This window comes from Anthonomus grandis, chromosome 4 (assembly GCF_022605725.1).
Source record: "Anthonomus grandis grandis chromosome 4, icAntGran1.3, whole genome shotgun sequence".
Classification (NCBI taxonomy): Eukaryota; Metazoa; Arthropoda; class Insecta; order Coleoptera; family Curculionidae; genus Anthonomus; species Anthonomus grandis.
Window position 1 is genome coordinate 31,273,345 of NC_065549.1, and position 103,810 is coordinate 31,377,154.

The 103,810-nt window shown below is 31.6% G+C and overlaps 1 protein-coding gene across 2 annotated transcripts; it reads right to left on the reverse strand.

Annotated features, from left to right (window-relative positions):
- Positions 1-6,630: 6,630 nt before the first annotated feature.
- LOC126735319 (oxidative stress-induced growth inhibitor 1-like) lies at positions 6,631-91,380 on the reverse strand. Of its 2 annotated transcripts, none has more exons than XM_050439275.1 (7): positions 91,169-91,380; positions 50,772-50,841; positions 49,428-49,702; positions 13,888-14,367; positions 13,557-13,831; positions 13,240-13,495; positions 6,631-10,176 (listed from the first exon to the last, which is right to left on the reverse strand). In XM_050439275.1, the coding sequence occupies exons 2-7, from the start codon at positions 50,830-50,832 to the stop codon at positions 9,769-9,771; spliced, it is 1,755 nt and encodes a 584-aa protein (XP_050295232.1). In that variant the 5' UTR covers positions 50,833-50,841; positions 91,169-91,380; the 3' UTR covers positions 6,631-9,768. The 2 variants fall into 2 exon arrangements, with proteins under 2 accessions (XP_050295232.1, XP_050295231.1); XM_050439274.1 differs by lacking the exon at positions 91,169-91,380 and adding an exon at positions 51,501-51,548.
- Between the last annotated feature and the right edge of the window lie 12,430 nt (positions 91,381-103,810).

Consider the following 103,810-nt stretch of genomic DNA (forward strand, 5'->3'; position numbering starts at 1 on the left):
AAATGTTCAAAATAAAATTCTTGTAGGTAATGCCGGCTATGCCGATATTATTCGCACAAGGATGGCCGGCATTACCCCAAAAATAGTTGCCGACAAAAGAAAACATTAGGTGAAAATGAATAAACTTACATTAGTTTTAAATAAACTAAAATACATTTAAATTAAAGTCACGAGAGAACTTGCAAAATAGGACAAAAAAACATTGTCATACAGTATAAAGAAAACGACGATATGTTACACACCATGCATATATTTGCATTTTTCTCTTACTTTTACTTTAGAAGTACTCTAGCCCCACGAATTTCGAAATGATTCCGATTGATGAAATCTACTTGATATCAATTAACACCCTGTATATTGAATTAAACCGATCATACATACATACGTTGCTTATAATATATTACTTTGTTTATCTTATAGTTATTACGGGTAGATTTATAAATCTTATTAATAAACATTTTATTAACGTAATATACCGGGTGCCTAAGGATAAAAGGGTTTGGTATGCCGGTATGTTACGTAAATGCTAGTTTTTTGACATATTTAGTTGATCCCGGTTACATTAAATTACATTAATTAATTAAACTGCATTTTAAATGGGTAAATCTTTACATACTGATATATATAGAAAATGATATTCTAAAAACGATAGTACCTCACTACCTTTTCTCACGCATAACTTCAAAAAGAAAATTTTCACATTTCTCGTTAAGTAACTATAGAAAAATATTTTTGATAATGCGTTATTTTTTATGTTCTTAACAATAGTCAAATATGGAATTTTCGCGTTTAATTAATTTTTTCGAATGCCTTTAGAAAAATCACTTCCTAAGACTTAGAATTTCTCAAAAATAACTTAATGAAAAGAAAATAATTAAATCAGGTTTGTGAATTTAATAAAATTAATTTCGACTTGCAGTTGTTTTTATTATTATCTTATTTGAAAATTTAAGATATAAACAAAAAATTAATTCTTAAAAAAAAATTATGTCATAATGATATTTATTAGGCAAAGCAAATCTGAAACTCAAATATATGATATTTATTTGACTTTCAGATTTATGATACAAAATGCCGATACCGGAATCTAAATTCTTACTAATTGTTTTTTGACTATCTATAGTAATGTTAGCAATGTAATAGTGAGTGAATACCAACAACAACGTTAGCTGGACAACCAGGACGCGCGTGATGCAGCAGCGCTTATGAAAGTTGATAGGTGATTCAACCCATAAATAAAATGAGATGCGTTATAACTACCCTTAGGCGCATATTCTCAACGCAAAAAATTACTCTTTACTAATTTTGCGATGTCGGTACAGTTAATAAAGTTATATGAAAGTTAAATTAAAAAAATAATTTTAATATCGTTTTTTTTTGTTAAAAAAACTGTTGTAAAATGGTAAAAAACACTGTTGCTGCAGGTATAATTAAAATTTTTTTAAGTGATTTATTGACTTCCTTGCCTGCTACAGCAAATCAGTTGAGTAACCCGATGGATACAAAAAAAATTGAATTAACCTCTTATCATAAAAGAGCACACTAATTTTGATACCTTCAACATTTAGAGATTAAAAAAAACATTACTGCGCAAACATGTTGCTAACGTTACTCCAGTTATATTATGGCGAATTTTAATGAAGGTTATACTAAAATATTAAAAAAAAATCTACGTCTAAGAAGTGACTGTTCCATTCATGGTACCGTTAAAAAAATGATAAGGTGTCAAAAATGCATGTTTATTAAGTTATTTTTAATATGTGTGTAGAGTTCATAAAAAACAAAACACGATCAAACCTATTTTTTATGACTACCTGCGTACTTTTAAAATTTTTAAGCTGTTCACTGATAGCACTTTAAAATATTTTTATTATTGGCATTCTGTTTCAGTAAATACTGTAAATATTTTTACAGTATTAAAAAAAATCTAATACATCAAACTATGTGTCTTTATATGTAATAATTTTTTTGGTTAAAAAGCACATCTATACAAAATACATATCTATATAAAATAAAATAGATGAATGCCAGGACCTTCAAAAACTACAATAAAATCAAAATTGTTTGAAATTCAATGTGATCCATCCAAATCCTTCTGTCTTACAGTAAATCAACTACCCATTTCCCATCGATACAATATAATGGATGGTGTACCTACCGAAGTTACGTTTCCTTGTGAAAAGTACCAGTTCACCATAAGCACACTCTATTTGTCATGAAAAAGTTCAAGAAGTGCATGGACTTTGTGTAGATTTGAAGGATTAAGTTGAATCAACAAAAATCAATAATTCTTGAATTGTTGAAATTAAATAGTATTTTTTGTTGTAATAAGTAAGGACTAATTAAGGATTAATTAGGATAAGGGAAGTGGCGTCCCAGGAGGCACCTTATCGAATATTATTGACAAAAAAAATGTGCTTAGAAAAATTCTTCTTTAGGTTGTAAGTCTTGATCTTTCAATGAAATGTTGTTCATGTAAAATTTCCCAAACACTGCTTTTAGGGATATTTTCTTATAGATTCTTCTGGCACTGATATGAGGATTCTTTTGAACCGCTTAAGAAAGCGTTCTTCTTTCTTGCTCTTCTACAATCGGTTTGGTACGGTTTCTTTCACAATCAATCTTATTTGGTGAAAAAGCAGCATTTTCTCTTAACCTTCGATGTACTTTAGTTGTACTAAACAATTTATGACAAGAAAGTCGATGATTTGGAAAGGCTTCGCGCACAACCATTGGCTCTACCATAATGTAACGATTTTGGCAACGCCATTCCAGAATCATTTCGTGACATAAGCGGGCACACATACCGCACGACATCTCTGGAGATGCGTGGAAGGTTTGCAAATCTTTGGGAACCATGGTCTGCTAAATATACAGTGCGGCTCTTAATGGCTTTCCCCCTTTTATCTTTTGAATGCGTTTGTATAAAAAAATTTAATTTAGCACACATCATTAGCAACCTAAATACTACTTTTTGATCCCTAGCTCATTTTGCAAAACTTTAAAAGGGCGTCTCGCCGCCAGAGTACGCCATTGCATGCGCGCAAAAATAAAATTAAATAGAAAGGGGAGTCATGGGATACTGAAAGCTCCCACTGAATGCTTTCTGGTCCTAGAATATTAAGTCATTACCTTTACCCATAGCAAAATTGCATTTTTTATTATTTAAAACCTTATTTTTTGCATTTTTATTTTCTTTACTACACCTGTTCAGAGGTAATTTGTTTGTAGATGTGTTGTTTATAGGACGCCAGCCTGCTTATGTGAAGAACATTTATTTCAGTGATAAATGTACTTTTCTTTTTAATGTTCATAGACAAAATGTCCGTTTTTGGAGTGACGTAAATCTCCACATATTTCATGAATTTGAGTTGGAAACAGTTTCTCAACAAGATGGGGCACCCGCCCAAGTAACAATTTGCAGTCACCTAAGTTGAGATTACTCTTATTTTCACTAGTTGCAACATTGTTTTCAGTGCAAAATTTAGTTGCTTTTGCAACGACATTTATTTTCGACCAAACTTCGACGTACTGCATCTGTTGTAAAACTCTGGTGTTTTTACAACGTATTTTTTTACTATAGATGGTAGCAGTGGTAAGTTACACTTAAAACAACGACGTGCAGACGTGTACAATTTTTCAAAAACAAAAACCCAGTAAGAACAACGTTTCCTCATCGTTAGCGAATGGGTTGTTGAGCCGTTGATTGAGAATATGGGAAGATGCGCAACCTTACGGCAAAGTTTACTGAATAAAGTATTTTATTCAGTAAACTTTGCTTATGGGCAAAATCGTGCCACTAAAAGCGGCTGGCGGATAGATGGCGCAACAAGAAGCGCGCCCCGGTCTCGTTTAAAAATCTCGTGTATCATTTCATTGTCTGGAGAGCGGACGAACAGGCTTAGGAGTTTTCGCACACACCTAGATTATTAAATTTCGAATTAAAAAATTATGAATTTCCTTTATTATTTTTTAATACTTTTAATTGAGCAGATTTACTTTGCTTGTTTTTAAATAAAACTTGTTAATAGGTCGTCACTTAAAATGAATATTTGCGTTTATTGTGGATGCAGTAACGTGAAGAAAAGGACAAACAATATTGTAAGTTTGTTTAAGTTCCCTTTAAAAAAGCCGGAAATACTCGCTGAGTGGATAAATAATTGTGGAAACCTGGAAATATATGTTATGGTTGAGGTTTTACTAAAAAATAGACTTATTTGTGAAAAACATTTTATTAACAATTAATCCAAACCCAAATATTCAATCAACGGTATTACATTGCCTGATCGTCTGTGTTGAGCATTTTTCGCTGTAGAGGGAGCTTTTTGACATTTTAAGAGTTTTAAGAAGAAGATGAAAAACAAAGGTAGAGGGATTCCCCCTACCTTATTCCCTCTGAGGGAATAAGAGGAAAAAAAAACATTCAATTCAACATAACCTACTTAATTTATATTTTTATTTTTATAATTAATTTTTTGCTTGGAATTTATTGGGATTTACTATTTTCGTTTTGCTTTAAAAAATGAAGAGATCTAAAGACTACATATTCTGCAACTTACTACAGACGCAAAAAAAAAACTTGTAATGGAAGCAAAAATGCCTACTTGATGCAAAAATGCAAAAAAGCTTACCCAAAGTTGATATGGATTATGTAGAATCAATGGAAGTAGCGGAAGATAGCAGAGAAAAGGTTTGTATTAAATTTTACATATTTTAAGTTTAAAATACTGGGTTTACTTTTTGTAAATGGTTTCCTTTATGGTTCCTATATCCTAGTTTATAGCCTTTCTTTACAAAAGAGACTAACCAGTTTGAAAACAATGGTCAATTTTATAAGGTTTTATTTTTTAGGATTTATCAGCAGCAGTTGCAAAAGCGTTTAGAAAGTTAACGGGTTGTCACTGAGTAACGTTGAGACAACCAAAAAATCTCTTTCAAATTGGTGTAAAACGAGGTTGTCTCTACGGTTAAGACAACGTAACAATGCAACGTTGTCGCGTCGAAAAATTGCTAATTGGGCATTTTGAAATAAAAAGTCAAGAATAATTAATGCATGTCGCAATATTGATGTTGCCACTTTTCAAAATGTTGGTGAAGAGTTCCCCAATAGATTATTTTACTGTCAATGGTGTTAAGTTAAGTTAATGATGCACGTTTTCAACATCTTTTGTAGTGAAATAGTTACATTGCTGTGCTACCTGATATTTAATTATTTTAAATGAAAATAAAGACGCGGAAAATAAGATTTTAAAAGGCTGCCAAAAAATGGCGTCCCGCCGCCCTTTTGAAGTTTTGCAAAATGAGCTATAAGTTATAGTGACCAAAAAGTAGTATTGGTCATATCATCAACTAAATATTGAGGCATATTTAAAATTCAGATGCACTAAAACGTTGTAACACTGAGTAAAATAATATTATTTGACACGACTTTTGGTTTGTATCTAAACACAATAAACCTCCCGTGATATTTTTATTGAAATAACTACATACCGATTAGAATTTATTGCCAATTAGCGATACGCAATAAATTGGTTTTATTTTTTCTTCTCAAAAACGAAAACGAAGTACTCTCTTAAATTATTACTCTCTAACTCTTAAATTATACGAACATTATTTATTTCTGGACAACCTATATAGAGTTTATAATAAGTGTTATTAATTTTGCTCCATGACTTTAAATAAAGTTAAAGAAAAAAAATCTTAAAACAATTGTTCGAATTTTCAATATTAACCAAGAGTACTTTTTTAGGGAAAGGTTCCAGCTATTTAAAAATACTATTTTTTTGATTTTCTTATACAGGATGTCAAGAACATTTTTAGAGGCAATCTTTAAGGACATATAACCTTAGGAAAAAGTAAAAAAGTATTAAAACTTCTTTTTTCTTACAAGTTATGCAAATCCACAAAATTGATCAGATATTCTGAGACACACATTATATATATTATGTACTTTTATGGGCTTACATTGTTAAGCAGGATGGTCCTCCTGGTATACAGATGACTCCAGATATAACAACAGAGCTGGTGCACGGTTCACTGTGGTGAGACCTCTTATAGCAGCAGGGCATATTCGCTGGGGAAGCATGCTAATGTGGGGTCATCAATAATAGAGAGGTCCAAGCTCGTACTGGCAAAGGAAGATGAGCTGAGGGTTCAACTTTTCTGGGTGTCTGACAACTCAGGCTAGAAGCTGCTTGATACGAGGAAGCGGAATCCCTTGCAAGACTAGGATCTAGAAGATGGCCGGTAGATCCTGAACCTATAATCGGTATAGCCAAATGTATAGCTGTCGCATCAAAGAAGAGTCTGCTGGTCTCCGGACGGAAGCGCCTGTCATTAGATTTAACCGGACAGTGGAATTTAAGACGGCACCTTCATATCATAGGTATGCTTTCAAACCCCAATGCCGATAGCGTCGGTAGTAGGTTCAAATATCTGGGTAATACCCACAGTTTACCCGTCAAGTAGGTATTACCTAGGAGACCGTCATGCATAAAGGCCTCTTTAGCTGTCTACTGCCTTCAATTTAATACCCTATATGTGTGTGCGTGGAAATTCAATTATCCTTAATTGATTGTAATACTGTGCGTGTAAATTGAAAATATGTACGGTAAAATAAAACATGAAAAATAGCGTAAAATTAGTATTTATTTACCAAACCAACAATTTATATTATTTTAAAAAACCTATGGTGCTTTTAAATACAATATTTTATTAATGCAACACTATACTATGTCGCTATACATTAATAATAGGTCCACTACTCTACAGTTTTTATATATATAAAAATATAATTTATAAAAACATTACCTGTACAATTTTAATACGACGGATCGAACCATTCTAAAACTTAAATATAATGGAACCGTCACTAATATGCACCACAGCCTCATTTTTCTCATATTCAATGTGTTCATATTTATGAAAAGTATTTGTTACACGTATTAAATAGTAAGTAGTAAGACCAATTTGCCAATTTAAAAGTATGACTTTAAGTAAAAGTTCAAACAATTTAATTGGTATGAATGTAAATTGTAACTTATGGAAATATCACACAATAAATCATATTTAAAGGCTATTTTTATAACTAACAAATAATATATATAGCATTGGTCAAAAGTATTCAAAGTCAATAAAGTAAAATTTAAATTCTATTTTTTACATACAGTATTTTTAAATCACTATTACTAGTCTGTACATATTTATAAGAATATCTAAGGTAAAAACAATGATTTTTGATTAATAATGTGAAATGAATTTAAAATCCACTTTTAAAGCTGCATTAATTGCTCTGTTATAATATTTTGGATTATATAATAATAAATAAGCTCCATTCGATATCTTTCACGTAATTTACAGCGAGCTATTACAAGGAGCAATAAATTAGCCATCTTAATGAATACATCAATAAAAATTATTTAGAATTTTTCTTTTTGTTTCAATATAAAGAACATTTTCTTTCATGAAGCAAAATTAACAATTTATTTTATTGAAATTGGACTCTCTTAAATAAAGTCAGATGTTTATTTTTAGATGTAAAATAAAGAAAAGTATACCATAAAAAGTATACCTACTATTTAAAAGAAATATAACTCTAACGAGGTAAAAGTCAAGAGTTAATAGTTTTTAACATAAATCAATAGTAAATTCTGATTTCAATTGGAATTACTTGTAAGTGAATTTTACATTGTTCCATGTTCGTATAATAGACAGATACAGAAGACCCTCATTTCAAAAACCATAGAAATTTGATTTGAAAAATGTCACTTAAATAGTATAGCGACAAATATACTAATATAAAAAAAATCACTAATTACTGTTTAATTAAAAAAGGTAAGAATTCCGAATGGCTGAAATGTTTCCTTATCATGTCATGTTTAAAAATAATAGCTAACAATAAAACCTAAGAAAATTGCTTTGCAATCTAGCAACATCGTAGTTATTAGTTGGATTCTCCTGAACAAATTCTATCAACGATTTGATCGTTAATTAAAACCGTGAACATTCCAAGATTAAGAAAGAAATTAAAACGTGATAAACTGGTAAACAACGGGGGTACCTACTGCAACATGTTTCTGCGTTTTGGTTTATCAAGGGCATTAGAAAACCAAAGGAAAAAACACAAGAGATCACGAACAGGAATAGCCAATTTGTTTAATCAGATCTAGTACTTACCTCCGGCTTTGAAGAAAAAATACTGCACCTACACTACGCAAGTATAAGCTATCTATGCCTTAACCCGAGTCAATATAGTTTAAACATGTAATATCAGACAAGTAGCTTTTGGAAATATTATAACTGATTACAGTTTTTTCAAGCTTAAGTTTTACGGTGAAGATCAAATATTGCCATTAAACTTGAAACAGGACATCTATCTCGCAGGATCATTCATTACTAAACTTAAAATTATGGAACATGTTTCCGTCTAACTATAATATCAATACAGCCGGACCTTCAAAAGATATTAACGATTTAAGTTAAGAAATCTATCGCACAGATGACACAACTACGCGTCCTATGTAGAATGTGCCGCCATCACATATTAATCAGATCCAAGACTTGGGTTATGTATAACACCAAATTTTTAAGGAATATTTAAAGAAAGTTACGCCAATCCAAAATATACTACTACCAAACTAGCAAAAACAATGTTCTTCAAATTACCCGGGAATATTTGCATTACTTACTTGTTCAATTCACAATGTGCCATACCAGAGAAAAATATTTTCTCAATCATTTCAAAATAGCGAAAAATTCATGACGTCTCAGAGTCAGACCAAAGGCATTTCAGATGATTTGGCCTTTTAACAAATTGAAAAATTTTGTTAAGAACTTGAAACTATAGAATCTAGAATTATAATCTTAATCCGTTAAAAAATCTCTTCTGAGCATCGGAAACTATAGAGATTTGAGTGAACTGAACTATTCCTATTATTTTTTAATTTTCATCATTGTTCGAACATAAAGTAACTTTCTGTTATTTTTTTTAATCTCTCTTGATTATTAGCACAATACATACAGAAACAATTGTTAGAGACCTCAGAATATAAAAAAAGGAAAGTATTTTAAAACAGTGACTTGATATCATTAAAATTGCCATTCATTTAAAATTTTTGATTTTTGTAGTCAAGGGATGAAAATGCGCCATACAACATACAACGTATTATAAAAAAAATTCCTTATGAAGAAATGTGTTGAGATGATCAATTTTAAGAATTTTGACTTTTAAAATGAATATTTTGACTAATACTATATATTTTGTATATCTAAAGCTCAAAAATTCAATTGAAACATATTTATAAATACCTTTTATACTCAACTTTCATAGCAAGCACCAATTTTTCTTTTTTTTTTGTTCGTATTCATTTCAATATAATATAATATCACATTGCATTTTTATGAAATATATTCTAGAATGATATAAAACGAGCATTTTTCATATATTGTTTAAAATTAGATCTAAGTAGAGTTTTCATTTTTGTAACGAAAATTTAAAGACGTTTTTAAGGAAGGCATCCTACAGGTAAAAAATCTCATAAACATATTAAGACGTTTAAAAAGTACTCACTAAATTATATGGACATAAAACCTTAAGGTATTTCATTAGTAAATTTTAACTTTGTATTTTACTAGAACTTATACCCTTTACTAATTATACTATTGTTACATATGTATCAATCAACTTTTAGTCAAATTAACAATTTTTTATGCCTTAAGTATTATAAATTTTCCTTACAAACACAAAAACTTAAAGTTTGTGTTAAATATTCAATAGTCATTTACCAATCCCCATCGTTTGTATAGTTCACTTACAACGGCAACAGCACCCCCTGGAATGTACCTCACAAAATTATCACCCGCCAACGGCCCGACAGCAAATAAGCCATCATATCCCAATACTTCATGAGTCAAAGGATTTATATTAACCGGATTCGTCTTTGAATCCACTTCCCGGTCTGGATAAACGCCTAATTTCATATTTTTTGGCAAAAAATTTAAATTTGGACGGGAACCAATCAGGACTGCCGCGAATGACACTTTTACTTCGGTCTCCTCCCCTAAATGTGATGTGAGCCTAACAGTCTGACGGTGCACGTCGAAGTCGGTTACGGAATGTTCTGGATAAGCTTTGTAGAGGGGATAGGATGTACCTCCATCAGTCATCATTTGACGCACCTGAAAAGTTTAATATATTTTTGATAATGCGTTTGGCGTAATATGCTGATTAGGAACATTCATTTTTTTCTAGAACTGATTTTGAACTGACTGAAAATTTAACTCAAAATTCATAATATTAAAGCCTCTAATAATACCTCAGTACTCAACGTATTGTCGAAATGGTAATTTCTTACCAAAACGAATATAGTTGACCTGCTTCGGCCGTACCTCCGGAATATAGAGGACAAAAAAGATTTATACGCTGCATACTCTAAATGTAAAACATGAGAAAACATGAAACGTCAATAGATTATTTTTTGGCAAGCTTGTGAAAAGCTTAAGCAAAATATTGTAATACTTTTAGCATCTATCTTTCCATACAAGACAAAAATAACCTTCTTTCTATAGATAATTCATATTCGGATAATAATCCAGCATCTTTCAGTTCATCATCCAGCATCGAATTTTCGATCCGCTTGTCATAAGGTGTGATATCTAATTTATATGGATTGAATAAATATTTTACAAGGTAATCAGAATATCCATATTAGATCTTTGAGTGACTTAAAATCTAACGATTTTCAGATTTTTTGTTTAAATAGAAGGAGTACGGTCTATAGGACATTTTTAAACATATTAGTTATTTATGTAACAAGTGTGTAAAATGATCCTTTTTTTATAAATGGAAAATTTGGCATGAGCCATAAATGCATGCGACAATTTCCATAAATAAAAAAAGGGGATTTTACACACGTGTAACATACAAAAAAAATTTCTACTACCGAAAAAAAAAAGTGAAAAAAAATCTAAAATACCAAATTACTTTACGCACTAGTGCATAAAAAAACGTCAAAATTTTAAATTACAAATCATTAATTAACAAATCATAAATTAAATGTCAAATAAACGTCAAATTACTTTTTCGCACTAGTGCAAAAAAAATGAAACTTTCTAAACACTGGGTAGTGTGTAAATGTGAGTACTTTACGCACGGTAGTAGAAAAAAAAATTGTTAAATCAATGGTAAATTCTAGTTTTCACATACAATTCTCTGGTTTAAGCTTTAAATCTGTTATATTAAAATTTAAAAAAAAAACTGAATTTGTTGGGTTTTAAATTGCTCAATCACCCCACATTATTATATCTAGTTCTCTCTTAATTATTAAGAATTTTGTCCACATATACATATATATACATATTTTTTAAACTGTCCAAAGGAATAGTGTTAAGCTCATGTATTTGACAGTGACTACATTTAGTTTATGCATAACAATCATCATCCACGATAAAATTTTTATAAAGATAGATATTTAGGAAAATACTAACACATCTTGCTAGCATTGCATATAGAGGATGGCCTGTAAAATCGAGTGAGATTGTGAGGTTATAAATTCAATATTAAGCCCGTCAAACTTGCATAATGCATACTAAAGACCTATAAGACCATAATACACTTAAGGTTAAAATGCCAAAACACAGAAATTACATAGCAAAATAAATTTGACCAATCAGAAACGGCGATTTTTGAGATGTTCTTCGTTTTTTCAACCGCCATTTTAAGCTGAAATTCTGTTTGTTTCCTGTTTGGATATCCTGGCGTTTTTTTTTTTGTTAATTATACTATTTTCTAGGTGTTGATTTGTTATTATTTTAATTATTAATGGAAATTTAACGGAAATTAGAAAGAAGCAAAAAGAGAAATCCCTGGGAAACGCATCTTTTAACATGAGACTAAAGCTCAGTTGAAGGTGCTTACACTTGCCAAATTTTTCTATGATGGGTTGACTTCTACGGAACTCAATCATTTAATTAAGCCGAAGATTACAAAATGTAACATGTTTTTTCATCAGAAAAGCAATTAGCTGAACGTAAATGACTTTCCAACTTTTTAAAACTAAATCGTGAAATTACACTTTTATGATACTCTGAAGTTTAACTCTAAGTCAATCAATAAGTTTTTACAAAAATCGTCTTGATGGAAATCTATGACTAATTGGCGTTATTTTAGTCCAAAAAAAATTTACCGAGCTTCGAGTTGGTGTTGAGTAAAAAAAGTTGAAGCAGTTACTTCTGCGGAATATGGTCAAACCATAAAAGCAGTATTTGCAGTTAAAGATGTAGGTTACTATTACTACTATGCTAATATATCTATACTAAAGATTGTCCCCACCCCTCCAAAGACATGGAACAAGTAAAGCTATAAACGCTTGCTCCAAAAAATGGGTGAATTAATACAGATTTGTTCGTGGAATGGCTAGAACATATAAAAAAAAACGGCAGTCCTACGAAAACTGATCTCTGATGATTTTAAATATTCAGTCTAACCATATTTTTGACAAAACTTTATACATATAGTCCCTGCCTCCATAACACGAATTTACTAAGCTTTCAAATAATGCCAATTTAAATCCTAACTTCCTTCTCTCACGAAAATCTGTATTTTGTTGTCAAATTTGGTTTGACAAATAATTTATAGAATGCTTCTACATAAGAGAAGTATAAGGTATGTTATAACGTATACTTAAATTTTTACGTCTTGACATCATAAAGTTAATGGTCTATCTCACTTTTCTTAGATGCGCCACTCTCCCCTAATAATGGATTAGGTGGCTAAAACTAACTAACCCTCCATTATTACATCATCGTATTTATACAAAATCCATTCCTTTATACATAAAACTTCATTTAAGAATAACAACTTATTTGAAAAGAACTATGATTTAAAAAAAAACAAAATAAAGTCGATACTTGTCAATTCGTGTTTCCGCTTATCATGCGGCTGCTTCAAGGCAAGTTAACCAGAAAACCAAAAAAACAAAATAAAAAGAAATGCATAAGAGATCACAAAGTTCAGCGAATAACCGATTTGTGTAATCAGCTCTAATACCTCCGATCATGGAGGCAAAATAAAACATCTACGCTATAAGGGAACATTCAAGCGCTACCAATATAATACAATCTTTTTAAATTCTGGTTGTCTTAAAGAACTCAATAAGCAGAAGCACGTGTTGTTAAGTACTACCCTTAATTTTTTTGCTTCTCGACGGATTATCCTGGCAAAACTAAGAAATAGGATCCTACCTTATGGTATTCAGGGTACATGTTCTCTGGCAGCTGCCTGACGAATTCTGCTGTCTTCCCCCTAAAAACATGCAAGATTGGCACATTTCTCGAGCGAACAGCCATTACAGCATCAGCAGCACTTAATCCACCTCCAACGATTAACACTGGGTCTCGAATATCGCCCATTTGTAGTTTTTCGTCTAGTTTTGTCTCTAAACTTCTTAAGTCATGAAGTAGCCAGTGTGGATCTTCGATATTTTTAAATAAAGTCAACCTAAAATTAATGGGTTTCTTACAATATTTTACTTATTAGACCTGCTTATTAATCGTTTTACCTATTCGGCGAATCATACGTTCCACAAGCAAGCACTAAGTAATTACAGCTATATTTAATGTTTTGTCCTGTAGTTAAATTAGTCGCTTCCAGAAGCCATCTAGGCGCTGAGGAATTGTTAGTGTTTCGTTCAAGACTTATGGTGTGTGAAAGGTTATTGTTATTTAATTTAATTTTAGGGTTTTCCTGAGTATTTTGGCTGCCACAACAACAACAACAAGAAATCGATCTTTTTCTTTCGTGTTTGGGAATGATGATTGGTTCAGACTTCGCCGTCTAAATAAAAATAGCAATGAGTTAATGCAATCATTTAAAATTATTAATATTTTTACCTGATGTTTCCTTCCACCACTTTCAGAATAACTATTCCTTGTTCTTTTTCCATGCTTGACTCGTTTGCTATTCCTTGAAAGCAAACAGTTCAACGCATTGGTCAAGAAACATCTATCAGCTTCTGCATCCTCCACCACTGGTTCGAAATAGTCTTTTACTCTCTCCACGACATCTCTTTCCAATTTCTTTACTCGCACGTTTTTTTTTCTCCAACAATCATCATTAGAAATAGCACTTTCTACAGATGTGACTAAAGTATTTTCCAGAAAATACTTTTTTAAGTTCATGGATTCTACGTATTTTTCATAAGATACCGCAACGTCACGGGCATACGCTCGTTTTTCATTGACAGAGCATTGAGGTAACGTCTGCTGATTGGGAAGAGCCATCCAGCTGCTCAACGAAAGAGTGAGGACGTCTGGATCGATACGGTGCCAGGAACCGCCTGGTGGACCTCGCCCAATTACTAGGTGATCAATCTGGAAAATATATCTTATAAAACTATATACGTTTAATTTGTTACGAACGTTGTTAAACATATTGTACATGCCAGAGTTAGAATGTTTAAGTCTTTGATTGTTGTTAATTGATTTGAAATGTACATTAAATGCAAGAATGGTTTGTAGTCACAATATCAGGGAAAGGAGTCGGTTAAACTTTGTTGATTTGCAGTTTAAGGATCCTACTTAAATTCCCAAAAAAAACTCTATTTTTCCGAAATCTTTTTGTTTTTGGAATGCGCTGTATGTATATGTTGTATTGTATATAATTTCAAACGGCAATTTCATATCAATCAATCGAACTAATTATTTACCACGGCTTTAATGATAGAATGTACCAGCGGCCTTCCGGCAGGACGTATGAGGCACATTTGAGTACGTAAGAAATCGCTAAATATTAGGACTTTAGGTCCTACCAGCAGGACAAAAATGTGCATATATTCTGATTTGTAAAAGATTGTCCTACAAGCGCATTTTTGAATGACGTCAATATCTGTATTGAGTCCCACATTCAGCATGGTATACCAGCCTAATTTTCTATCAACATAAATTTATTTCCTTTTTTTATAAAATCCTTATATGTTAAGTTGATTAAAATATTACCGTTTTATTTAAAATGTTTTATTTTTTATTTTGTACTTACATATCAAGATAAAGTTAATAAAAATAATCGTTTTTAAACATTGAACTTCTGGAAGTACAAATATGCCTAAATATGAGTCCTGCCAGCAGAACATGTGTCTCTGTACAAAAGTACTTCTAGAAGCGCTTCTGGCAGAACAAGCCTGTGTACACTCTATCATTAAATCTATAAAGATAAAACTTACGGAGCAACATTCTGTGACATCCAACAAATTAAATGTATTAAATGTCACTCATTGCACAAGCTCTTTAGTGCCTGATAAACCCATTCATCAAAGATTTCAGTAAAGCATTTGACAAGATTAGTCATAATATTCTTCTGGCTGGACTTGCAGATATCGGTGTGGGATGCAACGTCTTGAGATGGATGAAATCGTATATTAAAAAAAGATCCATGTACGTCTCACTTCAAGGATTTTGCTCTGCGACTTTTGTTCCGTTATCTTTATTATATACATTAATGGTATATCATGTTTATGTTATACTAAATTATACATCTATAGGCCGATGATCTTAAAATCTTCTGTACGATATTTAACATCGCCGACTGCCTTAAAATCCAAAGTGATCTGGATCGACTATGACCTTACTGTGATAAAAATGGTCTCTTTCTGAATATTAAAAAAAGTAAATAGTATAACCTTTTCAAGAAGAAAAAAATCAAATAAATTATCAATATAAAAATAATAATATTTGCTTATATATTTATGCACTATTTTACCAAAAGTCAGCTACGCACGCGATTTGGGAATTACATTGGACTCTAAATTAATGTTTGACATTCATATTGATCTAATAGTAACAAAATCCACTAGACTGTTGGGTTATATTTTTCGTAAATGTGAAATGTTTTGTAGTTCTCGAGCTAGTAAGTGTTTATTTAATACATTTATTCTTGGTAAATTGAACTTTGGTAACATATTATATATGGAACCCTAGGTATGGAATTTATATTAATCGATTGTAGAGCATCCAAAACTAATATTTAAGATTTCTTTTTTTTAAGCCCGCTTCGGTTTATATGAAAATGTCAATTCAGTTCGAGAGTATTTTAACATAATTTCATTTTTCGACCGACGTTAGATAACTGATATTTCGTTTTTATATAAAGTACTGAATTCAGTTAACACTCTTCCTATTTTGTCACGTTTTAAATTTAACATTCCTCAAGTTAATATTAGATCAAGCGAATTATTTTTTATTCCATTTAGGAAAATAAATGGTCAGAACTCTCCATTATGTAAAATAACAAAAAGTTATAATTTGTACTGCCGTTCATTAGACATTTTTAACATGTTACTTAATACAGTTAAAAATACATTAAAGAGAAATATTTTCTTTTAAAGTTTATAAGGATAATGTAGAAATTTAGTATTTAAAAATTGCTTTTTTTGATCTTATATTCAAATTATTTTGATTTATGTACTTCGTCATTTAGTCTTCACATTATTAATATTAAAATAGTATATTAAGTTAGTTAAGTTAATTTTGGGGATACCTTTTTGTAGCCTGTTTGATCCCTATATGGTCACCAAGTAAACAAATAAAAACACTGTCACAACAGCTGCCTTGATACAAGATTACACGGAATTTAGCATATCATAGTTAGCATCGAAAGTTGATCTGATTAGAAATAAGAATATTATTGTTCTGAATACGTCTATTATTCTTAATTTTACTACATTCTATTATTCTATATTTCTCAATTTTACTATATTCTTTGAAAAAGTGAATACTAAGGCTATTAAGTGATAATTTGAGAATTCTATTCCTTCTCCAATAGAGACGAATAAGGTTTCGTACGGATAGTGAAATGCTCCAAGCAAAATCGAAAAAAAACAGATACAGAGGGAACTATTTGATGGTATATTCTAATCTATTATGATATTTTAGAATAACGGAAACATCGAAATTGAAATCCCTTGCAGTAGTTGTTGAATGTAATTGCTGGAAATCGTAATTTAAGAATAATAAATTATGCATAACAAAAATCACAGACATAAATGATATACTGCTTAGATAATCCAGGTTTTTGCAAGATCGTAAAGGAAAACAGGGTGATTTATTTTTCCACTAGGACTGACCCAAGCCCAAGAGTTCTAAGCACAACCCTGGTCTTGCAATAGTAGAAGAAATCAGCCAGAAATCACAAATATATTTCGCCCCGTAAGTTGAAAAATAAATTATTATCACGTTTCTTTTTCATAAGCTTCTGACAAGCTGGATGACATTAGCAAAATGTTGCTTTAAATATAAAAAAACTACACTTGTCAAAATCACCCCCGACGTCGTGAATTGAATTTTGAAATGTAGCAAAGAATCTACACATGCCTCAAGAAGTATTGTAGGTATAATTTAGATTTATACATTTACTCATTACTCATTAGTTCATTGTGCAATGTAACTAATTTTTGACACAAGTTTCACACTCACTGTTTTTTTCCCATCGGTATGCAATGCACTATTGTTAACATTACCTTGTTTTTTCAACTTAATAGCGAATAAAACGGGAGCGTAAAAACCTAATTATATAGCCAGAAAACGGTATTATGCGAAATAATTTTTTTCGTGATGCCGAGAAATTTTAGCCGTACAATTTAAAAACCATAATATCTATAGATAAAAATATCAGATAACCAAATAAAAGTTATTATTTAATGCAACGTTATTTATTTAGCCATAATAAATATTACAATAGGTGCGTGATGATTAATATGAAGATTTTTAAAGCCAAAGATTAAGATCTGGAAAATTTTTGACCTACGTCGCAAATAATAACATTTTTTTGAATTTATTAAAAAAATCCTTTAGTACAACTGTCATAAATTCTACATCCTATTATCGCTAGCTTATCGGGCTAAAATGATATTTTAATTTTAAATTATTTAACTATCTATAGTCATGATATGTAATGTGTCACGAAAATCTCATATACTTAAAAGGATTTTAAGTACCCTATTTGCAATGAATTGCCTCTTTCAAATACTTCATTTAAATACATTTTCAATTATGCCGTCTTATAAATTTGCAAGTTGTTCTTATTTAATCATATTCCTATTTTTTTATAGACGAGACTTTGTAATAAGACTCGAATTTGCCATAGCAACAAAAGTAAATAATTTTTACAAAACAATCATTTAAAAAAATTTAATAAAATTATTAATATGGCGTAGCTAATTTAGCTGATACAAGGTTTAGTTCATATCATATTTTTAGGTTATACAGAGTGTTGGCTAATTATAATACTGACGCATATTATACTGATGATATACAAATACAAATACAAAAAGATTTTATTTGTCAGTTTTACAATCAAGTTACATTTTTGTGCTCACTTATTTTATTATGACAAATAGCAGTGTCTCTCGATTAAAACAACCGTTTGCCTGCACCATCAGTAAACTGTAGTACAAGTGAGACAACCCTTTTAAAGACCTTAAACAAATATTTACATTTCAGTTGCAATACATTTTAAATATTTATGAGACAAAATTAAAAGAACCTATATTTGAATAGGAATGTAAAAACATAAAAAAAAATCAAGAAAAACCACTAAGAAAAATATTAATAAAATAATAATAATAATAATAATAATAATAATAATATGTCTTTATTAAAAAAAAAAGCAATATTAATCTTACAATATTACTTAATACTACATTGCCAAGAAGGCGAAGATTAGCTTAAAGCTACTCTTTAACTCTTAACCTTCCTAACATTCACAGATTAAATGGAGAAAACGAGAAAAAAAAACAAAAAAAGAAACAAGTATATATAAAGTATTTATCTTCTAGAACACTAGACTATATTTTAGATTGATTTAAAAACAAAAGTTTATAATATTTCCTATACACATTTAACGAAGCATTAAATATTGGTTTATAAGTATTAAAGAACTTAACGGCATTATAAGTAAAAGATCGCTCGAGTAGAGCCGTGGAATGGTGCGGCATGGTCAAGATATTGTATCTAATATTTCGAGTGTGAACATGGTTTCTTGGTATTAACTTTTCAAAAAGATATTCAGGTCTTTGACTAACATATAATCGATAAAGAAAAGTAGAAGTGAAGAATTTGAATAGGTAAAGTAGCGTTAACCACCTCAACTGAAGTATAGAGTCTGATACATGATCAAACTTTCCGAGGTTAAAAATAAATCTACAGCAAGTATTCTGCACGCGTTGCAGGCGGTAACGATTTATTTGGTCTAAGCAAGGATAATAAACTATAAGGCAGTAATTTAAAATAGATAAAACAAGAGCCACTACAAGTTTTTTCCTAGTTTTAAAATTTAAAATGTGTTTATTGGTATAAAGCATACGCATGCGTAAATAACACCTCTGCAGAAGAGTATTAACATGTTCCTTAAACCTTAAAGAATTATCTATTGTAAGTCCCAGAACCTTCACAGTATCAGAGAACAAAATGGTTTCGTTATCCAATTGAATGTGAACAGTTTCCATTATATTTTTATGTGATCCTCGGTTTGAAAACAAAACCATTTTTGTTTTATTAGGATTAATGACAAGGTTATGCTCTTTTGAAAATTGATTTATTACGTTCAGATCAGCGTTAATAGTATCCGCCACGTTATCAAAATTAGCAGAGTCAAAATAATGTATGTATTGAGTATCATCAGCATACTGATGTATTTCAGAATCTTCAACTAGACCGGGTAAATCTGAAGTATATATAAGAAATAATAACGGGCCTAGGATCGACCCTTGTGGGACACCAGAAATAATGTTTTTCGAAGCAGAATATTCATTATTCACCCTCACTTTCTGGGTTCTACGCTATAAGTAAGTTTTAAAAAAGGACAAAACAACCTCACTACAGCCATAATATTTCAGTTTCGCTACAAGCAAATCATGATCGATGACATCAAATGCTTTCGAGAAATCAAGGGCTATCATAATGGCTGAAATCTTTTTGTCAAGACCTCGCATGATATTATCGGTGACGTTTAGAAGTGAACTAGCTGTACTATGATGTTTCCTAAAACCAGATTGATGGGAAGGGAGGATATTATTTGACATTAAAAATGATGACAGCTGCATATAGACTATTCTTTCGAGAACTTTGGAGATTACGGGAAGCAAACTTATCGGACGCAAATCTTGAATACTTTCAGGACTGGAGAATTTGGGAATCGGACATACCACTGATTCACGCCAGGCCGTAGGAAAATATCCTACCTCCAAACAACAATTTATAATATGAGTGACATGATCCAGTATATCAGGGAGACATAAGTGTAACATACGTCGAGTTATGTTATCCACACCAGAGGCATTGGACCTAATATTTTTTATAGTTTTTTCGACAGTACTTTGGTCTACTAAAGAAAAATGAAAATTATCCTCGGTAAATTTATTACTGGAGTAGAAGTTAATTTTGTTTACACATTTACCAGATTTATTAAAAACACTTACAAAAAAATCATTTATTTGATTTGGATCAGATATATTAAACGGCAGCTCGTTATTATTCTTGGTTGTTTTAATATTTAAAGTTTCTAGACCTTTCCAAAGTTTTTTACCAGTTTTGTCACTCTCCAAGCTTGCAAGATATGCAGCTTTTTCTCGTCTTATTGATGCCAACGCAAAATTACGACACTCCGTGTAATATCTCCAATTTTCTAAACACTTGTGATTTTTGTATTTAGTCAAAGCCTTATCACGTTCCTTTAAAATAAGTCTTAAGGTGTCTGTCAACCAGGGAGCTGGCTTTTTACTGACTCTTATAGTTCTGTAGGGTGCATGAATATTAAATAAATAATTAATATTTTGTTCTAAATATTGAACTTTTTTATTTATGTCCTCAAGATAATAAATATTATCCCAGTAAATCTGTGATAAATCGATCCTAAAATATATCTCATTGAAATGTTTAAAATTGCGGATGGTTATAAATTTTTGTTTTTGTCTTTTAACTGCTAATTTTAAAGTGCAGAAAGGTATTTGATTGTGATCACTTAAACCTGAAACAACGGTGCCACTTTTATGACAAATATCTTTAGTATTGATAAAAATGGGATCTAAGCATGTTGCAGTAGTATTTGTTATACGAGTTGGTTCATTTATTAATTGTACGTACCCAAAAGAGTTAAGCATGGAATATAATGAATTAGGTTTTAATATATCAATATTTAGATCTCCGAGAATTACTGAATAATCATAGGTCACTAAAAGATGTGGAACAACTTCTTCCAGGAAATTTATAATTTCAAACGCTTTCGATTTAGGGGGCCTGTATATTATAAGTATTGCAATATTGTGAATACCAATTTTAACAAAAGACATGCACATTCATGAAGTGATTTACCCTCAATGGGGAATGGGGATACCAGCTTAGATAGGGAGGCAGCGCTTTTTTAAAAGGTAGCAACAAATTTAAAAGGTAAGTTTTAAAGGTACAATAAAATCGTTATTTCGAGTTGCATGAGAATGGACAAATTCTTAAAGCTGGTGTCTTAAATATGCCGGTAGTCCTCTTTTTATGACTGTATACAAACATGTGCATGTGCAGTAGTCTTCTATTATTCATATTAAGAATTTGATTAGCGTTAAGATACGGCGTTATGTGATGTCTATATGGAATGTTATATGCCAATCTTATGCAAGAATTTTGAACTCTTTGAATAGCCTTTTTGGTGCTTACAGATAAGGAATCTTCATAAATTACGTCCCCATAATCGAACAAAGACAAAACCATACTTTCGCAAAGTAGATATTTCTGTTTTGGGGTGACAAATGTTTTTATTTTATAAAGCTGCCTTAATCTTAGATATGCAGGTTTAATTTTGTTTTTAACATGGGATTCGAAACCCATGGATTGGTCGAAAATTACACCCAAGTTTTTTGCTTCTGCTACTATTGGGATTCGTGTATCATTTATTTCAATAGAAATGGTATTTTTTATATTTTCCCTAAATAAATTATTTGCCGACATTATCAGAATTTTTGATTTAGTAGCATTTAACTTAAGGTTATAATTCTCTGTCCAAGTATTTAGGTTTAATAAGTCTAAATTTAGTTTTTCTTGCACTGTATATAAATTTTCGCAGCTCACAGGTATGTATATTTGGGAGTCATCAGCATATTGTTGTAACCTCGGGTACTTTATTGTTTCCTGCATATCTGACACATATATTAAAAAAAGCAGGGGTGAGAGTATCGACCCCTGGGGTACTCCTCGATTACAGGGCATAAATGTGGAGACTTTGTTTTCAGAAACCTGATTAACGACCACACAACTCTGTCGATTATGTAGATAATCCTTTAAAAAATTGATACCCTCAAGTGACACACCAAAAAATTGTAATTTTGCTAATAATAATTCGTGATTTATGGTATCGAAGGCTTTAATGAAGTCCAGTAATGCCATACAAGTAGGACGATTTTGTTCCTCGTTAATTCTTATGTCGTTTAATATGTTGTTTTTAAAATTTAAAAAATAAATTTTTCCTAAATCCAGATTGGCAAACCGGAATTATATTAAAAGATTCGGCAAAACTAAATATCTGATTATAAATATGTTTCTCAATAACCTCAATTACCTGAGATACAGCGTGGTATTTTTCACGTATTTGAGTTTTCTATAGGAAGAAAAGTCAATTTTGTGCTAAGTTTTAATATAAAATGTAGAGAGCACTGTCTGGATTTTTTGTTATTTATTAAGTTAAATAAAAAAATGTTTTTCTTCTTCTCTATCGCCATTACATAGCAAAGGTATACTAGATTGCAGTCGCTCAAAGTCATCGATTTATTAGGGTTTAAGTTGTTTGCTGCACTAGAATTAACTTCGGGGAAAAAAACCAAAAGTTTCCAAGGACACAAGATCCAGATTACTTGCACCAAATCAATAAAATTTTAACTATTTTTTTTTAACATCACTGAATACATTAATAATGGAACAGATCTGTTTTTGATATCAAGTGTCCATCAAAGTCCATTTACTAAATGAACATCTAATTAAAGAAAAATAACTGTTCGCTTGGACAATGTATTGCATGCAATTTAGACTTTTTTGCTGACATATTAGAGGTTAGAAATCACAGTAGGGTAGTAAAACATGTAAAATTGGTCAAAAACCTTTATCAAAGCCAGCCGAAACTTGACGCATCTTTTTCTAAAGACAGTAAAGCAAAAAAGTGGCAAGAGCGGAAATAAAAATGTCAGCATTTATTGTTTAGCATAACCTTGCTTTTAAGACAATTGCAAATGAAAGATATTTTTCCTAGCTCCAAAACTGCACAAAGGTTGCTAATATCAAGAACTAAATGTAGCTGTCTAATCAATGGAATATTTTGGGTAAATGTAGTTTTAATGAACTTTGCGATAACGTCAGACAATAAAAAATTAGTATTTTAATAGATAAATCCACCGATATAGAAACTGTAAAGAATATGTGCATACTATAATACATAATTAAAATCCATTACCATAATTCTTTTACTTGGTTCAATGTTATTCCGACATTAACCTGGATGAAATAGTGATTGGCGCTACTGCCTAAGTCATTTATAGTAAATTAATAACGATTTGTGAATCTTCTTGGAAACCTTTAGACAACATTATAGGTTTTGGTTCAGATTATGGCGTCTGTACACTATGATGTACACTATGTTTGGACACAGGACATTTAGATGAAAATTTATTTAAAGATTTTGGAGAATTTGTTTTAAATATTTTAGTAACTCTGCACTTAAATGCATCATACAAAAGAGGTACGTTTCTCTGAAATGTCTACAAATCCGATGACGAAAAAGATGTGGAAAAGAAGCCTAGTCAATAATAGAAGCCATCATAGGCATCCTGCTTATAATGTTATAAAACTTAATAACATGTTTATTTTTATTATATATATATTACTATGAATATCTGAAAATCGGTTAAAGTCCAAATGAATGTAAGGGTTTAATTGGGTTGGGTTTTATTTGGACATTTATATTTGCCGATTACCGAACCTAATTCAACTTAACCCAACCCACTCAATACTAACACATATTTCGGGTTTTCACCGAATTTCAGTCCTTTACAGTAACATAACATACATATTTTGTTACTTTTCAAATATTTAATTAGTAAACTTTATTAATATTATATACTAATAGTTAAATAGAGAACACTCTTTATATCAAAACATAATTGCGTAACTGAAATATTAAATATAACTCAATTATAGCATTTTATAAAAAATGTTTCGTACCCCCTAAAGAGTTTCTGCCATTATGGAATTGATGCACTCAGTAATTTTTTGCCTTAATTCTTCTAAACTGGCTGGCCTAATAACGAAGTGACTATAGATAGGCTGTTAAAATTAACTCCACAAGAAAAGTCGGTTGGAAACAAATTAGAAGATTTAGGCGGTCACCTGATATCACCGATCCCACTAATAAGACGGATAGGAAAAGAACTTTTTAAAAATTCGTTTATTTTTTCAAGGAGGAAAGCCGTAATACAGAAAGAGTAGTAATTCCAAATCTACGTTAAGAGAATTTCAACAGCAGGAAGAATCTGGATTTGTAGTAGGTCTAAATATTTTTGGATATTCAAAGAACCATCAATAAAAAAAGGTTCTAAAACATAGTTTGCCAGAATAGCTGCCAAACATTTAGTTTTTAAGGATACTGGATACAATATTCAAAGCTCCTATCCTCATTTTCCTGTGATTATTAAAACATAGACAACATAATAAGGGCTCTGGATAAAAAACTGGCAGTAATTTAAGTTGCCTTAGATGACTTGTTAGTCGCCAAGTTAATGTTTTATGGTTGCAATGAAGTTGTTCTTCCTTTTTTTAAGTCCTGCGTTAAAATATGTTTGTTAGCATAGAGCGCTAACAAACATATTTTAAATTTTAAGACAAGAAAAAAACTCTCAGTATCGTAAATGTTATCCATTTCAAATTACTGTTTTATCGTTTATTATCCTTGTCTTGATAAAATAACCCAGCAGAAACTGCAACGTGTACAAAATACGTGTTGTCGATTTGTGTGTAATTTAAGAAAATTTGATCATGTGTTCATATACGTATATCTATCGATTGCAGTGGCTAAAAATGTCATTTCTTTTTAAGTTTCATTTTCTCACATTTATGTATTGGCTCTATAAAAACCAAAATCCAAAATATCTGTTAGAGAAATTAATTCCAAGAAATGCGATTCATGATAGAGATATAAGACATAAGACTCTGACATTGCCACACCATAGCACAGCTCTTTCTCACGTAGTTATACTTACATTGCCGTAACCATTTATAATCGATTTAGACCTAATTTTTCAATTCCAATATCTCGCTTTAAAAATGATTATAAAACTTTGTTCTTGGAGGAACAATAGCACAATTAGTTTTTTTCTCTCTATTTGTTCTTTGATTAGTTTTTATATTACTATTACTACTTGTTTGTCAAAACATTTGTAATTATTATTATTTTTAGGGTTAAGAAATAAAAGTAGCTTTAGCTAATCTTCGCCTTTTTGGGGCAAATGTAATGTAATGTGCATTTGATACCAAATAAAGATATATTTATTTATTATTTATTATATAATGGAAGAGATGATTTATCTGTGAAGAGATTTTTTTTTTAAGTTACCAGAACGATTTCAGAAAATTTTATTAATTGCCATTGATCATCAGAAAATATCTTCTCAGTTGAGAAGTATTTAAAAACCAGTGGTAACCATGTTTTTTGAAAATTTTAGAAATGGTTGGCATTTCACCGTTATTCTTTTATGAGCCCTTTTTTTCAATGAGCTAGAAGCATTTCTCAAAATTTAAAATAATATTTAAAATGGTTTTAGCACAAGGAATCAGTCTATCGTCAAAAGTAAGTGCAAATAAATATCTACACACTGTATTCTCTAGCTGATTTGCATTCGTAATATTATTTCAAGCTTTTTGAAAGGAGTATAGGCAGCCCTGGCGAAATAAAACAACGCTTTTAGTTTCAACAATTGTGCACCCATACAGGAAATAATGCTGTACTTCAGCTGGCATTCGGAGTGCTGTTGCATGTTTATTTCTAAAATTTAACGCATCTACGTGTAAATTATGCCTCATCCGTAAGTAATATTTTACTAAATCGTCGGTTACCATAATCTATTCGGTTACCGGTTATCGTGAAAGTTTCACCATAAGTGTGGATTTTCTAATAAATCTTAAAGAGGATACGAATAAACATTTAAAACTAGGCGCTAAGCAATTTGGATACAATTTTAAATACCCCTCAAATTTTTCAGGGCGTATGCATACAACATATGCCGCCTTTCTACGTTTCAAACCAAATTGTGTCTGGACATTATTCACAGGAAAAAATCAACTTATATGCGATAACATTAACTGATATAAGTACTTTTCCTAACCGTCTTATTAGTGGGACCGACGAAATTAAATGACCTCCTAGATCTCGAGATTTGCCCCCAACTGACTTCTATTTTTGAGATTATCTTAAGGAAACCATTTATGAACACAAATTTAGTAGGCCAACAAATTTAGAGGAGTTGCGAGAGAAAATTGTTGAATGCGCCAATTTCATTTCACCAGAAAGTGTTTTAGAAATACGTAATTGCTTTTACGATAGGTTTACTTATTGTATAGCCAAAGAATGAAGTCTGTTAAGCCCTTTATTTAAGGAATTATCTTTTATGAGTTTGAATTCTCTATCTTTATCAGGGTTTATATTTTATTTTTATTAGAATTAAGGAATTTATTGGAATATACAGCATAATAAATATTTTGAGATTACGATTCTACGTTTTCTGTACACTGTACACTGTATATAAAATATGCATCAGAAAAATATTTTAGAAAAACTTTCGCGTAATAATTAAGTTTACTGAAAAACAACGGCGTAACATGCGAGCAGAACACACGAAATGCATGGGTGCGAGTTGCCATATTTTGCTTTAAGCACTTCTCTATGCATAATGATCGATTCCCCAACTTGTATATAAATATATGCAAGAATTCTGCTGTATAAAGCTGTACAATAGAGCTTCAAAACGGAGAAAACCCTTTGAACAAAATAATTTAAATTCATAAAGGAATAAACACTATTTAGAATACAACTATACACATTTATTTAATTCATGGATGCACAGACCGCGGCCCGCCGGTCGAATACTGGTTGCCCGCTGACAGCAAAAATAATACTCTCGTACATTCGAAAAATATTGAATTCTATCCCAGATAAAATTAAAAAAAAATTAGTTCAAAAAGTAATTTGAATCTCGCGCGCGCGCTATTTGAATCTAACGCCCAAAAATGCTGAGTCAAGTAACATCGCTTGCCGCCTTTATATAAAGTTCAAAATAGTAAAGAAATCAAGAATTTTCTAGCGCGACGTGAGCAAGCGAGATAGCAATAGTCCCGAATTACCGATTGCTCGCGTAGGTAGGTAGATACACGAAGCTTCCAGAGTCGTATGCGCGGTATAAAGCCACGCGAACCGCAGCGACCGACAGTTCGGTTTTAATTTGAGTGAAGTGTCAACAGAAAGAAATAAGCGCGAAAATATAAAGCAAAGTAATAAGTGATTGAGAATAAAAGCCGAATTTACACGTGTCAAGTAGCTAAAGCAAGTTACTAAATCAAGTTACTAAATTTAGTTACTTGTATGGTGTAAACAACTTGATTTAGAACTTGCACAAGTACTAATTTAGTAAGATGTTTAGTCAAGTAAATAGAAACAATTTCTATTTACTTGAGCAAGTTGTCTCCCCCACCTTTGCTTTTTTAGAAACTAAACCGCCGACTAAACAAGTGTAGACAGGTTTTTTAGTCGAGTTCATTAAGTACAGACTGCGATGTTGATTTTTCTTTTATTTGTGGCGTGTTTTAAAAATGTCTTGTTGGAGTAAAGAAACAACAATAAAATTTGTAAAAGAGTATCGAGAAAGGCGATGCTTATGGGATACAAGGGCTACCATTTACAAAAATAAACAAGCTCGGGACTCATAAGGAAATTGAGGAGATCATGGGGATAGAAGGGATTCGGAGTGCCTGAAATCAAGAACAAAATACGGGCGTTGAGGTCAACTTATTCTCAAGAAAAAAATAAAATAAGAGACTCTATGAAGTCAGGAGCAGGATCGGAGGATATTTATGTCCCCAGTGTAAAATGGTTTAAGGAAATGGACACATTTTTATGTAACGTAGAGGATAATAAGAGGCCTACGCAGGATAATTTCAATGTAAGTGTATTGTAGTAGTTTTCATATTATAAGTAATTAATCCGATATACGTGTTTTCCCGTCCCGTAACCCGTAAGTATCAATTTCTTTATATAAAACCAATAGGAAAAATAATAGAAAATCATTTCTTAAAACTCTCTTATCATAAGGAAAACACGTATACCGAACAATAATTTCCATACTATATTATTTATATTAAAGTACAGTCAAAATATCATCCGTTGCTGCCATGGCACCGCACCTTCGCCCATAAAGTACTGGCAGAATCGATCTCGTAGTTCTCTTGCACATCTTGAAGAATAATTACCCCCTAAGGTTCTTATTGACGGCAAGGGAGTATTAGTTTCATTTCTCCACGAACCTAACCTGACCGCTTTCTATATCTTCTTCATCTAACGATCCACTTGGTGTGTAAGTGTTATGAGAAGTGATTAGCAAATAATTGTGTATTGCGCAACAGGCCTTAATAATCTTGTCCACAGTTTCTGGTAAGCATGCCATAGGCTTTTCAAAAATGCGAAATCTGCTAAGCAGAATTCCGAAAGCATTTTCTACTATTCGTCTTGCCCGCGAAAGGCGGTAATTGAATATTTTCTGATTTTCCGAAAGTGCTACTTTTGAATACGGTTTCATCAAATAGGTTTTCAGTGCAAATGCATCGTCACCTACAATGAAACCACCATGTGGTAATAAACCATTCTGTAGGGCTTCAAATAGAGACGATTGTTGGAAAACTCCACCATCGGATTGTCTTCCAGGACATCCAACATTTATATAGGAAAAACAATAGTTGTCATCTACCAGAGCTAACAAAATAATGCTGTTAGTACCCTTATAATAAAAGAATTCACTGTCACAATTTGACGGTGCATGAATCGTCACATGTTTCCCATCAATCGCACCGTAACATTTGGGGAAATTCCACTTTAAACGAAATCCCTTCTTAATAATGTTCCATTCTTCTTGGGACTCCGGCACCTAAAATAATATGAAATTTACTGCTGGTTGTATTATCAGTATTACCTACAAGTATTTGAGTTTGGCTCATACGGTACAAATATTTCTTTCTATTTCAGATACAACGCGAAGAAGTGAACAAAAACGAGAAAATGAAGAAGAAATAAATAATGGCTGCAAGAAACGAAACGTCTCAGGAAGTACCGCAGAAAAAAAGTAGAACTACGTCAAAATTGAGGCAAGTTACGCAGTAGTTAACGACCTAAAAAAATAAGCGAAACTATGACACATGAACCTGCCAATGAGCATGAATACATAGCTTTTGGTCGCAGTGTTGCTGCACAATTAATGACGTTAACTCCTCTTTCCGCCATACAAGCACAGAAACGCATTCAGTCTATTCTGACAAGTTTTAAACTACAAGACCTCCAGGCCCAGAGTAACCAGTACGACACATATGCAGATACCAGTAGTGCTCATGCCTCATCTTCCATCTATATACCACTGCAGTCCCCTACATATTCCGACATGCATTCTTCGCATAGCGATGGATCCACAAATATAACTCGTGCAGAATCAGTTGCCGATGATATTGTACGATCACAGATAATAGCAAAAGCTTTTTCCAACATTTAACCTGTTTTGTTCATCAACAACTTTTTCGTAATAAAAATATTTAAAAATAATACCTTTATATATTCTTTCAGACTTTCATAAATAGCATCACACACCTCGGGTATAAATTTGGAGATTGCAGGTGTTGACACACGAAATAACCTCTGCAAAGTTCTATAACTATTTCCTGTGGCTAAATAAGACAATGTGATTTCCAATTTTATTCTAGTTAGAATAGCTGATCTCATTACAGTGTTCTTTTTCGTAATTTGAGGAGGGATTTGAGCCAACAATATATCAAAATGTTCTTTAGACATCCTCAGCCAATTTCTATATTCAGCTGCTAATTCTCTTAATAAAGTAGATGAAGCGCCATATATTTCTCTTCGACTGAGCCATTTTCTCACCCAGCAGCGTTTCTTTTTGGTTTTGTTCATTTCTTCTGCAAGTATTTCGGATAACTCACGCGTAACTTTTTCGGCCATGTTTTATCAACACTAAACAACTAAACAACAAATCATGTAAAGGCTCACAAAAACAAAAGGACTAAATTTTAGCTACTTGATTTAGTGACTTGCTTTAGCTACTTGACACGTGTAAATTCGGCTTAAGGATGCAATAGTTCTAGTAGATTTTAACTCGACTAGCCGGTGTCATAAATTTTGATCCACAATCAACGTAGATTTCCTGTTGCAGTGTTAATCCGTCAAGTGCCGTGTATAATTGAGTTGTGAAATCGTACGTAAAACTCTGTTATTAATAAGTGTTTCTCTAGCTATTTAATCGATTTTAATCAAATTTAGCTTTAATGTTGGCCAATTATTAAAATAAAACAAATAAATTATTTTTTTTTCAGAATTTCTGTAACTCTAATAACTACGTCATTATTTCAGATATAAAATCTGTATTAAAATATTAAAATTTCCGAGGAATACTATTTAATCAATTATTTTTGATAAATTAAAAAAGGATGGGTAATTTAAGTAGGTACTGTAATTGTTTTTAGGTGCTGTGTTAATCCTCCCAAAATTAGAACGCAACATGGACAAGCCAGGACCTAGTAAAAACTTTGTATGGTCGAATAACAAAGTCGCTTGTTTAATTTGCAAGAATTCTGTCGCGATTGCAAACGAATATAATGTACGAAGGCACTATGAAACGCAGCATCCTTCTTTTACCAAGTTTACAGGCGAATTAAGAAATCAAAAAATGTTGTCTTTAAAACGGGAACTTATTGGTCAGCAAGGTCAATGTTTACAAAACCCATTCAAGATTCAGAAACAGCTACAGAAGTAAGTTATCAAATTTCTCGAATGATAGCAAAACGAAGTCGCCCCTTCAATGATGGCGATTTTGTAAAAGAATGCTTAGAAATTGCCGCTAAGAAAATGTGTCCAGAAGCAGCAAAAAAGTTTGAGAAAATTCAACTGAATCGTATGACTAACCAAAGACGAATTATATCTTTGTCAGGTAATATTGCGGAATAATTAATTGAAAAAACTAAGATTCTCGACGAATCCACTGATATTAGTTCCACAGCTCAACTTCTCATATTCATACGAGGGGTTACTCAAGATTTTGAAGTCTTAGAAGAGTTATTAGGAATGTCTTCGTTGAAAGAGTGTTCAAAAACTGATTTGGACTTCGACTCAAAATTATCGGCAGTTGCGACCGACGGTGCTCCTTCGATGATTGGTGTCAATTCCGGGCTAGTTACTTTGCAGAAAAAGCATCTGCAAGAAAAAAACATAAATGCTGAAGCTCTTATGCAGTTTCATTGCATTATACCTCTGTTCTAAAAAAATTTGAAATTTAATGTCATGAAAGTGGTAGTTTGGACTGTAAATTTCATAAAATCACAAGGACTCAATTATAGACAATTCAAACAATTCCTTGATGACATCGAAAGCGAATACGGAGATTTACTGTATTATACAGAAGTAAGGTGGCTAAGTCGTGGATTGACATTGGAACGATTTCTAAATTTAATAGAAGAAATTGAAATATTTCTGGCGGAAAAGCAAAGGGATGTTCCGGAACTTAAAAATCCTGATTGGTTGTGTGATTTAGATTTTTTAGTTGACATGACAAATCATTTGAATGTCTTGAACACAGGGCTTCAAGGCAAAAATCGACTAATATCCCACCTCTATGCTCATGTATCATCCTTTCAATGCAAGGTGACACTTTTCAGATCACAATTGAATTCTGGAAATTACAATCATTTTCCGAATTATAAGAAATTTGCTGAAAATTCAGAAATCCTATCACAATTTCAGTTGAAAATGCGCCAGAGTTAATTCAGTTAGAAATTATCGATATTTAATTATTATTTGGAATTATAATATCTTGCCAAATGGTCAAGGAAACCGACGCGCCATCAATTAAAAATTAGTCAATTATAACATCTAGTATGTATAATTAACCATATTTTAATATATCAGTTTTGGCAATTAATTTCTAATACTTGTGGTAGCTATATACAGAGTGTCTGTAAAAGATTTTTCCAAAAACTCTATTACAAATTCTTTAGTTGCTTAGCTTGGGCGCTAAACGGCGTTGAAGAGGCAATTTTAAAATTGTTTTTCTTGATTAATTATGTTAAAATGATTTAAAAACTGTGCATCCTATGTATCCTCAAGAGTAGACCTCGCCATCGGTTTAATCATTTGTAGGCATAGTTTGAGAAGCCTTCCAAGCATTCGAGACTGCGTTTCGAAAACTTTCTTGAAGAGTTAATATGTTTATTATTTCCAGTCTAATACATTGAAACAGAAAACATTGTTATAAATTAAAACAACATTTAACACTACAAATAACACACCACTAAATTTAGAAGGACGTACCATATTTGAAAAAAGGGAAGACCTTAGTACCCTTCAATATTTATTTTTTAATTGTGTTTAGATGCGGGAAACACAACAAAAAAGAGTTATCCTGATGTCAATTTCAGAATCAGCGTCAAATCTATCAAAAATATAGTGGCGGCAGATCTGTCTAGAAACATTGACCACAAAATTGTCACAAAAGTTAAGTGATAAAACAAAATCGTGGAACAAACCAGACTTCACGCCTGACGTGAAACGCCTGAAAATAGGTTGGAATTTATTTAAAGGTGTAAAGGCAAACTTAAAATAGCATCAATCAATAAAGATGTTAATTATAAAATTAATAATTGTTCAATCTCCTATGTAACGAAACGTGAGGTCTATTGAGGCTTACTTGTATATTTAAACACGAGGGATTATTGTTGAGTTCATTAGTGATATATATCTTCAAAAAAAAATCAGTCGGTTGTAATTTTTAGAAGTAACTTGTTAAAGGATTTTAGAAGGGGGGCATGTACATGTACGTTCTACGTATAACAATAAACAATTACCCTGTAGCCTGTAAATACCACTTTTTAATAATATCCTTAGTATTAACCAAAGTCGGACCTAAGTTGTTTTTGGTCTTTTAGGAAATTTGCCATTCTGACTGGTGTTGTTCATTAAACACCAGGTACTGTTAACTTTTTTATTTAGGTAAGAATTAATGAATTATAAAGAAATAATTTATTGTCTTCTTTAACGTCAGGAAAAATTTGTTTTTACCAATTTAGCTAATTTGATTTTATTAATCAAAGTATTAAATAGGTTAGGGTCATAGTTGTTATTATAAATTATTTGTTTAAGAATATTTATTTCGTTTGGAAAATTAGGAGGAGACTGAGGAATGTATTAGTTACAAGCAGCTATTTTTGATGACGGTGGTTGGAATGATTTGAAATGATGTACTCTGTTTGAGTGGTTTTTCGATATATGGAAAATTCTAAATTATTTAGGAGTTTATGTACAATTAAATCGAAAAACAAAATCATTGTTTGCTTCTATTTCTAGTGTAAAAGAAATTTTAGGATGAATTTGGTTTAATTTATTCAAGAGTGACTGTGCTTTCAATATGTCACAATTTAAGAAGCAGAGATCATCGTCAACGTATCTATATCAATTCAAAATTTCTTGGTTGTTGTCAGTTATTATAAAATTTGATTTCAAATGATCCCTAAAAACATCCGACTAGAGTAGAGATAAGCAGCTGCCCTGAGCTTAAGTCTTAAGCCCTATTAGAATATTTGAAACTTTTAACAGAAATAAATCATGTTGTGATAAAGTAAATTATACAATAATTATTATTTAGCAAGGTCGGCATTTGTCGACAAGTTAATTGTATTTGTAACTATGCGAATGTGATTTTTTTATATGAGTAAAAGCTGCACTATAAAACTTTTAATTTATCATTTATCTGAAAGCATAATGATTAAGAGGATTATTAAATATTACGCCGCATTTTTTTTAAATAGTTATTTAAGAAAATAAAATTTTTGTCCAAATTTTCAAAAGTTTCAGAAAAATGAAACATTGCATTTTTCTTTGCAACCCTCTATATTTATGAAAAACACAGTTTGAGTGTACATTTTTCGTATTAAAAAATACTATTCGGGATGCCAAAAAATAAAAATCAAATTTTATAATATGTCGGTTTGCCTGCATTATTTTCGAACTGATCACCAATTACAATAAAACCGTCGCACACCTAAATTACAAATGTGGCGCCACATTTGTCTTTCGACATAATTTCGTTCAACATTTTGTACATTTGCCACAAATGCGGTACAAGCACGCACATCAGGGCTTAATTCTGTTCCGCATTTGTAGCCATGTCGTCGCCTTCTGATGACGATGATTTTATGATGTGGCAATTATTAAGTCAAAACCGAAGAAAACGTCGTTACTGGGTCCATCCCTATAATAATGGTTGTTCCAAAAAGGGAAACTTTGAGGTATCAAAGCAATATTAAATCATGATGATGAATTTCAAGCTTACTATAGAATGTTAACTGCAAAGTGTGGTCATATAATATTTCTCTACTTCTTGAATAAATAAAATGGTTTGTGTAATATGGTCCTTCATTTTTATTTTAAAACATGACACGATACGCCGCAACAAATATCGGACAGGCTGATTATCCGGGGAGTAAACACAAATGCGGTGTGGCTTCAAATGCCGTTTGGTAGCAAATGCATGTGTGCGGCCTGCTTAACCCGGATATTCCATAGCCATAAATGTGGTTCCCACAAGACGGTTCCAGTATGTATTTTTAACGAAGAGCATGGGAATACCATAATGAGGGGCCTATTAGCAGTGATAAATACAGAGCACAAATCAACATTTCCAGGACAGATTCTCATTTTGTTACTTTGAACATTTGTTAAAATCAAACCATTTTTAAAAGTCAATGAATTAAATTATGTTCACTGTCATATCAAGGTTACGATTTAAAAAACCGAATATTGTTATATTTCCTTTATGACTAATCCTGTATATATTTTTTAGAAAGGTGCGAATTTTTTTCAAGAATATAAGACGTGAAACAAAACTGCAATATTCCATTCTTTCTCTATACGAATTATATTATTCATACTTCTAAATCATTTTAATACAAAAATATTTTTTTTAATATAAACTAGCTTTTTTATATCCATCAGCATATATTTGGAGTGCCGTCTGTGAGATATTTCTCAGAAAATATTTTTTGAATTATTAAATTTAAAAAATATTTACTTGTGCAATATTTATATAGGATTATTAGCTTTTGTAAAAATGTTATTTACAGCCTCAGGTACAGTATGTTATGCTATTTACATTGACTAATATAAGTTAACGTACAAAAAAATATTAAAATATTTATTTTTTATTTCCAAATTAAATATATGAAAATATATAAACCTGTAACTCCTAACTTTTGTAAAGAAGAAAAAAAGCTTTACAAGTTTTATTTTACGTTCGATGGGGTCAACCCGTTAGTTAAATTCTATTTCATTGGGTACATTTCCATATCCGATTCATATTATAATAATTAGTTCGAGTACTGCCTCGAAATTAATACGGGTTTACTTTTTAGAAGAAAAAAACATTTATGTAACTAGTTTTATTATTTCTTATAGATTTTATTTTACTTGGTTACTAAAATCTATATAAACTGTGATATAAAAAGAGAGATTAACAGCAACTAATAGATCAACTGGTGTCACATATTTAAGTCGGGACATTTGTAACTTACTTTCCTGGTACTGATTTGAAGTTGGATTCTACATGAACAAGTTTATTTTCATTTCATAGCAACTGCAACTATTTTAGTGTTTAAAAGAAATGTGTAGGTATATAAGTTATTAGAAAAGTTCGGGTCAGTACTTCAAGCCGTAACATCCACGTTTTTTTAAAGACAAAAGTTTAAATCTTAAGTTAATATTTTTTCCTAAACTGCTTCCTAAGGAGGAGACGACCATTTAAAGATGACGCTGGTAAAGTAATTTTTGAGTCATAAATCTTGAACTAACGGTCAAAAAATCATGAAATTTGGCAAACGACAAAAGTATTGCATTAGGCATAATCCTCATAAACAGATATTTTACAATTGTCAGTGGTGTGGAATGTAGAGGGGCACACCTGCTTATTTTTGGATACAACTTTTCTCTGGCTTAAAAATTTGGCACCGAAAGTCCTTATTTAGAGAAGACAAACATTTCTCCTAAAAAAGGGTAGTCTTGCAAAAAGTCTTCATAAATTCTAGGAGTCAATCAGAAAAAATAAGTTGGCCATGGAAACTAGATTTTGGTCTCTAAATTAATTAGTTTTTAAGGGGAAAAAATAAATTTTATGTGCTACAAAGCCTTCATCACTCATTATAGAAAATGGTAAGATCTCAAAAAAAACGTGTAACTCAATGTACGTGACGAGCAAATAGCCGTCATGTTGGCGGCGGATCAGAAACAATTTAAACAGGAACTTTTGGAGACAAAAGAAAAAATCTGGTCAAATCCTGCTTCTAGTGATGCATATGGATCTACTTAATTATTAATCTATAAATTATTTGACTTTGAATATGCAGGACTGTGACGGCAAAGTAATGCCATCAAAATTGATATCTACAAGTAATCTGCAAACGATTCAATGTTTTTTAAATCACATTAATCAAAACTCTATTGTAGTGCTTTGGCTTATTGAGGACACACAAATCGATATATACAGGTTGGCGAATTGAAGACTATACATAGGCATTATAAATGGCAACACCACTTCTTGCTTACTTTCTGGTTGATAAGCGGCGGGGCGGATCGTCTGATTTGCTATTTTCAGCACGGCACAATCAGCAGACGTCATTTTGCTGTGTGATTGTATACTGCACTGTTGAGTCTTAAATCGCTATTTTAATTTTTTTACATATTTATCATTATGGCTGTTTATACTCCTTCCGAAAATGGTCAATTGATTAAATGATATTATGGAGGCAATTCGGCAGTACAATAGGGGGATTTATTCTTAGTAAATTTTGAAAATAGACCGATTTTTATCCTAAAACTATTTTAAATACCGTGTCAAATTTTAAGACATCTTTTTGCCTCCAAGAATGTAGAAATTGTCACATCAAAACTCAGGAACCACCTGAATTGAAAAGGCCCATGAGATAACATTGCGGAAAGAAATGGTTTGTAGTACTTTAATTTTGAATTAAATATGATCGACCAAAAGTGTTCAAGAGAAACTGGGTATGCACCATAAAACTGTGACGAGTATTTTGAAAAAACATGGATACAAATGTATTAAATATTCCAAAACTCAGTAGGTGTTTCCTGAAGACCAGTGCCGAAGAATGGCATTTTGTGAAATCATGATGGAAAAGGCATATGAAAATGAAAATTTCTAGAAAATAGCCTGTTTTCAGATGAGTCCTCTTTTCCATTGCATGGTAAATACAATCCTTCCATTGTTCGTTAATAATCTCAGGAAAACGAGCACAGAAATTTTCTGTTCCGTACTCAGTACCCTCAAAAGTTGAATGTTTGGTCTGGTATTTTGGGCAACCATATTTTTGGGCCATTTTTCATTAATGGTACTTTAAACACGGAAAAATACCATACCTTGAGTTGCTACAAAACCAGGTTCTTCCTGCCATTCAACTCCTCCCGGATACAGACCTGACATCGGTCTATTTTCAACAAGATGACTGTCCTGCTCATAATGCGATTAGAGTAAAAAAAATGTCAACAAATACTTTTCCTAACCGCTTTTTTGGTTGGACTAGCAATATTAAATGACCTCAAAGATCTCCCGATTTGTCATCAAATGACTTTTATTTGTGAGGTTATCGTAAGGAGACTATTTATAAGCATCATAATAGCAGGCTAATGAATTTAGTGGAGTTCAGAAACAAAATTGTTGAATCTGCTAATTACATTTTACCTCAAACTCTTTTGGTTAGCGACTATCTCAATACTAAGAAACAGCTTTTACGATATACTAACCTTTTGTTCAGTTAACTAGGAGGTCTTTTCGAGCCTTTTATTAAAAGAATTATTTGTTAGGCTTATTATATAGAATTTTATTTTCTGTCTTTTTTACAATTTTTATATTCTGTTTTTATTAGAGTTTTATATTTTATTTTAATTAGAACAACGCGTTAAGTTTCAATATGCAATACACAGCATAAAAAATTGCAATTAGGAATCCTGTTGTTATTTCAATATATAAGGTCCAAATAATATAAATAGTATTTATCGGGCTCAACGTTTTTTCATTTCGTTACTGTAATATTTTTTACTGAGCTTAGGATTCTGTATTTTTATCCTCTGGTTAGTGGTCTTCTACCAATAGTGTTTATTAAGCAAATATGTGTCGCCTTTAAAAAGTATATTTTGTTAAATGTAGCAGTCTTGCGGAGCTCATTGTATAATCATTATTATATTTTCTAATTTAATATTTTCTTGAATAAATAACTTTATTAAACTATCTTTTGTCTTTTGCAATATGAATCCTGCTGATTGTAACAAATCCATGTGGGTTTTACACATGCTATTCCTGCGTTAAAAAAATACTATACCAATGAATAACCCCGACGTCAGACGCTTACTAAAATAAAATTTAAAATAATTGAGCTCGAAGCTGCTCGAACGCCAGTCGCGGCGGCGCGGCGGCATTGCAACATGTCACCTACTAAAAACTTTATATGTGTAGTGATCCATTCGCCAACCTGTATTAAGTGTTGATTCCCTAAAACTTTTTAAAAGTGCCCAAGTGGGTATTGGACGGTGGGTGGTAAAGTTTGTGCTTTTAAAAAAAGAAAAAAATCTTAGCGAATCTAAGGATAAATTGGAAGAAATACCAAACAGTAATGTGGTCTAATATAGAGTAAACCACAATTTTCAGTATTTAATACTATTTTTTGATTGGGTATTAGATATTGTGCAGCTATCAGTTATAAAAAAATAATTTTGATATCTAATCATTACTTTAAATTTATTACTACAATAAGTTTCTAAATGAAAATATATCAGTACATATTTAATTAAACTTTGTTTAATTCTTGTCAATCTTTTTTATTACTATTTAAGGAGAAAAAACTTAATAGACTTGATAGGGTAAAATTACTGATGTGTTTGTATTGGTAATAGAATTGCGCTATTTCTTTTTAGTGCGTGTAGATTTTTTTTAACTTTTAACATGCTTAAATCGCATTTATTTATTTTTTTATGGCTTGGCGACTGTCTCAATACTAGTCAGTATGATTTCAATGCACATTCTATCTACAAAAAAAAAATTATGCGGTAACATTAGTTTAAGATCAATCAAAACTGGCTTTAATACACTTGCCATATAACAGATATGAGCTTTGATATCTTGGATCTGACTTTTGATTGTTTTGGTTATGATATTAATGGCTACAAATTAATAAGGAAATATCGGGTTGGAAGAGGTGGTGGTGTGGCATTTTATGTTAAGAATTATATCACTTTTAAGATAGTACCTTTTGATATTATTGTAGACTGTTGCGGGTTAATTTAAGTATTAGAGCCCGCTTAAATAATAAACTGTTTTTATTACCATTACAGTTATACAGTGACCGCCTAAAGTTCCGCATAAATTCGATAAAAATTAGAGACATGATTTTTTGAGAAAACGCTCGGACCCGTCGATTTTTCTTTTAAGTTGCGCATTATTTCACATAAATTTTTGTATAATTTTTGTATCGGTCATTTTTTTAAATGGAATACTTTCTTTTTTATTGCATTTATGAAATATAGGCGAAATTCCAAGCAAGTTTCGTATAACACACCTTATCTTAAAACTCAACTGTTTCAGAAATATTTACATTTAATCAACAAGAGGATAAAATGTTATAAACTGTGAAAACTCTTATTAATGTATCAAGTGTTCAAACTGATCCCCATTTACTTCTTGGCAGAAAGCAAGACGGTTTACAAACTCATATAAACACTATCAATTATTTCGGGTGATATATGTCTAAATCAAATCTTCTACGTTGTTTGGCTTCTCAATATAAACTTTACTTTTCAGGTAACCCCATAGAAAATAGTCGCAGGGATTTAGGTCTGGTGACCTGGCCGGCCACTCTATTGGTCCTCTTCGTCCTATCCATCTTCCTGGGAACACTGTATCCAAGTAATTACGGACATCTCGAAAGAAATGTGGCGGTGCGCCGTCTTGCTGAAACCACAAATTATCTGTCGGGACAGCAGGGTCTTGCTCGTCTGGGTATAGGAGAGCCAAAGAGCTTCAGTTGCCCAGTTTGGATTTGACACTGACCAGTACCAACAATTTTACCGATTTACGACACCGTTTAAACAAAAAGTTGCTTCATCCGAAAACAAAACTCTTATTTACAACTTATTGCAAATGTTCATCATTTGCTCGCAAAATTGGTTTCTTCGATCAGGATCGTCCTCATTTAATTCGTGTATTATTCTAATTTTATAAGGGTGGTATTCATTTCCTTTTAAGATGCGTCTTACTGACGTTTGAGCTATATTATTATCAACTGAAATTTGTAAAGTTGCATTGTTTGGATTTTCTTCGACGGAGAGCAGAACGTTTAATTTTGTTTCTTCAGAAATTTTTGGACGACCTGATCTTGGCAAATCCCTAACGTGACCTGAAGTTATGAATTTGTGCTCTGTTCTACTAACTGTTGACTGAGAAATAGGATGGTTTGGGCATTTGGCATTAAACAGTTCACTTACTTCTTTTTGCGTGCGCACTCGATCCCGTACCCTAGCATCATGAAAATTTCAATTCGTTGGGTTTCCGTTAAATTAGCCATAATTTATTCTGATAAAAACTATTAATTTTTGAACTGACAGTGACATTCGAAAATGGAGATTCAACCATGTGCAACCATGGAAATTAAAACAATTGGCAGTGTTTTTAACATTATTTTTATCCTCGATTTTACCTTAATTTGTAAATAGACGTACTTATTTGTTTTCTTGTTATTTAAATGTAAATATTTCGGAAACAGTTGAATTCACACCTTATCTCAAGATAAGGTGTGTTATACGAAACTTGCTTGGAATTTCGCCTATATTTCATAAATGCAAAAAAAAAATATAGCATTCCATTTAAAAAAATTACCGATGACATCATATCTTTTTTTTTGTTCCACCCTGTATAAAAAATTTATATGAAATAATGCCCAACTTAAAATAAAAATCGACGGGTCTGAGCGTTTTCTCAACAAATCAGGTCTCTAATTTTTATCGAATTTATGCGGAACTTTAGGCGGTCACTGTATATTACCATGCATCTTCTAATGTTATTAAATTTATAGTTTCTGGTCTAAGGATCTTTTTATGGCTATTATACGTGTTATGATAAGTACTAATATCTTAAGTGCGTCTGCACAGCAAATCAAATTTCTTAACATTTTTGATCTCACTTCAACCAAGTAGAATAAATATATCAAATAATACTTCAACTTTAATTGATGTTATTATCACTAATAATAATTTCGATTATACAAATATTGACTTCCTATCTACACCAAATTCAATTACTGATTATAATCTTATTTTTGCTATTTTCAATTTTGCTAAAAAAGATGATTCTCACATTCAGATAAAATATAGAGATTATTCTATATAAATTACCGTACCTACAAATTTATTAAATAAATTTACTTATATTTACTATCGTAAATGTACCTTTGTTGTTGTTGTTGTTTATTTTGGGACGATTTTTACCTTTCAAATAATATTGATACAAAGGTACATATATTTAATGAAAATGTACTGTATTTATTTAATAAGCATGCTTCACAAAAAATTAAAAAATAAACCATAAAATGACTTTAACTTCAAATTCAGAAGATTTTAAGAATCAAGGTCGATAAGTATATTGCCAGTGTTATCTAAAATATTTGAAAAATACCTTATTCAGCAAGTAAATGAATAAATAAATTGTAGATTCTAATACGATCATTCTATCATCTCAGTCAGGCTTTAGAAAAGAGTACAGCACTATAACAAGTCGGGTAAATATAGTCCATGATATCAAAATCTATGAAGAAAATAAATTAACTATCTCTAGGGCTGTGCTAAATTTCAGCAAGGCATTCGATACCATTATATCTATTTCTTGGCTCAAACTCTCAATTTTTTGAAGCATACTTAAATAATAGATCTCAGTCTGTGTTAGTAAGTGGTAATGATACATTCGGACAGCAGTCTGATTTTCTGACTTTCAAAATGGGTGTCCACAAAGCTCGATAATGGGTTGTTTTCATTTTATGTTTTTGATATACATAGATTAGTTCTAAACTCTAAAACACAGAAAGATGCGAGGGCTTTATTTTCTAGATCTAGTCACCAGCATAATACGAGAAATATTCAAATTAACTTTTTAGTACCTCAACATCGATTAAATTGTATACATCAATTTTTCTCAGTGCACAATTCCTTTCTAATTACCAAATTTCATGATTTTGTGATATTAATTCAAGAATTATAAGCAAAAAATCACTTTACAAGTACCATATTTAAATGGTCGTCTTTTTTTTAGGGTAGGAAAAAAACTTTTATCTTAAATAACGTGTATGTTACGTCCCTGAACTAGCGTTCAAATTTTTCTAAGACCTTTTATATTAAATTCGTTTTTGCGTTGCCTGTATATCATCATTATCAGAGATGATGAAGTAATTTTATGGCGTTAATTAATTTTATCAGATATAAAAGTTGTATAAGGAAATACATGGTGTGTTCGAAAAAAAAACGCTGGGACCCGTAAAATTTTATTTCAAGTTGCGGATTTTTGTACGTGAAGTTTGTATATACAGGGTTGCTTTCAACTTAATTTTTTCAAATGAAAGCACCTTTTTTTATTTCATTTTTGAATTTCGCGTGGAATTCTACGTATGTTTCATGCATCATGTCCTATACCTAAAGTCAACAGTTATCGAAAAAAAGACGACCAAACATTATTATTGAAGTTCACCTTATCTCTGAGAATTTTTATACAGAGCAAAATTCCATTCATTCGTTTTTTTTTATTGTTGGCTGGTGACCGTGTATTCTCATAGAAACTGTATGACAGTTGTACGCCAAACAGATATTGTCAAATGTGAAGTTGCGGTTTTCACAATGGTAAAGTTAACGGAACGAGAAAAAATTGAATTCTGTGCATGGTTGGGTTTGGTGATAACACACGTACTCAAAGAGAAGCTGCTCAATTATTCAATGAAATCCATCTTGATCGTCCTCCGATATGTCAAAAGGTGGTGAGTAGAATAGAGGCTAAATTTAGAGAATTCGGTCATGTTAGAGATCTGCAAAAATCTGGTCATCTGCTCGAGATGAAAATGAACAACTTGACGTTTTGCTTTCTTTGGAAGAAAATCCATGCACTCGTCTGTCGCAGATTGGGGCAAATTTACACATGGCGAAATCTATAGTTCACCGAATAGTTAAAAAGCACAAATATCACCTCTACAAAGTTATTTCTGTGCAAAAGTTATTTGATGACGATTTCGATAGGCGAAATGAGTTTTGTGAACGCTTACAAAACATGTGCACTCTAAATAATAATTTAGTAACAAATATTATTTTTTCCGATGAAGCCACGTTCTGTTTGAATGGTAGTGTGACCAGACAAAATTGTCGATATTGGGCAACAGAAAATCCGCTTTGGATGATGGAGGTAAACACCTAGTACGCTCAAAAACTAAATGTGTGGTGTGGAATAGTACGCGGAAGAGTAATAGGTCTCTTTTTCATTGAACAGACTTTAACGGGACAAGTGTATCTCGATTTCGATCTCGATGTTTTAATTTATATATTCTTTGTGTTTATAGGTCACCTACAGGAGATATTGCTATGTTTCTGGACAAACTTGATTCTCTTTTATCCCAGTTGTCCCTACACTCTAAGGTTATATTGGCTGGTGACTTTAATATCAACTACACTGATGAAACCTTGCCACGTACTTCTCTTTTAAATATTTTAAATTCTTACGACTTGAAAATGCACGTTCTTTCTCCCACACGAATAACTTCTTCATCTGCAACTACAATTCACTATTTCTGTACAAATTTTGATGACGTTTTATGCACAGTACTCCCTTCTGGTATTTCCGACCATGAAGCTATTCTTGCTAAAATGCCATATAAAACTGTATTATCTTCATCTCATTATATGGGAAGAATTTTCAGCAGGAGAAATTTCAATGCTTTTTCTGCTGCTACAGCTTCGGTAAATTGAAATGCACTTGAAACGGCTTCTGACCCACTTACTTTATTTTTTCAAGTTCTGTGTGATAAGATCAATCAGTGCTTTCCTAAAATGACGCTTAAAACTAAGAAACGAAAACCATGGGTTACCGTTTGGAAAACCAAGAGGCCTTAGAATTTCAGCTAAAAACCTCCATTTTTTGACTAAATTGTGCAAATATACCACAAATGAAAATATCCTTGTATATCATCAGAAATACCGTAGTTTGTACAGGAAAACAATTAAAGCAGCAAAATCTAATTATTATAGGGATCGCTTAAATATGTCATCAAATAGGCAAAGAGAGTGTTGATCGATTATTAATGATTTTAGACATTGCCATAGAAAAGTATCTGAACCGGAGTTAAGACCTGACATTTTAAACGACTATTATTGTGATATACCTAATATCTTGCTCAAGGGCATTCGTAGTAACATTGATCCCTTACACTATCTTCAACAAGTGTCGGTTGAGCATTCATTTTCCTTTCATCCTGTCGATCTTACCGAAGTAAAAAATGAAATCAAACGCCTAAAAACCATAAATCATCTGGAGCTGATGGGATATCTTCGAGGTTGTTACTCTTTTTGCCTGATTCAGCCTTAAATGATTTAGTTTCTGCCATAAATAATTCTTTACATATTGGCATTTTTCCTTCATGTTTAAAAGAGGCAGTGGTTATCCCTCTTTATAAGGGTGGAGATTTGGATCAGCCTTGTAATTTCCGTCCCATTTCTATTTTGTCTACCCTCTCTAAGATAGTTGAAAAACTTGCAAAAAGCAGAATTTTGTCCTTTTTACATCATAATGGCATTTTGTCTGCAAATCAGTTTGGATTTCAAGCCGGTAAAGGGACTCATGATGCTGTTTTTAGCTTTTTGGAGAGCGTCTATATGTCCTTGAATTCTGGAGAGTCATCGGCGGCAGTGTTTTGTGATCTATCCAAAGCATTTGACTGTGTGGATCATGGAATACTGTTATCTAAGCTCGATAAATATGGTTTTAGGGGCGTAGCGTTGCAATGGCTTGAGTCCTATATATCAAATCGTACTCAAAAGGTTACAGTGTCTGGGCGTTTGTCTGATTCTAGATCCCTAAAATGCGGCGGTCCCCAGGGTTCAGTGTTGGGACCACTGTTATTTTTACTGTATGTGGATGACTTAAGTTCATTGAAACTGCAGGGCAAGGTGGTTCAGTTTGCTGATGATACCACCATACTATGGAGCCATACAAATTCTGATTATATTAGGACTTGTATCCTTGAAGACCTTCAGATTTTATCAGGGTGGCGTGCTTCCAACAGGCTCGTGTTTAATGTAAGAAAGACGTCTATTATGGGGTTTAAGTGCGATGTTCAGGGTCTGATGTTTGACGAAACTTCCCTCTTGCAGAATAAAGAGTGCTGCAAGTTCCTAGGAATTACCATTGATGGTCGCTTTCAGTTTGAAGATCATATTTTACATTTAGCTGGGAAATTATCTTCTGGATGTTTTGCAGTAAGAATGGCAAAACAATAGCTGGGAGGGGTGGTTGCACGTTCAGTGTACTTTTCACTTATTGAATCGCATATTCGGTATGACTTGCCCTTTTGGGGTTTAACCAATAAGGGGCTACTTAACATTGTCTTTGTTATTCAAAAAAAAGCAGTTAGATACCTGTGTTCTGCTAAGTTAAGAGATTCTTGCAAACCCCTCTTCATTTCTGAAAAAATCCTAACTCTTTTTTCACTCTTTATCTTAGAAACAGCTGCTCTTATTCACAAAATTCCCAAACTACCCTCTGACACTGGCCATTTGACTCGTCGTGTAAATGATGTTCCCCTACCTATTACTACGTCTTCCCTTACCAAAAACTCATTAATTTACATAAGTAAAAAAATTTACAATCATGTTCCTCTATGTGTTAGACATATATCGGATGTTAAGAAATTTAAAGACGCTTTTATTGGCTAAGGCATATTATAACCTGGATGACTTTTTTAGCGATAGGTTTTAACCTTGGATATGTTGGAAAGTTTTTTTTTCCTTTTTTCTTCTCTAGTTTTGTCAACAAGTTTACCTTTATTTACTAATTGATTGTTTTATTTAGTTATCTTTAATTCAAGTATGTTCAAAAAGTTTTGTCTTCTTGTGTTTAATTTTGTTCATTGTTTTGTCAATTTTTGTATTATATGATAATTGTATTTTTGTTTCGTTTTTTTAGCTTGTAGGATGCTTGTACACAAGATTATTCTTACGTAATATAGCACATTTTCTTTCTTTCTTTCTTTCTTTCTTTCCAGCAAGATGGTGCTCCTGCGCACTATGCTGCCATTGTGCGTACATTTTTGGATGAAACCTTTCCCAATTGGTGGATAGGAAGGAGAGGACCCTTCGAATGGCCTGCTAGGTCGCCTGACCTAACACCAATGGACTTTTTTTGTGAGGATACCTCAAGTCGAAGGTATTTAGTTAATAGGCCAAATAATCTAGACGACTTGAAAGAGAGAATTCGCAGAGAAGTGCGCGCCATAACTCCGGAAATGATTGAAAATGTGCAACGAGACTTGATCGCCTTGGATATTGTCAAGCCGTGAATGGCAACTATTTTGAACATTTAACTTAATTTTTGTTCTTTTTTTATTCGTTACATGAATCGTCTTTTTTTCGATAACTGTTGACTTTAGGCATGATGCATGAAACATACGTAGAATTCCACGCGAAATTCAAAGGTGAAATAAAAAAAGGTGCTTTCATTTGAAAAAATGAAGTTGATGGTAGTTATTTTTGAGCAACCTGTATACATATACAAACTTCACGTACAAAAATGCGCAACTTGAAATAGAAATCGACGGGTCCGAGTGTTTTTTTTTCGAACACACCCCTGAATTTTAAATGAATTTAGACATAACTTTTGGGATGCACTGTATATGAAGGAATTTCAGCCAATTCTATTAAATTTAGTACCATAGTGCCAACTAAATCAAAAAAGATTTATTTGGTCCGAAGCTTTTTTGTTTATCCCTGCTTATCAATTACTGATATAGTATCCAGTTTTCGAAAAAACAAACAATTTTTTGATACTCGTATTATAAAAATGAATGCTATAATAATATATATTAGTTATTTACTGTTATTATATTTCCATTGACAGGCAATCAATTTGTTTAATTTTTTATACTCGTGGTATCTTTCCACTAAGACTATTAGCTTTACGACTCAGTTTATTTTTACATCAAGACCTTGTGCAGATAAATCAGTCAAGAACTAACACATTATCTATTTAATTAAACAATGTTATAGTGACATTAAATTGAATGTATGTATATTGTAACATGAGTCTTGGACCTTTAATAAATGTTAGTAAGTATTTTCTAGTCTCCGTTTTGGGTCCCGTGAAACGAGAAAGAAATTACAGAACAAATTTAAAGTACGGTAAAAATATTCAGATTTAGTTGTATCTTATATCTCTATATAGTTTCATAAAAATTCATCTGTATATATACTATCTGTTTGGTTTCAATCCGTTTTATAGGTATAGTATTACGCAAGAATCATAGAGGCCAAGATACTTTGATTGGTTTGATGCAACTGTTATTGTTTTATGAGTACAAACTTAAGCAGACGAAAAAAATATAGTTGTAAATATAGCTACTATACCTCATCAGAATACTAGAATGATAAATATGTCATTGAATTTTTAGTAAAAACAATCAATCTAAACTAATAAGAATTTCTTTTATTTTTTCTTCTCCGTGTTTGATTATGAAACCACATAATATATACATACTTCGCCAACGAAGGTCTTGGATAGTGAAATCAATATAACAACTTGCAATTACAATTCTCCAATCACCAGTTAAAAAACATGGACCTAAATTAAACGTAGATTAGACCGAAACTTTTCTTTCATTATAGTAATATATGCCCAGATAAGCTAATTACTAAGAAGGAGAAATTAATCACATCTTTTATTTGCATAAAAGCTACTTTGAATTTACTGTAATAATTTATTAACCTTATTATATGGTTATTTGTCCGAGATAACGTTAGTGAGCACAAAAAGTAATTCAGAAAAAGTCAGACCAGAAGTAACATTCAATAACATCATTTTCGGATTAATTAACAAATATGCCATGACACTGGCGATGTTGAATGGAACAGTCTAGAATTTTAAAGAGATGCAATATTTGTTAGATTTTTCTTCTATTGCTTATTTCGGACCGACCGACATAGCGATTACCGACTTACCGACTAGGAAATCAGCCTCCGTTAAATATATGTCTTAACTTTCCAATATTATAATTTGTTAAATATCAATAAGACTTAAAAGTAATAAATAACAATAAGGAAATTTATAAAATATAAGCAAAAAACTTACATTTGCCTCAAGAAACAATAAAACATCTAAGTTCTTAATTAAATAGATGAAAACATGTTCCACACATACTTTCGAAATCTGTCCTGTGCCAATGATGCAATCCAAGGATCATCTAAATATAAATAGCAATAGTGTGAAAAGGAATGTTTAGACAAGGCAGTTGGTAAAATGGGATAGTAAGTTTATCCTTAAATCTTATTATATTGTGAACATCGGTTCTTAGACGTATTTTAGTAGACAGATAATCAGAAGACGTCTTTTTTTGTATAGTTTTGTAACTATCTCTCTGAAGAAAGGGTTGAAGAAATACAGGGTCCGGCGATCGCATCGCAAAGATCAGGGATAGGACAAAAGCTTCATATAATATTTTTTCATGCTATGTTAGTAAGTAACGTTATTAAGACGAATCTTACGAACGAATCTTAGGCCTATATAATAGTTCTGAAGACATTTTTAATATGTGTTATAAATTTGATATTATTATCCATTATAAGTCCCAAACTTCAATTTATTTGACTCTGACTTTGTTTTAATGCTTTGACTTATTAATCAGAAATGCATGCATCAATGTATTTCCTTCCCTCCCTTAAAAAAAAAACGCTCACGAGAAAGGACGAGTTTCATGAAAGCATAGTAATTTAAAAAATATATATAATAATATTTCTCACCTACCTCCGTCCCAACAGGTCTAAACTCCACGAGCGGTTTTAAGTCTAAGCCTAAATCGGCGCAAGGGTGTAACAGTGCATCCATTAATAACGACACTGGATTCATACATCTGCCTTCCAAGCCTTGGGCAAGGAAATCCAGATCCTGTATGAGTAAACATTTAGAACCGAGGCTTTTAAGTCTGGCACTGAGCATTTCGTCCGGATGCTCCGTGGAGGTAAGAATTGGCAGTCTGCCACTGAGCAGCAAGGAGACTAAAATCCCACTTGGTCCATTTCCTGAAAAATATTGATTTTATTGAGTACAATATGGTAATTTTAGCTAGTGGCTGTTAGTGAGTTGAACGCTGTACACCGGGATCGTAATTTATTGTGAAATGGCATTTTAGGAGACGATGAACGTTCCGGATGCCCAAATACCAAAACTAAGAATCCTAAAGTTTACCAAATGGTTCGAAACGACTATCAAATTAAAGTGAGAGAGTTAGCAAAGGGTATGAGTATGTCCAAAGAACGCGTTTATCATATATTTAATCAATATTTATGCATGACGAAGTTTTTAGACCAAAAAAGTGTTCAAATCAACATTTCCAGTGCTGTGTGGGCGCAGTATAGTCGCAATACGCCAAAGCTTTAACGTCGTAATTTATGCCATTATATGCCAGGAACAAAAATAGATTAAAAACAGTAAATGCACTGTAAATGTTTAATCCAAAAAAAAGACTTTAAATAAAGAAAGTCATTTATCTGACAAAAAATACTAAGAAGAACTTAAAGGCAGATATTGCGAAAAAACGGTCATATTTAATGAAAAAAGTTCTTTTTCATCAACACAATCACCATATCTCAACGGTTGCCATGGCAAAAACCGACGAATTATGATTTGAACTGCTTGACCTTTAATCACCAGATATAATCGTAAGTGACTTTTTTGGGTTCCTAATCACAAATTAGTCTCAATTATTTTGTAGAGAAAGACGCCGAGTTTTATTTGGTGGATTGATGGATTAAAGAGATCGGAGTTTACGATATAGACGTATAGTTTAAATACCATTTAAGTCGAAAAATTTTAAAACCATTTCATTCATATATGAAAAAATTCCACTTTAAGTAGAAGCCCTATAAATATGACTTTGAAATATCACAGACGAAAGTAAATTTTTTGTATAAATATTTCATTAAACTCTCATTGGACTTTTGCATTTAAATAAGCCATTCTCAAAAGAAAAACCAAAAAAACAACTACTTGCATCAACAAGATTCTCGAGCAGAAGAACTATTTTAAGTACCTGTATATCTAGAACTTTCACACGTCATTTGAAAAGAACAAAACATTAAGTTTACTCACCAATTACTATGACTTCCTTGAAAATCCTATCATCTAATTTTTTGTCTACGCCGTTCTTCATTGTGGTTATCTGAAAAGAAAATAAATTTACAACTATAAATACATTCAGGTTAGTTAATTATGACCATAAACACACACTTAAACCTGACCTGGTTAACCCCATAAAATTTCCGCTTTTGATTTTTATTTCAAAAAAATCGTTATCGGTCAATGAAAACTTTTATAAGTCTAAAATTATCCTTAGTGAATGCGTAATATAATTCATGAAATATTTTTGATTCAAGTTATCTGCATTATATAATCAAAATTGACTATATCAGCGTGTATGGATATTTTAAAGCTATACATATATTTAAATAGGTGTGAAATAGATAAGCTGAGGTTATTGCAGTGTTAATTTTTTGTATATTAAGACTATACTAACAGAATCAGTAGATAAAGCTTCTATTTAAAGTACATTTGCAAGTTTCGCATTCCGCAGTTTGAAACGAACTTGCTTGAACAGTCATAAGTCTAATAAGTCTTAAGGTAGTGAAGCTGGTTGCATATACTGTGAAGTCGCCGACGAAAACCCAGGCAGGTAGGCAACTTTCCGAATAAACATTGCGACTTAATTAAAACCTCTGTGACTTTTATTTTACGTCACTTTGATGTGATACAAATATATATTTTTTTCATCTTACAATTCTAATTTAGCTTAAAATAAAGCTGGTCTATAGTTTCTCTTACCTTTTTTAAAGTGTAGGTCGAGCAAAAAGGCATACGAAATATAAATTACAACTTGCCAAATAATAAATTAAATTTAGTTCTGTTGTATTACTATGTCACGTGTGCAAGTTGTCAAATAAAATGTCAAACGTTTTAAAACAGATTTATTTTAAATACCGCGATTATTTTTGCAACTATTAAAAATTACAAAAGGGAAACGATAAACGATAACAAGAAGTTTAAATTATAAATGCATACGTAATATGTATACGATGAGGTATGCATGATCCGGCAAAGATTGTGCATCGAACTTGAAACTAGACACATCGAAGAGATTTGCGCCGTAATTTTATTTTTAAGTGGGTATGCATTGCGCTTCAAAATTAACACATAATTTTAAAAATTGTTTTATTCCAAATATTTTTTTATTTCTGAAACCATAAGTACATGTATTGTTAAAACCGGACTACTGACGGTTGATATTTGATGAATTGTAAACAAACGTATACTTCTTTATAGGCAAAAAACTTAGAAAGTCTTAATGTTAATATTTCTCCATTCAGAATTTCCTGCGTTTTACTTCAATAGAGTTTCGATATTTGACTCTACATATTGAGTGTTTGCAAAATGAATCCGCCACAATGAGAAAACCGCAATTTTTCAGAAGCTGACGGTTTTAGAGTTGTTATTCTTTACGAAGAAGGGTAAAGCCAAATTCAGCTTGCTGAAAGATTTAATGTCACAACCTTTTCTAAAGACCGATTTCTACGAATTCGTACCTTGAGGCAACAATTTGTGCCTAGCACGTTTTAGACCCTGGAGCGTTACAATTTTAGAATAAGTCAAAACACAATCAGGAGAAGGCTAGCCTAGCTATATAAGGCCTGCTAGAGCAACTACTGGTCCATTATACACCAGAGAGCATAGGAGAGGAAAACTACAATTCGTATGTGAACACGTTGGTTGGAAAAATAAAATGTGGGTACAGGTTATGTTTAGCAATAAATCCAGTTACTGTGGTTTTTTTGACGATAGACGTAATAGAGTGTACCGAAGGCCAGGAGAACAATATGTGTAGTGCAATATAGTGGGAACCGTTAGTTATGGTGGTGGGTCAGTAATGGTGTGGGGAGGGATTAATATGGAGTGCTGCACAGAATTAGTACTTAGAGGGCGGCTTACTTTATAGAGGTATGTACATTACAGACATTTTAGAAGATCATGTGGTCTTATTTGCCTCTGACCACACATGGCAAGGGTGGTACAGGAGTAGCTTGAAAAGTCCAAACAGCTAACATAAATCGACCATTCAGAAGCCCGCATATGAATCCAATAGAGGACATGTGGGATGTCATGGAGCTCCGACTGCGACAATTGCGAAAACCCTCGAGAATGAATGACCGTTATTTGAGATTGGTAGAAATTTGGGGTCAAATAAACCAAGATCAAATAAGGACCCTAATGATCAGTATGAGGGATCGTTGCCACAGCGTTATAAACACTAGATGGGGAAATATATATTTTTTTGGATGACACAGTTAATATATTTTGTAATAGAATTATTTAATTTATTTTTTGATATAAAATTTTGAGAACACATTGTATATTTTTATTTTAGTTATTTATAAATTAAACTAGAAAAACAAAAAATTAGCTGGAAGGGTAATAAAAACATAAAAAAAAACATTTCAACAGAAATTTCTAAGATTATGCGTTAATTTTTGTGCGCAGTGTATTTAGTGAATAGAGTGATTTTAATATATGTTGTTCTTTAAATTTTATTGGTTAGATAAAATCCGAATTATTTTTTTAATTTGTTTAGCAGATAAATAAGGTACCTTAAGAACTTCATAGGAAGTTTAAAGGAAAATACCACTCTTTAGGAGTATTGCAAGATTTGGTAGATACCATGTGGAACAGGAAACCCTGCGTCAATACAGTAGTAAATATCACTTTAACAAAAATTTAATATGATTTAATTTAGTAATTTTGTAATCTTGATTTCCTTTACAAAAGTACACAAACTAATATTAAATATTTTTCTCTAGAGGTCATATGTTCCAACGATGTAAATATTTTTGTAAACAGACTTACAAGCTCCTCTAGAAGTAGCAATGGGTCAATAACAAATAACCTTTTAAAGATATGGACTTGCGTTAACACCATTTTTTCTTAATTAGTATCTCTTTCGTATATTTTCAAATAGACTGAAAGAGGCAATTATGATTTCTATGTGTAAGAAAGAAGATAAAAAACTGTATTCAAATTAATTCCCAATAAGCATCTTGCAAAATGCATGTAAATTATTTGAGCTAGTGTTAAGAGGGTAAATAAGTAGTCTATTAGCTTATCATAAAGTCGTCCAAGAAATCGTTAATATAGATCTTAAAATACTAGGAATACATAAAATACAATTATCAAAGTCTCAAAATCTCATGTATTTATTTAAAATGAATTAAAGGCTACACATGTTTTGCCGAAAAAGGCATCATTAGACCTTAAGTTAAAGAATTTGAATATATACACTCCTCTTTATATGGTATATATGTGTGTATTTCAAACGCTCTAACTTAAGGTATCATCAAACCTTAAAGCTGTAATTTATTTTTAATAGATACATGAGAGTCTCACAATTTTACTACTTTTTTCCTGTACTTTATATACTAACTTTATATACTCAAATACTGGTTCATAAGATAAGAAACTACGTATAGTGAGTTGTTATTTTCTACTAACTTAGAGAAAGAAGTTAGGCTTAGAACATTGAAAGGCCTTTCAATGTAAGAAGTTAGGTTATCTGGGTTATTGAAACAAAAAGTGACTCTCATACATATAAATTTAATACTGGTAAGATGGCAAGAAAAGTGAAGTCATTATAGAGGTATATCGATATAAGAGGACCATTGGTGGTGAGTTTCACTGTGAGATTTATGCCAAATTTACATTGAGTTTGTTATTGCTTATTCTCTTTCTTCGCTTTAAAATTTACGCACATAGCTTATGAGACCTTATCAGTAGCTTCGAGCATATTACTATTGATTTATAGAGCATCTACCAATTACAGCATAGGTATATGCTCTCGTAAAGACAGAGAAAGTCTCCATCCATTTTATTCATGTTTTATAATGTTGATATTCATAATTAATGGTAAACTAGCACAAATTGATATAATTTCCCTTTATGAGACTTGTTGACACTGTACTTAAGTCAATTCTGTGCTGGTCTTTTAAAAACAAATAACTATGCTAATATTCTCCAGCTATTTAGCATTAGTTAAAGCTATAGCCATATCTGATGAGGTTATCAGTTTATATAGGACAGAAAATTCAAAATTCTTAGATGCAAAAATGGTCCAATTGTTTACTTCAATCTGGTTGGAGATTTCTTGCAAATCAATATAGTAAGGATATTCTTGTGATATGGCATAATAAAGTGGCGTAATAGCTCTAACGCTAAGAGAATTTTTGTGCAGCACATATCGTAATACTTTTCGATAGTTAAGAATTTTAAGTTTACTTGGGTGTATATGTTTGTAATAGCATGACGGGGTTTAGGAATATTTAACACGAATTTAACATATATTTAACAAAGTTAGGTAACCGTATAGTTACGATAAGAATTACATGAATATTAACTTATAACTATATCTATTTGACAAAAATATTACCAAATGAAAAATTAACAAATACATCGCATTTAAGTATTGATCAACGTATGTACATCGTACAAAGTCATTTTGTGTGGTCGTAAGACATGACATTTTCTCCCTAAATATTTATATTAAATCTTTATTAACACTTAACACATTAAACTACTAGTGTAGATGCGGCTTAATGCGAAATTATTTGCCTTAATAAATTTCTTTCTATAGTTTTATTGTGTGAATATTTTTATCAAGTAATGTGATATAATATGTAGATTTATATTGTTATTATGGCATATTATTTTACATCTAAATATGTAGTTTCAATTTACTTCAAATTGTGATAAGCCAAAGGCAAACATGTTTATCCGCAGCATTGATTAATTATAATTTAAAAATAAATCTTACTAGAAAAATAAGCTGTGTACTTCCTTTAAAAGAATAATGGAATTTGCAGTATGTAGTTGTTTCATGTGCAAAATATATTTCAACTAGTTTAAAAATTGCATATACAAAAGAAACATATACAAGCATATATGGTATTGCTTGAAGACCATAAAGCCGGCCATTCACTTTTTTACCAAGCCAACATATGCTATGGTAAAATTCTAGAATTTGTCGATTTCGATGATGACAATGAATTGGCAGTGCACTGTTGTTTTTCTTGAAGTAAACGTGAAACAGGGAAATGGTGCGAAGATTAGTTGTTAAATTATTGAATGAGTTGAGATTGGAACCAAAAGTTTTGCTACTTATAATTGCTTTCTATGGATATTCTTTTTATTACATAGCCTTTTATTGCATTTCACCTTATTAGAGGTTAACTGTAACTTAAAAATTCCTGGCAACAGGAAAAAGTTATCAATAATTTTTGATCAATTTCTTATAGGGTGCCCCTCTTCTTCCACGATTAGGATTCTCTTTGAGCTTTAACTCAAACTTAACATTGGGGGTCAATCTTATAAAAGTTTTACATATACTCTCTGTAAATTGGCAAATCTACAAGGTTTTCTGTACTTCAATATCATTTATGAAACAAAATTATTTTATGAAAATCACACTAAAACAAATCCTTCATATATGTAGGATACCACCTTCCAAACCGGGGTCGAAATATACAGTGAGGAACTGTGTAGACTAGTCGGCACACACGTTTCAGTACATCGTATAAATATAAACTATTTAAAGTTTATTAGTTTTAGTACATTTAAACTCCTTATTGTTAAACTGTGAGTTCTACCAGAACGTGAGTGGCCGCGATAAGAGATGCAGGGTCCATGGATGCTATATGGCAAAGTTATCCAATTTAATTCCCGACAAAATGGTGTTTTCAAATGTAGAAATGACGTTTTAAAAGATACTTATAATTTAGGAAATTAGAAAAATCTACAATTGGTATATGCAACAATATTTTCACATGAACAGGACCTCTCATGAGCATGTCCACTTACACGATTAAATCAAAGACGACTTAAATCGTAACCGACCGATCAGCCATGAGGCCTTATGACGCACAATGTTCTATTTAAGACAAGAAAATCTTTAAATTAATTAATTTAATTTTTTTAAATTATTTAAATTAAAAAGCTACCACAAAGTCTTCTTTACTTAATGACATGTTTCGGGAGAATAGTTCCCGCGATTAAAACCTGTGGACATGCTACGAATGATTTTGCCATGATTAAATTAGGCTCAATAATAATTGGACCGATAGTACCGGGTCGATCCGGTCGACACCCGGCCTAACGCATACAACACTGGGCGATTTTGGTCGGCCTATTAGTTGAACGATTAATTAAGAACGTACAATTACTAATGCTAATAAATAAAATTACTAATATACATGCTGTGATTGAAATGGTGTAAACAAATTTGGGGGGGATGATAGTATTCCTCAAAATAGTAAAAAAAGTTCCTATAAGGCGATAAATGCATATTAAGGAAGTTAGGGGCACTGAAAGGGTGAATTTAAAAAACTTTTTTTTTTAAATTGTAGGCTTAAAAAGCAAGAGGAAGTTTTGAAAAGAAACCCTCTGTCATAAATTTTGATCCTAAATCAAATGGTGATACTGAAAAATTATTTGGAAAATCGGAAAAAGTAGTTTTTGCAAGGGTACGGGGTTGTTTCGATGAATAGCTTATTAAGGTAATTTTTTTCTTAAATAACTTATTGAGGTCACCGCAGCGTGGGATCATTTTTTGAAAACTACATACCTTTTTCTACAAAAACGGCACTTTTTTCGTACATCTCCCAGAGCGATGGTTTGCGAGAAAATTGAGGGAAAGAGTTTGCTCTGATGGGTTGGGTTGGGTTGTTTCAAAAGTAATCAAGTAGTAATTAAATAATTAATTAAAAAGGTAACTTTGAAAAAATAAACCCAGGTTACAAAAAGTACACTCACTTCAATCAAGTACAATCACCTTCTCAATTTTTTTTTTAACTACTTTAATGACACTCTGTATGCAGCTGACCACACTTAGCTGCCCCCAAATCGAGCAAATATAAGTCGGCCGAGCATCAAAATCTCGTCGTAATGTTGAGTCTGTTTGCCTAATCCCCTGTGGTTGCCGGCACCCACTTATCGTAACTATACGATTGAGAGGAAAAATTATACTTTGAGGTTTTGCTGATACCAATTTACCGTGTTTTTTCCTTTTCTAGTGCTGGTATTGATTCAACAAAAATGGTATTTGATACTAGAAGATTCTTCTTAAAATTTTTTAGTGCCATAAGTACAATAGCACAGCTACATCTTCAACATCCATTTCAAACCGAATGTGACAATGCGACTGTTTCCAATCACTGTAAAATCTTAGCAATCGAAAAATGGGCATCCCAGAAACTGCCCGGTATGGTGTCAAAGGATTAGGCACGACGGATGTTTAATGTTAACTAAAACATATTGTGCAATAAAATTTAAACTTGTTCAATCTTTGCCCCAATCGTTGCGCAAACTACAATAAAAAGCCTAGACGATTAATATTGTGGGAATCGCGAGGGGTCCTGCCTTGGGTCCTGTCCTGGTGAAGGCCTAGGGGCCATTTAAGCAGAAAATTAGTCATTTTGATCAAAGAATAGGACATACTAACCGATTGATGTATTGAACAAATTGTTTCTATAAATTGATAAAGCAATGCCTGTTACATTGTTGACTTAGTTTTGCTTCACGCCTAGCAAACGTTATGTTTATATTCTACGATATAAACCTTCCAACATATTTTCAGTAAAGTCTTCGTGCCTTAAGACATCCCCGTTTGGTGGAGAGTGTTGATTTTTTTTTTTAATTAGATGCTATGGCCGAGAAATATAGTATAAAGCAGTCAACCGTTTAGGCTCTAATAATGGACCCGATCCTGATGGTTTTCTTGGTCTACTTATTAAAAACTACTGAGATTACGTAATTCTTACGTTTCTTACTTAATCAGTCTTTTTTTCCTGCAGTAAAGTTTTCAAATCGATAATTTCTAATTTTTTTTATTTTAGGCGTCAATTTCAAGCACTTGTTAACGAAATCTTTCTGAAATTGTCAAACTACAAAGTACTGACTCTGTAAAGCATCTGGTTATTGGTGTAAAGCTTCGATTCCCCTCTCATATATATTTACTTTTAATATAATACTAATGCACTCTACTATTAATACTATAATACAAAAAAGCAATAAAAACGTTAAGTTTTTTAATAAGAACATCAATTGGATTGAATCATTAATAAATCATGTCTTATTATGGTCTTCAATAGTATGGTATACCTGAATATTTATTAGTTGCATATACATACATTTATAGACAACATAGATGTGGTTCAGAAAAAATGTATTAGAATCCTAAGCAATAGGAATATTTAAATGTTTATAAAATGAATTCTATTACATCTAGGCCGAAATGCGACGTGTTTGATATAATACGGTGTGTATTAACCGAATGGAATAAATTTTATAATAAAGAAATAAGAGTGTTCTCGAAAAAACGCTCAGTCATGTCAATAGGTATTTTTATTGCCTATTTTTTTCAACAAAAAAAAATTATACAGGGTGTGGTTATTATACAGCAGTGGCCAATTCTCGTTTTTATTTTAAATGCGAAACAGTTGGAAATTGGTATAGGACGTTCTACATGAATTATCTCGAGAATATTCTGAAAAATCCAAAAAGTGAGTCATATACAGGGTGGTGTATTTAAAATAAGAAAGTTGATATTGATCACTGTTATATGATATCCCCTGTATAATTTTTTTGTTAAAAAAAATAGGCAAGTAAAAATACAAATCGACAGGTCTGAGCGTTTTTTCTAAAATGTCCCTATCATGAAATTTATTCCATTTGGCTGTTACACACTGTCTGAATATAAAAATAATATAGTTTTTGTACAGCGAATGTTAGCTTAAATACAAGTTCCTTTAAAATTTTTTATACGCTTACCTAATTCAAACAACTATCAAGACTAGTAAAATTTTAAATTTTAAAACGTATATGCATATAAACATTAATTATTTTTAAATACTATCAGACAAAAAGGTATAAAAACTTATATGAAAAAATTTAACATTCTTTAAAACTTATCATAAAGTGGAAATTTCAAAACTTAAGTGAAACATAAATTAATAAAAAATATAGTTTTTGCATTAATGAAATTAGAATCAGTATTATATACTATGTTGATCAAAAGTTTTTGATCAACATAGTATATAATATACCAAGGAACAAAAGGCTGCAAATTCCACAAGTTATATGAGAGTCAAATATAAGTATAAAATATAAATATAAGCCCTAGAAATATAATAAAACTTTCAAGCTGATCAGCGTAGCTCGTAATGTGAGAATTATCTGGGAAAATTATCTCTATACACGATCGTAAGAAAAGAAAACCGTAAAAAAATATTATTTATTCTTGAGAAATATTCTACAGGTACTATTGAGAAATGTTCTATAAGATATAAATTGTTGCAGGGGGTGATGTTTTTGTATTATAAAATCAATTTACTAATTTCACTAATGACGCGTTCAATATTATAACAATCGGTCAAGGCTGCAAATTACTTTTAAATATTAATTTATCTTTTTTAGTAAAAATACGAAAAAATGTGTTTGTATACTGCTATACTAATTAAAGCATTAAATATATCGACAAGTAATTTGTCCGTGACCTTCGGGTAAATTCGATATAGAGTTACGGGTATATCCTATTATACACATTTTTACTTAGTCATGATTAGTTTGAATAAAAAATGCTTTTATATATTAATAATTCATCATTGAAATCGACTGAATCAAGAAATAACCCTACATAAATATTGATTTGCTAAATAGCTTAATATGGTTAATGGTATATGTTTATGTAAGGACTATTACGTACCTGAATTATTTATTTTTTTAATACTTTTTTTACAAAAAAGTTGATCACCAAGTTACGCTTGGTAATTATTTCCTACAGTTTTCATACACAAAATTTCACAGCTGCAGATTGTTCACTGCACATCCATAAAAGTTTCTATTAAGAAAAACGAAACAAGAACAAAACATTGGTGGTGAACAGAATAAGATAGAACAACACTGGAGGCAGAAATATCACTACGTAAGCTTATTTAGTTTAGTTCGCCATATTTTACAGCAACTTGCTAGTAATGTTCTCCATATGCTGGGAAGAACTACATTTGGCTTGGCTGGAGACTTCTTTTTTCAGTTTTTTACTTTATAGTAGGAATATATTATACATTTTAAAATAATTTTGAATAACCTAATACACCATTTCATGAAGGCTAAACCTGAACACGAAATCATTGTAAATTGTTATGACCCATATATGGCAAGATAAGATTTGTCAAGTTGACTTCGAACAGGAAGTCAGTGTAAATGCTTCCTTAAATAATATCAGGTGTTCAATTATAAACTCTTAATTATTGCAAAATTACTTTTATCAAACATATAAAAAAGTTTTTACAAAATTGATGAAATATATTATTAATATAATTTACTTACCCACTATATTCCAAATATTTTCATCAGTAGCAATATAGATAATTATTTGTGAAAATATTCATTTAGCTGAAAAACATGTTGGCACTACCGCCATGACGGAAGTTCAAATCTCAATTAAAAATTATTAATTAATAAAATTAGTTATTCTTAAATCAGGGTGTACTTCAATCTTTCTAAAGCTTCTGACACAATAAATCATCAGGCATGATATTCTTGTAAATTATGGTGTTAGGAAAATATGCGCCTCTTTGCTCAGCAAATAATTTGATAGCAGAAAGTCAGCATTATTTTTCTCACTTGGTCAAAAGAAGCCGGTAGTCTCCCAAGGGTCTATATTAGGATTTCTTTGGTCTTTCTGGCCCTATAAAATATAATTATTACAGCTGATTTGAGATGTCAATACGCATTAACCATCCTGGTTAGACAATCAAGCGCAGAGCAATCAGTTCCGCCTTAAAGTTAATAGTAGGAAGGAAGTAGTTTAGTGTTGAATGCTTTCTTTAAAAAGCATTCACTATAATCCTGGTCCAAAATAAACTTAAGTTTTTTACTTAATATTAGATGAAGCGTATTATACAAAACTTAAAAAGTAGTACAGGTAGAGTAGAAGTTTGATAAAAATTACTGTATAATTTACCAAGGATAAAAAAAGTGGCATTGCAACTTAATTAATTGAGATATTGCATATATTATATATACAAGCAAGAACATTTAATTATATTAATAATACACATGTTGGTAAGTGGTACTTGCAATTTTTTATGATTAATTTTAATTTAGTTGATCAACGAAGCGAAATAATTGATGCACTTATTAGCTACCACATCAATTTAACTGTTGTACTAAATTGCGGCTAATTTAACAAGAAAAAAACAGGCATTTTTGAATTATGAGAAAATTTTTATAGTTCAAAAACGTGTTGTAAAGCCTATTTATAATAAATTTATTGAAAATCGTAGATACTTGTTTTCTAATTGCTAAAAGTTGTAGCAACTGGTATTACTTTAAGCAAATAAAATAGTTGTACACCTTACCACATGCTTTTAAACTTCTACCATTTGACATCTCAAAGGAATAAATTCAATCCCCTTATTCCATAGTTTTTTTCAGATCCGGAAATTATGAAGCAATATAACTTCTTGATCTCCTATGAATTTAGTTAAGATATATAGAGTAATCAATACAAAAATTAAAATCCAATTTTAATAATATACTCATTATTTTTTGGAAGAAACTAAGCAAAAAAGTTCCTATAAACATAGGTCCTTAAAGTCTAAGATTTTGAGATACAGGATGGTAGTTTGAACAAAAAATCTTTATTTCTTCAATAATTTCTTTACTTAATACCTTTGTAGATATTTGTAAAAATTTCTCAAAAATTGGTATGCAGTTTCTATGTATTAACACTCATGTGCCAACACATCTTTCAAATTTTTATATTTGCCAGTGGCGTACGTATACGTGCATTTTTATCCTATTTTTTTTATTTTATTGCATTTTTAATCAGAAATTTGCAATTCATAAACGAAAATTTTTGCTTCATCGTTTTTTATTACAGTGATATTATAAAATAATTTTTTATTATTTATTTAAGAAATGCTACAACTCAACCATATCTAAGTGGCCGATGAAATGCGTAGATAAAAGAGTAAAAGAGTCAGTATGAAACAGGGACAGAACACGATAAACAAAATTGTAATTTTCTAAGTTTACATTCGTCATATTTTAGCCATGAAATTTTTGTTACTTTTAGGGATAATTTAAAGTAAAAATAATATCTATTATAGTAAATAAAATTTAATTATTATAGCTAATTGTTTTTAAATCGGTTGGCATTACATTCTTAACATAAAACATTTATAATAAACAGAGGTGATGTTCTATTTATTACATATTGTAATGTTACGTTGAAATGAAATAAAGATTTCATAATTTTAATTTTTTGTTTAAATTTCTAGTCATCAGGAAAAAACTTTTACTTTTTTGTTTAGGAAAATTAAAACTATTATAATAACCTAATAGAAACAAAATATACTAAAAATTAAAAAAAAAAAATTTAAATGCTTATTTTAAAAAAAAAACCTTAAAGTTAAAAAAACCGACGATGTTATAATTTTTTGTCCTAAATAAATACGATTTTCTTTTTACAAAAATGTATAATTTTTTTTGTTCTATTTTTTTAGTTTACACTATAACATAGTATTTTTACAGGTAAAAATGTATTACACTGTTTGTACTGAATTATTTTTTATGTTACATTCAAATGTAATATACTTATCTCATTAATAAAATTTACAAATCCATAAAATATTTTAAAGTCAAAATTTTGTGCTCTTCGATACCTTACCTTTTCTGTTCCATAATCCTCCTCATGTAAATCCTTCACTCCAGACAATTCATTATTTTATTCAAAATCTGTATCACTCTCTGATTTGTTATCAGTTTCAGCTACATTAATAAAAAGCTGATCCGCAACAATATTTAAGTTATTTTGGAATTTATGGTTTTTATTTGCCACATATCTCTTTAATTCAGCTCAAAAAATCTCAATCGGGTCTGGATCTGAATGATATGGTGGTAATCTAACTCGTCATGACATTTTATACTTTGGTTTGTGAAGCTTTATTATTTTATTCAATTTTGGCTTTAGCATAGATTCATTATATGCGAAACCATTTTTGCATTTTCACTTTCTTTGACAAAGTTATCAATTTCAACCACAGTTTTTAAAATTCGGAATCAGATTCTCCGTGACTCACTTTTTATAATTTTCGTAGTTCATAACATGATAATAGTAGATTTCCAACTTACACATGGGTTAGAAACAAACCCATTTTTTACACCTTAATGCACTATAATAAGGCGTTATAGTTCTTTGCCTATCGGTTTTTTAATACCTTCCGAACACTCATCACGCCATCCTTTAATGTAAGTATGAGATGAATTAACTTTCGTCCCTGTATATTATGTCGCCCTTTGCTTCTCTATACTGACGCATTTTTCTAAGTTTTAAGAAGAAACTCAATCCTAAGCGATCTGAATGGTTGATTTAGCGCTTTGAGATTATTTCGAAATTTTCTCCGATGGAAACCTATTTTGTGGACTTCTTAATGAATAGTCTCTTTACATCCTTAATAACCGGTATCTTCAACAAATCGTGTTTAATGTAGGAACCGCCTTTGCCTTCACATTGTGATTAATAATATATTTTGCCACTGCGTATCTAAATTTCATCGGCCACTTGTATATGGTTAAGTAGAACAAGTTTACAAAAGTTATTTAAAGTTTCCTCCTTCAACATCAATACAAGAATCTAGTCGACGTCGCATAGATTATTGACGGATACGTTCAAATCAAAAATTTCTGAGGTCTGTTGAATTATATTACAAGAAGCTTTAGTGCGATTACGCATTCCTCCCCATTATTAATTGCATTTCTAGACAGCAAAGATTTAAAGGGGCTTTATAGAAAAAAATTAAGCAGATTTAATTCGAAAGACCGTGGGGGTCAATTTTGGATACCTTCCCCACCTATCCAACGATACGTAAACTAAAATATACTGGAGCACTATGCAAAAAGGACATTTTTTGTCTCAGCTTAATAGGTATTTCTTCAAGCATCGCTGATAATTCATTTTTACGAAATTCGTGATACCCTTCTCCAGTCAACCTTCTCGGTAAAAAAAATAAGTCAACCAGAAAGTTTTCAATAATCCCAACCCACATATTAGCCGAAAACTGGTGTTGATGACGACTTTCTGATACTACATCAGTTCATATATGAAGCTATTAAAGCAAAAAGGTGTTAACTCACATTTTTTGTGAATTTGATCTTATATTGTGCAAAAAGGTGTTAACATCCATTTCTATCAGTTAGTAAAAAGTTTTTTCAAGAGATGGCAGTAATAACCCCAAAAAATTATATAAAAAAGGAGTTAATATCCCATTATCGCACTTTCTGAAGCGCATAAAGGTGTTAACTCGCAACGTTTCTGCAAGAAGGTGTCAACAGAGTGGTTAACACCTTTTTGCAGAACACGCAGAAGCATTATTCGTTGGTCGTTTAGCACGTGTTCCTCCGTACTGTTGTATTTGTTTTTGGTGCAAATCTGTTTTGGTGAAGATAAATATTAAATATTTCTAACCTAATTTTAATCGCAATATTAGTAAGAGGATGAACCAAAATAGCCAAACCAAGCGTATCTTAGCGCTGGCACTTCGGGAATATCAAGAAGAGGAACCGTTTTAAGATTCTGGTTCTGAATATATTCCTAAAACAGACCATGGTAAGTTTTTAAATATGTATGTATAACAACTCGGTTTTTATTTTTTGTAAGTTTACATTTTTTATACATATCTGTAATTATATTTTTTTATTTGCTTTGGTAACGATTGTTATAGATAGGAGATATTATCACCGCCTATCCAGTTTAGTTTTTTGTTTTCAGAATCTAGTTCATCTGAGGAAGTGCTCATTTTAGGAGTAAAAAGAGCAAGATATTATTTGGGTATGTTGATTGTAGTAAGTATTCCAAAAAAATACTTTTCTTATTAGTTTTTTTTATTAGATACTGGAAATTCTTGTAATATTGAAAGTACTCGTAAATCTGTTCAAGCACTCGACAAGGAAAACGATTATACAGATACAGTCTTCTAATTACTCAGGAAATTGGGAACGACAATGGTAATTCTTATATAAAAATGTTTTAAACTCTTAGTTCTCTATAATAAGCAAAAACTTATAAACAAAACTAACAAATATTTTTTTAACTTGATCTTTAAATGAAAAATAAATAAAATTAAATATTTTTCAGAAATGGAAGAAATGGTTTTTCCTGTTGAAGAGCTTAACTTTGAAATACAAGGTAATTTTTTTTGAGGAAAAACTAATTCTAGAATAGTGATTTTTAAGAATAGTTTATTATTTTTAGATATGCAAGAAATAGTTCCTTTTGTTGAAGATAGACACAACGTTGAAGGTATTTTTTTAATATTTTTAAATAGGCAGTTATTATAAAAAAATATTTTTTTAGATATGGAAGAGTTTCTGCTGAAAAGGCAAATAATTTTATCATACAAGTTATTTTTTTTTGACAAAATTAAACGTAACAGGTATTATTTAAAACAAAATTTTAGATTCGATTCGAACAAAAAAAAATCTAGAAACTTGGAAGAGAAATGAAAAAAAAATAATAAGGCTGCTGGAAAATCATATACAGACTATAAAGGTCAGGTGCAGCCAGCTAAAGTGCTAAGTGTAGGTAAGATGTTGTGTAAAGAAAATTGTTGACTAAAATGCGATTCAAGTTTCACGGATGAAGACAGAAGCTTACTGTTTAACCAGTCTAGTACTGGTTAAACATTACAAACTGACGAGAAAAATTTATACTTATTTAGTTTGATGAAACCCACTAAAGTAAAGAGGCCCACATTACATGCAGTTCGCTCCAAATCTTACGAGTATTTTTTTTAAATAAATGGAGAGTCTCAAAAGGTTTGTAAAGATGTGGTTTTATCTATGCTTGACATTGGCAGAAAAAAATTTGATTTGATTCGAAATCAAATAACAGCTGGTAAAACAACTCCAAAAAGAGATGAAAGAGGTCATCACCACAACCGGCCTAAAGCCATACCTGCAGAAACCAAAATGATTGTTCATGAAGATATCAAGTCTTTCCCAGCAGAAATGTCCCACTATTCTCGTAATAAGAACCCTTCTCGGCTGTATTTATCACCCACCTTATCAATAAATAAGATGTACGAGTTATACAAAGCCTACTGTGTTGAAAGAAAACTGGAGACTGTTGTGTCAAAAGTAATGTACAGGAAAATATTTGTTGAAGATTTCAACTTAGGATTTGGTACTCCACGATCGGATACTTGCAAAGTGTGCGACTCTGCTGAAGCAACAGATGAACATTCTGCGAAATTTAAGAAAGCCTTTGAACAACAAAAAAAAGATCGGGAGCTGGCCAAAACTAATAACAATGTTCTATACATTACTTTTGACATGCAGAAAACTACGTTGCCCAAAATTTCAACTAGCATTACATTTTATTTGAGACAGGTATGGCTTTACAACTTAGGAGTGCACGTTATTAGCACAAACCAGACAAACAGCAGGGGGTATTTTCATCTTTGGACAGAACACAAGGGAGGTCGTGGACCTGAGGAAGTTGGAAGTTCTCTACTAGCGTTCCTAACTAATCTGGAACCACGACAAAAACATCTTGTAGCCTGGAGTGACTCAGCAGGTGGTCAAAACAAAAACTGGTTTATTTTCTTAACACTTGTTTTTGTAAAATGAAAATTAAATTAATAGCAAAAAAGTCCCATTCAATAAACTTTAACCCTAATTATCTCAAAATGTGTAATTTATTAGTTAACACCTTCTTGCATTAATAGCTTCATATGATCGTTGTGGGAGTTCATCATTGCGTCCCTGAATAAATTAGATCTTCAGTGAAAAGTATTTTTTCAAAAACTCTGCATCTTGCCTTATGCGTTCTTGCATCCAATAACATAAAGCCTGTAATTTTTGGTGAGTATGACAGGGGTATAAACAATTCTTTTTAGGAATATTCCAAACTATATACAAAATGGCAATCCATCTGCCATGCTTATGTTCATCCAAAAACTTGTCTCAAAGGAAATGCATAACGCGAGGGTACTTTGTCTGACTATAAGATTAGAACTTCTGGCCGATAATGCTCAATTTCGTTATTAAAATTAACTAAACCTGGGTCAGTAGTAAATTCCAACAATCCTAGATATATTTCATATGTTTGGTAACAGTCCAAAAATTTGACCCTAAATATTTAATTTTACCTGATGTTTTTTCCATTTCTTTAAATAATCTAGAAATATTATTCGTCCAAGTCACTCACAAAAAACTAAACAAATTTGGCAATCAATTTAGATCTGATTATAAGGTTAAATTATATAAAATTCCACCCATTAAACTTGTACTCGTAAATAAACTATTATATTTTTTAAGACTGTAACTTCCTACAAACATGTTGAGATTAATGATTACCTCAACTTTTACAGTGATGTAAATAATAAGTCTTTAAAATATTTTCTTTTTGGCTTCAAATCAATTGTTCTGTGCTTCTCAAAGAATTAACTTAACGATAACCGATGAGCGGCAAAGAAGTTAAACAAAGATCACAACTTTTTTCTGTGTTTACTTTTAAATCAAAATCTTGGAAAAATGCAATGTTCATCTCATCGTAGGCATACTTATTTACAATTCCTTTATTGGTTCTCTAGACGCGAAACTCCCGATTATTTAAACCCTCTCATCGAACTAATTATGGGATTAATTGCGATATGATTGAAAACTGAAACTTAATTTCAATGATTCAAGGTATGAGATCGTTATTACTAAAGAGTACCGACCTAACTTCTCTTTATATAGTAACTTAGTAGAAAACTTTATTTTAAAGATTATGCATCTTTATATTAAGGGTATGAGATATTTATTGAGGTATTACAGGTATAATTATTTCGCATAAAGAAATTGTATGAAACGGGTCATCATATAAATTAATAATATATGAATATATAAATATTTGAAAGACCCTACAATATTTGCTTTTCCTGAGGCTTTAAATACATTATTTAGTCAGATTGGCATTTCAATATGTAGTCTATTAAAAAAGATTGATTGATTAGTCAATATAGAAGCTGGATTTCTTAGATAAATGCTTTGGAATTTGATTAATATACGTTAGCATAAGAATAGGTACTTAAAAAATATTTAAAAGAAGTTAGTGCTATCATAGCAGATAAAAAAATCAGTGTCAAAATAGTATTGGATTCATATAATATAATGATGACCCCCTATGACTGTAGGTTTAAATTTTCATGGCATTTGCATGCCAAAAATTGCTTCTAATTCAAATGAAAGTTGTTTATTCATAGGATTGATCTTTCATTTATACAGTTTAACGATCTATTAACATTTAACACGTATGACGCTTGTAGTGTTCCTTAAAATGACTAAGATATATGCCAATTTGAACCATTCATTCCGTTTCCATTCATCACATAGCAAAAATTAAATGTTGTGTTTCTTAATGTTGAGTGACACGTAAATAGATGAGTAATACCTTGCAGCCCTCCTTCACCAGTTTTCTAGCAGCACAATATACTCTAGTAGTACTGACTGAGACGATTACACTCCCTCCCCCCCAGTAATGTATTAAAAACTATGCAGTGATCTGGATACTCAAGCATGTGGGGCATTGAATTCTGTCCAGTTATACTGGATTTTTTCTTTCTTTAAGCTGGGCCACCAAACGATAGCCATGTATGTTAGATGAAGTTTGGCGATTGATGAGTTAGTCCAGTGAAGGATCTTCGAAGAAAGATAACACAGATACAATCGAAAACCTTGAAGGACCAAATGCACAGATGGCCTTCTTAATTTTAATATTTGCATAGTTATACCAGAATTAATATTTGCACAGTTATACCAAGACAGTTTCGAATCCAATGTAAACCGTATCGTCTTGAAATTTTTCAGTTGCACACCCCCCAGTGACAGTAAGGATAATATGCTGAAATTTTATTTCGTTGTCAAAGACTCTGCCTTTTTGGTCTTATCCTTACTCCACCGAGACAGCACTGATCTTCTATCCCCAGATCCCTAATCATAGGATTCCGTAGTGTCATGCCGACCGGGCAAAGGATTAACAGATCGTCAACAAAGATCTGTATGTACAAGCCTGCTTTACTTAAATCATTGACTAGGGCGTCGACTACTAGACACCATAGATTTATAGACAAATTTTCTCGATCTGGAGAGCTTTAAGATAGTTTTAACAAACACACGAGGACTAAATCATAATTTACTACACTACAATAGAAAATAATACTGTAAAAACAATGATACAGCATTTGTTACTTGTTTCATAATTACATAAAAATCGTTTTTTTTTTTGTAATTTTAAAATAAGGTGCCATAAATGCGTTAAAAGTTTTAGTTTTTAATAAAGTAATCACATAAAAAATAGTTTTCATTGTATATTATTATTTAAATCATTTACACGTCTCTTTAAATTTAGTTATGCCAAAAATACTTTGGATGTAGACATAGCATTTTTGCAAAAAATGTAAATTTATTTAATTAATATAATTGAGAGGGTAGAAGCCAAGGGGTCCAAGTGAAATTTTTTTCAGAAATCGATCTACGTGAAGAAACTGAATAGTGAAACATTATTTTATATCATGGCAAAGAGAACTAAGTACTTTCAATACTAGTGCTGCTCTCTATGAACTGTTGAAAAAATCAGCAGATTCAGTCGCCCGTATTGTTAATTGGCATAGAGACCTAAGTGCGCTTGAACTCCTTTGCCACTCAAGCATCGGTTATTTAGTAGATTACGCGCGAAGTGGAAGAGGTTAAGTTTTGCAAAATGTTACAGTTTTTAAGTTGTTTTGAAGTTTTTTTTTAATCAAAATGGTTACTTCTAATGAAGACCAAAATGGTAAGTTCCTAAAGTGCTATATAATTTGTTGAAATATGTTTTCCTTGACATTATTTTTTTTTTAAATTTTAGATCCGTTTAGTGATGATTTCGATGTTGATATGGACTTTCTCCCAAATCAAAATAGTTCACAGTCTTCTTCAGATTCACAGCTTAGCATAGCAGAAAGAGAACCTCAAGCAAGTACATCCAAAAAACGAACACATAAAATAGCACAGTGGAAGCGATCCGAAGCAAAACTGAAGCGTAACTCTGGCCAAAGGTACGTTGGACGGCGGGGTGAAGTTCATGAAGCAAAATCAGTTTACAGTCACTGTACGGTTTACAGTCACATTTGTAGATACAAATGTAATGAACATTTTACCGGAGAAGTGCGCATGTCTATATTTTCAAATTTCTGGGATCTCGGAAAGAAACAAAATGGTTAGGACTTGCAAACTTCATTCATTGTTTCATGTGTTTCTTAGCAAATTCCTAAGCGACCCAATCGACTTGTAGTTTCTCAAAAAAACGTCAGCACAATTGTAACGTTGAAAAATTATCGCGTTTGTAAGCAGTTTTTTTTGTGTAAGTTGGATATTTCTCAGAAGAGGTTCTATAACGCTGTCAGTAAACATAAAGAAACATGAATCACCCATACAGATCAAAGAGGTCGTCATACTCCTGGAAATAAACTAAGCGAGGACACTATCAATTTAGTGAAAGAGCATATAAATCCCTTTCCTAAGTTTATTAGCCATTATACAAGAAAGGATAACCCAAACCGTAAATATCTATCTCCAGAATTAAATATTTCAAAAATGTGCAGTTTGTATAAAGACTTTTGTTCACATCGACGCACAGATCCTGTAAAAATCAGCAAATACCGTGATATTTTTAACACTCAGTTCAACCTTAGGTTTCACCGGCCTTATACCGACACTTGCTCAACCTGCGATATTTTAAAAATCAAAATGGATGCCCTAGATCCAGGTTCTGAAGAAAAGAGAGCCTTCGCCCTTATTCGCGACCACGAGATTCATTTAAGGAAAGTGTCTTCTGTTAAATCCTTGAAAAATCAGGCCACTATCTTAGCTAAAGAATCCCCCAAACTCATCGTATGTTTTGACCTGCTAAAAACTCTACCCACTCCATTTGTTACATGCAGCAGAGTTTACTATTTACGTCAACTTTGGACATACAACCTTGGAATACATGATCTAGCTACTGGTACTGGCAACATGTATATGTGGCATGAGGGAATGGCAGCGAAAGGGTCTCAGGAGGTTTTATCATGTCTAATCAAATATATTGAATGTCTGCCACCAACTATTACCCATATAGCCGCTTTCAGTGACAACTGCGGCGGACAAAATAAAAATAAAAATATAGTGAAATTCTGGAACAATATTGTGCAATATACCCACATCAAAAGCGTAGATCATCAATTTCTTGTCTCGGGTCATTCATTCATGGTGTGCGACGAGGATTTTGCCCTTATAGAAAAATCAAAAAGAAAGCTTGCAAACATATTTACTCCTGATGATTGAATCCATTTTGTGGGAGGCGTTAGTCGCAAATTTATTGTAGTTAAAATGCAGCCTCAGGACTTTAAGTCAATATCTCCAATGGATAGCTACATGAAACCAAACATTGTAGGCCTTAGTAAGATGCAATAGTTGCATTTTACAAAAGCCGAACCTTACAAGATGATTTATAAAGAAGTCTACAACCAAGAAATCGCATTTAATATAATGGACCCAAAACAAAAAAATACTACTGGATGCCCAAGGAATCAGCCAACCACTGTAGTATTGCCAAATTTGCATGTTACCCCACCAAAAATCAAACTGACCAAGTATCAGAATCTCTTGCAGCTACTACCTTTTGTTCCGCCTGTCCATCATAAATTTTACAAGGATCTGTTATATGAAGGCAAAAACCCCAAGGCTTCAACAACAACAAATTAATGTCACCCAAGAAGAGGATACAGACACTTACAGACATTTTGATTCCGATGATGATTAATATATTTTTCTCTCTATTTAATTTGATAGATACATAATGGTGGAATGACCTTTTTTCTTCTCAGAAAAAAACTTTAGATCTTAAAAACTATTTATAATCTGCAATTAAACAAGAAAAAAAGGCATTTTATTCTTTACAATTTTCTTTCAATAATAAAAATAATAGCAAAGAGTTCTGGAACAAAATAAAAAAACATAAAATTTTCAAAAAAACACCCTCTAACTTGCCTATAAATTTAATTAATCCAGATCTAATTAATAAAGCGTCCTTAACGAGTATCCCTAAAACTACCATAGATCAAAACTTACTAATAAACTTTCACAATAATAACTTTGCTAGTGAACCTTTTAAATTTATGCTGATAACTCAGGATGATATACTGTGTAGCCTTAATAAAGTAAAAAGCAATGTAGTTGGCACTGACAACATAACAGCAAGAATGCTAGTAGTGTACCCCTCACTGTCTATCCCCTCTTACCAATATAATTAACTCCTGTTTGGAAATGGGAATTGTACCTGAACTTTGGAAAAAAGCTTTAGTCACCCCTATTCCTAAGAAAACCAATCCAACCATTAATGATTTACGTGCAATCAGCATTCCACCTGCAGCTTCAAAACTACTTGAAAAAATAGTAAAATCACAAATAGTCGAATTTCTTGAAGTGAACAATATTTTACCTAAGTACCAATCTGGGTTCTCTCAGGGTTATAGCTGCTCTACTGCTTTGCTTAAAATTATAAGTGACATCACACAAACTATTGATAAGGGTGGTTGCTGCCCCACTGTCTTAATTGATATGTCAAAAGCCTTTGATTCACTCAATATAAATCTTCTACTGGCAAAATTAAAATTTTACAATATCGAGTATAATAGTTTTTTTGAGAATTACTTAACAAAGAGAAGCCAGGCTGTTCCCCTGCATGATGAGCTGGGTAATCTGCTTATGTCCAATTTTCAGCTGGTGGAGACAGGGGTACATACATCAGGACTCCATTCTTGGACCCCTTTTGTTTTCAGTTTTCACCTCTGATATTAAAAATGTTATAAATAATTGCCTATGCCATATGTCTGCTGATGATATTCAGATATATCTCCCTTTAAGTGAACCTAAAGATCTGATCAGAGCGATTACAAAAATCAATGATGACTTGCGCAACATTTATAATTGGACGGAGCATAACTCTTTGTTGATTAACCCTCAAAAAAAAGAGTTTTTCAAGTCGTGTTTCATATATCAGGCAGCTGGTTTATATAACCAAATACCTGAGAATCTTAAAACATTAAGCTGTCCCTGTTTTAAAAAGAAACTAAAAGATTTGATCAGGAGTCGTAAGCTGTGATGAGTCAGTCTGTAGTTATTTTTAAAGATTACAAATAGAGGAAGTCTTTATCTCCAAGAAAAATGCATATAGGTCACTTAGATAAATGTATTATGCATTTCGGCTGTGTAAACAGCCATCATCAGATACTAAAATAAAATACAGGTAATTCAAGACAGTTTTAAAAAAGAGCTTATTTGCTACAACAATACAGACTCAGAACTTACCAGAACATTACAAAAAACATATACGTTCACCAAATAAAACAAAAATTACCCATTTTATAATTTTGAACAAAAAACTGCATAGTTTAAAGCATAAACAAAATAACAACTTTAGAATTCCTATAAGAACAGTACCGAACCCCATAATTTTCATCCTTTAAAATTTTCATCTTTTAAATATGGGCCTAAAGTTCAACTTACCACATTTCGATTCAAATTATGTTTCTGAACAACTTATAATTGAAGCTGAAAGAATTCTAAAAACCAATGAACTTTACAAACCAGAGTGTGTGAGAGGGCAAATATCCTTTAAAATCAACAAATATTTTAAAGATAACAACATTGATCATCTTTATAATAAGAAAAATAACATAATTTTAAAACAATTAAAAAATAAGATGGCCAAAGATAGTTTAGTTTTAACAAAAGCCGACAAGGGAAACTGTATTGTTATAATGAACAAACCAGATTATTTATCTAAAGTTACTCAGTTCCTAAATTCCAATAATTTTTGCAACCTAACTAACAACCCTATGAATAAGTTTATAGCCCTATTAAAGTTTACTTTTAAACAAAGCCAGTTGACTCTTGATTATTTTTTCATCTCCGAAAGAAAACTCATTCCCATGAATCCCTCCACTCCTCTCCTTTACTGCCTACCGAAAATACATAAAGCTAACCACCCTATTCGTCCAGCAGTTGCCTACATGAATTCTCCTGCTTCCAGACTTTCTTCTTGGTTATCTTCTATTTTATCTTCTACGTTAAACTTCAATAATCTATTTTCTATAAAAAATTCTTTTGAATTAACTGAACATTTATTTCCTATCCAGATACCACCCCAATCCTGGCTTATCTCCTTTGATGTTACTAACTTGTTTCCGAGCATACCTCCCAGTGATTGCATTTCAATACTCAGAGAATTACTTTATACTAACACTAATTTACCCAGTCATTTTATTTTGGATTTGTGTTCTCTAGTCAATTGTGTGCTCCTTCAAAACTTTTTTCAATTTGACAATAATTTTTTCGAACAAAAAACTGGATTAGAAATGGGCTATAATTTGTCACCTTTTTTAGCCGAACTGTTTATGTATAAACTATAACAACAAATTTCGGAACACCATTTATTTAAAAAACATATAAAAATATGGGTTCGCTACGTAGACGACATTTTTACTATTTTTAATGGAACCAAAGATGACCTAGAAAACTTTGTTGATTTCATTAATTTTGTTCATCCCAACATACAGTTTACCTATGAGTTAGAGAAAGAATTAACTTTGCCATTTTTAGACCTTTTAATCACTAATCACAATAACCATTTTGAATTTCAAATATATCGTAAACCTACAGCCACAGATACAGTAATACCCTTTACCTCTAATCATCCCTTTAGCCATAAATTTACCGCTTTTTATTTATTTTTTCATAGATTGTTCAATATTCCACTAAACGATATTAATTTCAAAAAAGAATATAATATAATTTTACAAATCGCTCGAAACAATGGATATCCTATAAATGTTATTAAGAAGCTATACAACAAACATTTTTTCAAAAAATTTAATAAACCATTACTCAGTAAACCCAATACCCTCGGATGTTATCGATCTATTACTTACTTTGGCAACGTCTCTTCTAGTGTCGCACAGTGTTTTAAGTCCAATGAATTTGTCACTAAACCTAATATTTGTTTTAAAACCAAAAACAACTTGGCAAAACATTTAGTAAACACTAAAGATAAAATACCGATAACACACCGATTTGGAGTTTACAAGTTAACTTGTTCCCACCCATTATGTGATATCTGTTATGTCGGCCAAAGCGGAAGGAAAATTAAAGTCAGAGTCAACGAACATTTAAGACTTATCACGCGAAATAAAAATACTTTTATTAACAATACTAATTCTCCTTTTGCGAACCACATATTAGAGTCTGGGCATAATTTTGATCCGGGACCTAACACTGGACTTGTTGGAAGCATTTGAAATAAATAGGGCCATAAACTCCCCAGACTGCACATGCATTAATGAGCAAACTAAGTTTGACAGTTTACGCTTTTTTGATTCAATTAGCCCTAGAAAATAACTTTTACCTTTATTGTTTTTAACTCTTTCATCTTTAACATTTGTATTAATCAAAATTTAAAATCTTTTCTTTAACGCCACGCTATTGCATATTAGTTCCTTATAGTACCTTCTTTTAATATGTAGAAATCATCGTCCTAAGTATAAATTTTATATTTTGAATCGTAGATGTCCTTATTGTATTATGTTTTTAATTTTAATTCTTTTATTAATTGTTGTTTTTTATTCCCGATAACGGGTAATTTTTGTTTTATTTGGTGAACGTATATGTTTTTTGTAATGTTCTGGTAAGTTCTGAGTCTGTATTGTAATAGCGAATAAGCTCTTTTTTTAAAACTTCTTGTCTTGAATTACCTGTATTTTATTTTAGTATCTGATGATGGCTGTTTACACAGCCGAAATGCATAATACATTTACGCTAAGTGACCTATATGCATTTTTCTTGGAGATAAAGACTTCCCCTATTTGTAATCTTTATATTCACATTCTCCTACAAAATATGGATTTTTATTCAACTGTAGTAATTTTGCAATATGTATTTTTTTAAATTTTTATACTGTGCTCAAAGCCTTTAAAATAATGTCATGTATTTTAAGATTTGTCAGTATATTTGAAAGTGGATATTTTATTTGTTATTGCGTAATCGCTAAATCTTTATTGGTAATTGTTAAAAACCGCTCTGCGGATCTATTACCTTTTGACATTTTTGTTAATAAAATATATTTTATTTTATATCAATCTCTAAGCAACAATATTCTTGCACTCTCTCATCTAACCAAGCACAGAATATTGTTGCTTATATCTCAATGAATATCGTTGGGTCTCACACATTATGACTATAACCTGCAGACCCAATGAATGAAACTTTCAATATTATTGTTGTTTGACATAAATTATTGTAAGAAATTGGCCATTATGAATTAGAATTAGCCGTGATAGATCAAAAACAATTAATTAGTTATGATAATTTTTACAAAACTAAATTTATAATATTTTTGTTTTAAATTATAACATACATAATAATAGAAGATTTGCATACTTTTATTATCAGTAATAAGGAAAAAATCAGACAGCTTAAATATTTGTCACTCATTGTAAAATATCCAACCATCGGTAACAAAAAGCCACGATTCGGCAAGTACGAGTCACACTTCGTAGGTACTAAATGTAATATATTCAGTTTGTATAAGTTCAGTGAACATATTATAAGTCGTCAAATCTATTTAATCTACTTTCAATAATCCACTTTTGAGTTACAATATTTTTGGATTTTTTAAATAAATATATATTTTCAAAGAATATATTATACAATCAACGCGAAAAAATAGTTTATTATCTGTGCTTGAGAAGCAACTGTTAATAATGTCAGCTGATTGCTAATTAGTCTGGGGTTAAAGCCGCAATTTGCATATTTTTCTCATTTTAGCTATATTTTATAAAATTTCAAAACACTATAATTACCGGCTATCCAACCGTGGACCAAAAACTGTTCTTACGCTAAATGTGATTTGTGTAAAGTCTAAATCTCAATGCTAATTTCATCGTCAATATCAACCTCTTTCATCATGCGAGATCATGTCCTGATGGTATAATCATTAATAAGAGTCCGGACGCAAACGTATTAAAATTCTCTCTTGTGAAATTTATGTTGTTGCTTTGAAATTAGACAGTTATACCAACTACTAGAAAACTTTTTGAAACGCGCCGCAGAATTGGAACCAAATTAAAACAATATACAGCAATAAAATACTAATTTTTTTAAAGTTTATTTTTTTGTACATAGTTTACCCTTTGGACTCCAGAAACCTTAAATTATGATTTGAATTGTGACTTATAGATGGCGTCACAGATGCTCATTCCGAAACAAGGGAAAGAATGGATTTTATTGCACTGATTACAAACTGAAAAAATGCCCTTATCAAAAACTGCATCGGAATGCATATATTTCCAAATAGTCGTACAAAGAATACTTTCCAAAAACGCATTTCAAGAACTATAAATATTGGTTATCGTGGAAAAATATTAAGCGTAAGCTTTGTTACGATCGTAATAAAATTTTCAATGAATCCAAAATCGTAATTTCGGGATTAGTACAAAAGAATGTTATAAGTACAATCGTACAAAAAAAAATTTTGAACGATTAAAGAATACAGTAAATATTGGTTTGTACTTACACAGTGAACTACTTCTGGTGAATATATAATCTAAAAAACCGTTGACTTGATAAATGAGTTAAAACGATGTGCAGATCCTAAAACTTTTTTCCAAAAAAAGTCAATTAAGACATATTTAAAAAAAAATGGTACCAAAAAAAATTTTGTATTAAAAATTAGTTTTAAACGAGTTTTTAATTAATTGTTATTTACGATATTTTCTTTTAGAATTATCTAGAATTTTCTTGGTTCTTACCAAGTCCTTAAACTTTACTTTATTAGTACAATTAGTTATAACATTAATTAATAAATTACAGATTTCTCCTGACAATGTCATGGTAGAATACCGGCTTGGAACCGGTATATCTGATAAACATGCAAGCCCATACGCGCAATAAATCTGCCTGACAGTATTACGAGGTGATAAAGGAACCAATCAAAGTGATTTGTGGGGTACGTTTATCTTAATATGCGTGAAGGCTTTAGTTTCATGACGATATTTATTAAAGTTTTTTTAAAAATAATCTGATTATATTAAATTATTATCTTGATGTTCTTGTATGTGTAGTCCATTAGACGTGAGATAAATAGGATTTTTTATGCACAAGGTAAAATATAATATCGTCAAAACTTGGTGCAAGGCCAATGGCCAGCTTATCAAGGTAAACAGCCAGTATCAGTCAGTCAAAAATATGTTAAACTAAGTATTTCTTTAAATAAGAATTATTGGATTAAGATCCATATAAAATATAACAGCTATTTCATTCAGTATGAGCGGTTTCACTTTTATATACATTATCAGTATAATTATGCAATGTATAAATGCAATGACCAAGACTGCAATCATTTTTGCAGCAGCTAGAATTAATTATATGATTACTTAATGGAATATCAGGTTTTCCAGCATTGAAAAATATCTCAGATATTAAGTAAACTCCGATGTGTTTAGTATTTGCAGCTCTTTGCCGCATAGAGACCCTCGATTTGATATAGCAAGATATAATACACACCCGACAAAAATTGTCGCATCACTTATTATTTCTTAAATATTTTAATTTTTTTAAAAATTTTATTGATATTGATTATTAAATCACCAAATAATACAACTTTTGCAACATTTATTTTAAATCAGTTCAATCTACAGAGGACAAACATTTTGATTTACCAAAACATACAAAAATCAAAAAAATTGCAAATACAAAATATGTATACAAAAAAGATGAACTTTATTTAAGCCAATGCATTTCTAATAGCGTGTGTTACCGCCCCTGGCTCTAATTACAGCTTCCATTCGTCTTCGAAGGCTTCTAAACAGGTTCTGCAGGTATTCATGCGGCACGATTGCACAGAAGTCAAAAAGAACATTTTGAAGATCATCTAGTGTTCTTATTGGTGCTGGATGTTGCTGAATTTGCCATCCTAGATGGTCCCAGACATGTTCTATCGGATTAAGGTCCGGGCTACGTGCAGGCCAATTTAGGGTGGGTATCTCGACCTCTTCTAAGTATTGCCGAACAACTCTAGCAGCGTGTGGACGAGCATTAATTCTCATGCATTAACACATGAATTATCTGATGAATATAGACAAAATCTTGATTCATCCATAATAAAAATTTGGAATATTTTGAATATTCCATGAATATAATATTGGACCAATCTTGAATATTCCATTTTGCGTGTTCTCTAGCAAATTGCAATCTTGCTACTCGATGTTCTCTGGTAAGACGTGGACCTCTAGCTGGCACTCTGGCTCGTAAACCTGCTTCTCTCAGCCTATTTCGAACTGTCTGTAGGCTTATTCGGACATTATGAGCAGCCAACAGATCTGTTTGCAGTCTTCTAGAGGTGGTATGCCTAATTCTTAAAGCCGTTAACCTTAAGTAACGATCATCTACTGCCGAAGTTACCCTTCTGCGGCCTTGTACGGGTCGTCTGGATAGTTGTCCTGTTTCTTGGTAGCGATTAACAACTCTGGATATGGTGCTTTGTTGAACTCCCATTATCCGAGCGACGTATCTTTGACTGCGGCTTTTCATTAGTCACATGGATTCTAGCGGCTTTTCATTAGTCACATGTCTTGTTAAACGTTCAGGCACATCCATTATTAACAATAAATTGAAATGTTCACTTTAGAATAAGACTATTTGCTTGGAACGTTTTCGATCTCAATGCATTCGCCAACACAGGAATAATCTACGCGAGCATTTTTGCTTCAAAAAAATATGTAAGAAATTCCGATCATTTTTTGTCCATCATAAGAAACCAAAAATATCTTTTAAGTTGATACATATACATATTGGCCCAAAAAATATTAAAAATATCTTAAAATACTAGTAATGCGATAATTTTTGTGGGGTGTGTATATGTAAATCAGAATGGCCATTACCAATCATTAACATAATCATTAAACGATTTATAAACTGCAAATCTTCATCCCTTCTTCATTTAAACAGCCTTACAGCAGTGTTTGGTTTTATTATAAGATATTCTATTTCGTTTTTGAACAAAATCCACTTAAGTTCTATATTCATAAAATACTCTTAAATATACTATGGCAATCTCTGAACTGGAGATACTACACACCAAAATATGGCGATTAAGCTTAACATGTCTTATACAAATGTTGCAGGTTTACGAGATACATGGTATTTAAACTTGGAATTTTAGTTTGAAATTTCTTAATAATTTTATGATTTTAAGCAGTATCGTCTTGAAAATTGGCGACTTTATGTGTTTTGACATGAAAATTACGAATTTTGTGGTGAATTTAGCATTATTTATACAGGGCGTTAGTTACACCCTGTTACTTAGGTAAATTACAACATATCTTTTTTGCCTAATTAGTTGTGACTAAAACAAGGCAGTTCAATTTTGAATAAAAAAGGTACTCGTGTTTATTTTATGTAACTCTTATATTTTATGTATTAGTTTTTAAGTTATTTGCATTTTAAACATTAAGCGCAAAAAATCCTAAGCCCGTTATTACATTGGCTTAATAGGAAAATTAAAATTCCAACTTTAAATACCCTGTATCTCGTAAACCTGCAACATTTGTATAAGACATGTTACGCTTAATCGCCATATTTTGGTGTGTAGTATCTCCAGTTCAGAGATTGCCCATTTTTAATGAATCACTCTGTCTATAAGTATAAAGAACTTTTAGGCTAATGGATTGGATATCCTTCCCACGGTTTCCTGTAAAGACATACGCTTTTGATAAATTAGCATTTGTTAATTAGTCGAGTTACTGTGATGTGGGTTAATAAACCAATAATTAGCTTATATTATTTTATGGAAAGAAAGCAGCACTTTTGCTCCAATATATGGGATATATAAGAGAAGAAGAAATATAGAATACTAACCATGAGAGCAAATAATACCTAGATCACGTCATGTTTGTAGCATCCTCGGGTTGCTATTATTATTTTCTTCGACTCTAGGTAAATAATATTTTATACATTTTTCGCATAGATTATAGTAACATTTGTTAGTTTTTCCATTTTTTTTTTAAAGCTAAAGGATTTTTATCTTACCCTTTAGGATTTAGAGGATGAGAGATATCTACGTGTATGGAATCGAAAGTGCCGACCATGATTCCATACTATTGTAGCGTTTTTACCGTTCGTTTAGCTGTGAATTAAAGCACTCGAAGCACAAAATTAGCCAACTGTTTTATTACACACGTACACACTAAACACGATGACTTAAGACCACTGGAAACATTTATTTGCACTATAATTTTTTCTACTATTAATCTCAATTTAAAAGTCGCGCCTATATTCGCCAATATATGGTTACAAAAATCCTCTACTGTGCCCTTGTGCGTCCTCACCTCAATATGGATCTTGGTGCCCATATTATGGAACTCATATCAACAGCCTCAAATTGATTGAGCACAAGTTCTCAAAACTTGTAGCATATAAGCTAAATACTTTAGATAAAAAACTTACTTTAGACAAAAACTTGAATTGCTGAATACGGCCCCTATTACAGCACGTCAGAAAAGATCTCTTAACCCTTTTTTAAATTCTTCATAATGGGTGCGGGACATCATAAATTGATATTGTTAAGTTTGGTTTATTTAAATATTAATTAAATATTTAAGTAATTAATATGATATAATACTGTTGTAATATATTTATTTTTAAGATATTTGATTGTTAAGTTTACATATTTTGTAATTGGCCCCGGCCTTAAAGAGAACATTGAAAAACATTGAAAGACTAGAATTAGTAAACCACAACTTTGTTTGAGTTCAACGTGTGCACAAAAGCAAAGGGGGGTGTTTTGTTTACAAACATATTTATCGAGTCTCTAATGTCAAGTTTACACATATTTTCAAAAGAAGTTTTTCAAATTTTCAGCTATATATTCATATATATACAAAAATTAAAAGTAGAAATAGATATATCTTAGTTAAAAAAGGAAAAAGGTCTCATTTGATTGTTTTTGTGAACTGTTACGCTGGTACAAACTTCTACCATTTGTGCCGCACAATAGAAAAAAGGTGATTCAAGCCGATCTTTTCACAATTATAATAATATCGATACTGTCATAACATCATGATACTGTCATCATAAACGTTGAATAATAAAAACTTATTAAGAAATCTATAATAGTTACAAAATATTCTATTTCCATAAAAACGCTTTTATTTAGATAGGTACCTTTACTCTAATGAAGTACATTAAAAAAACGTATAAAGAATCCATATATAGTAATATTGTTAAAAATTTAAAGCATAATCTATTATTAACGAATGTAAATATTGTTTGACGACGTCACTGGTAATGATTCCATAGCTATATTCGAGTGAACGCTGGTTCTGGTTTCGATAAACCGAAGTGATAACAAGCGTACATAACTTAAGTGTGTCTAAATGTTATGTATAATTTTAGTAATATCAAATGTGTTCCCACTATGGTAAACTTCTGGGCTTAACTGACAATTAGCACTGATGATGGCTCATACGCCGAAAGTGCTCTGCCAAGCTTTTAAAATAAAATTGCTCTGAATACATCTGGTTTGATTAATTTGTAGAAATTGTGCAAGACACAACAAAAAATAATTATTTTGACTGCTCTCTCTATTGAATTCACATTAATATATTTTAGTATTCGCCAACGACTTTTTAAAAGACCGAATACATGTTCAATGCATACTCTTGTAGCACTATGCTTATAATTGTATTGTTTTTGTGCCCTTGTTGCTCCTCTAATAAGTTTATTGTCTCTGCCAAAGGATACTCTTTCAACATGTCCCACAATAGATACCAATTGATAGAAACTGTTTCGACACATTCTAAATAATCTAGAGAAATCTGTTTCTAGGTATAATTGTATCCATTTCTGATCAAAATCTGGTATTATTGTATGATTTTCTCTGTATAGGCTTGTGATTAATAGCCACTTTAATGTCAACAAAGGTAGCAAAATCTCTTGTAGCGTCTGTAAGTTCTTATTGTAGAAATTAAATGAACTATCAGTGCTACAATCTTTAAGAAGATAGCCCAATAGAGCAATCTTCATTTTTTTTCTAGGGGATCCCATGTCCATGAATTAATACTGTGAAGGATATGTACCAAAAAAGATTTAAAGACCAACAATACCCACTTCAATGATCATGTACTTATACACTACACCGCATGTCGATTAAGGTCTCTTACACTTGCAGGGCTGGTAAAATCTTACTGCATACCTACTATATTATAAAAGAGGATTAGTAATAATCAGAGAACATTAATAGATGTAGCCTAAGTACTATTAAGTAATACTACCTAAGTACCTATATTAATTGAACAGAAATATCTGCTACAATCTTCTAGAGTCTAAGATATATAGCGTTATAAAGGAAGGTACCCCAATCTGACCAGCAATTTTAATTTTTTTTCTCGGGGGAAAAGTGGAAAAGTTGAAGAAAACGCCACCAAACCGAAGCAAAAAGATAAACAAGAACCCACAGAACACAAATATAGCAAGAACCATAACCAATAAAAAAAACAGCAAAACCATTGCATTCGGGTGGTTTGGTATTGGTTATGCGTTGACGTCATTATTTGTAACCAAATACGTCAAATATTCTGTTAATAGCGTAAAATGCTGTCAACCAGAACCAGAACCGGCGTTGAATCGAATACAGCTCTTGTGTCGGTAAAAATCAACAATGCAATCAAGCGGCCGCGGCGTTGCGGTCTTGTTGCCTTTTTCTTTAATATAGGGACGTTATTTGCATTCATTTAACTTTAAATGTTGACTTCTTTATAGAGTATTTTATCATATTTTATTAAAGAGGAACGGTAGCATTGTTTTGTGCCTGTCAAAATTATTAACTAATTGTTATGATATTATGAAGTGTTTTTCTGTCATTTCTACATAAGATTTTGGCATCATTGCTTCAGAGATGTTGCAAGCAAACAAACTGCCCATAGTTCCATGGCAATGGTAATTCTAGCCTTTCAATGTTCTAAGGCCCTGGCCGTTGTTAAATCAATAAGTAAAATAAAATAATAAATATTCAGACTTGAACTGGCCTCACTAAGGCTGGCTAAGGATATCGCCATTCGGTCACGACGTTATAATCAAATGAAAAAGATTAATGTGCATCGACCGCGACGAAAACTAATATTTATCTTAATGACATGCTTCGCCAATCGTGCTAAGAATTATATAGTATTTTAATATAGTACCTACAATAAATCAATTAAAAAACGATTTGGAAAACCACAACACCGGGGATCTATAACATCATATAAAAATAGAATGGATAATGAATTGGATAATGCTAATGAGAAGGTAGAGTAAGATAGAGAATAAGATAATTTTTCGTTTGACAACCATGCTTTAGCATTAGATGCTTAGAGAAAAAAAGAAGCCCTTGGATCACATATAATATTGGCCTCATCATAAAATTACACAATAAAGCTCTTAATAAATTCAAAGCAGTTTGGTATGGCTCTGTCGATAATAAAATAATAGTGTAAAATAATAAGTCGCACACGGCACCGACTTCTAGAATTAGTAGTAGAAAAAGTTATTGGAAATGAAAAAGGAGATTTTGGATGGTAGAATTAAACTTAAATTTCATGTTGCCTGTAGAAAAACCTGTACAAGTACCCCAAATATTGGACTCCTATATTAACCACGAAAGAACCTGTACCGGAAAATCTTCGAAGTGCTCTATCAATTTGCTGTTCCGACAGAGGCTGCACCACCCGATGTGTTTGTGTAACACATGGCTTGAAATGTTGCTGCTAATGCAAATGCAAATCGTGCAGCAATAAAATGAATTTTGAAAATGAAATATCTGATTCGGAGTCGGAAATGTACTAAATTTTGGAAAGTAAAAAACTAATGTAACGAGTGCCTTTTATTTATGGAGAAAAGTTTTACATGCAGCAAGTGCATATGGGAGCAAACCGTTCATAAGAACTACCCTCATTTCAATTTATCCTCAGAACGCCACTCCGACTATTTTTTTTTCGTTTTCTTAGAATTTGTTTCCCTTGTCAACCCTATTTTCTGCCTTTTATTTAATCCAAATCCTAATTAAAATCGCATTACATCGAAATCACTAACCGGCACGTCAGACAGAAACGTACTACAGTAAACTGAACAGACTGTTACAGTAGTAAAAAGTGCAGTTAAATTAAGTACAGTACAATAAAGTACAGTCAGTAAAAAGAAGAAATTGTCTGTGACTACAACCCGCGGTGAGTGGAATAAATCCCTTTTCAGTTGGCGCGCTATCACTTGCGATTTGAGCTCCGAATTTAAAAATCGATAACTTACAATCTATTAGAGATAAATGGTTGCAGTTTCTTTTAAAAACTTTTTTAATGTGTCTGTTACATTTTCTTCGCAGACTATATGGTAAAATTCCTTTAAATTAAAAAGTTTTTCGATTGCTGAAAAAAGTATCTCCATAAACGGTGACCAGCACATTTTTTAAATTTTTTGAATAACAAAAGAAAACACTACCTCAATTTTTTCTATTGCAATATGTGCGCAAAGAAAAGCGTTTAAAAATTTAAAAAAAAATCATTTTAGTAGCTAGAGCGGTTTTTAAGATAGAGCGAGTTATGTGTCAAAAAGTTGAGTATCTAAATTATCGCGATTCTTGAAGTTTTTTCAATATATAAAAAATCGGGACAGCCTAGCGATGTTGTAGAACTCGGTTTCAGATGCCCAGTAATATTCCCAATAATTTAGTATAGGACTTATCTGGTTATACCTCGAAAAAAAAACGCAAGAATTCGAGCCGGTTTTTACTCCGCTATATACGAAGAAGTTAAAGAATGTATGATACAATTTCAAATATTTACCGTAAATTTTTTATCACATAATCAACTCGTTACCGTTATTCCTGTACATTATTACAAGAACCCTTTATTATTTTAATACATTTCTGATGAATGAATATTAAATCTGCTCTATACCCTTGATGCCTTAAGGCCAGCACCTATAAAGTTTCGTCCAGTAACCACTTTGGGACCATGTACAAAATATGGAATGTTTTTCTTTTCCAGAAAAAGTTAAGAGGGTATCATTTTACGATGAATGTCAAAGGAGTGTAGATAATGGGGTGGCACTGTATGCTGACCTTTTTTTAGAAGGAAATGCTATATCTCGAGTTTCTTTTTACGTTTTTACTCTTTTTTCTTAAAAGAGAAGAAAACGGCGAGCCTGACTGTCACTGCTGAGAATAATAAGTAATAAGTCGAAGCAGATGTAGTCATTATATGTTATTAAAGAAAAATTAGATAAACTAATATATCGAGAGTTTCTAAACGGATATTTTCCTATTCTTCTTGAATATATAACATATCAAAAAGAGCAAATATGTTAATTCCCCTACAAATACCTAATATATTCCTATGATCTAATACTTGTAAATGCTCTTTTTTACTCCGTGATCCGTAGATTAGGAGAATCAGTTCCGTTTCGTGGCCTGATAGGTCTCCGGATTTAACCCCAACAGATTTATTTTTATGACGCACGCTAAAACGATTATGTCAATTTCACTTTAATTTCCAGTATTTTTTATTTCAGGTGAGTATTTAGGATTATATCATTGTTTTTTATTTATTTAATGATATTTTAGTGTCAGATTTTAGCGGATGATTTTAGCTACTGCTTTGAGTCGAACTATATATTCTGATTATGTTGATGGTTTATTATGTCGTCATTTGTCTCTAAGTGTTGTTGATATTCTCTACATATGTCCATATTTGGTTCCTTTATTATTTATTTTTTTTTTCCTAATTTTGTCTTATCCTACCTATACATTTTCTAATAACTAAATCTTTTTTCACGATCTCGTACATCAGGGAACTTCGCAGAAAATCAGGAGAATCGCTCAAAGACCAGAAAGCCTAATGAACACCAAAAACTCTATAGATCAAATATCCTGTGAATGCGGGGACTCATACATTGGCGAGACAAAAAAGGACCGTTGGAAATTAGGAAAAAGGAACACCAAAAGTGAACCTGAAGAGGAGAAATTTCCAGATCAGGAATTGCAGAACACGCTTGGTGTAACGGCCACAACATACATTGGGCAGAAGCAAAAACTCCATGTAAGGAACAACACTGGAAAAAAGAAACTTCTTTTGCAGAATTGCAAAGACAATAATTTATTTTGGAAAATGCTATTAAAAACAATTATAAACTTTGTGAAACTTCTAGGAGACATAACGTTCTGCATTTTGAACAATACAAACAAAATACCAGTTTTTATTTTTTTAATATGTCTGACAATAACAGAGTTACAGAGGATGACTGAAAATGAATTTTTTTTTCAAAATAACTCTATAGCACAAAAACTAAGATAGCTATGGCAAATTTGATTAGTGTGTATTTAGTCTCATTAAAAAATAGTACGGTATCGCGAAAATCGCATCTCCCTATAAACCCCATAAATCATATGAAAATGGAACACCCTGTACATGAGGATATTGGAAACCGGTAAAAATACAGAGTGGATCAAATGAGAAAAAAGTGCAATCAAGTGCCTCTAACTAATCTCTTATCTACTTCTTTGAAGTCGGAACAGCAACGGATATACATGAAAAAAAGGGTTGAATAGTCGCCATAGCGAATTTTTGCATTTTCAAATTCTCCTTTAGATATACTCTTCAACCTTATTCTGCTTATTTGCATGAGCTAAGCATGTTATACATGCTTATGTCAAAATAAATAATAAAAATTAACAAAATTAAAATTTCCTGGTAGCAGGCATATTTCGATTAATTAAACGAACAAGTACCATTTTAGGATTAAAGTGTTTAAATGAAGCAACACAACAGACATCGTCTCTTGACTGCATTACAGGATTTTCTAATCATTTTTGACGTAATTCTGTCAACAGCTTCAACAAACAGGTTCTATAACAGCGTGTTCCTATCTAATTGTTAGGAAATTCGTTATTTAAAAATTCTGTGATAATACACGCATTATGTGGCGGAGCGCCGTCTTATTGGAAATTGGTACTAGAATTTCCATAAGTGCTTCTGCTATGTTAGTTTGTAAGAGGTTCAAAAATCTCTCGGAATTTAGGATCTTATTTAAAAAAAGGCCCAGTTACGTAGGTACCCACAATAGCTAACCAGACGTTAAATCCAAACCCAACTTGGTACCTATAACTTGACGAATTAGCCGTGGATTTTCATCTGACCAGTAAACGGTATTTTTACGAATAAATACGTAGTCCACAATTAGCAAATTGTTTCTCATCTTACCAAAGGACTTTCAATGAAAGTTTGATATCTGGTTATTTTTTTGAATAAACTATTGCAATTTTTTTGAGTCCCCGGCAGATGTTTATGACGCTTTAAAATACTATTCGTCTTTAAAATACTATCATGCAACACCTTTAGGGCTTTCAATTTTCAGGCTTTAATTTGACATAAAGACGTACGATCCACGAGGCGTTTTAACCACGATTTACATTATGAATTTTTTGAAAAAAATGAATATTGTTTGAAATATTGTTTTTTTTCATCTTAGCAAAACTTCCGTAACCTACAAGATTCTAAAGTTACTAACGTTAAGACGCCTAAACATAGCTCTACCAGGTTGTCGTTTTTCTGGATCTTTATTTAAATACATTTCTTTAGCTTCATTTCGACGACAGAGAATAAAGTACGCCAACATATCGTATTTCTCATAATTTAAAGAGTTATTCATTTTGCAACAGTGAAATTAATAGACAGTTGTCGAAACCATGGAAAAATATCACCGGTAACCACTAATGGACATGTATGACATTTGAAGTGTCATTTATCGTATATCCTTACCGACACCTTCCGCTATCTTACGGACGATAAACATAGCCATAAACATAGAGAAACGCGTGCGCATTAATCTTGTTAAATTATTGTCAAATAATAATTAGTAATTCAAGTTTATTTAGTCTCCTTTCGTCTGAAGCAGTAAAAATAAATTTGTTTTTTTACTTTGCATAACAATGACCATGACCAACCCAAATATAAATTCCAGTGTCTTGACAATTCAAAACCAGAAGTAAGGTCAGATTTAATCAGGAAGATGACCAAATACTTCTAATGGACATCCTAGCAAATAATCCTTAGGTTGATCCAGCAAAATAGAACGTTATATACAATAATTTTTGTTTGATTCTATAGCTGCAAATTCCTCAATTATATTCTTACTAACTTTAGGTACTTTCCGATTTTTAAATAACGCTACCTAATTAAATAATTAGATATAATACTATAGACCAAATATTTTATATAAATTTAAATATTTATAATATTTTATAATATTATAATAAATAAGATATAAAGGATTTTATAAAACTTCCTTTCTTTAACACTTGCTTTATTTCTCTGTATAGGTATCCCGTGCTATTCCAAGATGAACGTAGATGACGGATTATTTATAGGCATTAGATTGCGTAACTTTTTTCCCATTTGATCCATCCTGTATCTTTAACGGTTTTCAATAGCCCATATTAGAATGCACACTGTCATTTTAGACTGGATATCCTGTATACATTGAACAATAGGAAATTAAATTATAAGGCATTCTAGGTAAATACCAGAATTTATCATTAATTTATATTAATAATTGCAGACTTTTACATAATAAGTTTGTAAATTTTGGCACTGCAAAATTTCCTTGCAGAAAATTAATAATGGAGAGTTTTTGCATTGCCATGTTTTGAAAATAGCTTTATTTAATAGAAATTTTTTTTGGTACAGAAGATGATACACATTGATACACTGATGATCTACTAAACAAAAATTTTTTCTGACAATTGGCTCTTTAAATATCCAGGCACTGAAAGATTTAAATAAAGCAAAGGTAAAAATTGGTATAGATATCCCTTATAGTACCCTTAAATGAATTAACACCAACAGCCTTTGCCTTAACATCAATATCTATCACCCTATGGTATGTATGTACATACATATAATATAGAGAAATATAATAAGTAGCTTGAGAGCATATGCAAAATAATTACAAAAATGTTTTTCACCATGACAATCACTTTAAATGTATAAAAATTCTAGAAGCCTACAATCAAATTTTAATTTGCCATTCACCATGATACACGGAATATGTTTATAGTGTATAATCATTTTATTGCATACCTACAATAGGCAAAGATAAAAGTCACAAAACCTAAATAGAATTTGAAGGACCTGTGGGGTAGGTAACATTATTTTGTTTTTTAGTAAGTGTACCTAGTTAAAATTTTGGTTTTTACTATAATAAATAGTGCCTACGTATATAATAATCAGTTTATTACTGTAAGGGCTTACCAAAATTTCAAAAATTCCACTAATCAACGTAACAAGAAGTGACTGCTAAAAACTGTCACTCACAACGTACACAAACAAAACAGACTCACTATATGAAATTAAGAAAATCGTGCCGGTAAATAAAGGCGTAAGGAAATCGATGCCTTCACGATCGATAGACGTCCTGCGGCCTCACGATCTCGACAGACTCGCGTAGAAACGAATACTGAATAAAATAAAGCGGTTGATTATTTATGTATGACACACGCGGTAGTATAGCGCAAAAAAAAAATCAGGCAGATTGGAATAAACCAGTCTGTGGATCTAGACGTCACTTAGTGTCTGAATTCGCTAGTCGAGGTTGAGTTTCGCTATTCTTGAAGTTCAAGGAGTTTATATTATTGTAGTTGCCATTAGTAATAACCACATAAAAATTGGATTTTTTTCTAAATTATACCAAGCGATATGTATATTAGCTACAATTGTATTGAATTATTGGTTTTTTAATATTTTTGTGATTATTTGGATTTTTGATAAAGGAATTACAAAAAATATATGTATGCTAAGTTTTAAACCAGATAGACATCCTCCAATGGGTGTTCAGTATGACTTTACCCTAAATCGAAATGTCCATAGATTAATAATTAAAAATTGAGGCGTGTTTTACAAAAAACACATATGTCCAAAATCCAAAATTTTCAGGAAATGAAAAAAACATTTTGTTTTAAAACAAATTCATTTCTTCATATTTTTTTATTAATTACAGCGTATATTAAGCTAATATATTTAATTCTTGTTTAAAAAAAAAATAATTCTAATATGTTAGTCAAAAATTTTTAAAAACTGTTGGACATAAGTTGTTTTTGCAAGAAAAAAAAGTTAAATAAGAAAAAACGTACGTTTTATTTAACAAATTTAAACATAAAATAAATTCTAAACAAGGATTAGTTTAATAGTTTGTAGTAAATTAATCTTCACATCCACTACTATTATCTTCTTCATTAATGTCCATGTTATCAGGGTAAGTATTATCCAGAATACATTCATATTAGTTTTTATTAGCTACAAGACGTAGTAACGGTAACAGTGATCTTAAATTCTCAGCTTTATTTGAAGCAAACGGAAGAGGTTCCTTGTAAAGCCTTTCCAGTTGGATGTTGCATGATAAATTAGCTTTGCCCACAATACTGCTTCTGAATGGGCCACTGTATGAATCCTTTAGTAAAAATGTTTGGTTAGTTATTTTCATAATCCTAATTTTTTAATGTTGATAGCTGGCTTTGGAGTTTTTAGGAAAAAGCAGGTCGCAGTTTTTATATCAAAAAAATCGTATTGCTTCATTTTTATCAAATTAATTTGGTTAGGTTTCATTTTGGCATTTAAAATGATATTATCCCAATCCTCTGGTCTCTAGGCTTTCTCCAGGCGTCTTTTCTTTTTCTCAGGGCAAAATCCAAATCGTTTGGCAAAAAGGAATGACCCCTCATTGGAAATATGTATTCTACTGAATCAACGATTTTTAGAATATTGACCAAGGTGTACAAAAAATGAGCCATTACGTAATTTTTATTTTGCCCTGAGCAACCGTCACTAAAAAAAACCAAACTGCGGTTATGGATGTGGTTTTTAAGGAAATGCAGTAACATCGAAGTGACTTCATTGGCACCCTTTTTGGCTTCATTTTCAAGATAAGTGTACATCCAAACATTATCAGTTCCAAGGTCATGTATACCAAAAACATTATACCAAAGTTGACGGCTATAAAAAACAGGGTTAGATGGTATGTGAGGAAGGGGCAAATTTTGTATAAAATCAAAACTAATACACATTACTTCTCCAGCTTTTGCTTTGATTTTAAATTTTCATTTTAGGTCAAAAAGCTTAAGCTTTACGAAGGTGTATCTTCTTTTCTAATTCTAATCTATTTCGTTCATCTATGCTAATATCTGTACGGTTTAGTTGCTGAGCAAGTTTGTCAAATTCTGAACAAGTGCCAGATCTTGGAAATCCAAATTTAATGTTAAAATATGTCTTAAATACTTTCCAGTATCTTTTATATGGTATGTTTATATTATAACTTTGTAGGAACATTCTACGCATATCCCTTAACGTAAGAGATTCTGGTAAATAGGAACAGTTTGGATTTTTACGAGGTGAATAATGCGAGCGTCTAGCGGAAAATAATTTTTTTATGGATTTTAATAAGTCCTGTAATGTGATCTGAAGTTTTTGTTGGCCTATTTCCATGTATTCCTCTTTTGTCGTTGGCAGAAGCTCCAGTAGTCATAAGGGAATCTCGAATTCGCCTTAAACGAGCATCTTTAATGCCATATAGGCTGAGAAAAGCTTTCTTACACACTTTTATTTCAGATTCGTCCACCCTTATTTTGTAAGTATAACTAGCATCGTGAGTTTTTTTATTTATTTCAGATCGGGGCCGTCTTCTAATAATATGGTTCATTTATATGAGACCAGTTAAATGAGAATCTTGATTATTTTTGTCAGTCATATTATTAAACTGGGTAAGAATGGCAATTATTTTTTCTTCAGCAACTTTGGAAAAACAGGAATTTTTGCAACTATAAAAAAATATTTTTTTTATTGCAAAAACCCACACTTAAAAAATATACCCTCTAACATACCTGCATGCTTCGCCAGTTTTACGCGCTAAAACACGTTTGCCCTTGTGATTTATGTGCTCTTCACCACGAACTTTTAACTCTTTGATCACTGTCTCCTTCTTTATTTTCTTTGGCTCTTTTGTAGGCCAATTAGTTAACACTTCTTCACGATCTTGCATTTTTTTAAGTATAATTTTTGAGCAAGAAAACGCAAATTCTAACCTCCAGTCAAAAATCACAAGAACACGTCTGGTTTATAGACAAAACAATAACAAACTGACTAATAATTCGAGCGCTTCAGCGAGATTTTACGACAAAAAGCACACATGTCCTATCGCACGGACTAGTGCTGTATTTGGTGGAAAAACAATGGACATGTTGTTTTTTGCAGAATTATCAAATTTTCAATTAGCTCTATCTTAGTACTTGTGCCGTTTTTGTAGAATTTTATTTTAGGATACTAAAAACATCATATTTTTAAACTAGATGGTGCCACTAGCTCAATTTCGTTGATATTGGACATGTGCGGTTTTTGTAAAACACGCCTCAATTCCAAAAATCCATAGATTTAAAAAAATAAAAATATGCCAAATTTTATTTTTTAATCAAGCAGGGCTGATGGATGATAAACGGTCAAATTTCAACTATAACATTTTTTCATTTTTACGTATAAATTCGCTCATCCTGGGACACACTGAAGAGGTGCGAAATGCAACTAGTGTCAATAATTGATCAGAATTATTATACAGTGGTGGCCAAAAGTATGGAAACTTTTTTAATTTTTATTTTTTTTTAAGAAACCAGGAACTATAATAAAGTTACTCATATTGTGATAAAGTATATATAATATATTACCTAACTTAACATATTAATTTGAAATTATATGTATTATAAAAAGAAAATGAAATAAAATTAATATTTTCTTGGCCAAAAGTTTGGAAACTGAAGAAAGTTATTTATATAAATTACATCTAAATCAAAATCTGCTAATATTTTGTGGCATATTCCTCCGAATTTATTACTTCTCTACATCTTCGTGGCATAGAATGGACAAGTCTTGCACAGTCTTCACTGGAAATGGCAGCCCACTCAGTTTGGAGTATTTCCCACAGTTGAGCCTTGTTTGAAATCGAATGGTTTCGAATCTTCCTGTCCAAATGATCCCATAAATTCTCTATGGGATTCAGATCTGTGTTTAGGGTCGTTGTCTTGCTGAAACAACTATCTCAATGGTATTTCCTCCTCAGCATAAGGCAACATGTTGTTCTCCAATATGTCTTTGTATAGAAAACGGTCCATTATTCCATCAATTTTAACCAGGGGGCCAACACTGATCGGGAGAAACAACCCCACACCATTACGCTTCCACCACCATGTTTTACCGTAGGCATTTGGTATTTGTGGCTGTACCTTGTACCTTTTGGTCGCCGGACATAACGTCTCCGGTCACTCCCAAATAACTGAAACTTACTTTCGTCACTAAACAATACAGTATTCCAATTTTGGTGAGACCAGGTAAGATGATCTCGTGCAAATTTCAAGCGATCCTTTCTATTTTTCTTCGATATTAGTGATTTCTTTACGGCAACTCTTCCAAAATGCCCCACTTCATTTAGCTTTCTCCTTACCGTGCGAGCAGACACAGAAATCCCCATTTCACTCATTTCTCCAGAAATATCTATATAAGTTTTCTTTGGGTCGTTCATCGATATTCTTTTCATTACCTTCATAGCCCTTTTGGACAACTTTCTTGGTCTTCCTTGCTTGTGGGCTACCGAAACATTTCCTCTCTCTTCAAATTTTTTCATTATTTTTGAAACAGTGCCTTTTAAAATGTTAAAATTTTTACTTATTTCAATTTGTTTATAACCCTTCTGGTATAGTTCAACTATTTTACTTTTTAAATCACTAGATAAGTATTTACACTTAGGCATGATGCCTGTCTTCACTCAAACAAAATTGTACCGTTAAACAGCTTGTAGTAAACAATTTTATGATTTTTTAAAGGTTTCCATACATTTGACCACAGAGAAATAACTCCTCTTTCATCAAAACTAATAAACAACATTCTTTTGCTTTACCTCCATTGGAATTTCTTTATTTGCTGATAAGCTATTTATTTATATTTTTGAGAGTTTTCACATTGCGATATTTTCTGCATTTTTTGAAAAAGTTTAAAGTTTCCATACTTTTGGCCACCACTGTATGTTCTGTGTCCTTGAAGGACAGGTGTAATGTTTGGGTGGTGGATTGTCCCTTGTCAGACCATAGAGTTGAATGTGGAAATAAGAAAAAATCACCAAATATAAACCAAAAATGATTGTTGAAAAAACATTTCTAAATGTTGGAAACTTCAAAAACAACTTTTCAAGTAAAATTTTAGAAATATCAATTTATTCGTTTGAAGATCTTGCTAGGATAATTAGTGTTTCAAAAATATCAGCTCCATATAAAAAAAATTTCGTCAAAACAATAATCGGGTCATTCATAAATTATTAAAACTGCTAAAAGAGAAAAAGCAAGCTTTTGTTATGCCTCAGAAATATCCAAATAATAATTTCTTTAAAAAATTTTAAAGAAATTAAAAAATAATTACTTTCAAACTAACTGGGACAGACTAGGCAATAATGCTCGAAAATAATAATAATAATAATAATAATAATAATAAATTGGTTTGACAGTAATAACAGATTACTGTCAACAGTTAAAGATAAATGATAGAATTATCGCCGACACTAAAGAAATTGTAAACTCTCTAAATATATATTTTATAAATATCCGGCAAATATTATGAAAGAAAAAAAATTAGAACAACTGACGTCACAGATAATTTTGTATTTCCTAAAGTTTTTGAAGAAGCAATTTTTTTCTTATTCGTTATAGATGAGGCTGAAATAAATGTTTTAATCTAAACCTAATGTGATGCTCTAGTTAATATTCTGGTGAAATTGATTAATTTGTCCTTTGAAACGGGAAAGTATCCAGCTGAGTTAAAAACTATTAAAGTATTCATAATCTAGTTCTAGAGCATTCATAAATCTAGATCTAAAGTACAAATGAACAATTACCACCACACATTTAGATAGCGGGGTAAATAAAATTACTTAGAAAGTTGGAAAGCATGGGGTTTCGAAGTGTAATGTTAAAGCTTTTAGAATCTTATTTGTGCGATAGGGATCAGTAGGGGAACATGGAGAAAAACGGGACGCTAAGCATTTATATCAATAAAAATGTAACATTACGATAAAAAAATAACGTTTATTCTAAAATCTCTTTCATTTCATTTCGTGCCCGGGGTAAGATGGGATTTTTCCTTTGTAAAGAAAGTTGTGTTTTTTTTGTTTTTTGGTGTAAATTAAGTTAATTGTTTTTATGCCAATACAGTTATGGATGTTAATGAAAGAGATTTTAGAATAAATGTTATTTTTTTATTGTAATGTTAAATTTTTATTGATATAAATGCTTAGCGTCCCGTTTTTCTCCATGTTTCATTGGCATCCCATCTTGCCCCGTGCCCGGGGTAAGATGGGACAGCCCTCGGGGTAAGATGGGGGTAACGAGTTTATTTACAAACATCACATATATGACGGATATCTAAACAGTCATCTTCTTCTACTCCGGCGCAAGAATTGTGGGACCACTTTTGACATATTTGACAAGCTATCCATCCTTCAGTGGACCCCACATACCTGTCACCACAGTATAAACATTCGGTGTCGTCTTCGGCTGTATTCTCTGAAGCACCATTTGTTCCTTTAGTCTTATTTTTGACTTGTGTTTTCTTTTTATACCACTTTTTGCTTTTTTTTCCTTCGGAACTAGAAGTTTTTAGATCTTCAAGTTCTCTTTTATATGGCGTTGACGTAAGGATGGCTGTCTTGCCTCGACGGCAATTATTTTTTCTGGCTTTTATTTCTACAGTAGGAACAGGTATTATCTGAGCTGGAGTACAGTTTTCAAAGCTGGTACTTGAGTCACGGCAAACATTTTCTGTAAAATTCGAGCAAACTCTTTTAGGTGGCGACCCACTTGCCTCTGGAGTTTTATGTAACGGACTATGAGATAAAGTGGCAAGCTTACTCAAAGGGCAATTATCTTCATCATCTGAGCTTTGGCAGCCGGGAGATGTGAGATGATGATCTGTATGGCCCTGATAGCTGGTAGATGGCTGAACATCATCACTAGAACCTATGGTTGAGTGATTACTAGGAATAGCAACCGGAATTACATTCTTAGTTAAGTTTGGCTGACTTTTTTCATGGATAATAGAGGGAAGACCATCTTTATTTACATTTGCTTGTGATTGAGGAACTTGCTCATCCTCCGTTAGGCCTATGTTTGTTGTTTCTGCAGCAAGAAAATCGGCATCTGTAAAGTTCTCAGAGTTGAATGGCCATATGCCGCATTTCCGAAATCCGTTAATCGCTGTAGACATAGTAACATAATAACTCTACCTGGATTAGATCTAAGCCATGCTGTTGCAGCTTGGTCATAATATACACTCAAAGGCTTCATAAAAGAAACATCCAACGGCTGAAGCCGATGAGTGCAGTGAGGTGGGAAGCAGATTATAATCAAACCATTTTCTCTAGCAACGTCTATAAGTTCGATGTTCTTTGTGTGTATAGAGTGGCCGTCGAGTAAAAGTAGCACCGGGTTGCGTATTTACATACTATACTACAGCAAAGAGCACCATAGAACTCGGCGGCTCTGCACCGCAGTATAATATGTAGTTGAGAAATGCGCTTATTTATCACTACATACTATACTACGCTACAGAGCATTAGAAAGAAAAATTGTTTTTATGTGATTTATTTGGTGCTGTAAAATTGGTAGTAACAGAGTGAATAAATGTGTTTGGTAATTATTATTGGTTTTCGTTTCATTTTTGTTGGTGATTTTAATATACAAGATGAGGCGTGTTAAAATACTTAATGAATTCAATGCTACTTTCAAATTTAAAAACAATATTTTGAAGGTGTGTTATTTTCTTTTTATTTTACTCATCTACCTAATATTATCTACCATAGATTTGACATGTTACCTACCTACAGACAATATTACCAAACTTAAGGCGTTTATACAAACACCACTGTTAATCAGTAAGAAAAAGCCGTAAGAAATCATTCCATAATTTAGTAGGTCTATTTTATATAAAAAAAAATAAAAGAGATGATACCTAGTATTCATAACAAAAAGATAATTATTTATATAAAAAAAGGAAAATATTGATGACATGTTTTTTAAAGATATGATGGATACTTCTAACATAGAAGTGATCACAAATGAAGATAACAGTAAAGAAAAAGATGACACACTTACGTTTTTTCAACAAGATATGGTTTCAAATTTGCCTTCATCATCTTTAGATTCAGATAATCTACTTAAGAGAAAAGAAGTTGCGGTAGAATAATTAGGTCAAAATTTTTCAAATCTCGTACAGATAGTTAAAAGAGACTCGACTCCTGAAGCAACAAATATATATAGAATGAAGAATATTTGTCGTGGAAAAATAATTAAAGTACAGCTTACGTCCACAAGTAGAAGATCGCAAAGATCTGGAATGACATCTGGATCAAAAAGAATTCAGGCAGGAAGGCCAGCAAAAAATAAATAAATCATCCGAAGACGTAAGGTTCCAAGGTCACTGAATCAAGCTAAGGACTGCAATAGCCATAACGCCAAATATTATTAAAAAGTTTATTTTAGGCTAACTAACTATAATAAAATACTAATTTAGATACTAATACAACTAATTAGATAATAAAGTTAAGATACTAACATAAAGTTTCGTAGACTGAGATATTTTATTTTTATTTTACGTCAAATACCTGTATTTATTTTTAATAAATATTTGTTTAATGCCTATAAATCTGTTTTATTTTTCTATTAAAATGAATCTAATAAAATAATCTCTTCTCTCTCTATAGTCGTATCCTTACTTGGTGCACCTTCTAATTCTAAACAGTTTGCAAACTTTTCTGAAATTGCAAAAAAATGTAAAGCAAACTTCAGAAGAATACCTAACGTAGTCAAGCTTAACCACTGAAGGAGTTTTTAATCTAGTTTTTAATTTATATGAATTGCAGAATAATATAAATCAACTTTTGCACTATTACTATTTTGTGGTTCAATGTGTGGCTACGTTCAAAATTTTTACCAACATAAGGGCATTTTTTCGCTATTTTAGAAAAGTTTATCCCACCGTATTATCCATACAAACAGATTAATGATAAAAAATATAAATCTGTACATTTTGAAGCGAAACCTATATTTTAAAATTAAACCAAATTTAGGAATGGACTAAAGAAATTACGTTTTACGTGTACGTATTTACGTACCTTTAAAAACCCAAGATCCACTATTAAAATTTTTAAAGTACACACCTTCACAACATTAGGTATTTGTTTTGAAATTTTCCAGTCGCATCATATTCATTAAATATTTAAACATCCTTTATCTTGTCTTATATCGAAATCGCCAGAAAAAATAAATAATAATTATTTACTAATGATTTTGTATATATTAATTGTAATTATTTAAATTAATAAATAATTACACAATAATTAAATGTGTTACTACCAATTTTACAGCACCAAACAAATCACATAAAAACATTTTTCTTTCTAATGCTCTGTAGTCTAGTATAGTATGTAGTGATAAATAAGCGCATTTTTCAACTACATATTATACTGCGGTGCAGAACCGCCGAGTTCTAGGGTGCTCTGTGCTGTAGTATAGTATGTAAATACGCCAGCGGGTTGTCTTTAGTTGCTCCACTGAATTGGACGAAAGCTTTGAACCATGAGACAAATAGGTCTGTTGTCATCCATCCAGTGGCATTGCAATGAAAAGTTGTTTCTGGTGCCGAGTTATTCATTAGTTCGGCTTTCATCCGTTTCCGAGGAAAGATTAGCACCGAAGGCATATAATTCCCTGCTGCGCTAACCCAAATCTCGACCGTAACTGTTTGTCCTCGTTCAGCTGAGGATAGCGACCCAACTTGCTTCCTACCCTTGCGTGAAATTATCTTTGACTTTGTTTTTGAAACCGAAGAGACTCCCATTTCATCACAGTTATAAATCCTATCTGGTCCTAGTTTATAGTTATCTAAAACATCACCCAAAAGCTTATCAAATTTTGCGACGGAAATTTTATTAAAGCCCATAGCCCTAGCAACTGAGGTTGCCTCAGGCTTTCTTATAGATAAATCATTGTGACGTTTTAAAAATCCTTGAAGAATCCTCCCAGTCAACACCGGCGAGTTTGGCTGTTTCATTAAATCTATGTTTCTTGCCATTTTTGACGGCCAGTTGGTATGCTAAACTTCTCAGTTCCATTATGCTCATTAAGTCCAAATAATCTTGCTTCCATTTCTTTTAAATATCCGACCAATTGATTTTCTTCCTTTTCAGTGAAAACAGTTGTAATTGGCCCTAAAGGTAAATCCAATTTCATTTCACCTTTAGTTTTAATAGCGTTGACATGTCTCTCCAACGCTGTTTGTGGCACAGAGTATTACGACGCAGCTTTACGATAACCCATTTCTTTGGTCAAAACTTTTTCAATCGCTTCTTTCATGCTTTCCTTGAACCACTCTCCACTCGTTGTTTTCTTTTTATAATTGCAAACCATTCTGCTGCAAATAAAATAATATTTTCATTGACCAATATTTAACTAATCAATTTTTTCCGTTGAATTTTTCATGAAAAAATATATGGATGAAATATATGGATACCCCATCTTGCCTCAAATAATGTATCCCATTTTACCCCAAAGCAAGTGTTTTTTAAAAGGTATTTTCTTACCTTTTATAGGAGAATATAACCAACAAATTTTTTTTGAAAAGATGAAAAGATGCTTCTATACAGGTACACTGCAGTAGGAATAATAAGTTTCAGTTGAACTTCCTGCACACTTTATAGCAAGCGATATAATATGCCATAAAATAAGATCAACGAAGGTCAAAATGGTAAATTGGCTATAACTCGAGCAGACGCGCACCGAACGAATGTCTCGGATGCACTGAGCGCGGGTATTGTCCAGACATGTGACTCTAGGCAATAAAGGTGGTCACACACTTTTAGGTTTTGATATAATCGGGGTACCCCATCTTACTATGATCCCGTCTTGCCCCTAGTTCCCCTATGTAATAATTGGCAATCATAAAAGTTCAGTACTTAGGAATTCTTGTGAAGTACTTCAAGGCTCGATCCTGGGGCCACTTTTTTATTCATTGTTTGTGTTGAGTTTGAAGATGCCTGGTTTACAGGTATAGTATTACTATAATAAACTGTTAATAAAGATTTGGAGAAGTATTATAAGTGGCTGCTTAACAACAATTTAAAACTTCATATTGACAAAACTAAGTATATGATATTAAAGTAAAAAAACACCAAATTGTAAATAATATGAATAATAAAATAAACAATGTAAACACAGAGATAGTTAGTAATTTATTATCGATAATAATTTAACTTGGAATGCACATATAAATCATATCAAGGAAAAGCTTATTACCCGATAAATAGAGCCATTTACAGATGTAAACATATCCTAAGTTTGAACGTAAAATACAAAATATTTATGTTTTATCAATTCTCAGATATCTATTTCCTGTGTGGGGCAGCTGTGTTACACATTTTGAAAAGGTAAAATACTAAAAGACTAAAAAGCTTTTTTAACATACCAGTAGAATATATATGCACTCATACTGAGAATTTATTATATCAAACAATAAAGCTTAAAAAGGCTTAGGCTTTAAAATTATAAACGGTCTTTAAAAAACCAACAGTAATTTAATTTATTCAAATCAAATACATCAGCGCAACCTTAGCTACTGTGAAGATATAGTATATCTTGGATATGTGATATGTAAGAACAAATGTAGCTTTCTACAATCCAGTAAAAGAAGTCTCTAATTTATTTAATTTTCTTCCACCAATAATTAATAAGCAACAAAGTTTTGCTGTAAAGTTTAAAAATTTATATAGCATTCATTTTGGTGGTTAGGATGCAGCTTAAAAAAAAATCACATTTATTTTTTTTTAATTCTTTGATACTAGTAGCTGATTTACTGTAGTAATGTTTAGATAAAAGATAAAGGGCCACCCAATAAAATATGTAATTTATCTAACATATTTTTGAAATAAAATATATTTTTGTTCTTATTAACGTTTATTACTTTAACAACGCACGACTCTGGAATCCTACAGGATTATAATTTTTTTTTATAAAAATCTGAATATATGTAGTTTACATAGATAGATTAAAACTATCCCCTTATTCAAAAACCTTGATATTTCCCTAAGGGTAGTTAAAAAGTGTTATTTATGTACAATGAAACATTATCTGGATTCTGCTGCAGTAAATAACGGATCTAAAAATAGCCCGTTCAAAGTTGAAATCAACGTTACGAGCATAGTAACGAATATGATGTAAGATTGTGATAGAACACACCTCCAGTTTGGTTCGACATAAACGCTTTAACATCAGTTATTAATTTTATTATTGTAATAATAAATATAACAAATAAACTAAATATAAATTTTATTTTTATGCGTATTTTAAACATTTGAGGACGAAAGATATCGTTTTCGTTTTTAACTAAATATAAGTCCATTAATAGGTACTTAAATATAAAAATGTACTTGAGGCATAAAAAATTCAGTTCAATTTAATTATTAAGAACAATATTCGTTACATGTTTGGACCGGAATCATTTGAAATAACTTAGACATTTTTTCTGTCAGATGACCATTAAGACTATAAATGACAATTATGTTAAAAGGCTCGAATTATGTAAGTAATTAGGGACTGGGGCGGATGGTCAACGCCCCCGGAGCAAGCCGTTTGGGGGCCAGTTAATGATATGAATATCTTATAATTAAATACATCAAACAGTATATTATCCATATATTCTTATCATATTGATCTATCTTTTGGAACACGTAATACATTATATATGTTTTTTACTCTGAATTAATATTAGCTCCAAAAATAAACAAATATGTAAATAATCTTGCGGCTTGAAGCTTCATGA

Excerpts from the sequence above, each read along its gene's own strand:
- LOC126735319 (XM_050439274.1), bottom strand. The coding sequence starts at position 51,533 with ATGCCTTTTTGCTCGACCTACACTTTAAAAAAG. Across the intron at positions 50,842-51,500 it reads CGACCTACACTTTAAAAAAG|ATAACCACAATGAAGAACGG; the intron begins GTAAGAGAAACT and ends TTTTCTTTTCAG. Across the intron at positions 14,368-49,427 it reads TTAGACCTGTTGGGACGGAG|ATTGATCACCTAGTAATTGG; the intron begins GTAGGTGAGAAA and ends TATATTTTCCAG.